The 144,179-nt window shown below is 47.0% G+C and overlaps 1 protein-coding gene and 1 long non-coding RNA gene across 3 annotated transcripts; both read left to right on the top strand.

Moving 5' to 3' along the window:
- The first annotated feature begins 22,610 nt into the window (after positions 1-22,610).
- Positions 22,611-29,195, top strand: MYC (MYC proto-oncogene, bHLH transcription factor). Of its 2 annotated transcripts, none has more exons than XM_081918901.1 (3): positions 22,611-23,188; positions 24,659-25,397; positions 27,982-29,195. In XM_081918901.1, the coding sequence occupies exons 2-3, from the start codon at positions 24,677-24,679 to the stop codon at positions 28,539-28,541; spliced, it is 1,281 nt and encodes a 426-aa protein (XP_081775027.1). In that variant the 5' UTR covers positions 22,611-23,188; positions 24,659-24,676; the 3' UTR covers positions 28,542-29,195. The 2 variants fall into 2 exon arrangements, with proteins under 2 accessions (XP_081775027.1, XP_081775028.1); XM_081918902.1 differs by lacking the exon at positions 22,611-23,188 and adding an exon at positions 24,290-24,449.
- Positions 29,196-47,428: 18,233 nt separating this feature from the next.
- On the top strand, positions 47,429-127,393 carry LOC309374235. Its single transcript, XR_014170433.1, has 3 exons — positions 47,429-47,679; positions 88,411-88,784; positions 125,269-127,393. It is a non-coding gene; the product is annotated as an uncharacterized lncRNA (long non-coding RNA).
- The last annotated feature ends 16,786 nt before the right edge of the window (positions 127,394-144,179 follow it).

The following is a 144,179-nucleotide window of genomic DNA, read 5'->3' as shown; positions in this document are numbered from 1 at the left end:
TAAAATCCAGTTGGAAAACCAAGGGGTCTATGAAATACCCTGCAAAGTCTGCCCAGCCACGTACATTGGACAAACAAACAGACGAATAAATGCACGTATCGCAGAACACAAGAATGCCGTCAAAAAAGAAGAAAAAACTTCCTCTCTTTTCCAACACATAAAAGAAACAGGACACGAAATTAATTTTGCAGATTCCAAATTGCTCTTTAACATGGAACATCACCACAAGAGAATAATCATGGAAGCCATCGAGATAGAGAAACACCCTCACAACATGAACAAGCGTGACGACACATCCCGCTTGCCAGACATCTGGAAATTAGCCCTCCCCACAAAAACTGACACCAGATCCAGAGGCACACAGAACGCCATCACCAATCAACCACACCAGACCCAAACCCAGACCCTCTCCACAGATAAATTACAGACACCATCCAGTAGCCAAACCATGGTGGCACCTCCGGATGCTGCACCCCCCTGCAATCCCTACACAGATCTGGCTGACACAGGCCACAAAACCACAGCTCGCCCCTATACACGAAGCCAAGCCAGAGCACAACTAAGTGCAGTACAGCCATCTTCTCAGAAAAACTCTTCACAAAGTTCAAGAGGTCAAGACACAAAGACTTTAGCAACTAATCCACACCTAATGACCCACCTAAGTGGTACTCAGGATATCACTCAAGAAATCACTCAAGATATCCCTCAAGTAATTAAGGAACAAAAGAAGAAAAGGCACACTAGCCTGGGAACTTCCTCTCTGCCCAGAACATTGGAGGCTATACACCACACCCCCTCAACAGTATTTATAGGAACTCAAACACTGAGATCCTGCTCTGTTCCAGTAACAAGAAGCCGAAAGCACCAGCCTGAAGATGACGAGTGAGACCTCGTCGAAACGTCGCCTAGACACCCCAACTTTTACACGGGAAGACACCCGAGGACACCAAAACCTGCATATATATATATATATATATATATATATATATATATATATATATCTTCCTTGTGGGTTCTGAAGGGGGTCGAATTGGCTTGCATTCCTTCCTGCCAACTAAGGGGTGGGTGAGTGTTTGTAAAAGCACAAAACAGTAGCAGCAGATAATGAGATAACCAGAGGAGTGCAATCATCACCTACAAGACTTTTGGCAAATCACCCGTCTCCTTCTGTCTTGTCTTGTCTTTTTTCTTTTTTGCCAATTAATTCTATTACATTTCAAGAATCTTTTAAACAAATTAACATCCAAAATATATAGGGCAACACTATTCCATTACTATTACAGTGGTACCTTGGTACACCATCCTTGTTCTCTTAAAATGGCAATGGTGCCCACCTGAGAGGTGCCGGAACTGAGTTCCTGCGAGTTCCCCCTGAAGAGAAAAAAGCCCTGGGTCAGTGTTAGAAACTGGGATAGAAAAGCTAGGAGCCAAATGGCTTCTGGGACCTTGGTTGTGGGTGGCGAAACAGAATGTCTAGTTGTGTGTGTTGGCAGCATTTTATATTTTTTATTTTGATAAGCATGAACTAATACGCCATTCACGTGACACATTATTAATATCATGTTTTTAGCAGAAATTATTAATTCATGTTTAATTTGGTGTTTACAATAAAAATATCTGTACTAGAGTTTTCAAAACATTCTATTCTTTATTGGGAAACTCCTGAACATATTGTGTGTCCTTAACACATACTTCGAGGCTTCAAAGTATGTACATTTTGGTAATCCTTGAGTGTTAGCCAGGCAAAAAAAATAATGGCACCCAGACTTACTGAGGTGCTCGCAAATGGAGAATCTTTAGGCGCAAAACGCGCCTGGCCTCCTGCTAATTTCAAACCCTGGGTGCTGCCAACCAATGGAAATAATGGAGTTGGTTTTTTAACACCTGACAGAGTCACACAGAGTCATGAAGGAAGAATGAGACCCAGCTGGGTGGAAGAAGACCTGGGCAGGTGCCAAGTCTGCTGTTCTGCCAGCCTCCTGAACTAACCCAAATCTGAACTTCGATTTATTTCCTTTTTCCTTTTCCTTTTTGGCACGCATTCACCACAAGCCAATGAAAGCAACGGACTCCAGTGCACGCTCAGTGCTGTGTTGCAGACACTGTGCTGGGTCTGTGTTTTGTTTGTTTTCAAAACCTCGGCGTAGTAATGCCACAGAACGTTTTCTGAGAAGCCTCTCCCTCCTCTGTCTACACGACACACCTCTTAAAGGCAGCAAGAAGCAGATTTGTCGCCGGAACATTGCATGCCTCTCTTTATTGCCATGGCTACCAGCAATGGAAAGATAACGAAACGTTGGCTGCAAGCTTTTTTAAAAAAAAAATGCAAAAAGAAAAAAGGGGGGGGAGAGAAAACACTGAAATGATCCTAAACAGCATAACTTGGTTGAGAAAGGTACTATTTTTCCTGAGGAAAATGTGCCCGTATTTAAATGATTGTGGGTTTACATGCACGTGTGTGCGCTTATATATCCAAACAGATTCCCAAGTCCTTCCTGCATTAAACATTCAGGGCAGCGCAGCTGGTTTTGAAGCAATTACTCTTTAAATTCTCTTTAATCCATGTCAATCATTTCCCAGAGTTGATCATTACCCCAGGCTTTAATTGCCTCCCCTCACTTGTATGTTGTTACATTTAAAACATAACAGATTAACAGGGGGGCACCAGCTACATAACCCTTTGGAAAATTAAAAGGGAGGAGGAGGAGGAGGAACCCAAGTTGTCATCAATGGAAGACGCCTTTGCTTGTAAGGCCATACTCACTTCCTAACTGCACCTATATTTACTGACAAACATACATGAAAGAGGCACCTTTTCATCTCATTTGTTTCACAGTGTGATTAACCCTGAACTTGTTGGAAAAGGGGTAAAGGTAAAGGGACCCCTGACCATTAGGTCCAGTCATGGCTGACTCTGAGGTTGCGGCGCTCATCTCACTTATTGGCTGAGGGAGCCAGCGTACAGCTTCTGGGTCATGTGGCCAGCATGACTAAGCGAACCAGAGCAGCGCACAGAAACGCCGTTTACCTTCCTGCCAGAGTGGTACCTATTTATCTACTTGCACTTCATGCTTTTGAACTGCTAGGTTGGCAGGAGCAGGGACCGAACAATGGCATCTCACCTCATCACAGGGATTCAAACCGCTGACCTTCTGATCGGCAAGCCCTAGGCTCTGTGGTTTAACCCACAGTGCCACCCGCATCCCTTGGAAAAGGGGTGGGTGGGTGCAAATGGTGTTTGGGGTGGCTCTGTTTTGAAACAGACTGGGGAGAGGGCATTACTTTGGGGTGGTGTTTTTGGGGGGCAGGAATCTGGATCGGAGTCCCAGAGACTCTGCTGGAATCAGAGAGAAGAACAACAGCTAGAATACATTGCTTTTCTTGCTATTATTGCATAGAATATATAATTTCGCCATTTCTTTAACATTGCCTTTCTGGTGATGGAAATCCATCCATCTTTACTGTGGTCAAAGACCAGACAGCAAAAGTAATAGCAGCAACATACTCTTCATCAGCATAATTAAAAATTCCCTGTAAACTTATTTACATTCAACATATTTACTCCTTCAACTAAAATCCGTGCTCCAAAGTTTAAAATCAGTGCTCATTCATCAGCCATCATCATCACCACAGCCTGCCTTGTCCTTGATGCCATAAAACAGAACTTGCTGACGGGCCTGGTTATTGTTGGCAAGAAGGTATTTAACATAGGTTTCCTCTGGGCAGGCAGGTAATTTCCTTAATAATACTTGGATTAGCTCTCTTTGGATATCACAATACAAAGGGCAGTATAGAAGAACATGCCCAATGGATTCAGGCTCATCAGAGCTGCATGGGCATAATCTCTGTTCAACCGGGATATCATGATATCTGCCTTCTAATAGTGCTGGAGGGAGAACATAAAAAAAAACAGGTTCTGGAAAATGGCCAACGATGTTCAGGGTTGCCCAAAAAGCAGAGACATCACCTTGCCAACAAAGGTCCGTATAGTTAAAGCTATGGTTTTCCAAGTGGTGATGTATGGAAGTGAGAGCTGGACTATAAAGAAGGCTGATAACTGAAGAATTGATGCTTTTGAATTATGGTGCCGGAAGAGACTCTTGAGATTCCCATGGACTGCAAGATCAGACCTCTCCATTCTTAAGGAAATCAGCCCTGAGTGCTCACTGGAAGGACAGATCCTGAAGCTGAGGCTCCAAGACTTTGGCCACCTCATGAGAAGAGAAGACTCCCTGGAAAAGACTGGGAAAGATTGAGGACACAAGGAGAAGGGGACAACAGAGGACAAGATGGTTGGACAGTGTTCTTGAAGCTACTAACATGAGTTTGCGGGAAGCAGTGGAACACAGAAGTGCCTGGTGTGCTCTGGTCCATGGGGTCACGAAGAATCAGACACAACTAAATGACTAAACAACAACAACAGTGCACTTCAGTAATTAGTTGGGTGTGACCTTTGAAGTATGTGTAAGATTTTATAAATTCTAGAGGATCAGTTAAAATCATTTTGGTATTCTATAGCCCAGATTTGTTCTTTAATTGTACTTCTAGCCCTTTCCGTTTCTAGACTTAAAAAGATATTCAGGAGAAAGCCCGAATAAAATCAGTTTTCTTGTAATGCCCTTCCACCATTTTGTTTGATAATAACCAACCAGTGCATCTTTCCCATCGCTTTCCTTATTGCAGAATGTCAGCTCTTTATTGAATTGATTTTAAAATGAATTGATTTTAGAATATATTTCAATTAATTGACTGTGATTTTATGTAAATTGTGTTAATTTTATTGTTGTTAGCCGCTCTGAGCCTGGCTTCGGCTGGGGAGGGCGGGATATAAAGAAAATATTATTATTATTATTATTATCATCATCATCAGCTAGAACTTATTTTCCAGGAACCGGTACTCAGAAGTACTGCTGCCTCCAACCTGCAGGGACTAGATGACCCTTGGGGTCCCTTCCAACTCTCCAATTCTATGCTTCTATGAAAACATCTGGAGGGCAGGAATAGATGGATAGATGGATTAGGGCCTGTGGTTCTGAGTGGATTCTCCTAGACCTATGTATCTAAGTCCAAAAAGTCATCAATTCCCCACCCCCCCCCAAAAAAATTAGAAGATGGATATTTTTCCATTGCTGAAAGCCCCTCCATTCTTTTTAGTACGTTGGGGGCGCATACTCCCTGACACGAGAGAGATGTAAATTCATCAAGGGAGGGAGGAGACCGCCAGCTATGTGTTGCCTGACAAGATTCCAGATCTGCTTCGAGATTGCCCGAGTGGCTGGGCAAACATCTGGCTCCCATAGAGAGATTTATTTGACTGTGGGTAACGTCGAGCACCCACTCCATCATCACCCCCTCGCTCTCTTGGGGAGAGGGCTTTTCGCTGCTGTGCATCAGAGCAAGGTGTGTCATGCTCTCGAGCATGCTTCTCCAGTGAGAGGTCCCTAATAGTCATCAATCGAAACTCCTTAACCTCTCTTGCACACCCGGCGTTGCGATATCTAAGTGAAGACAGGCGATGAAACCCCATTCCTCACATAATCCAAGCCAGCTGTGCATCTGAGGAAAACTTCAGATTGAAGAACAGCAGTCCTCAAGATTGAGACAGTTATTCCCAAGCTGGTTATTTCATGCTTTTATAGAATGGGGGGGACTGGGACCTAAACCCTAGAAATCAACATATCGTAGGGTTTCGATTACTGTATTTGGAATAATCAAGGAAAGATTGGAAGCCAGTGGAAAAATACAGGCTAAGCTTCCCTTCCAAATGGCCTCACCTGGGATAAAGACATTAGCATGACAAAAGGGGTTGACGGCCCATCTAAGAGGACTCTTGGGCCTGGGCAGACAGAGCTTGCCATGGCAATGGGGTATGTGTTTGAGGTGTCAGGACAAGAGAGTTTCTAGAAGAAGAAGAAGAAGAAGAGAGAGAGAGAGAGAGAGAGAGAGAGAGAGAGAGAGAGAGAGCGCAAATACTGAGGTCCATCTTGGGCAGGTTGGCTGAAGGAGGTGGCTTGGACTCTAGGGCTGCACTGCTGTGAGGGACAAGCCCTGCTTGAGATGACTGTGCTGTAAGATCTGGAGTCCCTCCATGAGGACTGAAGGTGTAAATAGGTGAATAAATCATATTTCTTAATAGCAATGACAGTCCCCGCTGCGTCTTCAAATCTGCAAAGGAGCACAGACCTGGGTGAGTACATGGAACTGCCTGGAATTTTGCTACCGCTCAGCAAAAACGGTGCCCACCTTTTGTCATAATATCAACAGAGGGAAGTCAGCTCTATCCCCAACTCACATCTCAGCCTCTAGGCCAGGGAAATCAGCCATGGTTCTGCCTCTCTGCTGCCCAGCCTACAGCCTGCTTTCTACCATACTTCACACACACCTCAGCTCAGGCTTTTGTCTTTCTAACTGCCAGCAGATTGGAGGGGGGGGCAGGTTTCACTCATTTTCCCTCTGGCACACAGCCACTTCCTTTGTTCTCTTAACGACCCATACTTAGGCCATTACTTCACCAGGAAGCTGACCTGGTTATTCCAGCGATTGTTTCCTTGTTGGGTCCAGGAACTGGAAGGGACCCGGGCATACAAGCTTAACTTCTCCCTGCCCTGCCCCAACTCACAGAAGCAGGTGACAAACCTGGCCTGCTTTGCAAGGTTGTTGTAAGGAGATAATGCAATCAAGAGCTAAGAATGCAATGCACCACAGCTATCCTTTAAAACTTATCACAAAAAGATGTGGGCTTCGTGGTTTGCACTCCCCCCCCCCCATCCAACAGTAACTAGATTCTTTCAACAGCTGACAACCTCGCTGTATTCCACTGTTGGCTGTATTTTGGGTTTCCATTTCTGCTACTCTAGTCTCCTAGCAACTATGAAAAGCCTAGGAAGCCAATGCTCTCCCCTCCCCTCATTCAAACTGGGAAGCGAGAAAGGAGAGCAAAGGATTTATTTATTCCTTGTGAAGCATCTGCAACAAGCCGACAATAACTGCACTTGGTAGATCTACCTTGAAAGATGTTGATGCGCTAGGCAAGTGGTGATGTCGTTCTCACCCACGTTGACAGGCATGCATCCTCATGCACAACAACACACAAGACCTAAAACAAAACCCTGCTCCTATATGTACTCGGGCACTCTATAAAGTGGGGAGGGGGTGCAGAAAGGTTTGGAGACCCCTAAGACTAACCTAGACAGCATCTTAAAAAGCAGAGACATCACCTTGCCAACAAAGGTCCATATAGTTAAAGCTATGGTTTTCCCAGTAGTGATGTATAGAAGTGAGAGCTGGACCATCAAGAAGGCTGGTCACCAAAGAATTGATGCTTTTGAATTCTGGTGCTGGAGGAGACTCTTGAGAGGCCCATGGACTGCAAGAAGATCCAACCTATCCATTCTTAAGGAAATCAGCCCTGAGTGCTCACTGGAAGGACAGATCCTGAAGCTGAGGCTCCAATACTTTGGCTACCTCATGAGAAGAGAGGACCCCCTGGAAAAGACCCTGATGTTGGGAAAGATGGAGGGCACAAGGAGAAGGGGATGACAGAGGACGAGATGGTTGGACAGTGTTCTCGAAGCTACCAGCATGAGTTTGACCAAACTGAGGAAGGCAGTGGAAGACAGGAGTGCCTGGCATGCTCTGGTCCATGGGATCATGAAGAGTCGGACACGACTAAACGACTAAACAAACGACTAAACAAAGACTAAGCATGGAGCTAAACCCCTGGAAGATCAAGCCAAAAAAGAAAGAAAGAAAGAAAGAAAGAAAGAAAGAAAGAAAGAAAGAAAGAAAGAAAGAAAGAAAGAAAGAAAGAAAGAAAGAAAGAAAGAAAGAAAGGACAGCTGTTGCAATCAAGGCTGACTGAGAAAAGAGGAGGGAAAATTGCAACCTGCTGCAATTGCATTGTCTTGCTTGCAGCTGAGTTCAGCTGAAGGGTGAGAATGTCTGGAGAGGATGAAAATTGACCAGTTCTCATTGGACATCCTGGGGTCAGGCCACCTTTATGACCTGTTTGCATTGGCTGCACAGACTGCTTGCTGCTATCTCACGGTTACTCCCACACTCCCAATCCAGCAACACCTGCAGCTCAATAATGAATGAAGTCGGAGTCACGCCATGTATTTAAAACGCTATGATGCCACGTTAAGGCATCCAGGCTTCCCCCACAAGAAATCTGGGAGCTGTCGTTTGATAAAAGTGCCGAGAGTTGTTAGCCCCCCTTCCCCCTTCCCAGTGCTACAATTCCCAGCAGCCCCTGTGAAGAGAGATTGGTTGCTGAACCACAGGGATCTGCAACTCTGGGGAGGGAATAGGGGTCTTGTAACTGTTCACAGCACCCTTAGCAAACTCCCATAATTATTTGGGGAAAGCCATGGCTGTTTGAAGTGTCATGATAGCAGCTGTTGCCACAGTCTCCTGCAATCTTCCATGAAGTGCTTAGCATTCTGCAGGATTCGATTGCAGAGTTTTTGTGTTGTTGTTTCACTCTGCTTACAGTCCTGATAGCAAGCCTTCTATACTCCTGCAGTCTGCTCCTTTCCTCCTAGTTACGTTATCAGTCACATGGACTTGTGTTATGGCTACTTTCTTCCCCAGACCTACGTGGGTGGGAATCCTGCTTTCGCTCTGGATAGGCCCACCCAGATTTTATTCCTGCATCAGAAACTTTGCCTTATGAATAAATACCTTCAGCTGTCAGGTTTGCCAGCAAAGCACCCTCTCTGATGCTGAAGATTTCACCAGTCCTACTAATTGTCACATAGATTTTGCCTTTTCAAATAGCACTCTTAATTGTCGCACGCCTGGATGCGGCTTGCATGTTTATAAGCACAGCTTACCAGTTCCTTTTGTCTTCTTATCTCCCAAAATGCAGCCTCCCAGTGATAAGATCAATGAACCATGTTGCTAAGTACATGAACAGCCCTGCTCCCTTGATGAGATTTACCGTTATTAATTGCACTGCTTTTCCATGAGTAATTTGGACACAAAAAACAGCTGGCCATGTAGGGAGGGGGGGTGGTACGTGTCAGAATGCCCAATGCAATGGAGATGGTCTCTTTAAATACATCTACTGTTAGTTCCAATCTGATAAAGGAAGCTCACTTAGTCTGAATTCAAATGGAAGACTTGCTTCATTTGCATATTCTTCTTTGGCGATCACTCGTAGCCGAGTAAGATTGTCTTCCATAAACACGGTTTTAAGACTGAGTCTGTAAGTGACTGTGGAGGCCAATTCTGGATCCACACGTCCTTCCACAGTGGGGACATAGGTTTCCAGGCAAGAGCTGATCACGGTGTGGATTTGCCAAGTGTGCCTTCCTCTTAGCATGTTTCTCCCTTGTGTCCTGAGTTCGAGTGCCTTCAAAGCCCATGACACCTTTGGTAAAGGCTGTTCTCCAACTGGAGTGCCCGCAGGCCAGTGTTTCCCAGTTCTTGGTGTTTACAGTATACTACATTTTTTAAAATTTGCCTTGAGAGAGTCTTTGAAACTCTTTTGTTGACCACCAGCATTACGTTTTCCATTTTTAAGTTTGGAATAGAGTAGTTGCTTTGGAAGACAATAATCAGGCATCCGCACAACATGACCAGTCCAATGAAGTTGATGTTGAAGAATCATTGCTTCCACACTGGTGATCTTTGCTTCTTCCAGTACTAGTTCACCTGCTTCATTTGCATACTTGACTATCCAACAGTAAGAATACATTCAGGCTCCAAGATACACCCCTATTAGACCCACTCAGAGATGCAGCAGGTGAGAAATGTCTCTACGACCGGCTAATTTGGGCTGCATCTCAGGATCAATCATTCACAGCCCAGGACAGAGAGATGCTTGCCAACACAGTATCTTACGAGAGTTATTGTGGTGATTAAACAAATAAATCCACCCTACTAACAAATAAATACACAGAAAAGAAGCTTTTCTACTAGTATTTATTTACTAACAATTAAATACATAAAAAAGAATAGGTGTTGATTTATTGAAACAAAAGCCTAAGCTCAGATGGTACAGTATGAGACTCCTAATCTCAGGAGCCGTGTGTAAATAGCCTCTCAGAATTGTTCAGAGAAACCAGGGCAGGGTGAGGGGACTGTTCCAGTGAATTTCTGCAAAGTTATCCCACAGTTTCTCAGAGGTGAGTCTCTCTAACAGCAGTGGCTTCTTTCTTCCCCTCCCACAAGCCCACTCCTGCAAATTTGTTGTGGGGATGCTCCCCTAGCTTCCCCCCTAAATATTTTTATACCTCTGTAAACCTTGGCATTCCCTCAAACCTGCTGTTGATACCCTCTTGTACCTTCAGTGGAGAAGTTACCTGAGGCTCCAGGTGAATAGTATCTTTTAAAGACCTTTTAAAATCTATGTGAGCAGAGAAAGTCAACCTGAAATCCTTCTCCTTGTGCTACAGAGTCATAAAATCGTAGAATTGTAGTGTTGGAAGGGACCCAAGGGTCATCTAGTCCAACCCCCTGCTATGCAGGAATCTCACCTAAAGCATCCATGACAGATGGCCATCAAACCTCTGCTTAAATACCTCCAAGGAAGGAGAGTCCACAACCTGCCCTTGTTGGGCAAAAGGGTCCTGCATTGCAGGACGAGGAGTCCCTTGCAGTCTCTTCCAGCTCTACAAATCTTTGATTCTATGACCCTTTCAAAATTAAAACTATTTTATGGCTGGCTACTGTGAGAACAAGATGCTGGGCTAGATACTAGATAGGCCATTGGCTTGATAGATCATTGGCTTGATCCAGCAGGACTCGTCTTATGTTCTATTGTCCAACTCCAGAGATGATGGTGGTGGTGATTTTAACCATAACAGTTTCCACCATCCCCTTACGATGCAGCAGTGGCATCTTGACACATCTTTCCTAAGGCAAAAGAGACCGAGTGCTTCTTTAATTATCATTTTCTCCCTCCCCACCCCTGCCTGCAAAATCTTTATCCAACGTGCATTTTTTCAGTGCAATAAAAAAAAACACACACCCAAAATGTTGCACCAGTGAGGAGCACGATTGCTCCAGAAACAACCTGTCCTCACCCTCTTTTCTCCTCTCTCTTCCCAAATCTTCTTCTTTTCCTTCTCTCGGTACCTCATTTCCCAAGCTTGCAGCGTTCGGGATGGCCGTTCTTCTTTGCCATTTGCATCTCAAACACTTGCAGTTTATGAGAGTTGCCATAAAGCGGAAAATGCCGGGTGACAGCTCCCAGATTGGAGACACGGCCGCCCTCCGCGGGCCTGTGTGTGAGCGGGTGTGTGTGTGTATGGTGGTGGGGGCACAGGGAGGGAGGAACCATGAAGCCATAATAGACATAAAACTGCAAAGTGCCTCCAAAATTACCTCATCTTTTATTTAGAGGTTATTCCGCCCTTGCCTTTCTTTACAGCTCTTTATACGACTGAAACGGGGAGGCTGGACGAAATGAGGCAATTTCGGTTACCGAGTGGAACTGGGGTTTAACCGTCAAAAGTTAGGCCGAAAAAAAGAAAAGGGGAAAAAAACGGATTTCTCACCATTTCAGTCAGCTTCGCTGGGTTTATTTCCTCTCTGCTTAGTAGCAATGATCGTTTTGGGTTTTAAATGTTTTTTTAATAGGAAGGTAGGGAAGGAGCAAAAGGTCGTAACTGGAAGAACAGGGGAGGCCCCCGCTGTTAGACGGAATGAGGCTAAGTCCGCACCATTAATCCGAAGCGCCATTAGGCCGCTTTAAGCAGTTATGGCTTCCCCCAGAGAATTCTGGGAACTGTAGCATGTCCAGGGTGCTGAGAGTTGTGAGTAGACGCCTGTCATCTTCAAGGAGCTGCAGAGTTCCCTGGGAAGCACGGCTGGTGGTTCAACGGCTTTGAGAGGCAACCTTCATAAAAGGGAGGGGTAGGAAATAACATGTTATCTGCATATGCACGACACATCGCGGCCATGGCTGCTGCCATCACAGTGCTATCTTTCGTTCTGCGTAAATGAGTAAAAATGGTTTTCCTGGATATCCTTCATCTACTAAATTCAGGGGACTCAGCTACCTTAGTAAAGAAAAAGCACTTTATACGCGTTATAACTCTGTGACACCAGAGGGCTCATTCTGGAGGTCCGTTCTTAACCTGAAACTGTTCTTAACCTGAGCTACCGCTTTAGCTAATGGGGTCTCACACCGCCGGCACGCGATTTCTGTTCTCATCCTGAAGCAAAGTTCTTAACCCGAGGTACTACTTCCAGGTTAGCGGAGTCCGTAACCCGAAGTGTTTGTAACCTGAGGTGTTTGTAACCTGAGGTACCAGTGTATGAAGCTTGCAATGTGTTTTCCTGCAAACACTTTTTTGATGTGTCTAGATCCAGCCAGGGACGGGGCGCTCTGCAGTTTGAGAAACAGGAAGAAGATGAAGAAGAAGAGTTTGGATTTGATATCCTACTTTATCACTACCCAAGGATTCTCAAAGCAGCCAACAATCTCCTTTCCCTTCCTCCCCCACAACAAACACTCTGTGAGGTGAGTGGGGCTGAGAGACTTCAGAGAAGTGTGACTAGCCCAAGGTCACCCAGCAGCTGCATGTGGAGGAGCGGGGAAGCGAACCCGGTTCACCAGATTACGAGACTACCGCTCTTAACCACTACACCACACTGGAAGGAGAGCGTTCAGCTAATCTTAGTCTCAGAACGTTAATGGTCTTCTTGCCACCAGTTTAGATGGAAATAATGTGTGACTTCCCTTACAGCAAGACTTAGCAAGCCAGTGCAGTGACCAGCAAGACCAGCTGCGGTGCAGGCTGGTCTGTTACTTGGTCTGAATTATAATGGAAGACCCTCTTCATTTGCATACTTGACTCTCAAAGAGTAAGAATGCATTCAGCCTCCAAGATAGCCCCCAAGACCCACTCAGAGATACAGCAGGTGAGCAGCACCTCTAAGGCTGGCTAGTTTCGGCGGCATCTCAGGATCAGTCACAACCCATTACAGTGGTACCTCGGGTTACATACGCTTCAGGTTACAGACTCCGCTAACCCAGAAATAGTACCTTGGCTTAAGAACTTTGCTTCAGGATGAGAACAGAAATTGTGCTCTGGCGGCACAGCAGCAGCAGGAGGCCCCATTAGCTAAGGTGGTGCTTCAGGTTAAGAACAGTTTCAGGTTAAGAACGGACCTCTGGAACGAATTAAGTATGTAACCAGAGGTACCACTGTACAGTACAGAGAGATGCTTGTCAACGGAGAATTTTATGAGTTATTGTAGTGGTTAAATAAATAAACCCGCCTTACTAATCATCAGCGCAGGCTGGTCTGTTAGGGACAAGGGAACACTGCCCCACAAACTTCAGCCTGCCCTCAGGAAGGGCCCACCTGCCTATCTACTGCCCTGTCAGTGCCAATGGGCACCAGGCAAGGCACCACAGAGGCCTTTCGGCTCATTCACCTGAGCAGGGCTTGGACATCTGTCCCAAATTTCTACACTGGACACAGGACCCCTGCCAGAAAGCAGTGGCAGGGGGACAAATTGCCAGCCCAACCTAAAATGCTCTTTACCAGTCATATCAGAAACTGATCTCCTCCCCCCCCCCCCAATAATCTTTATTAGTTTTTCGGTTACATACACATAATGTGTTGCATTTTACATTTATACTTGCTCCTAAGCTCCCTCCTTCCATCTTCTGGTTTTTTATATCACATATAATTTTATCGCATTATTTTCATCCATTTTGTATATTGTTATTCATTTTCCATATTTGTCCATAGTATATCCATAAAATGGTATTTTAATGTGGTGGCACCCACACTTTGGAACTCCTTGTCTTTTGATATCAGGGCAGGCACTTTCGCTGTGCTCTTTTTGGCACCTAAAAAAAAAAATTGTTTCCGACAATTGTAGAGTTGGAAGGGACCCCACAGGTCATCTAGTCCAACCCCCTGAGATGCAGGAATCTCAGCTAAAGCATCCATGACAGATGGCCATCCAACCTCTGCTTCAAAACCTCCAAGGAGGGAAGAGTCCAGAACCTCCTGAGGGTAACCACTCTGCCATTGAACAGCCCTTGCCGTCAGAAAGTTCCTCCCTGATGTTTAGTCAGAATCTCCTTTCTTGTAACTTGAAGCCATTGGTTTGAGTCCTACCCTCCAGAGCGGGAGAAAACAAGCTTGCTCCATCCTTCATGTGTCAGCTCTTGAGATATTTGAAGATGGCTATTCTATCTCCTCTAGAACATCTGGAGTGTTTCCAGTTTATTTCTGGTTTAGTCTTTTCTTTGAATGTTCTGCTTGTTTCTACTATCACTTTCATTGCTTTATTCTTTTCCGTAAACTACCGTGCTGTTGTTTTTCCACAGTCAAGCTGTATATACTTCTTATGAAATAAATAAATGCTTTCTAAGCTCTGAGCCAATAGGATTCCCTTGCATTTTCTCTTGGAGGGAGCAGGGCAACGATGCAACTGATTGCAGATATCCTTCTCCAAATGCGGAATTTCCATGCAGGACCTTATCGTGAGGCCTGAAATGCAAGCAGGAAAGATAAGAGTGCTGTGGAAAAAATGAAGGGATCACTGGACAGGGGATGAGGAAATGATAAAACAGGCAGAATGGTTGGGGAACCTTATCTACAAAGTTCCAAACATTTACAAAAAAGCGTCAGGGACTGTTGTACTGTTTGGAGAAGCTAGCAAAAGACCTCGACATGGTGACTTGACCAAAAAGAACAAGGACTTCTTTTCATTTGGAAAATATATAGAAGAGAGGGCAACATTCAGCTACGCGCATGCAGAATTGTGTTATAGGATGACGCTGATGATAATAATAATTTTATTATTTATAACCCACTCATCTGGCTGGGTTGCCCCCAGCCACTCTGGGTGGCACACAACAAAAAATAGTAAAAACACAAACTTACATCAAATGTTAAAAACCTCCCTGATGTCTTTTAAAAATCACATAGCTGTTTATCTCCTTGACATCTGATGGGGGGGGGCATTCCACAGGGAGGGTGCCACTACTGAGAAGGCCCTGTGCCTGGTTCCCTATAACCTCACTTCTCGCAGAACCGCCAGAATGCCTTTGGAGCTAGACCCAAGTGTCCGGGTTGAACGATGGGGGTGGAGACGCTCCTTCAGATATACAGGACCAAGGCTTTAAAGGTCAACACCAAAACTTTGAATTGTGCTCAGAAACATACTGGGAGCTAATGTAGGTCCACTCCCAGTCACATTCTGGATTGGTTGCAGTTTAGGCTGCAACAACATTTGTGCCTGGATTTTTATTTCTTGAAATATGGCAACCCTATATGTACTATCTGAGTAACCTTAAAAGTTAGCCCCATTTAGAGGATGGGGTGTGTGTGTGTGTGTGTGTGTGTGTGTGTACACACATGTATTCCCTGCCCTGCCCTGCTTCAAGTATTATTCTCCACTTGATCAATTTTGCAAATTGAAAGGCTTTAGCCAAAGCATTTTTCAGAATGGAAACCAGTGGGATCCAAAACCAATTAAAGGCCTCTCACCTCTGACCTCCAGCGTAACAGAGGGGTGGTGTTTTGATCAGAGACCAGCTGAGGCATGCGAGTCCAGGATCCAGGAGAGCAACAGAACTGCCTCAGTGAATGTGCTCCCAATGAGATTCTACCATCACCCTCTGAATGTGGGCAGAGAAGAACGGAATGATTCCATTCTCACTGCCAAGAAAACAGATGCTGGAACAGAGCCAAGGAATTTCCTTCCATGGAGATGAAGTAGCTTTGGTCCACCAGTGCTGCCCACACATCAGGTGCGAGCAGAATTAAAGCTTGCAGGATCCGAAAGCCAAGTGGGAAATGGAGGTTGCAAAATGGCACAGAGCCAATTGCCTGCTGCACCCCAACAAGCTATACAGTGGTACCTCGGGTTACATACGCTTCAGGTTACAGACTCCACTAACCCAGAAATATTACCTCGGGTTAAGAACTTTGCTTCAGGATGAGAACAGAAATCGTGCTCCGGCGGCGGCGCAGCAGCAGCGGGAGGCCCCATTAGCTAAAGTGGTGCTTCGGGTTAAGAACAGTTTCAGGTTAAGAACAGACCTCCGGAACGAATTAAGTACTTAAATCGAGGTACCACTGTACAATGAAATGATCTCTGTAAATAAGGACAGCTAAGGACCATTTCAGACCGAGGGGGGTTTGGCAGGTGTGTTTTTCTCAACATTGACGCAATATTAATTTCAATTGCTTTCAACTCATACTAATAATCTTGCTGTTTTGTTTTTATTTTTGTAAACAGCTCTGCAGTTTTCTATAACAGTGCGGCATGTAAATTGTATGAAATAAAAAACAAAGCAAAGTGCGTTTTTGGTGAGTTTATACTGGACCGTCGACACACTGTTCTGCTTTATTGGTTGTTCTGCAACATGACCGCATTATCGCCATGGGGAATAAGCAAGAAAAATAAAAATAAAAATAAAAGAGGCTCAATAAAATGGCTGAGGAAACAGACCACCAAGAGGCAGCAAAATCATCACGGGCCCATCAAACGCCTAGGAAAAGTTAACACAAAGGGCCAAAAGGATGTTAATGACAGTGCCGGGTGGCTGTCACTACTGGTTTTCCCAGTAATGATGTATGGAAGTGAGAGTTGGACCATAAAGAAGGCTGATCGCCAAATAATTGATGCTTTTGAATTCTGGTGCTGGAGGAGACTCTTGAGAGTCCCATGGACTGCAAGATGATCAAACCTCTCCATTCTTAAGGAAATCAGCCCTGAGTGCTCACTGGAAGGACAGATCCTGAAGCTGAGGCTCCAATACTTTGGCCACCTCATGAGAAGAGAAGACTCCCTGGAAAAGACTGGGAAAGATGGAGGGCACAAGGAGAAGGGGAGGACAGAGGACGAGATGGTTGGATAGTGTTCTCGAAGCTACCAGCGTGAGTTTGACCAAACTGCGGGAGGCCGTGGAAGACAGGAGTGCCTGGCGTGCTCTGGTCCATGGGGTCGCGAAGAGTCGGACACGACTAAACGACTAAACAACAACAACCGTGCAGCAGGTGGAGATGGGCTGAGCTTGGTGGTACCATCTGCCCAGGCTGCTGGAGCTTGCAAACTTTAGAGTTCCTCGGAGTTTTTCTTAAAAGATGGAAGACGTGCATGCTGAGATTTTCCATTTCATACGAGGGCTTCTCCAGCCCAGCACTCAGAAGATACTGTATTGGTACTCAATATCTGCCCGATGAACACACCTTTGCTCTGATGAGAGGCAACCAAGCTCAACCAAGAACAAATTGAATGATCAAGGTGACAGCGTCATTTCATTGTAGCTCCTCACAGCTGCCTTTTGTGCTCAAACCCAACATGGCAGGAAATGCCCACCAATCAATTATGCCTGTTTTTCAGTACACAGCAGGCCTAGCCAAGAGGTGACAATGGACTTTGGAGAAGTCGCATTGAACGGCCGCTAAATGGTTCTGAACGTGTTCCAATTGCCCGCAGATTAAATTACGCTGAAAGTCACACACACGGACAAAATGCAATGGAAATGGAGGTATAAAGAGCTGCTAGGAATATAAAGCTTTTTTATCGCAGAAAACTGAGAAATTACTTTTGACATCCCGGGGGGGCGGGGCGAGGTCTGTTTTCACAGTGGCACTGTGTTTGCCTTTGTCGCAGAGATTCAAGTCTCGGAGTTCATTCCTAGGGCAGAAAGTTAGATCTCAAGGACATCAGCTAGACGACCACACCTGTGGTCTAATGTGCAGGTATGCTAGACTGGCAAATGGGCCTGGGGCAGCTACTGAACAACAAACCCAAAACATCTGAAGAAGTGTGCATGCACATGAAAGCTCATACCAATAACTAACTTAAAGGTAAAGGGACCCCAGACCATTAGGTCCAGTCGTGACCGACTCTGGGGTTGCGGCGCTCATCTCGCTTTATTGGCCGAGGGAGCCGGCATACAGCTTCCAGGTCATGTGGCCAGCATGACTAAGCCGCTTCTGGTGAACCAGAGCAGCGCACAGAAACACTGTTTACCTTCCCGCCACAGCGGTACCTATTTATCTACTTGCACTTTGACGTGAACTGCTAGGTTGGCAGGAGCAGGGACCGAGCAACAGGAGCTCACCCCGTCATGGGGATTTGAACCACTGACCTTCTGATTGGCAAGTACTAGGCTCTGTGGTTTAACCCTCAGCACCACCCACGTCCCTCATAACTAACTTAGTTGGTCTCTAAGGTGCTACTGGAAGGAATTATTTTGTTTTGTTCTGTTCTGTTCTGTTTAAACCCAATACAGTGGCACCTCGGGATGCGAACGGGATCCGTTCTGGAGCTCCGTTCACATCTAGAAGCAAATGTAACTAGCGACAGCACGTCTGTGCAAGCGTGCGTCGCTTTTCACCGCTTCTGCGCATGCAGTCATTTTGAGCACCTGCGCATGCGCGAGCGGCAAAACCCGGAAGTAACACGCTCTGTTACTTCCATGTTGCTGCGGAGCGCAACTCGAACACGCTCAACATGAAGGGTTGGGGGATTCATCAACATCAAGGGTTGGGGACTTAGCACCTGCTGAGCAGCAGACATGCTAAACAAGTTATGCTCTAGTTATCTCCTGCTTGGACTACTGCAATGTACTCTACGTGGGGCTACCTTTGATGGTGACTCGGAAACTGCAATTAATCCAGAATGCGGCAGCTAGACTGGTGACTGGGAGTGGCCACCGAGACCACATAACACCAGTCTTGAAAGATCTTCATTGGCTCCCAGTACGTTTCCGAGCACAATTCAAAGTGTTGGTGCTGACCTTTAAAGCCCTAAACGGCCTCGGTCCTGTATACCTGAAGGAGCATCTCCACCCCCATTGTTCAGCCCGGACACTGAGGTCCAGCGCCGAGGGCCTTCTGGCGGTTCCCTCCCTGCGAGAAGTGAGGTTACAGGGAACCAGGCAGAGGGCCTTCTCGGTAGTGGCACCTGCCCTGTGGAATGCCCTCCCAGCAGATGACAAGGCAATAAACAACTATTTTACTTTTAAAAGACAACTGAAGGCGGCCCTGTTTAGGGAAGTTTTTAATGTCTGATGCTGTATGGTTTTTAATATAGTGGCACCTCGGGTTAAGTACTTAATTCGTTCCAGAGGTCCGTTCTTAACCTGAAACTGTTCTTAACCTGAAGTACCACTTTAGCTAATGGGGCATCCTGCTGCCGCCGCGCTCCTGGAGATTTCTGTTCTCATCCTGAAGCAAAGTTCTTAACCTGAGGTACTGTTTCTGGGTTAGCGGAGTCTGTAACCTGAAGCATATGTAACCCAAGGTACCACTGTATACTGCTTTGGAACATGTAGGGTCCATTGAAATGTACATTTAGCTGTACTAATTCCTGCCTTAATTCTGCCTAATCCCTGAAAAAGCCACATAATTTTGTGCTAGGGAAATTAAGGCCAGGAAGCAGTACGCACACACGAAAGTAGCGCGATAAACCATTTTTTTGCACATCAAGATGTAGTTAGCAGCACAGGAGCAAAACCACTAAGAAAAAACTGTTTGGGGAATACCCTGTGGCTTTAACAGAAAGGCTGATCACCTGTGAGAAATGTCCCTAGTCATCTGCTGGAAAATGATTGTCAGCTGTTGATCCTTTAAGATCGACAGCTGCTGTTAAGGCACAAGAGCAAGACAGCCCTCTTTTATACGTGGTCAGTTGGCAAGTCTCTTCAGGGACAGCGACGCAGGCAAAAGAAACTAAAAAATGCAGGGAAAGTCTTTTAAAGCGACTTTAAACCTTTATTCTGGGGGCAGCAGCTCCTGTGCGGTTGCAAACAGTAAAAGAGAGGGTGAGCGCAGTCATAAGGAACCTGCTATTTATTACTTAACTAATAATATTAATAACAGTAATCTGAGTCACGAACTTCCCCCGGAGCCCCGCCCCTCCCTTCAGCCTTTGACTTCTTCGCCACTAGAGGGCGGGATTACTTTACTTTAGCCGGCGGGCTGGCACGGTTTATAGCCGGCTGTGCAGAGAGCCAAGTTTGACAATACTTGTGCAAACACGTTTGAGCGTGCAATGTAACAAGTGCTCCTTCCTGCCTCCTTTTAAGGATGTGCATTTCTTCCCAGCCAGCCTGCAAAGCCTCTGGGCTGAATGTCCTATGCTTTGCAAAGGAACGGAGGATGCAAATCATTACATTAGGGCTGATCCTTTTAATGGTGTTTCTGAAAGTTTCTCGCAAGATTCTGAAACAGGGCGGGCCTTTAGATCTGCATTATCGCTGCTTCTGCAGCCCCGCTTGCCCTATGCCCGTTTACTCGGAAGGAAGCCGCGCCAGTTTCAACGGGGCTTGCTTTCCAGTTAAACGCCGCATGCTTAAACCCTGCTGTCAAGTTTCTCAAAAACCCACCCTTTTGCTAATCTGAATTTTCTCCAGCAGAAAGGGCTTGGCCAGGGGTTGTGGTCCGGCTTCCTTTAACAGCCCTATTCAGCTGAAAGGGTTGAGGAGATAACAGAATTAGAATTGCAAGTCTTTTTTAACGGAGCATTTGATGCAGTCAGAGTCATTTAACAATGGCGTGTTTACACTTGAAACCCGATTTAATCTAACCCGAGTCGTCGCTTGGGGGCTCTCTCCGGAAAACTAATCTGATCAGGGCCTCGCCTTCATTAGCATGAGACACATCTTCCAAACCGGATTATTTGCACTTAAATCGGTTACTGGGCCTTAAGCAAATTTAATCATGGCAATGAAGGGTCTCGATTGAGTTTAATACACAGTCCTCCACTAAAATGACACTGGACTCCTGTGTATGTTTACTCGGAAGTAAACCCCACAATGCCGTTTTTGTAGGGGAGGTGTTACTGCTAGGTTAGTGCGCAGTTTAAGCCGATTTAAAATGTCTGTTTAACAGAAGAATGGTTGCAGCTTGCGCTGTTGGGTTATCTGACAGCGTTCTTGAGTGAACGGAGATTTAAAAGAATGTTGTCAATCTGCAACCTGCGCCCCCATCCGCCAAAACGCATGTGGATCTGTTTTTGGAGCGAGTTGCGAGGTGTGCTGCTTATTTCCCCTGATGAAATAGTGGAGCAATAATCCCCCGAGCTAATTTTTAATCCGAATTCTTTGGGCATCCGAACAACTTTTGAGTCTAGATACAAACGGGCCGTGCTCCCCTCCTTCTTCTACCAACTCTTACATACACAGGTAAGCGTTGCTGAACTCAGTAACCTTCACCTCCCTCTCCTCGCATCGCCCCAAATCAGCGCCCGGGAGCGACGCCAGATTCCCGAGTCTCGTGACATCTTCTTTCTTCACTGCCTCCCGGCCCTGCAAACTCTCGTGCTTTTTAAATACACGCTGAGATCTTCAGTCCTTCATAAACTAGCGGGCTGCGGTTGTGCGCTGCAAATCCGGCATTTTTACTCGGGAGTAAAAAAAAAAGCCCACCGCACTTGCTTCGCAGCAAACATGCAAAGAAGGTTTAGGATCCCGTCCAAATCTCTCCAGGGAACCCAACCGACTTAAGTGCAAAACGGCTTGCGGGAAAGCGTTCCTCCAAGCACACACCCCGCCAGAATTTGCAGCAAATTGGGGCGAGGGGCGGCGTTTGCACTGCGAAGGCGTCGCTTCCGAAACGGATCTGCGAAGTCTTTTGGCTTGCACTCCCTAGTCGGAAGCCCCGTTAAAACTCGACGGGGCTTTACTCCCAGGTAAAGAAGTGTGCAGTGGAAAGCATTGCATGTTCGTCAAATTATCCACACAAGCGGCAAACCGCCAGCAGTGAGCTCTATAGACGGATTATATCCCCCAAGTAGCTGCTTTTTCTTTTCTTTTTTGCAGTGCGGAAGAAACCGGGGCGGATCCTGAACAAAACGCTCCAACACACCCCAAAAGGGCAGAGTTTGTGTGCAGGGGTGTGTGAATGTAAACATCAGCCAACGGCCGCCGACTAGACGGCAGCGCGAGGCCCCGCTCCCTTGCACGCCTTACTCGCAAGTAAGCCCCATGGATTCCAAAGGGGTAGCAAGCTTGCGCACCGGCCTTGCAGACGCCGGCTAAGGCGCACAGAAAAGCAAGGCAGCGCTTCTTCCCCGGGAAAGTGCCCGGGTACGCGCGCGCGCGCAATATACACACATATACACAACCCAGCACCTCTGCAGGGCGCGCGGCTCGCTCGCCACTACACCTCCCGACTTTTACTATGTTTACTTCCGCCGGCCCCGTGCGGCGGGCGCGCGTAACGTAAAGAAAGAGGCGGCCGGGCTGAATTAAACCGGCCCAGCGTCAGCTGCTGCCGTTACCGCCCCTCCTCCCCGCGCCTTTAACGCAGTGCAGAACGCGAGCGAGCGAGCTCTCCAAGCGCTGGCTGCGGGCGCGCCTCCTGCAAAAGGAACCACCCTTCCTTCTCTCCCCATTGCTTTTTGCCAACCCGAGACCCCTTCCCCAATCGGCCCCCCACTTCTGGCCGCCGGTTTCCGAGCATTTCCCCGCCGCTACCCCCGGGTGGAGCGAGGGAGCGAGCGGGGAAGGCGGCACCCCCCCTCCCCTCTCCAAGGCGCGCGTTTCCTCCTCCTCGTCGTCTCCTCCCAGCTCCTTGTTGCAGCCCGTATGCAAAGCTCGGCTCCACAGTTGGCGGGAAAAAGGAGGCGGAGCGCTTAGCCCTGCAAACCTATAAAAGTCCTGGCGCGACGGAGTCATCACTACTTTGCTTTCGCAGAGCCGAGGGGAGGGTCCGGCTCGGCTTGGGAAAGGCGCCGCCGCCGCCGCCGCCGCTACTACTACAATCTTACTACTGTTGCCGCCGCCGCCGCCTTTGCGGGGAAGAAATAAATAAATAAATACCCCACCGAGGGCGCGCGCCTGTCCGCCGTCACCCCGCTGCGCGCGCCTCGGCGCGCCCCCCTTACCTATTCCTTTTCTTACATCCCAAGGCGCTGCTCCTTTTTTTTTTTTTAATATATAATTAAAGGCTTATTTTTTGGACTCTTGAAATCCGACGCGCACTACCAAGAACTCTTCGAACCTGCATCGCTCCCTGGGATTTACAACCGAGATCTTTGGACGGACTGCTTTTGCTATTTTTTTTAATTTTTTAATTTTTTGCTTTTTGAGGGATTTACAAGGAAAGGGGGGGCCGAGCAGATTGCCGTGCCCAGCTTGGCTTTTTTTCTTTTTAAACCTGCGTTCGTTGGCTCCCCTTTTCTCATAGATATATCCGCAACGTCCCAAATAATCGACCCGCTGTCTTTTTTAGCCGGGACCTGGGAGGAACCGGTAAGTCCGGTCTTTTTAATTATTATTATTATTATTATTCTGCTGCCGGGATCTCTCTGGCTTGCTCTTTTCTTGGTGCGTCTGTGGATTTTTGTTTGAGAGGCGGGATATCTGAATTTCGCTTAGGCGAAAGTGATCGGCTGTCTCCAGCGTGTCCGAGAGAAGCAGCCCGGCACGCATTTTATTTATTCCTCTTTCAAAGGAGGCGGGCTCCCAGCGAGCTTTGAGAAGGGGGATTTTGATGAAGAGCTAATTTTGCATTGTTAGGACTGTAGTGGATCTAGATTTCTTGGGGGGGGGGAGCGTCTAGATATACCGCTTCTTCTGTTGAAGCTTTGCATTGAAATTGCATTTGCAAGCGGCTGGTAATTTGTTCTTGCGCTTCGCGCGTGGAGAGGTTGGGGTGGGGACCCAGTTTCAGGAAAATTGGAGGGGGGGGTCTCTCTTAATCTGCCTGCCCGCCCCGGGGTGGAGAGGAGGGGAGGTTCATGTGTTGCGCGGTCCTAAAAGTACTCTTGCAGAAAGGTTGTTTCCAACACGTTTTGGGAGGAAGGAAAAGGGAGACCTTAAGAGGAAACATTCCTCTTGGCGGACGCAGGATCCTTCGCCAGGGCGCCGCCTGGGTTAATACCCCCGGATATACTCCAGCGGGGCAGGCGGGGGAGGTACGACGGTACCTCGGGGCGCTTGTACTCCGAAGGGGCGGGGAGCCGGAGCGCCGCAGGCTCGTGGGGGCGGCAGGAGATGGGAGTGAATCCCAAGTGGATTTATTTTTTAAGGTGGCGCCGGTTCGAATCCCCGGGACTCGGATTGAGCCGGAGATACTCATTCACAGAGCAAAATTATGCGTGTCTCGTCGGGGGTGGGGAGTGCCTGACGGGGCCTCCCTTGGCGTGGGTGACACTAGATACCGGATCCTTCTCCCCCCCCCCCCGTGTCCTAGGTATAGGCTCGCAATGCATTGTGCGTTCCGGACGGCTCTCCCCGCGCAATGCGATTTACGGTGGGGGCCGCGGGTGGGCGTTTTGCTTCGGAAAGGAGGCGGGAGCCGGGCTCTGGCGAGCCCGTTCTTCACGTCGAAGGCGGTTTAGCCGACTGGTAGCAGGGAACTCAACGCCTTATCAGCGTCGGAAGCGGAGGGCGCGTTGCACTGAACCGAGCGGGGAAACCTGGCGAGGGTGTCGCCGTGCGCCCCGGCTCTCCCAGACGGGATGACCCTCGTTAACTTTGGGGGGCGCTGCCTTCCTGACTGCTCTCTTAGGTAACTCGTACTCCCCGCCCCCCATTTCCAGGCGTTCTCATGCGCCTCGACGGTTGTGCATGCAGACGCGGGGTAGTTAGTCCGGGTTACTTTACCCCGCTATTTCGTGTGTGTGTAGTAGGGTTTTGTGGAGTCCTTCGGAGAGAGGCATGCATGGGATCGAGGCCCCGCAGCTAACCGGTTCCCCGTCTTCTCCCCGCCCCTTTTAGGCACTGTCCCCGGCCACCATGCCTCTGACGGTGCCCAGCTTCAGCCGGGCATACGATTACGACTATGACTCGGTGCAGCCGTACTTCTACTTCGAAGACGAGGAGGAGAACTTCTACCTGACGGGGCACCACCGCGGTTGCGAGCTGCAGCCGCCCGCGCCGTCGGAGGACATCTGGAAGAAGTTCGAGCTGCTTCCCACGCCGCCTCTGTCGCCCAGCCGCCGCTCGAGCTGCTTCCCGTCCAGCGCCGACCAGCTGGAGATGGTGACGGAGCTGCTGGGCAGCGACGTGGTCAACCAGAGCTTCATCTGCGACCCGGGCGACGACGCCTTCGTCAAGTCCATCATCATCCAGGACTGCATGTGGAGCGGAGGCTCCACCGCCGCCAAGCTCCAGCAAGTCGTCTCCGAGAAGCTCGCCTCCTACCAGGCCGCCCGGAGGGACGGCGCGGCCGCGGCGCGCAGCGGCAGCCTCCCGCAGCCATCCCCGACGGCGCCCGCCGCCTCCGCCTCCTCCTCGGCTTCCTCGTCCGCTGCCTCTTCCGCCGCCGCGTCTCCCAGCAGCGCCTACCTGCAAGACCTGGGCGCCACGGCTGCCGAGTGCATCGACCCGTCCGTCGTCTTTCCGTACCCGCTGAGTGAGAAGCCCCCCAAAGTCGAGGCCGCCTCCCCGGAGCCTAGCCCGGCTCCCTTGCTGGTTCAGGACACGCCGCCCACCACAAGCAGCAGCAGCGACTCTGGTGAGTAGCCGCGATACTGCCCCCTCTGGACATCCTTTCTTTTTTCCGGGGGGGGGGGAGGTTAGTGCATTGACTGCAGTGACCCTAAATATGCACGTGGGGGTCCAGAGTTGGGGAGGAGGGCTAAGCAATTTGGGGGTGTCGGGGAGGGGAGAGCAAGGCTGCACTTACAGTTGGTAAGGATTAGAAAGGCATGAAATATTGGGTGTTGGCCAGTTTCCAAGCGGTTAGGGGAATTGGAAAGGGGGGGTGAAGCTACTTTCATGCAGACTGAAGGTTGCAGCCAGTGCTGGCCCTCCTCAGAGTAGACCCATTGAGATGAATGGAGGTGGCTGACTTGGTTCCATTGATTTCATGGGGTCTATTTGAGGAGGGACCTAGCTGCATTCCACCCTCAGGCTGTCCCCCCCCCCCCGCCTGCTTACCTGGGAGTAAGCCACACTGATCAAAGGTGCGCACTGCAAATCTCCCTGCAAAAGCATCTGCAGGCCCAAAGTTATCTGTTATCTCCTCCTGGCCCTCCTACAATCCCGTCTCCAGCCAACTTCACCCAGGGCATATGAAGTGGTCAGCTGCCTTTGAGCAGGAAAAAAAAAAGGTGCAATGCAGCCCTCATTCTAGCCATTCGCCATCCCTGGTCCCTCCTATTGGAGGGTTGCGTGTTTGTGAATGAATGTTCCCATTGTGCAGATGGGAAGACTGATCCTGAGCGGGGGAATTTATGCTTAAGCCTTGGAAGGATTTGAAACCTAGAGATACGACTGTTAAGTCATAACTGCATCCTATCCAGGCTTAATAAACTGTGGAGGAGAGAGGAACAAACTCTGTGAAGTTAGGTTTAGCTGCGATCTTCAGTAGTGACATACATTTTAAAAGGAAAACTCTGTTCAGAGAATAAAAGGCCTTGACTCTCCCCTTTACCTGCTTTGCAAATGTTTTGGTATCGGGGACTTGGGGGGGGGCTGGGGAGAACAGCTAACACATTATTATTTTCTGGGTTTGTTCACACTGGAACTTCTGTTTAACCTTTGAGATAACTTAAATCCTAATGGAATGTGTTGTATTTCTTTTACGCCACACACTGGCTGATAGGAATATCTTCATCTTTCCTTCTCTCTTCCCCCCCTCTCTTCCAATTTAAAAAAATAATAATTTCAAGTCCCTCCCCCTTCTAGCATATGTGTGTGCTCTCATCTCTTTTTCTCCTTCCTTTTAAAAAAAATGCCACGTTAGCAACACACATGGCTGGGCTTCCCAGGAATTGAATTTCCTGGAGAAAGTCGACCAGGGAGGAATGGGGGAAAGGAGGCAGCCCATGCTGCTTAGATTTCATAATGGGGTCAGGGCAGGTCGTTGGAGCGGGAATTTTAAACCCACAGGCTACCCTGTAATCAAATATATCTCCTACTTGTATTTCCCACGTGGTTGTGGAGAGTAAACTGAGAGTTAGGGAGCGCAGTTCAACAGGTGCAGAGAAATTTCTGGAGTGGAGTAGGAGAAAGTTTTCAAGGTGCTCTGAAGAATCTCAGCCTGCATGTTGTGTAAGCTTTTAAGGGTGCGGCTGCATCACCTTGAATGCTGTCACTCTCCTGCCTTGAGAGCTTGCATCAACCTGTCCCAGTTCTAACAGTGCATCTTTTCCCAACGCAAGCAGTCCTGACCTCCTGTAGGTACCAGGCTTGACACGTCATGTGTGAACAGGGCCGTTGGGGGCATGGCCAGCAGCAGCTGTTTTGGGGTGCTTTGCCAGGAATTCCTGCCTGCCCTAATGGGGATCCTCCTGTTCTTAAGATCTGTTCATGGGGGCAAGCTAAGGGGGTTTCCTTCCGTTGGCAAAATGCCGAACCAAACGCTCGCCTTCTGTCTTTGCTGAACTGCTGTTCCAGAGTTATGCAATCCTGCAATTTCAACATAGGGAGATCTGAAAGCCAGGAGACAGTTAACAGTTCTCTGAGGAGTGCAATGCCATCTAAACAACCATCTTTCTTTCGTTGCATAACAAAATTACAGTTCACGGCAAGAAGGGGAGAATGCAGACTTGCTCCTGAAAGCAGAGCAAATAATTTTTTTTCCCCTGCTTGGTTTAAGGCAGGGTTTTCCCAGCTGTTTTTGGACTATGATGCCCATAATCCCTAGCTAGCAGGACCAGTGGCCATGGATGATGGGAATTGTAGTCCAAAAACAGCTGGGAAACTCCTGGTTTAAGGCGAACTCCCACAAGTCCAAGCCAACATGGTCAGGGATGATGGGAGTTGTAGTTCAGCAACTCTCAGGAGTCAGGAATATTGAGCTGAGTGGAGCAAGGTTGTTAACAGTATTCTGGGGATAAGCCATGCAATATTGAGTGGATACTTCTGTTGCCTAAATCATGGTTTCCCAAACTTGGATCCCCAGCTGTTTCTGGACTACAACTCCCATCATCCCTAGCTAACAGGACCAGTGGTCATGCATGATGGGAACTGTAGTCCAAAACCAGCTGGGAACTCAAGCTTGGGAAACCCTGGTCTCGTATAACTGTAAATAGGTTGTTGTTGTTTCAAAAAAAACTTAACCTGTTTTGTCTTGTGTTTTTCTTTTCCCCCAGAAGAGGAAGAGGAGCAAGAAGAGGAAGAGGAGGAAGAAATTGATGTGGTTACAGTAGAGAAAAGGCAGCCCGCATCGAGGAAATCGGAGTCCGGTACGCACAGGAAGCCCCACCACAGTCCCCTGGTCCTTAAGCGGTGTCACGTCCCCATCCACCAGCACAACTATGCTGCCCCTCCGTCCACCCGAGTCGAATACCCGTCCGCCAAGCGGCTAAAGTTGGACAGTGGCCGAGTCCTCAAACAGATCAGCAACAACCGCAAATGCTCGAGTCCGCGCACCTCGGACTCCGAAGAGAACGACAAGAGGAGGACGCACAACGTCTTGGAGCGCCAGCGGCGGAACGAGCTCAAGCTGAGCTTCTTTGCCCTGCGAGACCAGATCCCCGAAGTGGCCAACAACGAAAAGGCCCCGAAAGTCGTCATCCTCAAGAAGGCCACGGAGTACGTCTTGTCCATCCAGTCGGACGAGCACAGACTGTTAGCCGAAAAGGAACAACTGCGGAGGAGGCAGGAGCAGTTGAAAAGCAAACTCCAGCAGCTCAGGAACTCTTGTGTTTGAAAACAAAAATGGAAAATGGAAAAAAGGGGAGACATTGTGTAGACTGGGATGGACATCGATCGGGGGGGGGGGGAGTATAAGAACTTTTGTGCTTTTTTAAAAAAACAAAAACTATGTACTGATGGACTCAACAATGTGTGAAAAGCGGAATTGTTGCAATTGCATGCTCGACAACTACACAACCTTGGCCTGCCCTTGGTGTGGGGCTGGCCTGAACCTCAAAACTGCCTCTGAACTGATAAAACTTTGGGCAGGAATCTTCTTCATGTTTTTGGGGGATGAACATTTCCTCTTAACCCTTTTCTTTTTGTATTTAAAGCGTCCTATCCCCCTCCTTCCTTTCTTAAGGTGATTTACAGGTGACGCAGAGTTCGTCACCACATCTGTAAATATATTTACGCAGCCTAATGACCTGTACATATCTTTATTAAAAAAAAATCTTTATAGAAAAATTTAAAGAAAAACCTGCAATGCTTAGTCGGTTGTGGCAACTGAATTTATAATTGTCTTGAACCTTTTCGTGCCATAACATTTCACAGAAACTTTTGGTCGTTTTTATTTAAGTATCTTTTTGTCATTTTTTTTTTTAAAAAAGGAAAGAAATGATTTTATTTTGTGTTTCTAGATAAATAAAATATTTGCCCTAAATTGTAAGCAGCTGTGGCTTGCACGTTTTCCTTGGCCGTTGGATTTCTAAAGGTATAATTCCCAGGAAGTGCCGCAACAAGTGGTTTTTTAAAACTTGGGACTCCAGCTCTTTTTGGACTACAGTTCCCAACATCCCTGGCCGGCTAAGGATGATGGGAGTTGTAGTCCAAAAACAGCTGGGGATCCAGGCTTGAGAAACTGGTTTAAGCAATGCAAGTATCTGCCTAATTTAAACCTGGATAGCTCAATTGGTTAGAGCGTGAAGCTGAAGAATGCTAAGACTGCAGGTTCAATTCCTGCATTGCAGCGGCTGAACTAGGCGATTCTCAGGGTCAACTCTACATTTCTATGATTCCATGTGGCTGAAAGCAATGCCCTAATATTGCATGGCTGATCAGTGGTAATTGCTTCCTTAAAACATGGCTCCGACCAACTCACTATTCTCAGCTCACAAGTTGGAGAGCCTTGCGGGCCACCTCTCCAGATTTTTCTGAACTACAACTCCCATCATCCCTGACCAACGGCCATATTGGCCTGGGCTGGTGGGAGTTGGGATCCTCTATCTAGATTTCCCATCCCTCGGTTCCACTGCCTGTGTGTCTTTGCAGTATCAGAAAATAAGCCCTTCCCAGTTTTACGTAAACCAGGCATGGCCAAAGTCCTTTTGGGCAGCCTAATCTGGCCCTCTGGTCGGTAAAAGCCTGAAAAAAAGGTGAACAACTTTGGGCAGTCCTCATGGCCCCTCACTTCATCAAATCTGGCCCTCTTTGGAAAAAGTTTGGCCACCACTGACGTAAACAATGCTTTCTGCAAGACCAGGCAGTGTGCGCGCCTGTATTTACACATCATTTGCATGCCATTACCAGCACGCTTCCAATTAAAAAAGATATATAGCAGGAAGTTATTATCCTGTCGGCTGCTATGCAAACCAGAACCTCTCACATACAATGTGTGTTCTTTTGACCTAGTGGACTGTGGTGTATTTTTTTGGAGAGGGCACTAACTGCCAAATGTTCACAGAAGAGGGATCAGCTGCTAAACCACACCGTGACACACACAGACACACCCTGCTTAGAAAAATGGCACCTGTAAGGCCAATAGAGGGGAACTTGCAATACATGATTTTTTTACCTGACTTGAGACTGTGAAAGTGCTATGTACCCGTTGCATCTCTGGCTGAGCCGAGGATGCTGGGAGTTTTAAGCTGGCACAGGAATTTCCTCACTCAGCTACAGATCCTAATCATCCCGATGCATCTTGCTATAAAGGTAAAGGGACCCTTGACCATTAGGTCCAGTCGTGGACGACTCTGCGGTTGCAGCGCTCATCTCGCTTTATTGGCCAAGAGAGCCGGCGTACAGCTTCCGGGTCATGTGGCCAGCATGACTAAGCCGCTTCTGGCAAACCAGAGCAGCACATGGAAATGCCGTTTACCTTCCCGCCAGAGCGGTACCTATTTATCTACTTGCACTTTGACGTGCTTTCGAACTGCTAGGTTGGCAGGAGCTGGGACCGAGCAACAGGAGCTCACCCCGTCACGGGGATTCGAACCGCCAACCTTCTGATCGGCAAGTCCTAGGCTCTGTGGTTTAACCCACAGCACCACCCACATCTTCTTGCTATATGGTTGTTCCCATAAAAAGATATAAAATGTTTTCTTAATAATAATAAACAAACTTTAAAACAAAGGAGGAGGGTTCAGGGCCTGGCTGAACTGCAAACTGCAACAGAAAGCGACTGCCAGTTCCTGCTGTGTGTTCTTTTGATTCCAGGAATAATAATAATATTTATATGCCACCCTTCTGGGTTACCCCCCCAGGCACCCTTCCAATAAGTTAAAAGGGGACAGGAGAAACCATTAAACTCTGGCAGTGCACTGCATGATGAAGCCCGGGACCCGGGTTCAAATTGTGTACATGGAAGTAGAATGTGTGTGTCTCCAGCTCTTGCTGAACTCCCAGCCAATGTTGCCAATAGGAATGATGGGAGTTGTAGTCTAGCAACTTCTTGAGGAGTAAGCAGTTAGCACCAGGCATGCATACTTAGAAGGGAGTCCCACGAAATGCAGTAGATGTTACAGCAAGTGTGCTGTAAGTTTCCCTTCTTCATTTCAGCCTGCAGAGAGGGATCTCTCTTGGTATAATAGCGTTTCTACCTGTCTGAAGGAAGGGACACTAGGAATCCCAAATAAATGAACAGTTTGGGAGGACTAACCGGTTCAACTGGTTCAGGTGGCCTGAGTCAGCCCAGTAAATCAATTTAATTCTCATGTACTTCAAATGAGAGCATGCTGTTGCCTCTTTTTAGGCGACTGAACCGCATCTGTGTGTGCTGTGGGGTAAAAAAATATGAACTGTTTCCATGGCAGTCATTCTACAGAGTTTTGCACGCTTGTTTAATTATTTCGATGTCTAAACTGCTTAGTCCCAAAGCTCTCCCTACGTGTAAATAAAATGGTAGATAAGACAGCTAAAAGTCTTATCTAAATGAGTTTTATTATTAACTGTATTATTCACTGTTAAAAGTGAATATGGGTTGATAATATGTCTAGGTTCACTGAAATTTTTAAAATAAATAAATCACCATACATCTAAAGCAATATAGATAAAAGGGGAGGCTGGCTGTTGTCAAGTGGCAGGGAGTTCCAAAGCACAACTGCTGCCACATTAAGAGATCGGCACCTTGCAAATATTTGGACATTCCTCACAACAACCCTGTGAGGTAGGTTAAGCTAAGAGATGGTGACTGACTCCAGGGCTGACTGAGCTTCATGGCTGAGTGGGGATTCGAACCCTGGTCTCCCAGGTCACAGTCCAACAACACTCTAACCCAGGCTTCCTCAACCTCGACCCTCCAGATGTTTTGAGACAATTCCAAGCATCCCTGACCACTGGTCCTGCTAGCTAGGGATCATGGGAGTTGTAGGCCAAAAACATCTGTAGGGCTGAGGTTGAGGAAGCCTGCTCTAACCATTACGCCACACTGCCTCTGTATGAGGGACTCCTGCCTGCCTGCCTGCAGCAATGGAAGCAGAACGTAGTCATCTGGTTAATAGCCATTATTAGTTGCTTTATTCTAATCTCCCACCTGAATCAGATCCCCAGATTTGCTAATATAAAGAGAGGCACCTTTTTTTCCTTTCCATTTATTCTCTGCTTCAAGGGGGAACTGTGTGTTCTGATGAATGCACACAGAAAAGGTGGGAAGAACCTTAGAGGTGCAGAGATTGTTTATTTATAAATACTGCTTTTCAGCCCAAAGGCCTTCAAAGCAGTGAGGAGCGTATTAAAACATAAACAGGCCAGGGGAAGTTGGATAAAATGTCGTGAAACCAACTGAATCAATTGCATGGACAGAAGAATGCTGTTGCCAATTTGGAAATGTCTAAAAACCTGGAGAGCGGCTGCCAGTAATATTGAGCTGGATGGAGCAAATATCTGACTGCTATCCCAAGAACCCAGAAAAACCAGAAACCGGAACCGACAAATCAAAAAGAAAAGGGGCCCATCTGCACTATACATTTAAAGCAGTATCATACTGCTTCAAACAGTCAGGGCTTCCCCCAAATAATCCTGGGAACTACAGTTTTTTAAGGGTGGCTCTGTGGGTTAAACCACAGAGCCTAGGACATGCCAATCAGAAGGTCAGCGGTTCGAATCCCCATGACGGGGTGAGCTCCCGTTGCTCAGTCCCTGCTCCTGCCAACCTAGCAGTTCGAAAGCACGTCAAAGTGCAAGTAGATAAATAGGTACCACTCCGGCGGGAAGGTAAACGGTGTTTCCGTGCACTGCTCTGGTTTGCCAGAAGCGGCTTAGTCATGCTGGCCACATGACCCGAAAGCTGTACGCCGGCTCCCTTGGCCAGTAAAGCGAGATGAGCGCCATTACCCCAGAGTCGGCCACGACTGGACCTAATGGTCAGGGGTCCCTTTACCTTTACCTTAAGAATGGTAAGAGGCACCCCCACACTAGTTACAATTCTCAAAGGGGTTTAAGGGTCAATTCCCCTCCCTGGGGAACTCTGGGAAATAGGGGTCCCCTAACATCTCCCAGCACCCTTAAGAAGCTACCCAGGATTGTTTTGGGGGTGCCATAACTGTTTAAAATGGCATGACGCTGCACAGATGGGATCTGTTTCATGCGTTAAGATCAGGGGTCAGCAAGCTTTTTCAGCAGGGGGGCTGGTCCACTGTCCCTTGGACCTTGCGGGGGGCCAGACTATATTTTGAAGGAAAAAAATATGAAAAATTCCTATGCCCCACAAATAACCCAGAGATTTATTTTAAATAAAAGGACACAATTCTACTCATGTAAAAACACGCTGATTGCCGGACCATCTTCGGGCAGGATTTAGAAGGCGATTCGGATCCGGCCCCTGGGCCTTAGTTTACCTACCCATGCCCTAAACGGCCTTGGTCCAGTATACCTGAAGGAGCATCTCCACCCCCATCGTTCTGCCTGGACACTGAGGTCCAGCTCCAAGGGCCTTCTGGAGGTTCCCTCCCTGCAGGAAGTGAGGTTACAGGGGAACCAGGCAGAGGGTCTTCTCAGTAGTGGCGCCTGCCCTGTGGAACGCCCTCCCACCAGATGTCAAGAAAATAAACAACTATCTGACTTTTAGAAGACACCTGAAGGCAGCCCTGTTTATGGAAGTTTTTAATGTTTGATGTTTTATTGTGTTTTCAATTCTGTTGGAAGCCGCCCAGAATGGCTGGGGAAACCCAGCCAGATGGGTGGGGTATAAATAATAAATAATAATAATTACTATTATTATCGTCATCACCATGATTATTAGTGTGTTGTTGTTGTTTAGTCATTTAGTCGTGTCTGACTCTTCGTGACCCCATGGACCAGAGCACGCCAGGCACTCCTGTCTTCCACTGCCTCCCACAGTTTGAGAAACAGTAATAATATGTGGTAAGATCTCACCGCACATTGGATTAGGACAGTGGGAGATCTCATTTCAAATCTACAACCAGCCAGCCATAAATTTGGTAGGTAACCCTGGGCCTGTTACAATCTCTCAGTCTCACCTACCTCTCAAGGTTGATGTGAGGATTAAATGGAAGCTGAGTAGGGCTACGGCAAAGGACAGACAGAACGGAAGTGGGTTAGGCAGAGCTGCTATGCTAGCTTCCCAGATGGTGGGCTGCTGTTGCACATTGCGGCGAGGAGACAGGAACTTGTGGGATGGTCAGCACAGTGCAAATGCACTGGCAGAGATAATCCTATGTTCCTGCTGGTGCAATCACACTGCGCCAACCATCCTGTTGCCCCTTCACATTTAACAACTGCTGCCTACCTCCCAAACACTCGTCATATGTGCACCCTTGGGGCAGTCCTGGCCAAGAGAAATCCATCCCCAAGAACTGAATCGCCAGGAAGATTATTGTGCAGGGATTTGCAGTTCTTGCAACTGAATGCTAGAAGAGGAGGCTTAAACTGCTGCAGTTAACCACTGCATTGGCCAGGAAAGAAAGAAAAATCATGCACGCAAAGACGAAGGGAGCTGACTTCTAAATGTACAGACAATAAGTGGGACTCAGGGGGTGCCTTCGGCTTGGGGAAAGTGCAGGAAGGTATTGTATACATGCCACGCACAGACATTAGATCTGGTATTCCTTAATTTCCAGATGGGGATGCTGATGTGATGTCACTCCCTGACAATGGGAGGAATTTAGGCTCCAGGCTAAACGTCCTTCCTTTTTTTCTAGAATTGCAAAGATAACCCAGGACACAATTCACAAGGCAGAATGGAGAAGTTGGTGCTGCGAAGGGGCGGAAAGATAAGCAAGGATTCCAGGAGAGGGGAGGGATGTTTGAAAAAGGTAGTCAAAGTAAATCTAGGGCCGATGCAATGATAAATATATGCATGCATTCTCACACATACACACACACACACACACAGAGAGAGAGAGAGAGAGAGAGAGAGAGAGAGAGCGCTTTAAATTTCTCCTGCTCTGGAGGGTAGAACTTGAACCCATGGCTTCAAGTTACAAAGAAGGAGCTCAGAGACCAGGGGCGGCAGCAGTGGCTGCCCAGAGGACAGGGGAGATGAGAGGAGGCTGAGCGAAAACTCCACAAGGGTGGGGGTTCAAAAAGGGGTGAGGGGCTGCTGGGTGACATAACTGGCCTCTTGAGCCTCACAGGGGTACCGCAGAAAGAATGCAAAACAACAACAACTAATAATAATAATATCCCGCCCATCTGGCTGGGTTTCCGCAGCCACCCTGGGCGGCTCCCAACAGAATACTAATAATAATAAAAAGCGATAAAACATCAAACATTAAAACTTCCCGAAACAGGGCTGCTTTCAGATGTCTTCTAAAAGTTAGATAGTTGTTGATTTCCTTGACATCTGCTGGGAGGGCATTCCACAGGGAAGGCGCCACTACTGAGAAGGCCCTCTGCCTGGTTCTCTGTAACCTCACTTCTCACAGTGAGGGAACCACCAGAAGACCCTTGGAGCTGGACCTCTCTGGCACAGAGAGAGCTTTTGGCCCAGGTGTGGGCTGAACAGTGGGGGTGGAGATGCTTCTTCAGGTATGTAGTTGGTCAAGGGAACCGTGGACCCAAAAAGGTTGAAAACCTCTGCCCTAGGCAAAGGGACTGGTTTGGCAAGCTTGCTCTCAAGGATTCTGCACTCACAGGTACAGGATCCCAAGACACCCCCGCCCCCAAACACATAAAAACTTGTAAAGGAAGTAAGGTGGGAGAGCAAGTAAGAAATTATGGGGAAGGGGCACCATAGATTAGTGGCAGCACATGGGCTTTGAATATAGAATATTATTAATTTAATTATAATATATAATAGCCAGCACAGAGTTTGGTGTGTGTTATGATGAATTTAATAGCATCTGCTGCTATAGAGAGGGCTAATCGGGGAGGGAGGGCCTGGCGCTCTTCTTCGGAGCCTCAAAAAGAGATCTTTCCCATCACAGAGAGAAACAAATAAGGGGTGGCAGGCGATTTTGTGCCCTAGACGAGGCTAAGTACTTGTAGTTTGTTCTTGTTTAGTTGTGTCCGACTCTTCGTGACCCCGTGGACCAGAGCACGCCAGGCACTCCTGTCTTCCACTGCCTCCTGCAGCTTCAAAAACACTGTCCAACCATCTCGTCCTCTGCCGTCCCTTTCTCCTTGTGCCCGCAATCTTTCCCAAGATCAGGGTCTTTTCCAGGGAGTCTTCTCTTCTCATGAGGTGGCCAAAGTCTTGGAGTCTCAGCTTCAGGATCTGTCCTTCCAGTGAGCACTCAGGGCTGATTTCCTTACTAAGTACTTGCACTCCTCCAAAAAACAAACAAAATATTGCTAACTCCAGTGTTCAAAGACAGATGTCCTGCAGAGAAAAAATGAAAGTAAAAAAGAGAAACATTGTCAAAAATTTATAAGATGCAACCAAAGCTCATCTGCATAAAACGGCATAAAACTCAAGGTCTTATGTTAGCGCTGGCCTTGCACATAAGAATACGTGATGCAAATACAGTGGTATCTTGGTTCTCGAACTTAATTCGTTCCGTGAGTCCGTTCGATTCCCGGAACCGTTGGAAAATCAAGGCGCAGTTTCCAATTGGCTTCAGGAGCTTCCTGCACTCAATCGGAAGCCGCTTCGGACGTTCGGCTTCCGAAAAACGTTTGCAAACCGGAACACTTACTTCCGGGTTTGCGGTGTTCGGGAGCCGATTCGTTCGGGAGCGAAGCTGTTCGAGAACCAAGGTACCACTGTACCTAAATAAAAGTGGGCTTTCAGTAGGGAGACCACATTCACCAGCTGTCAGCCAAGATTTGGCTCCGTATTTAGTTTGGCCCCATCTGACCTAAACATTTGACCACTTTAAACAGTCTTGACTTCTCCCAAATAATTCCGGAAACTGTCGTTCCTTCTTCTTTTTTTTAAGTATTTTATTTTAAAGATTTCCACATACAATATTACTTGCATTCAATCATAACAATTTCATTATTTATGCAGGGGGTTCTTCCAACCCCCCAACTTCCCTCCACCCCTTCCCTGGTTTCTATCCTTTATCTTTCATCTTTTCTGCGACTTTATACTTCTATCTAATCTTTTAAATCTCCTTTTTCAATACACTCTGTCAATTATGTTACATATGCTAATCTAAGCCTGCTAGTGTTTTTAAATATTTGCAATGCTCTTTCGTATATTCTATAAAATTAGCCCATTCATTAAAAAAATATATATCTTCTTGGTGTCTAATCTTCCCAGTCAATTTTGCCATTTCTGCATAGCCCATCAATTTTGATATCCATTCTTCTTTTGATGGGCTTCTCTCTTCCTTCCAACCCTGGGCATATATCATTCTTGCTGCAGTCGTCGCATACATATACAGGACCTGAACTGTCATTTCTTAGGGGTGCTGAGAATTGCTAGGAAACCCCTATTCCCCTCCCAGAGCTACAATTCCCAGAGTTCATTGGAAAGAGGAATTGATTGCACACCCTCCAACATTTCTCCAATGAAAATAGGGACGTCCTTTTCAACAACACGGGTGGCGCTGTGGGTTAAACCACAGAGCCTAGGACCTGCCGATCAGAAGGTCGGCGGTTTGAATCCCCACGACAGGGTGAGCTCCCGTTGCTCTGTCCCTGCTCCTGCCAGCCTAGCAGTTCCAAAGCACGTCAAAGTGCAAGTAGATAAATAGGTACCGCTCCGTTGGGAAGGTAAACGGCGTTTCCGTGCACTGCTCTGGTTCGCCAGAAGCGGCTTAGTCATGCTGGCCACGTGACCCAGAAGCTGTACGCCGGTTCCCTCTGCCAATAAAGCGAGATGAGCGTCACAACTGCAGAGTCGGCCACGACTGGACCTAACGGTCAGGGGTCCCTTTACCTTTTATTCAACAACAACAATTTTATTACTTATACCTCGCTCATCTGATGGATTGCCCCAGCCACTCTGGGTGGCTTCCAGCATATATAGAAACATAATATTAAACATTTAAAAAAAACACACCTCCCAATACAGGGCTGCCTTCAGATGTCTTCTTAAGGTTGCATAGTTACTTATCTCCTTGGCTTGCGGATCGCATAACTCCATACCCTCCAACGAAAATAAGGACATCCTACCATACCCTCCAACATTTCTCTGATGACATAGAGGTGTCCCAAGGAATAGCTTCTGACTGTAAAATCAAGACTGTCCCTGGAAAATAGGGTCACTTGGAAAGGTCTGTATTGCTAAACCACTTTGAGAATGTACCTGTGTAAACAGAATGAGGGCTTCCTAACAACTCTTGCCACCCTTAACAATCTAGCCAAAATTCAAGGGTGCTCCCATCTTCAGCAACTGTTATTCAGGCGCATTGCTGCTCCAACAGTGGAGGTAGAACATAGTCATTGTGGCTACTAGCCATTGTGGCTACTAGCCATAGATCGCAACCACCAGAAATTTGCCTAATCCTCTTTCAAAGCCACCCAGCTTGGGCGGCCCCTGCCTCTTATGAGAGTGAATAGTCTGTGCAGTGTGTGAAGAAATTCTTTTATCTGTCCCAAATCTTCCAACCTAAGAAGGTGGGTTTTGGGCAGCAGTTGGCAAGGTTTACCTCGCCTGGGCCAGCTCACTCAAGCGGAGATCCCTCCCTGGGCTGGATCGCGCATGCACCCGTTATTTCCAGTGTCTGCGTCTGCGCAGACGCAATTTCCGGGGCCGCAGATGCAAGTCCCCGCATTGCGCTGCACTACTTTACTGCAGCGCACGGGGACTTGCAGAACGGGCAACTTGGTTTGGGGGTGGCTTGTGGGCCGGTTAAACTACCCTCGTGGGCTGCTTGTGGCCGAAGGGCCTTAGGTTGCCGACGCCTGGTCTTGGGGGATCGATAAAACACAGCCCAGTGATTCCACCCCACTTCCCCAGATGGGTTGGCAATCCTAAAACAACATTATTTGTATTTGTGTCACTCAACTCTCACCCAGGGTCACATGGAATTTTCTTTGCAAGTGATGTGCCATATTGATTACCCTGTAGGATGAAGAGGTGGGGCAGGGAAAATATATTTAGATGCAGAGAATTAAGAGATTTTTAAAAACCCTAGTCTTTGGACGGTTGAAAACTAGCTGTGTCTGGATCTTTTATTAAGGAGTCTCAAGGGATGAAAGTAAACCTGCTCAGCTAATTAGCCCTTTTAACTTCCTTCGTATTCGCATGAGTATGGAAGACAGGAATAGCACAGGAAGAGAAAAATAGCATTAAGGGAATGTACTCTGCACAGCTTTAGACAAGTCATACGTACCCTAAACTGTAGAATAACGTCAGGTGTCTAGTAAGGAAAGGGCAGTGTTGGGTAGTGGTTACAGTGCTGGACGAAAACCTGGTGCACCCAAGGCTCCAACACAGCCTTTCTCAACCTTGTGGGACCCCAGATGTTGTTGAACTACAACTCCCATCACCCCTAGCTAGGAAGGCCACAGCTCAGGGATGATGGGAGTTGTAGTCCAACAACATCTGGGGACGCACAGGTTAAGAACCGCTGCTCTAGCACATGGGTAGGCAAACTAAGGCCCGGGGGCCGGATCTGGCCCAATCGCCTTCCAAATCCGGCCAACGGACGGTCCAGGAATCAGCGTGTTTTTACATGAGTAGAATGTGCCCTTTTATTTAAAATGCATCTCTGGGTTATTTGTGGGGCCTGCCTGGTGTTTTTACATTTTAGAATGTGTCCTTTTATTTATAATGCATCTCTAGGTTATTTGTGGGGCATAGGAATTCGTTCATTTCCCCCTCAAAATATAGTCCGGCCCCCCACAAGGCCTGAGGGACAGTGGACCGGCCCCCTGCTGAAAAAGTTTGCTGACTCCTGCTCTAGCATCTACTCAGCCGTAAGATTTGTAAGGGGCTTGGGCCAATCCCATCTCTCAGCCTAACCTACCTTGCAGGTTTGTTGTGAGGCTCAACTGGGGAGAGGAAGAACCAGGTACGCCACCTGGGAGGGATATAAACAGGGCTTTTTTCAGCTGGAACTCAGTGGAACTTAGTTCTGGCACCTCTCAGGTGAATGCTACTTGCCATTTTAAGAGAACAAAGGAGGTGTTTGTGGCGAGTCAGTTATCAATCCGTCCGTCAGTGCCTTGATCAATCCACCAGAAGGTCCCCAGACAATATTGAGCTAGATGGGAGCATAGTTTTGACTACTGCTTCCTAAGTTCCTGCAGATGCTACGCTGGAGTAATACAGTGGTACCTCAGGTTATAGACGCTTCAGGTTACAGACTCTGCTAACCCAGAAATAGTGCCTCAGGTTAAGAACTTTGCTTCAGGATGAGAACAGAAATCGTGCGGCGACAAGAGGCCCCATTAGATAAGTGGTGCTTCAGGTTAAGAACAGTTTCAGGTTAAGAACGGAACTCCAGAACATAGCTGTCAACTTTCAGATTTGAAAATAAGGGATCAGCAGCATCACGTGTCCTGGAGACAGTCTACGGGATATCTAACAATTCAGGATAGCAGCGGGAAATGGCGCTGAAATAAGGAAATTTCCCGCCAAAAAAGGGAAGGTTGACAGCTATGCTCCAGAACGAATTAAGTTCTTATTCCAAGGTACCACTGTATACAGAAACACGATGGGGAAGAGGGCTCGCATCGCATTTGCATTTCGTTCCTATTAGTTTGCATGGCGCACGGGCCTCTTCAGCCTCGCGCACCAGGGAAATAAATAAATAAATGACAAAACCTGGCTGCGCCTGGGAGGCATGTTATGCTTTGATCATGCAAAATTAAATGGAGGCAAACCGCCGGCTCTTTGGCTTTCCTTTTAATTTCCTCCTGGAAGCCTCTTTCATTTGAGGCGAATTACACACGGCGCTAATGCATGCAGGCGTCTAATCACAGAACGAGGCAACCACACAGCCTGTCATCAAGGCCCAGCTGACACTTCCTTTCCCAATTCTGCGGTGTGGCAGGGGGACACGCTTCGCAGTGGCACTGGGGGGGGGCGGGGGGGAGGAGTGGCGGGGGGGGGAGAGGCAGGAGGGAAGCGAGCAAACAAACAAAATCCACCCTGGTTTATTCTGGGGCAATGTTTGCTCAGCGCCGTTTTTTGTTTTGTTTTTTTCATGTTAGCAGGATGTGTTGTCCTTGCAAACCGCAATTAAAGAGAGTGAGTCAGAAGTCGGGTTCATAGAAAGCGCGTTTATTGTTCCCAGTGGATTTAAGAAGGCTTGAAAGCATGGGTAGGCAAACTAAGGCCCGGGGGGCTGGATCCGGCCCAATCGCCTTCTAAATCCGGCCCGCGGACGGTCCAGGAATCAGCATGTTTTTACATGAGTAGAATGTGTGCTTTTATTTAAAGTGCATGTCTGGGTTATTTGTGGGGCCTGCCTGGTGTTTTTACATGAGAATGTGTGCTTTTATTTAAAATGCATCTCTGGGTTATCTGTGAGGCATAGGAATTCGTTCATTTTTTCCCCTTCCAAAATATAGTCTGGCCCCACACAAGGTCTGAGGGACAGTGGACCGGCCCCCTGCTGAAAAAGTTTGCTGACCCCTGCTTAACAGGGAATAATAATAATAATAATAATAATAATAATAATAATAATAATAATTTATTTATACCCCGCCCATCTGGTTGGGCGTCCCCAGCCACTCTGGGCGGCTTCCAAAAAAATATATTAAAATACTCTAATACATCAAACATTAAAAGCTTCCCTAAACAGGGCTGCCTTCAGGGAAGGCAGGATAAAAAAGCTGCTCTTTTGGTGTTGTTGTCGTAAGGACCTTTTCGCCCCCCCCCCTTTCTCCACTATATTAGTTCATTTTCAGGCCACATTCCCTCCACGGCTAACCTTCAAAGGTCTCCTGTCTTGCAGACCCTCCAAGTGTCCCTATTTTCCAGGTACAGTCCCAAATTTACAGAAGTCATCCCGGTTTCTGATTTGGAATGGCGCACTTTTCCACAGAACGTCCCTATTTTCATGGGAGAAATGTCAGAGGGTTGTGGAATTATGGGACCCCCTGAGCCAAGGAGATAAGTTAAGTACACAACCTTTAGAAGGCATCTGAAGGAAGCCCTGCATAAGAAAGTTATTTTTTTTAAAATGTTTAATGTTTAATTAATTTTTTATAGCCACCCAGAGAAAAGACACTACAACAGGCATAGGCAAACTCGGCCCTCCAGATGTTTTGGGACTACAACTCCCATCATCCCTGACCACCGATCCTGTTAGCTAAGGATGATGGGAGTTGTAGTCACAAAACATCTGGAGCGCCGAGTTTCCTATGCCTGCTCTACAACCTGAAAAAAGAGACAATGCACGTAATTTTGAAACCAAATAAAACCCTTAATTGTTTAAAAAATTGATTGGCTATGCTCTACCTCCACTATCAAAAGCTGTAAGCTTCTGAAGAGCAGCTGCAGGAAAACACTCAGCTCCGGCTTATGTACTTCTCATGAGAAACTGATTGACTGTTACAGATAGATAGCCGTGTTGGTCTGCCATAGTCAAAACAAAAAAAATTCTTTCCAGTAGCACCTTAAAGACCAACTAAGTTAGTTCTTGGTATGAGCTTTCGTGTGCATGCACACTTCTTCAGATACACATTGACTGTTGTGAGAGCAGACTGCTGAATGGGATGAGCCACTGACTGGCCTGATCCTGCAATCTCTTCTTACATTCCTAAGAAACTAACAAGTACTTGCTGTTTCATGGCACCCAAAATTAGCAGCCTGAAGCATCTTACTCACTCTGCCTTAGGGCAAACCCACAAAAAACCTCCTGTCATTAATAAAGGATAATTGTGCTACTCTGTTCCATCCTTCCCAATCCGTTTCTTGAGAGATCTTCATTGAAAAGCAACGTAAAAAATCTCCAGCATATGCATGGTGCAAACAGCCACCCTACAGCTTTTGGATCTTTCCAGATTTCCAGCAAAATAGTCCTGTTTGGTTTGGCAAACACGGATGGGTGCATTTCATGCAGTTTTAGCTGATTATAGTCACCTGTTTGGCTTTTGGTGTTAAGCTTCTGTTCAGAAGGCTCGCAGGTGCTGTCAAATGTTATATGGAGGCAAGGGTGCCAAATAACCAGGAAATATGCTCCAGGCCGCTCTTGTGTCTTTAGCAAGAGTCTGACACACAGAAGTCAGCTGGGGAAGCTAATACCGGCACAAACTGTGCAGTCATTTATGCTATTTTTATTGCAGTACAGTGGTACCTCGGGTTACAGGCGCTTCGGGTTAAAGACTCTGCTAACCCAGAAATAGTACCTCGGATTAAGAACTTTGCTTCAGGATGAGAACAGAAATCCTGCTCTGGCGGTGCAGCGGCAGTGGGAGGTCCCATTAGCTAAAGTGGTGCTTCAGGTTAAGAACAGTTTCAGGTTAAGAACGGACCTCTGGATCGAAATAAGTTCTTAACCTGAGGTACCACTGTATTTGCGCCCATCCTTAAAGTCAGTGGAGCACCTGCAAACATCCAATTGTTGCTGGACTACAGCTCCCATAAAGGTAAAGGGACCCTTGACCATTAGGTCCAGTCGCAGACGACTCTGGGGTTGCAGCGCTCATCTCACTTTATTGGCCGAGGGAGCTGGCGTACAGCTTCCGGTTCATGTGGCCAGCAGGACTAAGCCGCTTCTGGCAAACCAGAACAGTGCACGGAAACACAGTTTACCTTCCCACCAGAGCGGTACCTATTCATCTACTTGCACTTTGACGTGCCTTCGAACTGCTAGGTTGGCAGGAGCAGGGACCGAGCAACAGGAGCTCACCCCGTTGCGGGGATTCGAACTGTCGACCTTCTGATCGGCAAGTCCTAGGCTCTGTCGTTTAACCCACAGCGCCACCCGCGTCCCTGATGCTTTGCTATTGACTATGCTAGATGGGTCCGACAGAAGCTGATGTCCAATCACATTTAGAGGGCCACAGGCTCCCTGTTCCTTGCCCTAGTCTACCCAAGCCCAACTGCTTATAACTTAAATGGGAATATATTCTTCTGCCATTCACAGAGAGCCATATATGCCGCCTTGAGCTCCTTCATGAGATAGAAAAGGCTTGCAGGGGTGGTATAACCCACCCACTCTCAGCCCCAAATCCTACCAGCTGCACTACGGATATTATAATGATGGATTTTACCTGCATTGGTAGACTAAATATTGTTGCAACCTTGCCTGGGACTTTAGGGTGAAGGGCAAGCAATAATAATAATAATAATAATAATAATAATAATAATAATATTGTAAAAATGTTTACAAAATGTGGGGGACGACAACATTTCTTTCCTTCAAAAATCAAACAAACCCTGATTTAGAAAGATAACAAACACTATGGTCCTTGCCTTTTGTGATTGAGTTGGCACAGGACTCCAACTGAATTGGTTTCTATGGGCAGCAATCACTTCACTATCAGGGAAGCTGAGCATAAAAGGGCTTAAAAACAAACCGTGAAGTCTAGACAACAGAAGTTTCACTCTAGTCTTTTTTGTTCTTTTCTGTTCCAATTGGCTAGACCTGCTTTCCTCAAGGTTAGCCCTTAATGTGACTTCAAGTGTTAAGGCTGATCCTCCAGATTGTCTTCCATGGGGTGAAATCATTAAAGCATAGCACTGTCGAGTTGGAAGCGAATCCTGAGAGACATCTAGCCCAACCCCTTGCAACGCAGGAATCTCAGCATTCAGTCTCCCATCCGTTCTGAAACCAGACCAGATCCTGCTTAGCTTTGCAAATATGGCAGCTGTTTTATTGCTGCACTGCTGGCTACAAACCTCAAGAAGAGGAGGAAGTAGGCTGGATTCTCACAGAAACAAGGGAGAATAGTGCCTGAATGTATTGCCTAGCAGTTTCTTGAGTTCTGCAAATGTTAGAAACCTGCTTTTACTTTTTCCAAAACAATGAAAAGCCACCCCTCCTCAAAATCTCTGCATAGAGCAAAGACACGTACAGAGATAGTGCAGGGACACGAAAACATTTTCAGTTTGAGGGCCACATATCAGTGGTGGGCGGAGTCAGAGGATAAAGGTAAAAGGTAAAGGACCCCGGAAGGTTCAGTCCAGTCTAAGGCGATTATGGGGTTGCGGCGCTCATCTTGCTTTCAGGCCGAGGGAGCCGGCGTTTGTCCACAGACAGCTTTCTGGGTCATGTGGCCAGCAGGACTAAACCGCTTCTGGCACAACAGAGCAACGTGACAGAAGCCAAAAATGCTGTTTACCTTCCCGCCACAGTGGTACCTATTTATCTATTTGCACTGGTGTGCTTTCGAACTGCTAGGTTGGCGGGAGCAGGGACCGAGCAACGGGAGCTCACCCCATCACGGGGATTCAAACCGTTGACCTTCTGACTGGCAAGCCCAAGAGGCTCAGTGGTTTAGACCACAGCGCCACCCGCATGCCTTAGAGGATAAAGAAGGTGTAGCAACATATGCAAATAATACCTTTGTACAGTAGATTTGTTTCTATGCAGACTCACACATGCCTCTCTGTCTTCCATCCAGGCAAGTAGATGGAATGAGTTGTAGGGCAAAGCCTAGCTAGAGGAAGATATTTAGGGTGCGAAACATCACTAAAGTGGTACCTTGGCTTAAGTACTTAATTAGTTCCAGAGGTCCATTCTTTACCTGAAACTGTTCTTAACCTGAAGCACCATTTTAGCTAATGGGGCCTCCCGCTGCCTCCACACGATTTCTGTTCTCATCCTGAGGTAAAGTTCTTAGCCCGAGGTACTATTTCTGGGTTAGCGAAGTCTGTAACCTGAAGCGTATGTAACCCGAGGTACCACTGTAGTGAGAAAGATAAGAGGATCTTGCACTGGGGAAAGATAAGAGGATCTGGAGGACTTGCAGTCCTGGGCCTGGTGTCCCTTCCTTCTCCCTGGAGACAGTTCTGGTCAATCACCAGAAAATTGAGACAGGCCCAGAGAATAAAATAGGAAAGCTTGGAGCCAAGTGGCCAGACCAAATGCAGCAGACTGCTCTTGCACCCTTCGAGAGAGCAGGGTTTGTGCAGTGGTGGGTCATCAGGCTGGCATCCATCTGCCTCGGGAGAGGATAGAGGAGTGAGCCTTTGGGGGTTTCAATGGACCCCCACATGTTCCAAAGCAGTATTCTGTACCTCTGAACAGTGCCGGATTTACGTATAAGCTAAATAAGCTATAGCTTAGGGCCCCACTCTCTTGGGGCCCCCAAAAGAATTAAAGGAAAAAACAATCTGAATGTACATTTCCAAAATATAAGATAAAAAACAAATAAAATAAAACCTACGTATGGGCAACAGTGTTTTGTGTTCTGTAGGCTCCTATGATGTAAGTAATGGGTCCCGCCTGCTAGCCTGCTCCCTAAAATATCACTGGTTTGCTCATTTCTATATACAGTCACACCTCGGGATGAATATGCTTCAGCTGAAATATTTTTGGGTTGCGCTCTGTGGTGACCTGGAAGTAACGGAGCCAGTGGCGTAGCGTGGGTTGTCAGCACCCGGGGCAAGGCAAGTAATTTGCACCCCCTAACGTGTGGATTTGTGCCCCCTAACCCTAACCCCCAGATGTTGCGCCCGGTGCGGCTGGCCCCCCCTGCACCCCCCGCTACGCCAATGAACAGAGCAACTTCCGTCTTTCGCTGCTCGTGCAGACGCTCAAAATGACGTCATGCGCATGCGTGGAAGCGACGAAACGAGACCCGCACACGCGCAGATGAATCTTACATTCGCTTCAGGATGCGAACAGGGCTCCGGAACGGATCCCGTTCGCATCCAGAGGTACCACTGTATAGGGTGCCTACATTCTGCATGGAATGGTTGCATGGCAACATGTGCAAATGGCTTTAGATACCTATTAGGTCCATATATTATCATATAGCATATATTCAACACGAAAAGAGGGACAATTTGTTGTTGACAAAGGACAGCTGGACATATAAAGGGCCCCATTACCTTCAGTAGCTTAGGACCTCATCCCACCTAAATCCAGCCCTGGTTAGGAGTGGGTAACGGAAAAGAAGTCAGCCAGTATTATAAATAAATAAATAAATAAAAGTAAGCAACTGCAGACGCTTGCGCGCGTGCTGGTCTCTCTCTCTTTCCCTCCGATTTCCATTACGCAACGTATATAGGCGAATGCAAAGCTCTGCTAGCGCTAAAAGCAACCCAAGCTCCCTTGCAGAGCGTCTGTCGAAGCGCAGCAGCAGCAGCAGCAGCAGCAGCAGCGCAGCCAACGGGGCTGGATCAGCTGCTGGGGGCCGTGACGTCACAGGTCCTCCTGCCTGCACAACGTTCCATTCAGGCGAGCGCGTGCTCCGTCGAGCACATGGGCAGCAAGCCGCCGAGCTCGGAGCGGCAGCGGCCTGCACTGCTGCTCCCCCTCCCCGCTCGGCTCTTGATTTTTTTTTTTTTGCATTTTATATATGCATCGGATTTATATTCTTTTTTTTTTTGAAACACATGCACATCTAAGGAAAGGGGCAGCCTCGGGCCGGAAACGGCCAGCAACTTTGCAAAACGCTTCGAGGATTTGTTCGGGGGAAAAAGGAGACTTGCGTGGCCTGGGGGGAAAAAAAGATGCGTGGTAAGTCAAGCTTGCGGTGGGGGAGGGGAGGTTGCTGCAGATGCATGCGGGGGGGTGTGGGGGGCAAGAAAGAGAGAGTGAAGGGCTCCCCTCCCCCTTTCCTTGTCATTTAATGGGGCTTTGCTTTCTAAACAAACCGAGCGAGAAGTTTGCAGGTGGCCGCGTCTGGCAATCGCGCCGCGTGCTTTTTTTGTGCGTGCAAGAAGGGTGAGGGGGGGGGGAGAGGTCTTGCTCCGTGCTATATTTATATCTCTCTCCTGTATTTGCCCCCCCCCCCGCTCCCTTCTCTCCTTCAAAGCTCTTTAGCTAACTATATGTGTGTGTGTGTGTGTGTTTTAAATGGCACGTTTAGAAGAAAGGGACCGGGATGCAGACCCGCGGCCACGATGGCTGGAAGCGCGCAAAGGAAAGAGCCGTGCTGGCGAAATCAATAAAGAAATCGGGGACCCTCGAGGAGGGATGGGGAAATGGCACGTCTTGCTTTCTTTGCCCATTCCCCCTCCATTTCCTCCCCCCCCCCCCACATATAGATCTCCGGCTCCTGGCCTTGTGCACATAATGACTATTCTCCCCCTTTTCCATATATATATATGCGCTAGCGAGATGCCCGGAAAACTCGTTTTTTCGTTTTGCTTTACTTTTGGAATCGGGCAACTTTACTGTGTACTTAGATCTCCTTCTCCTCTCTCTTTCTCCCTCTGTCTGTAGCCCACCCTATACCGTAGGGGAAACTCGGACGGGGTTTTTGCTTCCAGCAGGATCGGGGCCGTCATCTTTGTCGCCGATGTGCACGCGCGCACGTCCATAGGAACAAACACTTCTGCCTTGGTCCAAAGTACAGTTTCGGATGCAATCTTGGGAGATGTTTCTAGGCCTTCCATCGTGCAGCCACCTTTGTTGGCTGTGATGTTTTCCCTCATCTTCTCTCTCTGCCTCCCCACCTTAAATCGAGACCCCCCCCAAAAAAAAATAGAACCCCAAAGACACAATACAAGGATTTTCTCCTTCTGACATAGGCCTTAAAGTCATCTAGCTCACCCCCTCCTCGTCCAATGAGCTGCATCTTTACTGCAAGGAGATTTGCGTATTTATTATTTTTATTTAATTAAAATATCTGCAAACCTCCTTCGCCTGTACACTTTCCAGGAACAGAGTATTACTGTATATAAATACATATTAAAAATGACACATGTCCATACCAAATAATGTAGCAGCTATATTAGGCAGCCTATGATAGGCCGTAAATAACCATTTTTTAAAATGCCTGGCCATTTTTTTTGACCCGAAATCGCTCGAGAATAAAGCAAACAGTTTTTTCTTTTCTTTAGGCTGCAATCCAAAGCCTGATTTCCTCGGACCAAACTCCATTGAACGCTATGGTTTGGATCCAGGCTAAGTTTGCTACACTTCAGGTCCCGTTGAAAGCAATCCAAGAAATTAGTCGTGGCTAACTCCACTCCTGTTAAAACCAATGACTTCTGGATCCAATCTGGTTAGACAGATATTTGGTAGGCATGTATAGGATTGTACCCTGGGTAGTCTTCCATCCTTAAGAACCAGAACTAAAAAAAAAAAGGGGGGAGGAAAATCTTGCCTGTGCAAATAATAGGTCACATTTTCAATTTTTATTTTGACATTTCTGTGTTGTATTTTTTAAAAAAACAAACATTAAAAGACAGAAGCATAGTTGAAGATCAAATTCAAAATGGCATCAGAGGGAAACCTTTGATAATGAGGTAGGAAAAGGATTATGAGGATTTTTGTCTGCAGTGACACCTCTAAAAACTACTTCACATTGACAAGTTGGGACATGTTTATGCTGGTCCATATTTATTAGCCACAGAATTAGTCATCCAGCAACTCCTGTGACAGAAGCATTTCCTTTTTTTGTAATCATTTTACGGCTGCCATCCTGTATGCACTTATTTTTTAAGCACTAATTTTATTTACTGCAAATATAACTTTACTTGGGAGTAAGCCCCCTTTGCATTCGGGGAGTAGGGTTGCGCTGTAAAAATATGCGTCTTTTACGCTTTAAACTTGTAATCGCAACCGGTGTGAATTGGAAGGAACCAGCAAATCGTTTTGCAATAAATTTGTTTTGCATAAAAATATACATTATATATTTTTATTATATATATATATATATATATATATATATATATATATATATATATATATAAAACACTTTTAAAAATCCAGCTTTTGCATCTTTATGAGCTCTCTGCAGAATGGAACCGCGCTATATATATATGGCAACGGAATGTATATGTGTATATATATATATATACGTAAAGGTGCGGGATCTGCATTTTTTTAAAGTTGCCATATTTCCGTAGAAGTTTTCTCTATATATTTGGAGGGAAGGATTTCAAAGTAGTTCTAGTGCTCTGTGACACTTTGAGGAGTGGGGTGTGTGCAATCTTTTAAAATATGAACGTTTTGAATTCCTACATCCCTCTGAAATCGGATGTCAAAGTCTTGTGGCTTTGTCAATTATGTTCTCTGATTGTCGTAACACAAAATGGAAGATTTGCTCCATCTTCCCCACACCAAACTGTGCTCTGTGACCAAAATGGCAACAGACGTCCTGAGTATTTTCCTCCGGTCTCATGCAAAGCTTTCTTTTCCAATTTGTTTTCTGATCTTCTCTTGTGTAGCAGTGGCATGTTCTCACATTTCCCCCTGAAAGTCCAGGATGCTTGTATATGTATTTTATGCTTGCAGCAGCCTTGTGAGGTCAAATCGTGATTTGCCTCCCATGGAGCTTCATAATTTCATAGGGATTTAAATCTTGGTTTCTCTTACGTTCAGTTTCCACCAGTAAAACCTAGGTTTTGAGTTTCTGTAGACCTGAGTGCTGGGCTGTGTCACTAGCTGTCATTTAACCCGATTCCAGTGGCCTTCTCTGCTTTGCAAGCTCATATATATATATATATATATATATATAAAATCCTACCTCGTTTGTGTTGAAAACGCTTTTTCTGGCCTGATATGAATGTGAATTGAGTACGTAAACAAGGCCAGCTTAATCCAGCGCCTCCTTCCTTGCCCATTCTGACTGGCAATTTTAATTTCCAAATTGTATTGCTTTCTCTTCCTGGTTGTGATACGGAACCATGATTTGATGTCCTCCTGCAAAGGTGGTGTCTCTGTGAATCAAAATGCCAAATTCATGTTTGTTTCCTTGTCTTCAGTCCATTCCTCCCCTAATTTGTGAGTGCTCCTGAGGCTCTCTTCCTTCTACTACAGTCATACCTCGAGTTGAATGCGCTTCGGGTTGATTGCTTCGAGTTGCGCTCCGCGGGAACCCGGAAGTAACGGAACGCGTTACTTCTGGGTTTTGCTGCTCGTGCATGCGCAGGTGCTCAAAATGACGTCGCACGCGCTAGCGGCGACACGCGCCATCGCGTCTTGCGTTCTGTTCGGGATGCGAACGGGGCTGCAGAACGGATCCCGTTCACATCTGTCAGGATTTTGCTGGGCTGTAATGCAAACCGTCTCCTGCCAACCTAGCAGTTTGAAAGCATTTATCTAAGTGCAAGTAGATAAATAGGTACCGCTCTGGCGGGAAGGTAAATGGCGTTTCCATGCGCTGCTCTGGTTCGCCAGAAGCGGCTTAGTCATGCTGGCCACATGACCGGAAGTTGTACGCCGGCTCCCTCGGCCAATAAAATGAGATGAGTGCCGCAACCCCAGAGTCGGTCACAACTGGACCTAATGGTCAGGGGTCCCTTTACCTTTAATGCAAACCGTATCTTATAGCAGCCCCTCCTGCCCTGTCCATTCTCTTACCTGTCCATTTGTGACAGGTGCTGCTGGTACCTCCAGGCCTGGCTGTGTAATGTTGACCATCCTGGGGAATAGAGCACAGTCTAAAGGTGGTTGGAAATTGCATCCTCTGGTTTCCTAGCAACCGTAAGATGCCTGTTCTGTGAATCCTGCAGGATGGCTTTGGAGCAAAAGCAGATTGGGCCGTCCTGCTTATTTCAGGGATGGAGAGTTCCATAAGGGGGGCAGGAATATTTGGGCAACTGCTGAGGCCCACACCTCTGCAAGGGAGCCCACTGCCACACTCATCATGGTCTTTCTTGTTGGTGTTGCTTCCCATGGATAATAATATTATGATAATTTATTATTTATACCCCACCCATCTGGCTGGGTTTCCCCAGCCACTCTGGACGGCTTCTGACAAAATATTAAAATACAATAGTCTATTAAACATTGAAAGCTTCCCTAAACGGGGCTGCCTTCAGATGTCTTCTAAAAGTCTGGTAATTGTTCTCCTTGACATCTGGTGGGAGGGCGTTCCACAGGGCGGGTGCCACTTCCGAGAAGCCCCTCAGCCTGGTTTCCTGTAACTTGGTTTCTCGCAGTGAGGGTACCGCCAGAAGGCCCTTGGCACTGGACCTCAGTGTCCGGGCAGAACGATTGGGGTGGAGTCGCTCCTTCAGGCTGCCCCCTGCCCACCATGCACGATCTCCCCCTGGGCATTTTTTGCTGTTAATTATTACATTTATATTCCATCTTTTCTCCCAAGGAGCTCAAGCCTTGCCTGCTTCTCAGCCTCTCCGTTTTCTCCTCACAGCAACCCTGTGAGGTAGGCTAAGAGACAGTGAGTGGCTCCAGTGAACATTTTGACTGAGTAAGGTTTGAGCCCCGGTGTCTCGCAGGAACTAGTCTGGCACCTTTAACCACTACACCTCTGCCAGTTTGAGCACAGGGGGAAAAGGCAAGCACGTTGGCAGCAGGGCTTTGGAGAGGTGGAAGAGGGGACTGTCTAAGGGCCTTTGCTTGTACCCCTCTTCCATCCTCCCCCAAACCCCCATGCAGGGGTGAGAACCAGTTTGGGCTGTGTACTGAGGCCAGTCAGGATTTGGTGATCTCTCCTGATTTATGGAGGGACGTGGGTGGCGCTGTGGGTTAAACCACAGAGCTTAGGACTTGCTGATCAGAAGGTCGGCGGTTCAATTCCCTGTGACAGGTTGAGCTCCTGTTGCTTGGTCCCTGCTCCTGCCAACCTGGCAGTTCGAAAGCACATCAAAGTGCAAGTAGATAAATAGGTGCTGCTCTGGTGGGAAGGTAAATGGCGTTTCCGTGTGCTGCTCTGGTTCGCCAGAAGCGGCTTAGTCACATGACCCGGAAGCTGGCCACATGACCTGGAAGCTGTACGCTGGCTCCCTCGGCCAGTAAAGTGAGATGAGCGCCGCAACCCTAGAGTCGGCCACGACTGGAGCTAATGTTCAGGGGTCCTTTTACCTTTACTGATTTATGGGTTGTCTTTTTTTTTGGCTTCATTTCTTAATATTGTATGTGGTGGGATTTGGTTAAAAACTCCACCAGAGCAGTTTGCAGGGCAAATACGTACAGCCCCTCCTTTTTTAAAGGAAAGAATCATACCAAAACAAGGAAAATGTAAGACAGCCAGCATCGACATTTTTTTTTAAAAGAAAGGATAGATGAAAGGAAATAATATAATTCAGTGTTGAAAGGCTAACAGAAGAAACAAGGCAGTTTTCGCTCTCCAGAAGTGGTTCACTTCCTAGCATAGAGAATTCCAGAGTCCAGGTGCCATCACTGAGAAGGCCCTGTCTCTGACTACATAACGGTCAAATGTTGATGATGCTCGGCAGATTAATCAGCCTTCCGGAGAAGTCACAACAATGGATTGAAATAAAAGCAATGATCCATTTTGACCCAGTTTAAAGTCCAGCATCCCTGTAGACCATTCCTGCTCTTCCTGTGTGAGTGGTTATTTACAAGCCTAGTACAGATTACAGACGGTTTGCTATGTAGTCATAGACAAAATGAAACTGTATAAGTAAAATCACAACATGGAAGATACATTAAATTCGGTTGTGATACATAAACGATACAAAATTACCAGGGGTATCTGAAATAAGGTGCACAACATGAAACCTTAAATTGTGGTTGTGAAGAGTGAGTTGAAAAACATAAAAGATGTAAACAGATTAAAATTGTGATGTATGAGAACGGCGGCCAGACAGGATAAGTTTAACCTGGGGGATATTTCCTTGCGTAGTTTTGCAGCCAGAAAGAGAAATCTGGCCACAGCCTCTGTTAATAATTTGTTTGGTTTGGGCGAAAGGTAAACTATGCAAATCGGGCAGAATAATAGAACCATCGAATTGTAGAGTTGGAAGGGCCCCCCAAGATCATCTGCAACCCCCTGCAATGTAGGAATCCTGCCCACACCCATCTCAAACCACCAACTTTATTTAAAGGCCAGAGCCGCTGCATTAAAAATGGTTGCATCTATCCTTCAGTCCAGATCCAAAGTTCTCTCTTTTTGAAACCATTCTGTTGGGTTTCTCCCCCAAATGCTTGTTATGCCTATGATGGCGATCCTATGGCAAGATGGCCATCTGTCATGGATGCTTTAGCTGAGATAAGTCGGTCTACAGAACCACATATTTTGATATGGTATGTTGAATCGTATTTTAAAAAGAACTTTAAAAATAATTTTATAAAAGAATTTATATACAGTGGACGCTCGGGTTGCGAACATGATCAGTGCGGGATGCACGTTCACAACACTCGGCGTTCGCAACCCGCGTCTGTGCACGCACGGGTTGCAATTCGGCGTTTCTCCGCATGCGCAAAGCGCAATTTAGCACTTCTGCGCATGCGCGACTGCCGAAACCTGGAAGTAACCCATTCCGCTACTTCCAGGTTTCGGCGGTCCGCTACCCGAAAAAACGCAACCTGAAGCGTCTTTAACCCGAGGTACGACTGTAGTTACATACAGCCTGCCACGTTGTGTGTGTTGTTTAGCTGAGATGGCTGCATTCCAGGGGGTTGGACTAGATGACCCTCGGGTCCCTTCTAGCTCTTATGATTCTATGAATGTATGCATGGCAAGTGGAATTCTGCTCATGCTCTCCATGCATTGGGGTTGCCAGTGTGAGAAGGGGGCTTTAGATGTGTCAGACCAGGCACGTCCAAAGTCCGTTTCGGGGGCCTAATCTGGCCCGCCAGTCGATTCAATCTGGTCCCCGTGGTAGTATATGTCCTGGGGCAAAATCCTAGAAAAAGCCCAGCAACTTCAATCCTAAAAGCTCAACAACTCTGGGATTAAATCCTAAAAATAAAATAAAAAATGCTCAAAACTTTTGGGTAAACTTAAAACCCTAAAAAAAAAACACAACAACTTTGGTCAGCCCTCATGCATGTTCACTTCATCAAATCTGGCCCTCTGAAAAAAGTCTTATAACAAAGTGCTGGAGGAAAGGGACTGTGAGCAATAGCTTGGGAGAGGTGTTAAAGCTGAAACAATTATCCTGCCTTGTTATTTTTCCTGTTGCCAGAAGGTATGATGTAATCATGTTACATTTATAGAGCTGAAATGTTTCCTTTTGCAGTTTGCTATTGTGTTGTTGTTGTCTTAGGGTGTTATGCGGAAGTCGCTCTGGCATTGTTTTGATTGTGAAATGCATTCAATGTTAGAAACTCAGGCATATAAACAAATCGCCAAATGGCATCGCAACAAAATATCTAGGCATCATTCCCCCCATGAGATTTATTATTGTTATGATTTTTTTCATATCACTTCCATACTGCTTTATACTTTAAAGAAAACATCTCAGTGTGGTTTGTTGTTGTTGTTTAGTCGTTTAGTCATGTCTGACTCTTCGTGACCCCATGGACCAGAGCATGCCAGGCACTCCTGTCTTCCACTGCCTCCCGCAGTTTGGTCAAACTCATGCTGGTAGCTTTGAGAACACTATCCAGCCATCTCGTCCTCTGTCGTCCCCTTCTCCTTGTGCCCTCCATCTTTCCCAACATCAGGGTCTTTTCCAGGGAGTCTTCTCTTCTCATGAGGTGGCCAAAGTATTTGAGCCTCAGCTTCAGGATCCGTCCTTCCAGTGAGCACTCAGGGTAGATTTCCTTCAGAATGGATAGGTTTGATCTTCTTGTAGTCCATGGGACTCTCAAGGGACTCTCAGTGTGGTTTACAACATGCTAAAACATCACATCAAACAATCCCGAATTAAACAAATTCAGGCTTCCAGGAAAATATTTCAGATCCTTCTCTAAGTGGAATTTTGCTTTCTCCCCATATTTGTTTACCTACTTAATTTATAGAGTTGCCCCATAGCAGAAATACTCTGAGAAGCCAGGGGGGTGTACAGTGGTACCTCGGGTTACAGACGCTTCAGGTTACAGACTCTTCAGGTTAAACACTCTGCTCACCCAGAAATAGTACCTTGGGTTAAGAACTTTGCTTCAGGATGAGAACAGAAATTGCACGGCGGCAGCAGGAGGCCCCATTAGCTAAAGTGGTACCTCAGGTTAAGAACAGTTTCAGGTTAAGAACAGGTATCTGGAACAAATTAAGTTCTTAACCCGAGGTACCACTGTAGTGATTAGAGTGTCGGACATAAATCTGGGAGCTCCGGGTTCAAATCCCCACTCGGTCATGAAGCTCATTGGGTGACCTTGGAGTCAATCATAAGTTTCTTAATGTACCTCACAGGGTTGTTGTAGGGCTTAACTGAGGAGATGGGTGAATCATGTACAGTGGTACCCTCAGGTTACATACACTTCAGGTTACAGACTCCGCTAACAAATATTACCTCAGGTTAAGAACTTTGCTTCAGGATGAGAACAGAAATCGTGTGGCAGCAGCAGGAGGCCTCATTAGCCAACCAGGTACCTCAGGTTAAGAACAGTTTCAGGTTAAGAACAGACCTCCTGAACGAATTAAGTTCTTAACCCGAGGTACCACTGTACCTCTTGCAGGAAAAGGTGGATATAAATTCAGTAAACAGGCTTATCTCCTGAAGAAAGCTAGTGGGGCCAGCCAGATGGAGATGTCAGTCACCACCCTGGCATTCCAGAGATCTCCATGTGGTTGCAGTTGGACTTGCCTCAGTCACAAAATGCGCCTGGCCCCTGGGGAATTTCTAACACTGGTCTTCTTTGTAAATGTGCCCACAGGTTGTCAGTCCTTGACTGGCGCAAGACGCCGAAGGCAGGCCAGCTCTCTTCTTTTGCCTCGCCCAGTTGTCCCGCTGCGTCTCTCTGTTCCATGCTGTGTGTTTTATTTACAGCGGCAACACAGGGCTGGCTTGTGGAAAAGCCATGAGTTTCAGATCCGCAGCGGAGCTCCCGTCCGCTTGCCAGAATAGTGGCTTGTCGAAATGGATCCGCAGAAGGTTCACAGACGCCCAGCTGTTTGATGGAACGGACGACAAGGGTAGATGTTTGGATATTAAAGGGATTTTTAAATTTTATTTCCTCACCATTTTTCTGTGCTGAATTCCCTCCTTCTCGCCTGGGCAGCGTGAGGAAGGTGAATGAGGACACAGAAGACGGCAGCCAAGGCTGTGCTGGCCCATTCCCCTGACAGAAAGAAGCATGTGAATCTCAGACTTGTGTTGAAATCTGGCTTGGCAAGGAGAGGGAGATGTTTGTGTAACATGCTGCTGAGGAGTCATAGCAGGACCGCAGTCACAGAGCCTCCTTCACCTTTGCCCAGAGTTGTCTAGCATTTAAACACAGCTCTCTCTCAATTTCTCTCTCTGCTGGAAGATTAAATAAGGACCCACCCCTCAAGAAATCTGCCGTGGTGGTTGCAGCTCTTTTTATTATTAGAAACTGAGGGAAACAATTAACAATATGCCTCTTGCTCAGTGGTAGAAACTCAGATATACAGTCTCAACTTGGAAGTTGAACGGAATCCATTCCGAAAATCCGTTCGACTTCCAAAATGTTCAAAAACTAAATCACAACTTCTGATTGGCTGCGGGAAGCTCCTGCAGCCAATCAGAAGTTGCGGAAGCCTCGTCGGACGTTTGGGTTCCGAAAGAACGTTGGCAAACTGGAACAATCGTTTGTGATCTAAGGTATGACTGTACAGTGGTACCTCAGGTTACATATGCTTCAGGTTACAGACTCCACTAACCAAGAAATAGTGCTTCAGGTTAAGAACTTTGCTTCAGGATGAGAACAGAAATCAGGCTCCGGCGGCAGCAGAAGGCCCCATTAGCTAAAGTGGTGCTTCACATTCAGAACAGTTTCAGGTAAAGAACAGACCTCTGGAACTAATTAAGTACTTAACCTGAGGTACCACTGTATAAGCTAGGTGCCAAATGGCTACTTAAACCAGGGTGTGACAGTTGTCAAAAGAGAATGCCTATTATTCGCCATTTGGGGGCCTGGACATCTCAAAAAGTCTTATTTTTCAAATGATGGGCAGACTGTGACTGATTCTCAGTTAAATGTCTGGCTCGTTGAGAAGACAACCTTTAGCTAGAGTTAAGAATTTTGAGAACTGAAAGAAGAAATGTCATTCAATCCAGGGACAGTCCACCTATCCGGTTCGTTCTGATTGTGGAGATAAAGTATCCCAGATGGATTGCTATGGGGTGTGTGAAAACTATCCCATGATTCCCCAGACATGCACCTCCAGATGGTGGTAACGTCAGGCGCCACCCTAGCGCATCTTCACTTGGTTGCAAGTGGCCGATAGCCAAGTGCAAAGTGCGCCTGACAAATTTCGAACACTGTGTCTTGCTTCTCTGAGTGGGGCATGGAGAAGGTTGCATAAGTCTGTGCAGAAGCTAGCTTGCTGTACAGAGGTAAAAAAACCAATAATTGTTGTTCCATACACTTTGCCTCTAGTATATGGCTTTTTGGAGGCTGGTGACAGGGCAGTGCTGCCCAGTCCTGCTTTAGAAATCAGCATCCATGTCTCTTAGGTCCTTGGACAAAGAGAAGCCAGAGATATCTGCCTCTCCTGCCTGCTACTGCTAGCTTAAGAGCCAGATCAACATTTCCAATGTTAAAGAAATGAGCCACTCCAGCGAAGAGGAGTCCTTTGGGTCTCTAATGAGGCCATTCTCTTTTTGGGAGCTGTGAACCTCTTGTCCTTTGCAGAGAGCGAGAGTTGGGAGTACAGCATGAGCCACGAAGGCGATATAGATAATTAGTGTGTTCTTTCTGGTGTGTAATTGTAAGTAATTATGCCATTAATGTAATTGCAGGCCATAACTTTTTCCCCCGGGCTTGAAGAACACTCTGCTTCAGGCCGCCGAGGGTGGGGAGGGAAGGGTCGTTGACATGCACCAGAGTGACGCCCCTCAATTCTGTCACTCTGGGCAGAGAGGAAATTTTATCTCTTTACCTCTCAGTGCCACGCATACTGGAATTTGTTTGCTTTCCTTTTGGGGCAATGCTTGTTTGTTTCCTTTGTGGTATACAGTGGTACCTCTGGTTAAGAACTTAATTCGTTCTGGAGGTCCGTTCTTAACCTGAAACTGTTCTTAACCTGAGGTACCACTTCAGCTAATGGGGCCTCCCGCTGCCACCGCACCACCGCCACACGATTTCTGTTCTCATCCTGAAGCAAAGTTCTTAACCCGATGTACTATTTCTGGGTTAGTGGAGTCTGTAACCTGAAGCGTCTGTAACCTGAAGTGTCTGTAACCCGAGGTACCACTGTATTTGTGTCTCGCCTTACTGTAAAGTTGTCCCAAGCTGGTTTAGAATTAAGCTGAAACCTAACAACATTGGGTTGGTACAGATTTACTGTGTAAGCGGTGTGAGAGAACAGGAAGATGTGGGCGATCTTAAACCTTTGCTGCCTTGAGGGACATCTTTGAGGGAAGAAAAGGCTCAGGAGTAAACCCTACACAGCGGAGTCGCTAAGGTGCTCTCATGGAGCCCTGTATGCCTCCTTCCAGAAACTCCTGCAGCCAAGCCATAGCTGTCAACTTTCAGATTTGAAAATAAGGGATCAGCAGCCTCACCTGTCCTGGGGACAGTCTATGGGATATCTATCAATCCGGGATAGTACCGGGAAGCAGTGGGAAACAGCGCAGGAATAAGGGAATTTTCCGCAAAAAAAAGGGAAGGTTGGCAGCTATGAGCCAAGCTGGTGCCAAACGTATTGCTCTGCTTTGCTTTGGACCACATCGGCGAGTCTTGTCATCTGAGGAGGACAGGACAGGACCTTCATATGCATTGCCCAGGCTTGTTCCCTGCGGTGGTCACTTTGGTGCCTCTCGAGATGTACAGGTGGCAATGGAAGTGCTTCAGAAAGGGAGCACTTTGAATTTGGGCCGAAGGGTGGATTCAACTATTTTTAATTCGGCGACCCTGGCTTTTAAATAAGGAGTTCCACGGCCCTGCTTGCGAGCCTCACTACCAGCCCATCTCAAATTGCTTTGCTCACATTTCTGGAAGAGCTACTACCTAACAGCTGTGTCTAAATGAGCCCCACATTTTTTGCCTGTTGGAGAAGACCCCCTTGTCTCTTCTGTATAGACACTGCGCTGTGGTTTCTGTGGCTGGCTGGGTGTTGCAGATACCCACCCTCTCCCCAGACCTAAGAAAAGTAGGGAGTTTGCTACGGATGAATAATGGCCCATCCATTCATGATTACCCGAGACCCTTCTGTAGACCAGTTTGAGTTTCATAATGGTATAAAGGCATGGGTTGAGTATAATGAAAGCTGTTGATATTACAGCGACCTTGAGTATCTCTTTGTTGTCATAATGTTTTATAATAATTTTTATTAAGGATTTTACATTACAAAAAATAAAAAAAATAAAAAAATATCCAACAAAAATTGTTAAAAACAATCAATCATTCCATCTCCTTATTTTTCATTTACTTGTTTCTCGGACCTCCTCATACCACCCTTTTTTGTATTCCAAATCAAATTATTAATTCAACAATTTCTTTCCCTCTTTTTACTACCCAAATCTTATTCTTAAATTATTACAATCTTAGATTTTTACTTATATAAACCCATTTTTTCATATTCTTTTAACCCATCACAGCTAGAAACCACTTAGTTCCAATCCAACATTATTCTAAAATTCCTTAATTTTACAATATCTCTGCAAATAGTCTTTAAATTTCTTCCAATCTTCCTCCACTGACTCTTCTCCCTGGTCTCGAATCCTGCCGGTCATTTTCGCCAATTCCATATAGTCCATCACCTTCATTCCTTGTTGTCATAATGGTGGCCAAAGGGATGGGGTTACAGCTGGGGAAAAACAACAACATCGGAATCACAAACTTGTTGAGTTGGAAGGGACAAAGAGGCCAACTCCTTTCTCCTTCTCTGTTGGAACTCCTATTTGGGGACTTCCCTGGCTTTTTCCTGCCCCATGTAGGACCAGTCTGGATAGTTAGCCTTGCTGAAGACGTGACGTTTTCATCCCCCAAAAAGTTTTTGATTGAGTTTCCCCTGAAATGAGGCTGCATTTTAATGTTTTAATGTTGCATTTTAATCTTGTTTTTTAATCTGCATTTCAATCAATTGTTTTTATATGTGGTGGTAGCCGCCCTGAACCGGATCTTGGCTGGGGAGGGCGGGGTATAAATAAAATTTATCATTATCATTATCATCTTTCACCCAAAGTGGGGCTCAAACCCACACTACTGAGATTAAGAATCTCATTCTCTGCCGTGTGAGCTATCGATGGAGGGGTCCTCATTAGAGGTGCCAGTGAGTTCAAGGAAATTGGGGCAAAGCACCACATTTTCAGCCATGTTGCTGCTCTCAACCGACATCTTGCAAGTGTGTTGAATAGCAGCCTTGGTGCATCTTTGGGGAGGTAGAGGAGCTTAGCAATGGGACGATGGTCCCAACGCCTTCCCGTGTCTTGGCTCCCTGCTCGAAATGGAGATAGTCTCTGAAGTCACCTTGGGTCAGGCCCTTTATATAGACCTTGCAGAAGGCCTGCTAGCTTCTGCAGGGATCTGCAGGCGACGGGGCTTATTCATTTTGCACAAACATGGCTGCTTCCTTGTGGCACTGACGATCGTAGGGGCGTTTTTAGGGTGCAAACCTGAAGATGGATTCTCCAGCGTTTGTTATGTAGCAGGCAGCGGCTTTCTCTGTGAGCTTTGCAGGATGGAGAGAGAGAGCGGGAGCGAGCGAGCGAGCTAAACGCTTGGCTCGCTTCAGCCAAACAGCATTTTTCCAGGAAACTGGTGCCCACTGAGGCTATTTCCATGTCGGGGAAGAGTGCTTATTCCAAGTTCACGGCGCTGGCAGCTGCGTCCACCGATGTTTGGCGCGAAATGAGCTCTGCTCCTGCCTCCCTCAGACCATGAATCTTCCAGGTCATCTAAGTTGAACGCCGAGTAAATTGCATGCTTCGCTTTTTGCTTTTTTAAATGGCTTTGGCCCTTCTGAAGGTTTTGCTTCTTTGCTGTTTAAAGGGTTATGGGCATGAGAAAACAACAACCACCCAGATCTTCTTCCTAAAGAGAAAAGGCAAACTATTCTTTCCCCTGCTTAGATTAAGTGCAAATAGAACCATTTCTCTCACAGATGCTCGAAGCCTCTGTTCTTAAAACGACGGACTGGATGTCTTCTCCCCACCTGGCATTTCAGGTGCCAAGACCGTTTATCGTCATGTTTAAATGCCAGTAAATGGGATTTCCGAGCCAGAGGTTCCAGGAGAAGGGACACACTGGCGCTGCTTGTGCCTTTTCCCTTGATTGCTACGGGGCTGGGATGTTCTGAAAGAAAGGTCTGTTCTGTTATGCACAGCTTCTGTCGCCCATGTGAATAATGGGGAAGTCGCCTTAAAATTAGGGGTTATCTGGAAACTTTAGGCTGTGCATCAGCTGGTCCTTCATTTGCTTGAAATGCTTTTTCGACTGCTGCTGCTGCTAGTACTTCTCAGGGGCAGTGTCCAAGTGTCTGCTCAGAGTTTGAGTTAGGCTGAATTCCTAGCTCATGTGCTAAAATGAAGGCCTGCAGCTCACGGACACGGCATTCGGAAATCCCTTTTTATTTTTAGTGCCTCAAGTTTCTAGTCCAGGCATAGGCAAACTCGGCCCTCCAGATGTTTCGAGACTACAACTCCCATCACCCCTATCCAGTAGTCCCAAAACATCTGGAGGGTCAAGTTTGCCTGTGCCTGTTCAAGATGATACGGTTGTGACTTGACAGCGTGGGAGCAATACACGCTGAAACCTAAAAAGCTAGAGATTTGGCAAAATTTCATCATCATCACCACCATCATTAGCCAGCTCAGACAACCTGGTGATTGAGAGGCAAAAAAGAGAAACGTTTGAAATAAACTGATTTGAAATCAAGAAACTCCCTCGGGAAGTGGTGGACTCTCCTCCGTTGGAGGTTTTTAAGCAGAGGTTGGATTGACATCTGTCATAGATGCTTTAGCTGAGATTCCTGCATTGCAGGGGGCTGGACTAGATGACCCTCGGGGTCCCTTCTGACTTTAAAATTTGATCATTCCTAGGTTTAACCCCCAGGGTCATGGTGAGAACCATTTTGCGCTGTGTACTGAGGCCAGTCAGGATTTGGTGATCTCTACTGATTTATGGAGGGACGTGAGTGTCGCTGTGGGTTAAACCACATAGCCTAGGACTTGCCAGTGAGAAGGTCAGCGGTTCGAATACCCGCGACGGGGTGAGCTCCCGTTGCTCGGTCCCTGATCCTGCCAACCTAGCAGTTCAAAAGCACGTCAAAGTAGATAAATAGGTACCGCTCCAGCGGGAAGGTAAGCGGCGTTTCCATGCACTGCTCTGGTTCATCAGAAGCGGCTTAGTCATGCTGGCCACATGACCCGGAAGCTGTACGCCGGCTCCCTCGGCCAATAAAGCGAGATGAGCGCCGCAACCCCAGAGTCGGCCACGACTGGACCTAATGGTCCTCTCAGTAGTGCTGTAAGGTAAGTCAGGAGCCTTTCAACTGCTTGTTGCGTTGAAAGAGACTGGACAGAGTCTCTTTTTTTACGCAACAGGAACCCAAGAGAGTTTTCTGGGTCCGTCTTCCAGGAAACCAGGAGTTGCGCTTCGTCCTTGCTCTTTTAGCTACTGCCCTTACGGCAGTTCTTGAGCGTCTGAGGAAAGGTCTAGCTTTGAATGCAGAAACCCCTGGGCTCAATCCCCCGACAGGCCCAGGTTGCAGGGGGAGAGACCTCTGCATGGAACACTGCTGCCAATCAGTGCAGACAATACTAAACTAGATGGGCTTGTATTGTGACAGGGGCTTAGAGGGCTGCTATTTCCTGCAGAAACTTCAGGACAAAACGAACGCTGTTAGCACTGTTGATTTGATTTTTTTTAAAGCCCTCTGCTGCTTTTAAACATTGTAGACTACTAAAGTAAAAAGAGGACCCAGGGAATTTTGTGGTTTTGCCCCCCCCCCCCTTTCGTGGTGATTTTGTTCTTAAACTGGAAAGCCTACTGAGAGGGAGGTTATTTTTCCTGTTCAAAGTAATTACATGCTAGGCTGCCATTCTTTGGCTTCTGTTGCAGCTTTCCTCTCTCCCCCCCCCCCAAATTACTGGGCTGGCGGAGGGGGGGTGGGCTTGTCTTCTATCTCTCTTGCCTGGCAGTGAGAGTGTGTGTGTGTGTGTGTGGAAAAGACGAGGCAGCCAAATGTTGGGTTGCGAAGCACAGAAGAGGGCCTTGTGATTTAGCTGAATAATTATTGCAGAGTGTGCAGATCCATCCAGCTGCGGTTGGTTTGGGTTGCTGCGCCGTCCCCTTTGGCCTAGCAACAAGAAGCGCTCAATTCCAGGGCCAGAGGTTGGCAGATTTTATCCTGCACCCCTTCCGCTGCCCGTCTCCCTCCTGGGAGGCTTTGGTTTTGGAAGAGCAGCTTTTGCTTCCAAGGGTTTCTCTTGGGTTTTGCAGTAATCTCTGCATGGCAGCCCACGAGATGGTAAGCAGCGACTCAAAGCACCAACCAGTATTTATATATATACACAAAGCCTGGCCAATCCCAAAACACTACTACTACTACTACTACTACTACTACTACTACTACTAATATAAGCCACCCATCTCACCGGGTTGCCCCAGCCATTCTGGACAGCTTCCAGCAAACAAAAACATCAAACACAGCAAACTTGAAGCATTAAAAAACTTCCCTATATAGGGCTACCTTCTTCTGTATTATTATTTAAAATTTCTTTGTTGCCCTTCATCCGAAGATCCCAGCGATCTTCGACATAAAAATACAAACTGAGAAATAACTAATAAAGCAAGAACAAAAACAAACCAATAAACTGTATCCCATAAACACATTAAAAAAATATTATTAGAATTTTATTTACAACGTAACATAACCCCCCACCCCCCAATACACAAATCCACCCTCATTAAATGTGAGCATAACGTACAACAACACAAACAACCAAACAAAAGACTTCCTTTATCCTGTATCTGGCCTCCTTATTTACTTCTTATAAACTGTTTCCTTTATGAATAATTATTAAGATTTTTCTAATGATAACTTAAATGTCCACAGAGTCCACAAACACATTGAAAAAAGCCGTATAATGTTCAATCAGCACAAGGCCTGGCTATAGAGAAGCGTTTTCACCTGGTGCCTTAAAGGTATGCAATGAAGGAGCCAGGCAAGACTCCCTGGGGAGAGCATTTCACAAATGGGGAGCCACCCTGGAAAAGTCCCTGCCTCATGTTGCCACCCTCTGGATCTCTCTCAAGGAGGCAAACAAAGAAGGGTCTCAGAAGATTATCTCAGGGTCCGGGTAGGTTCATATGAAAAGAGGGCGGTCCAGGAGGTATTGCGGTCCTGAGCCCTTTAAGGCTTTATAAGTCAAAACCAGCACTTTGAACTGGGCCTGGAAACTAATTGGCAGCCATTGCAATCGGGCCAGGATTGGTGCTATACGCTCAAGCTGTCTTCACCTAGCGAGTAAGCTGGCTGTTCAATTCTGCACCAGTTGAAGTTTCTGAACTGTCTCCAGAGGCAGCCCCACGTATGATGCATTGCAGTAATCTAATCTAGATCTTACATTTCCGATTACAGGCCACATCCACACAGTATATTTAAAGCCCTCTTTGTGCTGCTTTTAACAGTCATGGCCTCATGGTTGCTAGGAAGCCCCAATTCCCTTCGCAGATCTACAATTCCCAGAGTTCCATGGGAAGAGGGATCGATCACTAAACCACTCTGGGAATTATAGTGGGGGAAGGCGCAGCTGTTAAAAGCGCTTTTAAAAGGGTGATTTGCAGATGTGCCCACAGTAGCTATTTTGTTCTTCCTTTATGCGAATCTCTGGAGCCTCTGACAATGTCTTAAGACATCCGTACAGGCCTCGGATCATAGAATCACAAAATTCTGGAGTTGGAAAGGGATCCCAAGCGGTCATCTAGACCAACCCCCTGAAATGCAGGAATCTCAATTTTTTTCTTTTATTCCCCTTGGCAGTGATTTGGCTTGAATTTGACTCCTGCTGCCTCGGTCCAGCCTCGCTTGTTTTTATTTTTTCCTATTTTTGTAGTTCTAATAATTGCCAAATTCTCATATTGCATGTTTCTTGGAGCTGCGGAAAAACTGTGTAAATGCAGTTCCAAATGCACCAAGCCCTAATTACTATCAGCAGGCGGATTGCCTTGGCTGCCAGTTCATTATTTTTACAGTAAACAGCCGCCTTGCCGGACTTGGGAGGCTAAGCCTGCTCTCATGCAGCTTATTGAACTGGAAATCTTGTCCTGTCTTTCCTATAGAGCCGGAAAACAAAGCACACATGTCTTTGGGGAGGATATTTCTGGTCCTCCTGATAATGAACCCTCCTCCCCTCGTAAAAGCAGTTTTGCGTGCTCGGTTTTTTAATCTTTGCTCACGCAGGGAAGTCTTCCATGGTAGCGGAGGTTCCAGTAAACCGGCGTGCATTCCTGCCTTGCCTCTTAAAAAATAAATGAATTAGGCGGCACAGCTTAAAATAGTACCGTGATGCCGAAGGGAACTTCCCAAAGGGAGGGACCAAACACGGAAGCCCTGCAAACAATGATCTCAGTGGCGAAAAGCTTTCGTCCCGGCCCTCTCCAGATCCCGACAACGCTTTGGCAAGTGCTGTGATTTTGCTCTTCTGAGTAATATTGGGAACATAAGAAGTGCTTGCTGGAGGAGACTCATAGAAATCATAGAATCATAGAGTTGGAAGAGACCACAAGGGCCATCGAGTCCAACCCCCTGCCAAGCAGGAAACACCATCAGAGTACTCCTGACATATGGTTGTCAAGCCTCTGCTTAAAGACCTCCAAAGAAGGAGACTCCACCACACTCCTTGGCAGCAAATTCCACTGTCGAACAGCTCTTACTGTCAGGAAGTTCTTCCTAATGTTTAGGTGGAATCTTCTTTCTTGTAGTTTGGAACCATTGCTCTGTGTCTGCTTCTCTGGAGCAGCAGAAAACAACCTTTCTCCCTCCTCTATGTGACATCCTTTTATATGTTTGAACATGGCTATCATATCACCCCTTAACCTCCTCTTCTCCAGGCTAAACATGCCCAGCTCCCTTAGCCGTTCCTCATAAGGCATCGTTTCCAGGCCTTTGACCATTTTGGTTGCCCTCCTCTGGACACGTTCCAGTTTGTCAGTGTCCTTCTTGAACTGTGGTGCCCAGAACTGGACACAGTACTCCAGGTGAGGTCTGACCAGAGCAGAATACAGTGGCACTATTACTTCCCTTGATCTATACTCCTATTAATGCAGCCCAGAATTGCATTGGCTTTTTTAGCGGCCGCGTCACACTGTTGGCTCATGTCAAGTTTGTGGTCAACCAAGACTCCTAGATCCTTTTCACATGTACTGCTCTCAAGCCAGGTGTCACCCATCTTGTATTTGTGCCTCTCATTTTTTTTGCCCAAGTGCAATACTTTACATTTCTCCCTGTTAAAATTCATCTTGTTTGTTTTGGCCCAGTTCTCTAATCTGTCAAGGTCGTTTTGAAGTGTGATCCTGTCCTCTGGGGTGTTAGCCACCCCTCCCAGTTTGGTGTCATCTGTACTCTTGAGAATCCCATGGACTGCAAGAAGACCAAACGTATCCATTCTTAAGGAAATCAGCCCTGAGTGCTCACTGGAAGGACAGATCCTGAAGCTGAGGCTCCAATACTTTAGCCACCTCATGAGAAGAGAAGACTCCCTGGAAAAGACCTTGATGTTGGGAAAGATGGAGGGCACAAGGAGAAGGGGACGACAGAGGACGAGATGGTTGGACAGTATTCTCGAAGCTACCAGCATGAGTTTGACCAAACTGCGGGAGGCAGTGGAAGACAGGAGTGCCTGGTGTGCTCTGGTCCATGGGGTCATGAAGAGTCGGACACAACTAAATGACTAAACAACAAGAAGTGCTTGCAGGATGAGGCCAGGGGCCCATCTAGGCCAGCATCCCAATCTCCCATTGGCAGACCAGGGTGGAAAACATGAAGCAGCAACACTCTTCTTTCCCATGGTTTCTAGTAATTGGATTTGGGGATCATTTCTTTTCAGATTTCTGTGATAACGGCAAGTTGCCTGAAGCATAGCTGGCCAGAGCCTTTAGGCTTGTCAGTATCCTGGTGGTATGCTGCCATGGGAACTAAACAGTTAAGCCGGTTGCTTCTTGATAAGGGACCTTTTGGGGAATGTTGCGAGTAGGCAGTGAGGAGCTGCTTTGGCAAATATATATATATTATTTTCCACCCCTTCTCTACTCCATAGCCAGAGGGTGTGTTTGTGTGTGGTGTCTGTGCAAAAGAAATAAGGCAAAACCGCTGTTTGAAGAAAAGTAAGGAGGACCATAAGGGACGCGGGGGGCACTGTGGGTTAAACCACAGAGCATAGGACTTGCCGATCAGAAGGTTGGCAGTTCGAATCCCCGCGACAGGGTGAGCTCCCGTTGTTTGGGTCCAGCTCCTGCCAACCTAGCAGTTCGAAAGCACGTCAAAGTGCAAGTAGATAAATAGGTACAGCTCCGGCGGGAAGGTAAACGGCGTTTCCGTGCGCTGCTCTGGTTCGCCAGAAGCGGCTTAGTCATGCTGGCCACATGACCCGGAAGCTGTACACTGGCTCCCTCGGCCAATAAAGCGAGATGGGCGTCGCAACCCCAGAGTCGGCCACGACTGGACCTAATGGTCAGGGGTCCCTTTACCTTTTTTAAGGTGAGATTCTGGCAATCCAGGTGCCCCCCTCATCTTTGTGCAGCTCGTTCTTCCTGCCTAAGTGCAAAACTTGACATTTGTCCCTGTTGAAATTCATTCTGTTAGTTTGGGAGGCCGGTTCTCCAATCTGTTAAGACCATCTTGAACCCCAATTCTATCTTCTGCGTGGAACCTGTGGTCCTCATGTTGCTGACATGCATCTCCCATCAGCCCCAGCAAGCAGAGCTGGTGATCAGAGATGATAGGAGTTGGAGTAATAATAATAATAATAATAATAATAATAATAATAATAATATTTATACCCCACCCATGTGTCTGGGTTTCCCCAGCCACTCTGGGCAGCTCCCAACAGAATATTAATACAGTCATACCTCAGGTTGAATGTGCTTCAGGTTGAGCGCTTTCGGGTTACGCTCCATGGCAACACGGAAGTAACGGAGCGCGTTACTTCCAGGTTTCGCTGCATGCGCAGACGCTCAAAATGACGTCACGCACATGCGCGGAAGCGGCAAAACGTGACCCGCGCATGCGCAGACGCACCATCACATCTTACATTCTATTCAGGATGCGAACGGGGCTCTAGAACGGATCCCGTTCACATCCCGAGGTACAACTGTAATAATAATAATAATAATAATAAAGCGATAAAACATCAAACATTATAAACTTCCCTAAACAGGGTTGCCTTCAGATGTCTTCTAAAAGTCAGATAGTTGTTGATTTCCTTGACATCTGGTGGTAGTGCTTTCCAGAGGGCGGGTGCCACCACCGAGAAGGCCCTTTGCCTGGTTCCCTGTAGCTTCGCTTCTCGCAGTGAGGGAACCACCAGAAGGCCCTCGGCTCTGGACCTCTCTGGCACAGAGAGAGCTCTTGGCCCAGCTGTGCCCCTGGTCGCCTGGAGGTGATTTTTGCTCCCCTGCAGGCGACCAGACAGGTACCTGCTTCCCAGCCTGTGTACGGTGCAGATGATTGCAGGTACAGTGGACTTTGCAAGATGATGAAGACAGCCAGCTTGCTTGTCAGCCTCTGCTATTCCCTGCTGGGGGAAAAAAGCTCCCATTCAGCTTGGCCAGGAAGTATTTCTCGCATTTCTGATAAATCAGCACCCATGCCTGGCTTGTAATCACTTTCTCTCAGCGCCTGATTTTGCATGAAATAATTGCTAGCCTCCCCTATGCTATTAATAGTCTTCTATTCCTGTGAGCATGATCTCACTCGCTGGAGATGTTGGCGTTTCTGCCTTTTCTTTTTTTTTAAAGGGGGGGAGCATGTGTTTGCCTTTTTTGCTGCTGTCCCAAAGGTCAGTCACATGGATCCCACGGGGTTTTCCTACTATTTTTGTGGACTGAGGATGGGCAGCCTCATGACGGTCTGTTTGTGGATGGCTGACCAGAGAGAGAGAGAGAGAGAGAGAGAGAGAGAGAGAGAGAGAGAGAGAATGAGAAAGCTGTGTTTGTATAAGTTAATTCCTGGCAGGCTCCAGTCTTCATTGGAGGGCAACTCTGTGAAACTGGCCTTCCGTTTCTGGAGGAAACTTGAAAAGATTATACAGGCTGCATCCTGATGGATCTGGGCCATGGCTGCTGGGGCGGGGAGGAAGCCTAATCCAATTCTCCAAAGTGAATCACAGCGAGGGAAAGGCGTGCTTTGTGTATGGAAGAGAAATCTCTGAGTCATAATCCTGAAATGCACAGTTGCTCTTTGCACTCTCTGTTCCCTGCTTACTCATGCAAGATGAGCACCCTGCGCTTTCCTTGGCTGAAAAAAAATGTGACTTTCTTACCTCTCCCCCCCTGGTCCCCCCTCTCTCCCCCCTCCTCCCCCGCCAGTGAGGAGTTTCTTAACCTGAAACTGTTCTTAACCTGAAGCACCACTTTAGCTAATGGGGCCTCCTGCTGCCGCTGCCTCGCCGCCGAAGCACGATTTCTGTTCTCATCCTGAAGCAAAGTTCTTAACCCGAGGTACTATTTCTGGGTTAGTGGAGTCTGTAACCTGAAGCGTATGTAACCTGAAGAATATGTAACTCGAGGTACCACTGTGTTTGTATTTGGCCATCTTTCCCCACTGACCCACATTTTTAATCTTCATTCTCAAGGAGCTCAGAGAAATTTGGAGGCGTTGGGGTATAGGTTTGATTGGTGTGCTGTGATGACCTCGCGAGCAGGATTTGAACTCCGAGCAGCAGAAGGAATGAGAGACGGTTGCATTGTTGTTACGGTATTAGAGAGAGAAGATGGGGTGCAGCAAATGGGGAGAGATAAAAAAACCATGGAAAACAGGGCGGGAAGTTGGCAAAAAGGGGAAAAAAATATTACGTATTGGAAGCCAAAACTTTCGACTTGCAATGCATTTGACTTCTGAGGTACGACTGCATACCAAGCAATGTCTGAATAGGGAGTGGGTACCTGTAGAAGTAGGGGCACGGGTGGCGCTGTGGGTTAAACCACAGAGCCTAGGACTTGACAACCAAAGGGTCAGTGGTTCGAATCCCCGCGACGGGGTGAGCTCCCGTTGCTCTGTCCCTGCTCCTGCCAACCTAGCAGTTTGAAAGCACGTCAAAGTGCAAGTAGATAAATAGGTACCGCTCCGGCGGGAAGGTAAACGGCGTTTCCATGCGCTGCTCTGGTTCGCCAGAAGCGGCTTAGTCATGCTGGCCACATGACCCGGAAGCTGTACGCCAGCTCCTTCGGCCAGTAAAGCGAGATGAGTGCCGCAGCCACAGAGTTGTCCACAACTGGACCTAATGGTCAGGGGTCCCTTTACCTTTTTACCTGTAGAAGTAGGAGAAGGAAGACTCTGATCCTAAACCTGCGTTGCTTTGCGGCTATACTCATTCATGAGAAAGGCTTCGGGCGTAAACCCCGATGAAAAATCCACACTCGCTGCCTTGCAGGACATCTTGGGGAGAAGAAAAGGCTAAGGAGGAAACCCTACACAAATCTGGGGTGGAGTCCCTGAGTCGGTTGCATGGCGCCTTGTACGTCACCTTCCTGCAACTCCTGCAGCCCAGCTGATGCCAAATGTCTTGCTCTGCTTTCCTTTGGAGCACATCAATGAGGCCGAGAGGGGGCAGCCCAGGACCTCCATCCACATTGCCCAGGCTTGCGCCCCAGAGATGTCACTGCGGTGCTGCTAACGCAGCAAAAATAACCTGGTACACAGCAGTTAGGGATGCGGGTGGCGCTGTGGGTGCCTAGGACTTGCCGATCGCATGGTCGGCGGTTCGAATCCCCGCGGCGGGGTGAGCTCCCGTCTTTCGGTCCCAGCTCCTGCCCACCTAGCAGTTCGAAAGCACAATTAAGTGCAAGTAGATAAATAGGTACCGCTTTATAGCGGGAAGGTAAATGGCGTTTCTGTGTGCTGCGCTGGTGCCGGCTCACCAGAGCAGCTTCGTCACGCTGGCCACGTGACCCGGAAGTGTCTCCGGACAACGCTGGCTCCCGGCCTCTTAAGTGAGATGAGCGCACAACCCTAGAGTCAGACACGACTGGCCCGTAAGGGCAGGGGTACCTTTACCTTTTTAAACAGCAGTGATCAGTTACCGGTCTCTGTAGCCACAGCAGGCACTGTGATTCTCCAGTGGTTTGACTTCACCCCCGGAGACGCACTCCATTGTCTCTCGAGACAGACGGAAGCCAACAGCCACAATGTGTAGGAAGCAGCCTGTTGCCTGAAGGTCACAATTAGATTTGCTGCTCTGCTCATTTTTGCCGCTGGTCTTGCTCACTGTTGACACCCCCCTCCCTGCTTCTGCATCAGTCGAGGGCTCTGCGTAGGCACATAACCAAATGCAGTGGTACCTCGGGTTACAGACGCTTCAGGTTACAGACTCCGCTAACCCAGAAATAGTACCTCAGGTTAAGAACTTTGCTTCAGGATGAGAACAGAAATCATGTGGCGGCAGCGGGAGGCCCCATTAGCTAAAGTGGTACCTCAGGTTAAGAGCAGTTTCAGGTTAAGAACGGAGCTCCCGAACGAATTAAGTTCTTAACCCGAGGTACCGCTGTGCCACTGACGGAATGAACCCGGCTTTGTGGAGTTTTCACCTCCCTAGCAAGCTTTCTGTGTGACAGGCAGATGTCCAACAGGCAATATCTCTCATAACAACATTTTTAGGGGGTGGGGAAATGGCCTCTCCTTAAGTTCAGACAGCCCTGATGCAAGTGTTCTGGAGAAAGCTGTTGACACAGCTGGCAATTTGCCTGCAAGAAACAGCAAAATGCATGGGGGCCTGAAAGCGTCTCTGCAGGAAGAGGAGGATTTTGGAACGAAGGCAGTTCGGAACAAGGCGGCCTGTTCTTTCTCCTTGCTACCTCGGGGATCTAATCTTGTTTAAAAGGAACCCTCTGATTTTTCCTCGGCTGAGGAGGCGAGTTCTCTCTGGCACAGAGTACGGGTGGCCTTGCTCATGCATGCCTTGTCGCTGGTGACAAGGACCCAGGTTTTCAAGGCGGAAGATCATAGCCGTCAACTTTCAGATTTGAAAATAAGGGATCAGCAGCCTCACCTGTCCCAGGGACAGTCTACGGGATATCTAACAATCCGGGATAGCAGCAGGAAATAGCGGGAAACGGCGCTGGAATAAGGGAATTTCCGGCAAAAAAAGGGAAGGTTGACAGCTATGCGGAAGATCTCTTTTTTTAAAAAAAGAAGGAAAGCGTAATTTGCTATGTGTTCGGGTTCTCCCCAACCCCCATACCGATTTGGAGTGCAAGTGCGCAGCCTCGTGCTCAGATGAATCGTTAAATTATGGTTTGCCTCCACCTGGGAGAGGTAGGTAGGAAATTACTTTGCAGGGTAACGGGCAGGGCTTGGTGTGTTGACATCTGAGCCACCCCTGAGTCTTAACATTTTCCTGAGAAAGCAGTCTGATGGTTTGATGACTATGGGGCATCTGCAGCTGTGAGGCCTGCCTTATCTTCACCATCCTGCCTTGTTTGCTTTCCAGTTCCCTCCTCCTCTTATTTTCTCTTCTGCAATAACCCAGCCCTGATTCCCTGCTTGCTTGCTTGCCTTCCATTTTGGCGTTCGTTCCCATTAGGTGCACATGTGTGTTTTAACGAGCTGAACAGAGCAAAATATTAGGAGTCATGGGGGTGCGGATGAACTCAGCAGTGCTTAGTTCATCCTTCGGTTGCTGTTTCGTTAAATGCTGTCAATATTGCTTTATAGAGTATGAATGCTGCATTGATCTGTTAATCGTAGAATATGACATTTGCTTTAATGGTGATTTTTAGCTTAATTAGTGGCTGCTTTGCTAGCAGTGCTTTACGGATTGTAACTGTTTCGCTGATGAATTGTTAATACTTCAGTGTGACTAATGCTCATTTGTGGTGTTCTATTATGTTCTGTCGTGTTATTGTTATTTATTGTTTGTAAGCTGCTTTGGGGTTCATTTGAATGAAAAGTGGCAGAGAAATATAATAAAACAACCAATCTTAGTTTTCCTCCTGGCTAAGTGTCTCTAGATTATCGAGATTTTCCTCTTTGTCTTGGCATCCCGCAGGGTGGATTCGATTAAAATCAAATTGATTTAAATCTTGATTTAAATCACGATTTAAATCTCTAGTCAGTAAGACTTGATTTAAATCCTTTTTTTTTTTACAGAAAGACTCATTCTTGCTGGTGTAATCTTAATATGAAGATTAAGAAACCATATGAAACCATATGAAGGTTTCATTTTTGGAATAATAAATTTTTACAGTTGTATCAGAAATTACTGATTTGGTTATACTATTAGAAATACATAGACAGATAGTTATGAAATTATTGTTTGGTTTAACAAGTAAACTCTTTGTATTTGGACAACTTTTCTGCTGTACTTTATTGGAAGGAAAAAAAATAATTGTTTCCTTAATAACAATTTACAACCAAAATGGTCAAAGACCTGGAAACGATGCCTTATGAGGAACGGCTAAGGGAGCTGGGCATGTTTAGCCTGGAGAAGAGGAGGTTAAGGGGTGATATGATAGCCATGTTCAAATATATAAAAGGATGTCACATAGAGGAGGGAGAAAGGTTGTTTTCTGCTGCTCCAGAGAAGCGGACACGGAGCAATGGATCCAAACTACAAGAAAGAAGATTCCACCTAAACATTAAGAAGAACTTCCTGACAGTAAGAGCTGTTTGGAATTTGCTGCCAAGGAGTGTGGTGGAGTCTCCTTCTTTGGAGGTCTTTAAGCAGAGGCTTGACAACCATATGTCAGGAGTGCTCTGATGGTGTTTCCTGCTTGGCAGGGGGTTGGACTCGATGGCCCTTGTGGTCTCTTCCAACTCTATGATTCTATGAATTTAAACAATTTATTTAACTGAAGCAATAACATGATAGCATATGTATCCAATTTTTGTTAACTGATGTGGCTAAAAGTTGTTTGTTTTTGTTTTAAAAACTTATCCTGAGTTTTAGCACACGTGAAAAACTTAAAACAAATCCTTATTTCCTGTTGAATAGCCTTTTGACTATAATGTAACTTAAACAGAAAACTATCATTAGAAATATCCCCCCTCCCAAAGCATTTTATTTTAAAAATCTGATTTTAAAAAAAATCTGATTTAAATAAAAAATATGATATATATATATATTTTAAAAAGCATTGATTTTTATCCATCCTGGCCTCCTGACCTTTTAGATATGAAAGCATTTGAACCCCTTCAGTGGATGTCCATTCCACCCCAACCCTATTTCTAGAGGCATCCTGGACATATGAGCCAGCTTCCTAGCGACCCAAGACAATTTTTAGTTGTCTCCAGTTGGCAATTTTAAGCTGGAGCAAGGGCCGTGCCACAGGGCTGCAGGCTCCCGTGTTCAGTCCTGGCATCTCCAGGTAGCTTTGCCTGAGAGAGCTTCTGCCAGTCAAAGTTGACAGTACTGAGATCAATGGTTTGGCTCAGTACAAAACAGCTGCCTAAGTTCCTAGGCCCAAACAGTTGTTACCACAGGACCAATTGCACCTGGGAGGTTTGTTCAAGGTGATGCAGTGCAGCTGATATGGCCCTTTCTTTGTTGCCATCAGATCAGACACTGGATAATGATTCAATTGCCTGAGGGGAAGGAAGGGCAACTCTGTGGGAGATCACTTGCTTTGCATCCAGGAAGGCTCCAAGGCCATTCCCGGCATCTCCAATTAGAAAAACAATGGAGGAAATCCCTCCTTTCAAATCTGCCCCCTGTTGATGCTCTCACCATGTCCTCTTCTTGGCTGGCTTCAAACACATCCACAGATTAAGGATGTGCTTGCAGCTGACTGCTAAAGCACCTGTATTGCACAAGGTTCAAGAGAGATGTTGCTTTGGAGCACAATGAGCCTGGCTCCTGACTGCATGCTCATTTGCTTCCTGAAATGCTCCGCTCCTTGCAAAGAGAGAAGGAGATTTATAGTGCTGTAGAGTGGGGAGGGGTTCGGGTGGCGCTGTGGGTTAGACCACAGAGCCTAGGACTTGCCCATCAGAAGGTCGGCAGTTCGAATCCCTGCGACGGGATGAGCTGCCATTGCTTGGTTCCTGCTCCTGCCAACCTAGTAGTTTGAAAACACGTCAAAGTGCAAGTAGATAAATACGTACCACTCCGGTGGGAAGGTAAACGGTGTTTCTGTGCGCTGCTCTGGTTAACCAGAAGCGGCTTAGTCATGCTGGTCACATGACCCGGAAGCTGTACGCCGGCTCCCTCGTCCAATAAAGCGAGATGAGCGCCGCAACCCCAGAGTCGGTCAAGACTGGACCTAATGGTCAGGGGTCCCTTTACCTTTACCTTTACAGTGGGGAGCCGGGAGAAAAGCAATCACAAACCTAGACAGCATCTTAAAAAGCAGAGACTTCACCTTGCTGATAAAGGTCCGTATAGTTAAAGCTATGGTTTTCCCAGTAGTGATGTATGGAAGTGAGAGCTGGACCATAAAGAAGGCTGATCGCCAAAGAATTTATGCTTTTGAATTATGGTGCTGGAGGAGACTCTTGAGAGTCCCATGGACTGCAAGAAGATCAAACCTCTCCATTCTTAAGGAAATCAGCCCTGAGTGCTCACTGGAAGGACAGATCCCGAAGCTGAGGCTCCAATACTTTGGCCATCTCATGAGAAGAGAAGACTCCCTGGAAAAGACCCTGATGTTGGGAAAGATGGAGGGCACAAGGAGAAGGGGACGACAGAGGATGAGATGGTTTGATAGTGTTCTCAAAGCTACCAGCATGAGTTTGACCAAACTGCGGGAGGCAGTGGAAGACAGGAATGCCTGGCGTGCTCTGGTCCGAAGAGTTGGACACGACTAAACGACTAAACAACTACAACAACAACAACAACAGAGTGGGGAGCCAGTGTGGGGCAGTGGCTAGAGTGTTGGACTAGGACAGGGGTTGGCAAGGCTTACTGGGCATGGGCCAGATCACTCCCATAGAGATCCTCTGTGGGCCAGACAGGCACAGCGCGATGCCGGAAATCACTTCTGGGCATGCGCAGACATGGTTTCCGGTGTCTGGGCATGCGCAGAAGCGATTTCCGCAGCTGCGGAAGAGAGTCCCCGCGCCACGCTGCATGGGACCTAAGAAGAGGTTTGATTGTAAAAGCAAATTGCCAATTGGTACTTTAAGCCTAGGTTAAAGTTGCCCCAGCGGAATCTTTAAGCACTATTTTTTGTGGTTGGAGGATGATGGTGGTGATGATGATGATTTCCATACCGTTTTATAATTTAAAGGGGAAAAAATCTCAATGTGCTTTCCAACACGTGAAAACATTTTTTAAAAACCCCAAGAGCCAGTGTGGTGTAGTGGTTAAGAGCAGTAGTCTCGTAATCTGGGGAACCGGGTTCGCGTCTCCGCTCCTCCTCATGCAGCTGCTGGGTGACCTTGGGCCAGTCACACTTCTCTGAAGTCTCTCAGCCCCACTGACCTCACAGAGTGCTTGTTGTGGGGGAGGAAGGGAAAGGAGAATGTTAGCCGCTTTGAGACTCCTTAAAGGGAGTGAAAGGCAGGATATCAAATCCAAACTCTTCAAGAATTCAAGAGAATGATTGGTTTCTTAATTTAAGAATTCAATAAACTCAAGAAAAATTCAAGAATTCAATAAAACAAATTCCAAGCTTCAGGGGAAATGTTTCAGGTCCTTCTCTAAGCTGTGGGAAATTCTCTAAGTTGTGGGAAAACATTGTGGGAAACCTGCAAACAGGAGTCGAGGCCAGAGCTACTCCCCACCTCCTGTGTTTGGTATTCAGAAACATTGCAGCCTCAGTAGCTTTTTCCTCCGCAGATTTGTCTAATCCTCTTTTGAAACCATCTCGTTTGGTGGACATTGCACTCCCTTGTGGCAGGGAGTTCCACAGTTTCAACTATGGCAAACACTTCAAAAAAGTGGGTCAGTGCTGCTATTCCCAAGCAGACACTCCTGCATGCTGAATCAGCCTCCTTTCCCCCTTTTTTCTTTTGGTTTTCAGATGCTTGGGTGGTGCCTGTGAGATGCAACATCAATTGCCGTGGAGCCTAATCATTTAAGTATCTCTGGAGGGGAGGGTGAGAGACATAGGCCTCTTTTGATGCTCCCATACAGCAGCATCAGCAGCAGCTGTGTGCAGATCAGAAGCACCTGTGGCTGATAACATCCTTCAGAGAAGGAGGGGCAGCAACAAACTGTGTGCCAAGCGCAAACACTCTTATCTGGGCGCTTTTCTCAGGCTCAAATGGGAGTCGCTTAGACAGGCTTGGGAGTCTTGCAGCAGTGAATTTCTGACAGCTGGGGCTGCCATGGGAAGAGACATCTCTTTCCCCGAATGGCGTGAGGTTCGGCTCTGAGAGTGTGTCAGGGTTTTCACCTGTGGCTACGCATAGATTCCGTAACAGCGGCTTGAACATAATATAAGGCTGCTCAGGTTCAAAGGAGGAGAGGGTTGCACCGTGAATAAAAACTGCATGGCAGAGGGAGTTTTGGCTGGTCATTCCAGAGTGAAGAAAGCCTCTGATTCTGCAAAGCTGCAAAAATAAAACCAGAGGTGGCCTGCCTCCAGATATTTGGAACGCTCTGTCACAAGAGACTAGGGCCCTGCGGGACTTGACATCTTTCCGCAGGGCCTGCAAGACAGAGCTGTTCCGCCTGGCCTTTGGTTTGGACTCAGTCTGACCCTTATGTTTCCCTCCCCTTATGGTTTTGATTTATGGGCTGCTTTTAAAATGAGGCTGCATTTTAAATTGCATTTTAACCTGTATTTTAAATTGGTCCCCCCCCATTATGTTTTTACTGTAATTTTACTGGTGTTAGCCACCCTGAGCCCAGCTCTGACCAGGGAGGGCAGGGTATAAATAAAATTTATTATTATTATTATTATTATTATTATTATTATTATTATTATTAAAACGGAGCATGTTCGGCTTCCGGAAAATGTTTGCAAACGGGAACACTTCTTTCCTGGTTTGCAGGGTTTGTGTTCCAAGTTGTTTGAGAACCAAGACGTTTGAGAACCAAGGTAGCACCGTACTCACATTTGTGAGAAGTCAATCTTTTAGTGTGGCAGCACCCACTCTCTTGCTCTGGGGAAGCAACCTCTCCCAGCTCAGTTATTTACAAGGCCGCTTTAAAAAGAGCTGCGTGAAACCTATCCGCCCAAGCTATCCACCCCTTGCAATGCTTTTATGATTCCCAGTTCCCCATTTAGCTATGATCACAGGCTTGGACGTAGTAGCATTGCATCTCCCAAGCCTAGCAGCAGATCTCTGCTCCAAACATAAAAGCACACCTTGTCTGGGAAGCTTGCCCTTTGAAGTAGCGCTTCGTTATTCAAACGAGGCTTGCAATATTCTTGGGGGCGGGGGGAGGGAGCGAGGCGAATCATGTTTTCAGAGAAGGCTTTGGGTTGTGCGGCAGCAAATTGCAGAAAGGAATGATTTGTACATGAAGGTGTGTCTCACCTGTAGGATACGATCCAAGCGTGGTCAATGCTGTGCCCTTCAAATACTTCTGGGTACGGCAGCTCCCATCACCCTTAATCACAGAATCTTAGAGTTGGAAGGGGCAAGCAAGGGTCATCTAGTCTAACCCCCTGCAATGCAGGAATCTCAGTTAAAGCATCCATGACAGATGGCTAGCGAATCTCTGCTTAAAAACTTCCAAGATAGGAGAGTCCATCACCTCTCATGGGAGTCTGTTCCAATGTCAAACAGCTCTTACTGTCAGAAGGTTTTTCCATATGTTTAGTTGGAATCGCCTTTCTTGTAACTTGAAGCCATGGGTTCGAGTCCTACCCTCTGGAGCGCAAGAAAACAAGCTTGTTCCCTTGGGATATTTGAAGATGCGTATCCTATCTCCTCTCTGTCTCCTCTTCTCCAGGCTAAACAGATCCAGCTCCTTCTTAAATTGTGGCGCCCAGAATTGGACACAGTATTCTGTTGATTCAGCCTAGTATAGTGTTAGGGGTTTTTTTTGCTGCTGCATCACACTGTTGGCTCCAGTATGGCCAGTGGTAACAATATTGGAAATTGGGAACCCACTCTTTCCCAGAGCGTTAAAAGTGGGTTTTTGTGGAGATAGTAGCGCGGCAAAAAAAAAAAAGGCGCTCAGGCAAGGACTGGAAGAGTGGGGAGGAAAATGAGTGTGGATGAGCTCAAAGTTGTGAAATGTGCCGCAACTCTCAAGTTGCAACCCTGTTAGACTATTCTTTGGCTTAACTCGGAGAATCCTTATAGTGGCAGGTTTATTTATTTATTTTCTTGCATTAATTTAAAAAAAATATAATTTCCATTATTACCATTTCCAAAAGCACATTCTCATATATATATATATCTCCACCATTAGTATTTTTCTTTATAATAAAACATTCAACGACTTCCCTTCATCCCCTGGTTCCTTTGATTTTCCCACCATTCCTGCATATTGTTATATTTGGTTCACTTTCTCCCCCTATTTTCTCTCCTCTATTATATATTATACTGTTTTATTTACCTTAATCCCGCTAGCATTTCTAGTTCTTTTCCAAATACCCCACAAAGTTTTCCTACTCCTCCTCTTTGCATACTCCGTCTCCTCGCTCCTTTATTTTACTTTTGTTAGACCTGCTAACTCTGCATATTGTATCGCTTTTAATTGCCAATCCTCCTTATTTAGTGGCAAGTTTAAAAGGCTGAAGACTCTTTTTGCACCTTGAGCTTTGTATATGGAAGAGATATGCAGTCCTGTTGTGCTGGGTGACTCAGGCTTGGTGATGAAACAAAAGAGAAGGCAGCCATCTGATCTGCATCGATGGACCCCTGGCGTGAAAGGCTCTGATAGCTCTTAATTTGCTTTCAAGAGGCGGTGATTTGCATTGCTTAAAACTAGGGATGTTTATAAACAGTTTGCAAATTGAGGCTTGGGAGCAGGGCGGGGTGGTGGTCCTGAGTGGTTGGGGGAGTTTAAGCTGACACTTACCCGTATTTTTCGCTCTATAACACGCACTCGACCATAACACGCACGTAGATTTAAGAGGAGGAAAATCCGTAGGCATGCCACCCGTAGGCATTCCCTCCATAACACGCACAGACATTTCCCCTTACTTTTTAGGAGGAAAAAAGTGAGTGTTGTGGTAAATCCTGCAATTCAGGGAGGATAAACCTCCGGCACCCTGCCTCTGAATACTAAGTGCTGGGGGATGGAAGGGCAGAAGAAGAGCCTGCTTCTGGATCAGGCCATTGCCCCGTCAAGGGCAGCCTCCTGTCCTCATTTTATTATTTTTTTCTGTTATGCAATTTAAAACACTCGCTTTACATCCTTAAGATACCAATGACGTCTCTTCTTCTCTTTCCATGGTTCCTTTTGCATATCATAAATCCCTGCGTATTTTACAAAAAACATACCATTCAGTATTTCATTATTGCATCCATCAAAACTTGTTTACACTGTTGAATTTATCTTAATGCTGCCAGAGTACACAGTTATTTCCATATACAGTGGTACCTTGGTTTGCATATGTTTTGGATTACAAACACGTCAAACCCGGAAGTGTGTGTCCCGGTTTGCAACCTTTTTTTGGATTACAACCCATGTGTTTTTGGATTATGAGCAAAATTTGTTTGGAGGCCCCATTGGCGAAAGCGCGCCTTGGGTTACAACCTGTTTTGGTTTACAAACGGACCTCCGGAACGGATTATGGTTGCAAACCAAGGTACCACTGTATTCAATAAACGTTTTAAACGTATGTTCTTCTTGTTCTTTTATTCTGTATGTTAAGTCTGCCACTTGCGCATATTCTGTCAACTTAAGTTGCCATTCTTCTTTGGTTGGGACCTCTATTTGTGGGCTAACAAAACATGGGCCACAGTAATGGCATACATAAATAACCTTTTTTGACACCTGGGAATTTCAGTCTGAATTATCCCCAACAGAAAGGACTCTGTTTTTTTGGTTTTTTTTGGAAAGTACTTTTCTCTAAGCCACAAACATGAGTTTGACCAAACTGCGGGAGGCAGTGGAAGACAGGAGTGCCTGGCGTGCTCTGGTCCATGGGGTCACGAAGAGTCGGACACGACTAAATGACTAAACAACAACTTTTAAACATTTTTTCCCAATTCATTATGAATCATTTCCGAATACTCTTACCCATTTTTAAGTCCACCACCTATGAAAGAACGTTCCCATCACGTCTTTGCCTCTCCAGCACTTATCTGATTCAGTCTTCTACATCTTAGCAAGCCTCCTCAGAGTTAAATACCATCTGTGAATCATTTTCAGGTAGTTCTCCTTCTAAGAATAACATGCTGTCCTCGCTTTTCTCTATCCACTTCCTCTATTATGAACTTCTCTCATGTCACCTCTTAATTGCATTTTCTCTAAGATAAAAATCCCAAGTGCTGCAACTTTTACTGGTAGGGTAGTTGACAACAGCTGGAGAGGACGATTGTGCCCGCATTCTGCTTGTGGGACCCTGAGGATGATGATGATAATAATAATAATAATAATAATTTTTATTATTTATACCCAGCCAGATGGGCGGGTCCCCAGCCACTCTGGGCGGCTTACAGCATATATAAAAACATAAAACATCAAGCATCAAAAACTTCAGATGTCTTCTAAAAGTTGTGTCATTCCTTTATCAACGTGTCCAGTCCCAAACTACAATTCCCATCACCTTTGCTAGCTAAGGATGATGGGAGTTGTATTCCAAAAACAATTGGAGATCCCAGTTTGGGAAACAGATTTAGTCCAGGCATAGGCAAACTTGGCCCTCCAGATGTTTTGGGATTACAGTTCCCATCATCCCTGACCACTGGCCCTGTTAGCTAGGGATGATGGGAGTTGTAGTCCCAAAACATCTGGAGGGCCGAGTTTGCCTATGCCTGATCTAGGCCAACCCCCTGCAATGCAGGGATCTTGAGCTAAAGCATCCAAGACAGATGGTCTTCCAATCTCAGCTTTCAAAACCTCGAAAGAAGGACAGTCCATCATCCCTCATGGGAGTTTATTCCACTGCCAAACAACAGTTTATTCCCAAGTAGTTGGTCAGTGTGCTAAACTGGACGCTGGAGGTGATGGTCCCGGGTCCAGCCGGGCCTCTCCCCTTACATTCTTAGATCTTGGTTTGTAAGCTCTTTTCCGTTAATTAAAGCCAGCAGCGTGGGAATTGGCTTGCTGTCCGTCTGGCTTTTGAGCGGGGCAATCTACTGCTGACCTCCAGTTGTCAAATTGCTTCTAAATTCAGTTGGCTCTGTCTGCATCAGGCTCGTAAATTGAGTTTGCTCTCATTCACTGGCTCCTTTTCTCCTTTTTAAATGCAATTAAGCCCTGTAAGGAAGTAAAAAAACCCACCACCACCACCTCTATATACCAGTGGACTGGTCCACCCTAGGGTAATATATTTTGCCTTGCTGGAATCTTGGGATGTGGGGCGCACTTTTGGCTTGTGATGGATGTAGCACTTAGCCAGGACATAATACCAAGAGGCTTAAGAGATGCTCATCTTTCCCTAATCTCTTTGAGTGTTCCTTCCCCCCCCCCCTTGATTGAAAGACCATTAGCCCATGGGAGGGGACACATAAGTGTCTTTATAGCAGAGCAGTCGAGCTGTTTCACAATTAGCAGCCAATTCTCTCTCACCACCAAAGGAAAACAAGTGAATAGCAAAGAAAATCTTTAATAAAAATACATTTATTTTAAAAAAAACAACAACAATTAGCAGCCAATTTGGCTTGCTTTGTGGGAAAATAGTTTGACTTAAAGTTAGCCAGCTCTCAGGTGTGTGTCTCTGTCTATGCATTTAGGGCTTGGGATTAGCAAGTCAGTTTTTCAGGGGTTTGAAATGCAATTTTTTTGCGGGGGGTGGGGTGGGGTGGAAAGCCAACCAGGCTCCCCTTTTATGTGGAAGCAAGCTGTGCTGGAACTTCCGGTTGCAAATAAACATCTGAGTTTGGTTAGGGCTGGTTTGGCTGGGCCAGCGGTGATTGCAGTGGTTCAGTTTGGCGTGAAGCGGGGAGCTATGGGGGAGCATATTGTGCATGTCCGATTGATGCATGGGTAGTTTTGGAGCCAGAAGAAGGTGTCTGTGGGGGGAGAGTATGGGGAGTATTGTTTTAAGTAGATATAAGAGTTGCTGCAACTTACTTCTTATGAAGTAAGTTCTGGGCATGTTTAGCCTGGAGAAGAGGAGGTTAAGGGGTGATATGATAGCCATGTTCAAATATATAAAAGGATGTCACATAGAGGAGGGAGAAAGGTTGTTTTCTGCTGCTCCAGAGAAGCGGACACAGAGCAATGGATCCAAACTACAAGAAAGAAGATTCCACCTAAACATTAGGAAGAACTTCCTGACAGTAAGAGCTGTTCAACAGTGGAATTTGCTGCCAAGGAGTGTGGTGGAGTCTCCTTCTTTGGATGTCTTTAAGCAGAGGCTTGACAACCATATATCAGGAGTGCTCTGATGGTGTTTCCTGCTTGTTGGAGGAAGCAGAAGAGGGGGAAAGGAAGAGAGAACTTATCTCCCTAAGATAAGCCACTTAACCCACAAAAGCAAACAAAAGCCCCCTTCAAACCCACCCCACCCCACCCACTTGAAAGGTTCTTGGCAGAATTGCATCATCGTGATTACGGTCTGAGATAGGAAACACAGGCATAATCTCCCTGTCATTTCTTTTCATTTTCATTTTGGAAAGGGGGTGGTAGATAACTGCAACAAAGGGCAAGCAAGGCAAGAGCTGAGCTTAAAACAATTGAAGCAACGTTTTGGTTCACACATATGTGCTGTGGGTTAAACCACAGAGCCTGGGGCTTGCTGATCAGAAGGTTGGCGGTTTGAATCCCCGCAACGGGGTGAGCTCCCATTTCTCAGTCCCTGCTCCTGCCAACCTAGCAGTTCGGAAGCACATCAAAGTGCAAGTAGATAAATAGGTACCGCTCCGGTGGGAAGGTAAATGGCATTTCCATGCGCTGCTCTAGTTCACCAGAAGCGGCTTAGTCATGCTGGCCACATGACCCGGAAGCTGTACACCAGCTCCCTCGGCCAATAAAGCGAGATGAGCGCCGCAACCCCAGAGTCGGCCACAACTGGACCTAATGGTCAGGGGTTCCTTTACCTTTAAACAAGCTATAGCTTAGGGCCCCACTCTCTTGGGGGGCCCCCAATTTTTTCCCCACTATTAATATACTTAATTGTATTTCATTTCAACAATTGCTTTGATAAAATACATATTTTGTTATGTGCAAATGGCTTTAGATACCTATTAGGTCCATAAATTACCATGTAGCATATCTTCAACAACAACAACAAACACAGTGACAATTTGTTGTTGACAAAGGACAGCTGGACATAGAAAGGCCCCATTACCTTCAGTAGCTTAGGGCCTCATCAGACCTAAATCCGGCCCTGGTGCCATCACAGTGCAGGTGCCTGAGATTAAAAATTGCATTTTAAGCGTCTCTCGCAAGAGTGGGAGCTCCTCTTTTTTCCCCATGCAGCCGGCACATTCTGATGAATTGCCGAGGATGACGCGTGCGTTGAGCAAAAAACAAAATGCAGCGTTGCTTTGGGGAGTGACAACAGCGCTTGGGTACCGCGAAATAAATCACTTTCCCTTCCCTCCCTTGACTTGCTTGTACAAACACAGCCGCTTTAACCACACGCTCAAACACACTCAGAGCTTGGACGGCCTCCAACGATAAACCATATTCACTATGGAATGCTTGATGTTTGCCACATCCACCTCACACATCCTCCCCAATTAGGAAACGGCTTGTGCATTGGTTTCAGCCAGTGCAGTCTGAACAGCCTGCATCCATAACGGGTATCTTTTGATTACGGTTTCCAGGTTGAATAATAATAGTTTTAAAGGGTATAAAAAAAGAGCCCTGGTAGAATAGGGCAAGGCATTTGGAGATCTTCTGTCTTTGAACCTGGAAGTTCTGTTTGCTGGCATTGATAGATCCCCTTGCCTGTGGGTTGGTCTGATCCGTAAACCAACAGAGCATGCAGGCGGCGGGTCCCCTCCACATCAAGTGGCTGTGAGTTCCACAAGTTTATTTGGGAGTTTCGTGAAGAGGTTTTTCCTGTCTCTTGTTCTGGACCTTAAAGTTTTTTGTGGACTTTTTGGAGGTCTTAAATTGTGGCAGCACCTGTAAGTTAGAGAGCATTGTCCTGTCCTAAGGCTCAGGAGGAGCTCAGTTTATAGTCACCTTGTGTGGGGTGGAGACAAGAATGGATCCTTTTCTTTCTCTGAGACACGTCAACAAAACCCGTTTGGACCGGGATCCCCAAACCCTTAGAGGTGTCTCCTTTGCTTGGATGCCTCTGTGAATTGGGCCATTGCTTCCTCTAATAGCGAAGTTGAGCCATGTGGGATATTGGAGTTCCCAGCTTGGTTGTGAAGTTCACAGGGTGACCTTGGAGTCAGTCACAGACTCTTCACCTACCTTTCAGGTTCAGGTAGGTAGCCATGTTGAACTGATGCAGTCGAAATAAAAAAAATTTGTCCAGTAGCACCTTAGAGACCAACTAAGTTTGTTCTTGGTATAAGCTTTCGTGTGCATATCGTGTGCTTATACCAGGAATAAAATAATAATATATTATTTATACTCAGCCCATCCAGTTGGGTTTCCCAGCTTCCCTAAACAGGGCTGCCTTCAGATGTCTTCTAAAAGTCTGGTAGTTGTTGTTCTCTTTGACATCTGGTGGGAGGGCGTTCTACAGGGCGGGCGCCACTACTGAGAAGGCCCTCTGTCTGGTTCCCTGTAACTTGGCTTCTCGCAGTGAGGGAACCGCCAGAAGGCCCTCAGCACTGGACCTCAGTGTCCGGGCAGAACAATGGGGGTGGAGACGCTCCTTCAGGTATACTGGACTGAGGCTGTTTAGAACAAACTTAGTTGGTCTCTAAGTTGCTACTGGACAATTTTTTCACCTTTCAGGGTCGTTGTAGGAATTAACTGAGGAACGGGGTGAACCATGTTCTCCTTGGAAAAAAAGGTGGGATATCGATGCACTGAATAAGTTCTTCTGCTTACCTGCTTAAGAAAGCTGGAGGGGCCAGCCAGATGGAGATGTCAGTCTTCAACCTGGCATCCAGAGATCTCCAGATCTCTGGTTGCAAAATGCTGGGCTCATTTCTATCACTGGCCAGGTGCATGGATCTACAGGTGTTTAACCAACCACTCCCATCGGGCTCGGATGCAAGATGGCTCGGTGTGTGTGTGTGTTGCGCTGAAACTCTACTGCAGAGCTGTCCCAACTTTGCATGTTGGGGAATCCCTTTTTAGACATGCGTCATTTCGCGACACAGTAATTCCGTTTTGCTAGCAAACCAGCGGTTCAATTAACCCCTTTCCAGCCCCGTCGGGAAGAACGTGGGGAGTGTTTGCACAACACACCTACACACTGTTGCCGACACACTAATGTGTCGCGACGCGCAGTTTGGAAAACTCTGCTCTACTGTGTTGTTTTTCCATGCCGCCGGTGGCATCTCCTTCAAACTAGTTCCTCGGCTGCTTGGAATGTGGTACCAGGCTGCCAACATGGTAGTGCCAACAGGGCTCTGGATCCCTGGAGTGCTGGTGCTCTTAAACACCAGCAAAGAGACCTTGTTTAAACTTTGCACATGCCCGGCTTTCCGTTTAAATCTGCCCCACGTTTATTGGTGTGTGTGTAAAAATACCTTCCTTTGAATCGAATGAAAGAAGGCCAACAGTGTTTGCTAAATTCCTCATTTGCAGCCTTTGATTCTTCTTCCTCGCTTTGTCCCTCTCCCCACCTACCGTATTTTTCGCTCTATGGCTCACTTTTCCCCCTCCAAAAATTAAGGGGAAATGTGTGTGCGTCTTGTGGAGCGAATGCAGGCTCCATGGCTTCAGCGATAGCAACGCAATGTCCGAAGCGCAGTGGGAGCGCTCCTGCTGCGCTCCAGAGGCTTCGCATTGCTTTCGCTGAAGCCTGGAGAGCGAGAGGGATCATTGCGCACGGATTCCTCTCGCTCGCTCTCCTGGCTTTGCTTCGCTGAAGGGGCGCTGCGCAGAGAGGGAGAGTTTTTTTTCTTGTTCTCCCCCTCTAAAACAAGGTGCGTCCTATGGTCGGGTGCATCCTATAGAGCAAAAAATACGGTAATTTTTGATGGCTGTCTCAGACAAGGGAGGCCCTTTGTCCTTGAATTGACCTTGCCCTCCATCCTCTGCAAACCAAGATGCTGAAAATTTGGTGACTGCTTACTGAGAGATCAGGCTTCCTTTCTCTCTCTTTCCCCCATGCCTTTCTGACAGCCATTTGCAAGGAAAAGGGAAAGTTTACATTTATCATGCAAGTGGAACAATTTCCAGTCTACTCTCCCACCCCCAGCTCCCTGTCTCATGCTCTGTCTGCTCCATGTAACAGTTTCTCCTTGTTTTGTTTCCTCTTCCCAAGGTCTCAGTCTTGATTTCTGGAGCGATCCAATAGACACAGCAGCTCCTCCAACATCTTGTTCCTTTCGTTCAAGGACGCCCAAGGCCGTGGGACTTTCTCGAGCTGCCCAAAGACTCCGGAGAATGCCAGCTGCGGATGAAATATGTGCGTGGGGAGGGACGAAAGATTTTTGGCTGTTCCCCCTCCCCTCATTCTGGATGTCCATACCAAGATAACATTGCCGAAGATGGATTATTTCCCCCACTATCAATGGAATATGCATTTTTTTGTGGTTAATTTTGTGTGTGTGGATGCTGGGGGAAAAGCGCCGCCAGTAGTCTGAACATGAGACTCCCTGCCCTACTGCTTCCCATTGGGACAAGTGTGCTACCCAGGTAGGTTTGTGATTACCTGATATACAGATAAGCTTTAAGTTTCTCAAAGTTTGCAGTGAATTCATTCTCTTTCACTGTATGCCCCCAGCATGGACATATCACAACTGATCTTTTAAGCACAGTGGAAGGAGTTGAACATGAGAAAACATGCTTTCTCCCTTGTTCCTGGCGCTGCCACGCTAATCATAGCTAAACCATGGCTAGCGTCAGGACCCTGGTTCAGTCTGTTTCTCTCCAAACAAACCAAGAGTGTTTGTAAATGTTTGTTCTCGGATTGCTGCGTGTGGGTGGTTTGGGAAGAAACAAACCATGAGCCTGGATTTGGGCGTTCTGCTAAGGCAAACCATAGTTTAGCTCCTGGCAGTGTGGCAGGAGCGAGGGAGAAGCAAAGCACCTGCGATTTTAGCCCTGCACTTAAAGCTAAATTTAACCAAAATGAAGTGTGAACCAAGCTGATGTGCTGTCATGTGCAGAAATTTTCCTTCTAATACAGTGGAACGTTGGTTCTCGAACTTAATCCGTTCCGGAAGTCCGTTTGACTCCCGAAACCATCCGAAAACCAAGACGCGACTTCCGATTGGCTGCAGGAGCCGTGTTGGACGTTCGGCTTTCGGAAAACGTTTGAAAACCGGAACACTTAGGTTTCCGGCATTCGGGAGCTAATTTGTTCAGCAAGTAAGCCGTCCGAGAACCAAGGTTCCACTGTACTGCAAAACATGCTGTTCGTGATGCCTGGCTGCCATATTCTCTTACGATACTGTGATCACACTTGCAGGGACCATATGTTTTCTGGTTCGTGTGTGCTTGGAGATTGAGAATTTGTTTCCCAGAGATTTGGTTTTCTTGTTGCTGTTCTCTGTGATGAAGACTACTTACTGTGGATGGCAGAAGCTGAATTGCACTCTGAGCACTCTTCGTCTTTGCTGGTTTCAAAGATGCGTGATTGATCCTTTTTTTTAAGGATTATGGGAGTGCTGTAGGAAGCTTGGTGCATGCTGAGGTCAGTATATCGCACCCTTGCACGAGGAGGAGGGAATGTTGGCAGGAGACAGAAATGTTGTGGTGATTAATAGCAATAGCTTGCTTGGAGCGAAGGTGGAGTTCTGCCAGTATCTAGCACAGGCAAGCACGAAAATTGCAAGTTTAGTGGAAGCTCCCAGATTCTCCTTAGGGTTGCAATCTGATGCAGACTTCCTGGGGAGTCCGTTGACCTTTGTGAGACTCAGATCTGACTAAGCAAGCTTAGGTTGGTGGTGGTTAGCAGCAAATGGATGGAATCGGCCCTTTTGAAAGCATGTGCTAATACAGTGGTACCTCTAGTTACGAAGTTAATTCATTCCGGAGGTCCGTTCTTAACCTGAAACTGTTCTTAACTGGAGGCGTGCTTTCGCTGGAGGCATGCTTTCGCTAATTCACATGCGATTTCTATTCTCATCCTCGGGCAAAGTTCTCAACTCGAGGTAACTCTTCCGGGTTAGCGGAGTTTGTAACCTGAAGCGTTTGTATCCCGAGGTGTTTGTAACTCGAGGTACCACTATATAGTAAGGTATAACAAACTGTGCTCCACAGGCAAAGTTCTGCAGGCAAAGCAGCTTTTCCATTTCCACACCTCCCCCTGAACTCCCCCAAAATCTGTCCTGGAGGCTCCCCTAATATTTTGGAGCTAATTTTGTGAGAGTGGGGGATCGGGAAAAATGAGAAGATGGGTTTTCACCACCCACCTGAACTGTGCGAATGTTAAGGAACGTAGGAGAGGGTATATTGTTTTAACATTATTTTCCCCCCGCTCACGCTAGTGAGTAAACATCAGAGTGCATTCCCTTTGCAACTGATTGGAAGCAAGTTGATGATTCGTTAGAATCCTTTAATTAAGCAATCCAGTCTGGATTGTTCCTGGGAAGTTTCCCCTTTATGGTTGTACCTCGCTTTGTGGCCAGGATCTGTCCAAAAAAGACGCAGGGCAAAGCGCGATTGGCAAACCTGGAAGTAACCCGTTCCGGTACTTTGGGTTTGCCGCGGACGTTCACCGAAATGGACGCTAGACAAGGCAGACGTTCGCAGAGGTATTACTGTATTTCCCTCTTAAAATAACAACAACAACACAACACAGCCTCCTTCAAAAGTAAGAATAAAGTTTTACCCATATTCGGTTCGCAGCAGTAATCTGCAGGCAGGCTTTCTCTTGTGGTTACAGTGAAAAGAAGACCTGAGATGTCGCTCAGACTTTCTGCTTGGGGGCTCCATCCTATGTGAAGGTTGAGCCATGCGCAGGCTAAGAGCCAGGAGAGTGAGAATCCAAGAGACCAAGAGAGAGATGGTTGCATGGCCAGCCCTTTTATCTGGTCAGCTAGGGTCATGCCCATCTACCTGGCCACACACAGGGGAAGGGAAGAAAACTCCGAAGCAGGTATGGCAGGAAGTCGTCCCTGTCTGGAGCCACGTTCCCCTGTGTGTCCATTCTAGGAAACAGGAAAATGTTGTACTTGACTGCTCTAGTGATAACACATCCCACATAGCCCTTCTCAGGCAATACAACATAACATTTATATGCATAGATTTTATTCAGCCACACAGAGCCCCAGCTTGACACGAAGGTTCTGGAAAAGCTTCTTTGGGTAGGGGCTTCGTGAGGATGCCCGCGGTCACCTCCTTCGTAAAAATTGCAGCTGCCAAAGTTGGAAAACAAAGAAAAAGAAAAGAAAGAAAGGCGAAATAGAGATGAAGACAGTGAAGAGAGAAAGAAATAAAGAAGGCAAAAGGAGAGAAACGTTAGCAATAGAAGCATTTAAAATGAAAAACGACGCTGTGATTTGCTGCCTGAAAGCTTAAGGGTAGTATTTGATTTTTCTCTCTTTCATCTACATCTTTCTGTGGGCGAATCCATCCATTCATTCCTTGTGAGGTTCTCTTCCTGTGCTGTAGGGAGATGTGCATAGGCGCCAACTCCATGGGGCTTGAGGGGGCCCGAGCCCCCTCAAAAATTCGTTTGGGGGGGCTCCGCCCCCCCAATAATCTCCGGCGCCCCTCCAGCAGAGCGCCATCGCCGCCCCTCCCCCAGCCCAAAATGCACAGGGAGGGGCGGGCTGCATGCCTCCTGCCCTCCCTCCCGAGCAAAAGCTCCACCCAATTTCCTTTGGAGCTGATTAATAGGCGCAGCACGCTCTCCCCTATTCGCTCACGAGGAGGCGGCGCCACTTTATTTGCATATTCATGAGCTTATTTATTATTCATGAGCTTTCCCGGGCCCCCCCAATATTTTTTATAAGTCCGCGTCCCTGGAGATGTGGATAATGTGCTCAGGATGAAACGTTGGGTTTTTGTTTGTTTTTTGTGCTTTCTTTCCCCACTGAAAAATCAGGAAAACGTTGGTTTAAAAGCTTTGGGAGAGGCATCCACCTCCCCCCTCCACCGGTCATTTGGAGCAATCTCTGTCGGCGGACTGACTCTGTTATTACACGGCTGGCAAGGAAATTCCATTTTGCTTAGGATGCTACTGTACATCCGCTGGAATTTCTTTTTTTTTTATCGCTGTAACTTTATCACTTCCTCTGTTTTGGAATTTTAGCTCTCATTGTTCAGCCCTGGGACCGCAGCCTGTGGAATTTGCTCTCTGGGTGAGGAAGCCCTCAGATTTTTCACTGTTGATGCAGCTCTGCCTTTGCCGACTCATGGTGAGCTGTTTGCAGCTGTTTTTAAAGGGCACCAGGAATAATCGGGAACTGCTTTGCGCTGAGTCAGACCGGTGGCCCTTCTAACCCAACATTGCTTACACGGACCGGCAGCAGCTCTCCTCCGTTTTAGGCAGGGGGGTAGCTCTAGCTGGAGAAGCTGGGAATTGAATTCTCAAAGCAGATTCTCTGTGATTTTACGGCTGCAGCCCTGTGAGAGTAATCTCTGTGGAATTCAGTGGGAGAAATTTTTCTGAGTAAATATGCACAGGGGTGATCATTCTGTTAGTGTGCTTTATTGATCTCCTGCTTGACCCTGGGCATCACTTCCAACTAGGTAAAGGTAAAGGGACCCCTGACCATTAGGTCCAGTCGTGGCCGACTCTGGGGTTGCGGCGCTCATCTCGCTTTACTGGCTGAGGGAGCCGGCGTACAGCTTCCGGGTCATGTTGCCAGCACGACTAAGCCGCTTCTGGCGAACCAGAGCAGCGCATGGAAATGCCGTTTACGTTCCCGCTGGAGTGGTACCTACTTATCTACTTGCACTGGCGTGCTTTCGAATTGCTAGGTGGGCAGGAGCAGGGACTGAGCAACTGGAGCTCACCCTGTCGTGGGGATTCGAATTGCCAACCTTCTGATTGGCAAGTCCTAAGCTCTGTGGTTTAACCCACAGCACCACCCACGTCCCTTCACTTCCAACTACTTTTGGCTAACTGGGGAGGGGAGGAGGAGGGAGGGAAAGAGTCACGCATAAGCAGGATTTCTGGGTGCAATTGTAGAAGAGCTATGCAAGAGCTATGTTGAAGACCTTCTTACTTAGCTCAGTTGGTAGAACGTGAGACTCTTAATCTCAAGGTCGAGGGTTCGAGCCCAACGTTGGCCAAAAGATTCCTGCATTGCAGAAGGTTAGACTAGATGTCCCTTGTGGTCCCTTTTGACTATAATTCTATGCACAGACCAGGGCCGGATTTAGGTTTAATGAAGGTAATGGGGCCTTTGTCAACAACAAATTATTGCTTTTTTGTGCTGAATATATGCTATATGGTAATTTGTGGCCCTAATACAGTCATACCTCGGGTTACAGATGCTTCATTTTGTGTGCTTTCAGGTTGTGCACTGTGTTGAACCTGGAAGTACCGGAATGCGTTACCTCTGGGTTTCGGTGCTCGCGCATGCGCAGAACTGCTAAATTGCACTTTGCACATTCGCAGAAGCAACAAATTGCAAGCCGTGTGTGCGCAGATGTAGCGCTGCAGGTTGCGAACGTGCCTCCCGCACGGATCGCGTTCACCACCTGAGCGTCCACTGTAGGTATCTCAAGCCATTTGCCCATCTTGCCATGCAACCAGTCCATGCAGAATGTAGGCACCCCCTATATAGAAAGGAGCAAACCAGTGATATTTTAGGGAGCAGGCTGGCAGGCGGGGCCCGTTACTTACATCACAGGAGCCTACACAACACAAAACACTGTTTCTGTGTGTAGGTTTTATTTTATTTGTTTTTTATCTTATATTTTGGAAATGTACATCCAGTTGTTGTCCCCCCCCCTTTTTTGAGCCCCCAAGAGAGTGGTGCCCTAAGCTATAGCTTGCTTCGCTAATACATAAATCTGGCACAGACATACCCATGCTAGCATGCAAATTTCACCCAAACACACACACACAAAGCCGAACAGTACTGCTAGGAAGAGATTAAAGGGAATGCTAAACCACATCGGATGCTGGCAATCATGACAGCAGCTTTCATCAGTGAAACCATGATTGCCCACGACACACAGAGCCTCTGATCTGCAGCAGAGCAAAAGCCACTTATTGCAGGAATGCTCTTTCTGTTCCTCCCCAATCCCACAAAAACACACACCATAATCTGACTTGCACAGACATAGTAGAAGTCAGCTCTTTCAAAACGTTTGATTTCTCCGGCTCTCTAGGGATAAGTGGGTGGATTTTTAAAAAGCAAGGGGGAAAAAAAGAACTCTTTTTGGGAAACAAGAGTATCTTTGGCCTATATACACAAAAACCCAAACACATAATTGAGCACAGTGATGCTCTGCCCAAAGTCTGCTGAGTAATAGAATGCAGGAGGATGAAAGCTGCCCTGGCCAGAGCCCCAGGAGCAGACAGCTGGGCTTTGAAAACCAGCCACCGTCTGGAACGGAGGGCTGCCAAAAGACAGCCTTAACCAGAAGTGTGTGACTGCGCTGCGGCCCGGTGACCAATTAAACTCCAGGAAATCGCTGCTGACCTCTTCCCAACACTTAACCCACCAGTACAGTATTAACTCTGTCCCAGTCAGCATTCCTGTCGACGTAGGGAATCAACGTTCGCACAGTTACTTGAACAGAGAGATTTCTTGGCTAGAAAACATCCCTGCCACTCATCTCGCTGCTTCCGTGGCAGATCCCGGACCAGCTGTGCCTGGGAACACAAGTCATCTCGGAACGAATGTGGCTCCCATGGCACCGTCAAGGTAATGGGCTCACACCTGTGCTCAGGAAACCTGGCAATGTCACACACAATTGACCTCCAGACTCTGCCTGGACATCCACTGTGGTTCTTCCTCCCTGGTGAAACTGTGGGGTTCTGTTTTTTAATGTCTTTACAAACGACTTGGAAGAAGGAATAGAGGGGATACTCATCAAATTTGCAGATGAAAGGGGTAGCTCATGCTGCAGAAGACAGAATCAGAATTCAAAATGACCTTCAATAACAACAACAACAATTTATTATTTATATCCCACCCATCTGGCTGGGTTTCCCCAGCCACTCTGGGTGGTTTCCAACAGAATATTAAAATACAATAACCTATTAAACATTAAAAGCTTCCCTTAACATTATGTTTTGGTGATTGCAACCCTTTGGTGCCTAGCTTCTATACAGTGGTGCCCCGCAAGACGAACTCCTCGCAAGACGGAAAACCCGCTAGACGAAAGGGTTTTCCGTTTTGCAGGCGCTTCGCAAAACGAATTTCCCTATGGGCTTGCTTCGCAAGACGAAAATGTCTTGCGAGTTCCTGCGGGTTTTTTCCCCTTTCCCCCTTTTTCCTAAGCCGCTAAGCCGCTTATCAGCTGATCCGCTGATAAGCCGCTTAACAGCTGATTGCTAAAAGCCGCTAAACCGCTAATAGCGCTAAGCCGCTAAGCTGTCAATGGGCTTGCTTCGCAAGACGAAAAAACCGCTATACGAAGAGCCTCACGGAATGGATTAATTTTGTCTTGCGAGGCACCACTGTATCTGAGTTTCTAACACTGGGCTCCGTGTCCCTTGGGTTGAAAAGGTTTTCCCAGCCTTTCATAGCTTTTCCCAAAAGCGGGAAAGGCAGTGAGGATAGCCTCTGCCCCAGCTGTGCTTGGGGAAACACAAGACAAAACATCTGCGAATAGATTTGCCTAGCAGGAAAGCATCACGGAGAAGGAACACAATGCAAGTTGCAGAAGGAGTGGCCCGGCTGGAAGAATTTTGGCAACTGCAGGGGCCTGTCATCTCCCGTGTCTCATATGCTGAGTGCCTTAATCGCTTGTCATTTCACGACTCTTCCCTGTTGAGCTTTGCAGGCTAACATAGAGGAAATTAAACAGGCAGAGCCACCGTCCTGTAAATGTTTGGTACCCACTGTTTTAAGAAGCAAAGTGAAATTTCACGACTGATTGGTTTGTCTTGTGGCTCGGCTTGGAATCGCAGGCTAGCTGTGACAGGTTTGGGACTTATTCTGTTTTACTGATGTTTCCTTGCCGGATGATTTCTGGGGTTTTTTTGGTGATTTCACATGGTGTAAGAGCCACTTCCCCTTCATGGATCACTGCCTTGCCGTGGCGAAGGGGCTTGAAGAACTCAGAGAAGCTATGAACTATGCCGAGCAGGGCACCCAAGATGAACAGGTCATAGTGGAGAGTTTTGACCAAACGTGATCCACCTGGAGGAGGAACCGGCAAGCCACTCCAGTATCCCTGCCAAGAAAACTCCATGGACAAAGACAACAGGCATATAAAAGTTATGACGCTGGAAGATGAGCCCCTCAGGTCGGAAGGCGTCCAACATGCTACTGGGGAAGAGCGGAGGGCAAGTACAAGTAGATCCAGAGCTGATGAAGCGGCTGGGCCAAAGCCGAAAGGACGCTCAGTTGCGGATATGCCTGGAAGCGAAAGGAAAGTCCAATGCTGTAAAGAAAAATATTGCATAGGAACCTGGAATGTAAGAACCATGAACCTGGGTAAGTTGGAGGTGGTCAAAAATGAGATGGCAAGAATAAATATTGACATCCTGGGCATCAGTGAACTAAAATGGATGGGAATGGGTGAATTCAGTTCGGATGACCATCATATCTACTACTGTGGGCAAGAAACCCGTAAAAGAAATGGAGTGGCCCTCATAGTCAACAAAAGAGTGGCGAAGGCTGTACTGGGATGCAATCTCAAAAATGATAGAATGATCTCGATACGAATCCAAGGCAGACCTTTTAACATCACAGTAATCCAAGTTTATGCACCAACTACTGGTGCTGAAGAAACTGAAATTGACCAATTCTATGAAGACTTACAACACCTTATAGAAGTGACACCAAAGAAGGATGTTCTTCTCATCATAGGGGATTGGAATGCTAAAGTAGGGAGTCAAGAGATAAAAGGAACAACTGGCAAGTTTGGCCTTGGAGATCAAAACGAAGCAGGGCAAAGGCTAATAGAGTTCTGTCAAGAGAACAAGCTGGTCATCACAAACACGCTTTTCCAACAACACAAGAGACGACTCTACACATGGACATCACCAGATGGGCAGCATCGAAATCAGATTGATTATATTCTCTGCAGCCAAAGATGGAGAAGCTCTATACAGTCAGCAAAAACAAGACCTGGAGCTGACTGTGGCTCAGATCATCAGCTTCTTATAGCAAAATTCAAGCTTAAACTGAAGAAAGTAGGAAAAATCACTGGGCCGGTAAGATACAATCTAAGTCAAATCCCTTATGAATACACAGTGGAAGTGAGGAACAGGTTTAAGGATTTAGATTTGGTGGACAGAGTGCCTGAAGAACTATGGATGGAGGCTCGTAACATTATACAGGAGGCAGCAACGAAAACCATCCCAATGAAAAGGAAATGCAAGAAAGCAAAGTGGCTGTCCAATGAGGCCTTACAAATAGCGGGGGAGAGAAGGCAAGCAAAATGTGAGGGAGATGGTGAAAGATACAGGAAATTGAATGCAGATTTCCAAAGAATAGCAAGGAGAGACAAGAAGACCTTCTTAAACGAGCAATGCAAAGAAATAGAGGAAAGCAATAGAATGGGAAGAACCAGAGATCTGTTCAAGAAAATTGGAGATATGAAAGGAACATTTCGTACAAAGATTTCCATAATAAAGGACAAAAGTGGAAAGGACCTAACAGAAGCAGAAGACATCAAGAAGAGGTGGCAAGAATACACAGAGGAATTATACCAGAAAGAAATGGATGTCCCGTATACCCCAGGTAGTGTGGTTGCTGACCTTGAGCCAGACATCCTGGGGAGTGAAGTCAAATGGGCCTTAGAAAGCACTGCAAATAACAAGGCCAGTGGAAGTGACGGTATTCCAGCTGAACTATTTAAAATTTTAAAAGATGATGCTGTTAAGGTGCTACACTCAATATGCCAGCAAGTTTGGAAAACTCAGCAGTGGCCAGAAGATTGGAGAAGATCAGTCTACATCCCAATCCCAAAGAAGGGCAGTGCCAAAGAATGCTCCAACTACCGTACAATTGCACTCATTTCACACGCTGGCAAGGTTATGCTTAAAATTCTACAAGGAAGGCTCAAGCAGTATGTGGACCGAGAACTCCCAGAAGTGCAAGCTGGATTTAGAAGAGGCAGAGGAACCAGAGACCAAATTGCAAACATGCGCTGGATTATGGAGAAAGCTAGAGAGTTCCAGAAAGACATCTACTTCTGCTTCATTGACTATGCAAAAGCCTTTGACTGTGTCGACCACGGCAAACTATGGCAAGTTCTTAAAGAAATGGGAGTGCCAGATCACCTCATCTGTCTCCTGAGAAATCTCTATGTGGGACAAGAAGCTACAGTTAGAACTGGATATGGAACAACTGATTGGTTCAAAATTGGGAAAGGAGTACGACAAGGCTGTATTTTGTCTCCCTGCTTATTTAACTTATATGCAGAATTCATCATGCGAAAGGCTGGGCTGGATGAATCCCTAGCCGGAATTAAGATTGCCGGAAGAAATATCAACAACCTCAGATATGCAGATGACACAACCTTGATGGCAGAAAGTGAGGAGGAATTAAAGAACCTTTTAATGAGGGTGAAAGAGGAGAGCGCAAAATATGGTCTGAAGCTCAACATCAAAAAAACGAAGATCATGGCCACTGGTCCCATCACCTCCTGGCAAATAGAAGGGGAAGAAATGGAGGTAGTGAGAGATTTTACTTTCTTGGGCTCCATGATCACTGCAGATGGTGACAGCAGCCACGAAATTAAAAGACGCCTGCTTCTTGGGAGAAGGGCAATGACAGGCCTAGACAGCATCTTGAGAAGTAGAGACATCACCTTGCCAACAAAGGTTCGTATAGTTAAAGCTATGGTTTTCCCAGTAGTGATGTATGGAAGTGAGAGCTGGACCATAAAGAAGGCTGATCGCCGAAGAATTGATGCTTTTGAATTATGGTGCTGGAGGAGACTCTTGAGAGTCCCATGGACTGCAAGAAGATCAAACCTCTCCATACTGAAGGAAATCAACCCTGAGTGCTCACTGGAAGGACAGATTGTGAAGCTGAGGCTCCAGTACTTTGGCCACCTCATGAGAAGAGAAGACTCCCTGGAGAAGACCCTGATGTTGGGAAAGATGGAGGGCACAAGGAGAAGGGGGCGACAGAGGACGAGATGGTTGGATAGTGTTTTCGAGGCTACCAGCATGAGTTTGACCAAACTGCGGGAGGCAGTAGAGGACAGAGGTGCCTGGCGTTCTCTGGTCCATGGGGTCACGAAGAGTCGGACACGACTAAACGACTAAACAACAACAACAACAACAACAAGAGCCACTTCTGGAAACCTTGTGGAAGATTAGTGGTTAGAATCATAGGATCTAGTCCAGCCCCATGTAAAGCAGGAATCTCAGCTAAAACATCCATGACAGATGGCCATCCAACCTCTGCTTAAAATCCACCAAGGAAGGAGAGTCCATTACCTCCCAAGGGAGACCGTTCCACTATCAAACAGCTGTTACTGTCAGAAAGTTCTTTTTCATGTTTAGTCTGAATCGCCTTTCTTGTAACTTGAAATCCTTGGTTCATGTCCTACCTTCCAGAGCAGGAGAAAACAAGCTTGCTCCATCTTCCATGGGATAGCCCTTGAGATATTTGAAGATGGCTATCATGTCTCCCTTAAAGCTATGGTTTTCCCAGTAGTGATGTATGGAAGTGAGAGCTGGACCATAAAAAAGGATGATTCCCGAAGAATTGATGCTTTTGAATTATGGAGCTGGAGGAGACTCTTGAGAGTCCCATGGACTGCAAGAAGATCAAACCTTTCCATTCTGAAGGAAACCAGCCCTGAGTGCTCACTGGAAGGACAGATCCTGAAGCTGAGGCTCCAATACTTTGGCCACCTCATGAGAAGAGAAGACTCCCTGGAAAAGACCTTGATGTTGGGAAAGATGGAGGGCACAAGGAGAAGGGGACGACAGAGGACGAGATGGTTGGACAGTGTTCTCGAAGCTACAGCATGGGTTTGATCAAACTGCGGGAGGCAGTGGAAGACAGGAGTGCCTGGCGTGCTCTGGTCCATGGGGTCACGAAGAGTCGGACATGACTAAACGACTAAACAACAACAACAAATTCTGGCATATGGTTCTTGATGTTTCTAAGCTCTTTGCTTGCTTATGAAGCACAGATAAAATGAACATGCTTAGTTAGATCGCTATGCTACAAACTGATGTTTGTTTTCCAGGAAAAAACCCAATCAACTCATAATTTTCTGGGAAACTCAGATTTGAGAAGGGACGTTAGAGATGATGAACTTAAATTGACAACAGCAGTTTTATAAATCACGTTGATGGGTTGTATAGAATTCCTTGTTGTCAATAATATGAGGCAATATTTTTGCCAGATAATCAAAGCTAATTGATTTGGGCCAGCTCACAGGCCATTATGAAGTGATGTCCCAGTTTCAATCTTGCATGAAGAACAGAGCAGTAGTTTTACACGCAGTGCTTACTCAGATAAGACAACACTAGTGATAAGTCTTCTAGATCTGGGAATCTTAGTGACATTTGTTTCGGTGCTCTGTGTTAAAAAGAAGTCACTGTGTGACTCATTGGCCAAATGTTGGCTATTGTTTCAGGATAAACGGGATTCAAATCTCTGCTCATTTGTGTCTGAGTCTGAGACCTTTCCCTAGCTCGTAGGGTTATTGTGAGTCTACAGTATGCCTCTGAGCTTCTGGATGAGAAGATTGAATAGAATTGTAAAATTTTAGAGTTGCAAGGGACCACATCTAGTCCCACCCCCCTGCAATGCAGGAATCTTTTGCCCAAGTTGGACTTGAACCCACAACCTTGAGATTAAGAATCTCATGCTCTGCCAACTCAGCTATGCAAATATAACCAATCATAGCAGCCTTCACCTCAAGGGATAAGTGCAACAGTCCAAAAAGAAAAAAAATGGGAAATGATCTGTAATGAATTGAAAAAATTGTTTCAAAGTATTCCCCCCAACCCCCCCGAGTCCTTTCTGTTGGGGATAATTCAGACTGAAATTCCCAGGTGTCAAAAAAGGTTATTTATGTATGCTACTACTGCAGCCTGTGTTTTCTTAACCTCAAAATGGGAATCGAGCGAGGTCCCAACCAAAGACGAATGGCAACTTAAGTTGACAGAATTTGCACAACTTGAAGACTTAGCATATAGAATAAGAGAACAAGAAGAACATACGTTTAGAGAATGGAAAACGTTTATTGAATATATGGGAAATAATTGTACGGCTGAAAACGCTGGCAGCATTAAGATAAATTCCACAGTGTAAACAAGTTTTGATGGATGGAATAATGGAATACTGAATGATATTTTGTAAAATATGCAGGGATTTGTGATATGCAAAATGAACTACGGAAAGAGAAGAAGGGAAGTCATTAATATCTTAAGGGTGTAAAAATGAGTACTTTAAATTGTAAAACGGAAAATTTGATAAAAATTATATATAGAAAAGAAAATCAAACGAGTAGGATGAAAATTGAGAAAAAGACGAGCCACTGCTTGAAATACTCTCTGTCAGCAGCAAAGAAGGGGACTCGCTCTTCATTTTGGAGACAGTCCGGTGGGACGTTTTCCCCATGCAAGCTCCATAGAATTGAATGGGACCTTGTTCCTGTGCCAGGGCTGCGGAACCAGTGGTCTAGTCAGACACTCATTGGACATACCTAGCAGAGGCTGACGTGAGTTGTAGTCACGACAAATATCTGGAGAACCACTGGTTTTCCCATTCCTGCTTCAGGAGTTGTTTTTTGAACCCTACCCCACACCTGCAATAAAAGCTAGAAATGTAACCTTTTCCCTTTCTCTCTTCCATTTTAAGAGAAAGAAGAAGAAGAAAAGGTTTTTTGCCGTTTTAGATAATATCTCCTGGTCCAGCACAATTGCCTGATTCCCTGGGTTAGAATTCTCATCTTCAGAGTCTTAATGGCATTTTTATCGCCAGGAACTTTGATAATCTGACGTGTTGTGCAATGATGGTAAATAAGTTCTTCCTTGAACCCCCAGGCTTTTTGCAGTTTCCCCTGAAGGTTGTGACACTCACCACTCGCCTTGTCAAATATTCAAGCTATGAAAGGATTGATAGTACTTTTTTTTTAAGGCTTTGCTGAGAGCCTGCAATTTTAGAAAAGGTCATTCTGACCATCTTGCCTCCTGTTTCCCCGCCTTTACATGCGCTAAAGAATGCGAGACTTGTTTACTTGCATAAAAAACCCAGGTGTTAAGAGCTGGGGAGAGAGAGAGGGTGGGAAGGAAATAAAAATGACGTAGTTCAGAATTCCTTGCATGCTTGCCTCTGCAAAAAAATGTTTCTGATTGGAGATTTGCAGAGTTTTATCTTCTCCTCCTCGTTGCCCTGTAGCTGAAGACCGCAGAGCATTTTTGATAATGGAAGGAGGACTGGTGTTAAATATGGCTTCTGGGTACAATTTTGCAAATTCAAGAGATTCGGGTGGCGCTGTGGTCTAAACCAGTGAGCCTCTTGGGCTTGCCAGTCGGAAGGTCGGCAGTTCGAATCCCTGCGACAGGGTGAGGTCCCATTGCTCTGGCCCAGCGCCTGCCAACCTAGCAGTTCGAAAGCACACCAGTGCAAGTAGATAAATAGGTACCTCTCTGGCGGGAAGGTAAATGGCATTTCTGTGCGCTCTGGTTCCCGTCATGGTGTTCTGTTTGGCTCCCCTAAAACAAGCTCAACATTTTGGCCCTTCACCCCCCAAAATGGGGCTTCCCTCTTCCCTGACTCTGTGAGTACTCCTTTAACTCTGTGAGTAGATCACAGTCTCTTGGGAGTTGGCCACCCCTAGTCTAGAGGTTGAGTTGAACCTTAAAGGCTTAGTGCTGCACTTTGATCAATACAGGACAGCGCTGTGTTGGCTTCCTCGACTGGCCCTTGTTCTCCTTCGGTCTGTCCAGGATTTGCGCTGAACTTCTTTGGTGGGGAAAAGCTCACCTTTATTTCTGCATCACAGCGGGTTGACCTATTTGACCCTTGCGGTCCCTTCCAACTCTACAATTCTCTGGTTCTGGGGTGGAGTCTGCTGCGAGCTACGAAATTCTGCATTAACTGCAGGAAGCTGTTTATTTTAACCAAGCGGTTTCTGTGTTGAAAGCCTTGGAGAACTTTCTCCTGATAATAATAATAAAAAATTCCCATTAGCAATCCTTTATTCATATGCTGCTTTCTAACAATTAAGGAATCTGAAGCATTTTCACAACCCCTCTCTGAAACAATGAGGGTTGTGGAAATCGGCAGTGCTAAAGAGGATCTGGTATTTCCTTTTCTTTTTTTGGGAGGCAGAGTTGTGGTTTTGTCCTTTTTGAGCAGAAGGCGCTCTCATGCTTTCTGCTCAGTGACTGTAAATGGCATTTAGGGTCGCGTGTGGTTTGCGTAGAATGGAAACGGGCTGGAATGTTGACTTGTGTGTGCTCACAATGTAATTTTGCAGCTGCCCAGGCTCTGGGTTGCATGGCACACTTGCCAGTTGTTAGAAAAAGCAACGCCGAACCTTATGCCAGCTGGTGAGCAACTCTTTTCACTGACTCAGCCCAGGCCGCTCCCTGAGTCATCGCCACCACTTCCTATATCATCTCAATAATTTCATGCCAATGAAGGAGATGGATTGATTGATCATCTCAACAAATGGTGATTAAGAATGCATTTTGTTCTGCACAATTTGTTCCGCTCGGGACAGGGGACTCTTGCATTTGTCATGCTAATTCCTCTTCATAAAAATCAAGAATTCAGCTATCGAAGCCTCGCCCGATTGTCCCTTAAGTCTTCATCCACACTATGAATTGTAAACTGGTTTTACTCGTCCTTGCTTCTGTTCAGTGACTGGAAGGTGGTGGAGCAGATCTCCTCCAGAGATTTCTGTGCAACCTTATCGAACCTCAGTTCCCAAAGACCCAGAAGCGATGGGGGTGGATGCCTCTGACAGGAGGTTTAGCTAAGGACCCACTTAACAGTGTTAGAAACTCAGAAATTGCCAAATGGCGCCTTAATCCTAGGTTATGGTCACCACAACAGCGCCAGTGAATCTTATTTTTGATTACTATTATTATCCATTTCATTTGTACAATGGTACCTCTGGTTGTGAACAGGATCCGTTCCGGAGGCCCATTTGCAATATGAAAAGAGTGCAACCTGCAGTGGCGCGTCTGTGCATGTGCAGGTTGCAATCCGGCGCTTCTGCGCATGAGTGAGCAGGGGAAACCCGGAAGTAACCCTTTCCAGTACTTCTAGGTCGCTGCAGGACGTAACCTGAAAGAACGTAACCTGAAGCAAACGTAACATGAGGGGTATGACTGTATACTGCTTTATATTTTAAAGGAAAGGTCTCAAAGCGTTTTACGGCACATTAAAACATCAAATAAAACAATGCAGAATAAGACAAGTTTTAAGCTTCAAGGAAAATATTTCAGGTCCTTATCTAAGGGGCGTTTTTTCCCCTCGTATGTATCTAACTACTTAATTTGTAGAGCTGACCCATAGCATAAATGCACTAGGAAGCCAGGGTGGTGCAGTGGTTAGAGTGTCGGACTAGCATCTGGGAGATCGGGGTTCAAATCCCTACTCAGTCATGAAGCTCATGGAGTGACCCTGGAGTCAATCACAGCTTCTTAACCTACCTCACAGGGTCGTTGTACGGATTAACTGAGGAGAGGGGTGAATCATGTATGGTACTCCTTGTAGGAAAAGGTGGATATGAATGCAGTAAAGATAAAGGGATCCCTGACCGTTAGGTCCAGTCGTGATCGACTCTGAGGTTGCGGCACTCATCTCGCTTTATTGGCCGAGGGAGCCGGTGTACAGCTTCCGGGTCATGGGGCCAGCATGACTAAGCCGCTTCTGGCGAAGCAGAGCAGCGCATGGAAACGCTGTATACCTACCCGCCGGAGTGGTACCTATTTATCTACTTGCACTTTGACCTGCTTTCAAACTGCTAGGTTGGCAGGAGCAGGGACTGAGCAATGGGAGCTCACCCCATCACAGGGATTTGAACCGCCGACCTTCTGATCGGCAAATCCTAGGCTCTGTGGTTTAACCCACAGCGCCACCCGCGTCCCTGTAATAGAAATAGTAGTAATGCAGTAGATGAGCTCTTATGCTTACCTGCTTAAGAAAGCTGGAGGGGCCAGCCAGGTGGGGAGATGTCAATCACCAACCTGACACCCAGACATCTCCACTAGCGCCAGCTATAAATTGGAATGCCACTGTTCCCAAGATTACCGTAGTTGGGATTAAAAGTGGCTTTGGAAAGGGTGGGATTTTTGTCCCCTCATCTGCCCGCCCCTTGGCTCTTGGAGATTTTTCTGCCCCATGGTTGAAGCAGTGGTTTAAATGTTGTGCTTCTAGCAGTGGGCATGGTTTAATAAAGAGTGTGCTCGCTCGGTTGCATAATGTCACACAAGTGCGCTTGGCCTGTTAACAGTGTGGGATGGAGAGCTCCACTCCAAAAAACTCTTTTCACACGGTTGCTGGATGCAAAACGTCCCTATTTAGGGAAGCTTTTAATGCTTGACAGACTATTGTATTTTAGTATTTTGTTGGAAGCCACCCAGAGTGGCTGGGGAAACCCAGCCAGATGGGCGGGGTATAAATAATAAATTATTTATTTATTTATTTATTTATTTATTTAATTAATAAATGGGTTTTCAAAACCGCAAAACGGTACTGATTTCATAAGATTTATGCGCTGCTTGATTGTAAAGAAAAAGAACAGCAACAACAACCCCTAAGCATTTTGGCGGGGATTTTTTAAATCTTACTCAGAGTTGACCTATTGAAAATAATGGATGTGATTAATTCAGGTCAATTGATTTTAGTGGCTCTGCTCTCAGAAGACACCTTAGTTGAATGCAGCTGTGTGCGCACACACACATGTACGTGTGAAAGAAACATAATATACATATTATTTTGAAGATGCATGCCTCTAGCTTTGGACAGGACTTCTCCGTCATCCTTTTGACTGTGGGAATGCTGCCAGACTGGGCTGAGCTGCAGGATGACTCCAGTCTGTTGACCTCAGTCCGGTGAAAGCAAAGCTGAGGAGCTGAATTGCAAAATAACAAGGCGCTTGAAAGCGAGACGCAACGCAGTTGCTCTCTGTTATCTTGTACTTTTTGAGCCAAAGGTCTCACTTGGGCCAAGCATTGCTTCTTTTTCTTCTTGTTGTTTTTTTAAAAAAATGCCTGCTATGAACCACTTATGGGACGCGGGTGGTGCGTTAAACCACAGAGTCTAGACTTGGTGATCAGAAGGTCGGCGGTTTGAATCCCCGCGATGGGGTGAGCTCCCCTTGCTCAGTCCTTGCTCCTGCCAACCAGCAGTTCGAAAGCACGTCAAAGTGCAAGTAGATAAATAGGTACCAGTCCGGCAGGAAGGTAAACGACGTCTCCGTGTGCTGCTCTGGTTCGCCAGAAGCGGCTTAGTTATGCTGGCCACATGACCTGGAAGCTGTATGCCAGCTCCCTCTGCCAATAAAGCGAGATGAGCGCCCCAGAGTTGGCCATGACTGGACCTAATGGTCAGGGGTCCCTTTACCTTATGAACCACTTATATATGAAGTGCTCTCTATGATGAAGGCCATTCTGCATGTTCCACCCCCTCAGTGGGTCTCAGGCTGAACAGATCAGCATATTCTCTGACCCACCCCCATCCCCAGACTGTTTTGCAGCAGCTTGAGAAGGACCATAGTTCTGGGGCTGAGCATATGGTCTGCAATGTATAAGGTGCCCAATCCCCTCACTGGTGGCATTGAAGTAGCGTACATCAAGGATGGTCAGCCTGCTCTGGCCCGATAGGGACAGCAGCGCCTTGTCCCCAGTGTTCTGACAAAAGCTGAGTTTGAGCTGCTACAGGTGGCAAAGGCAGCATTTGAAATTAGCCAGGCTATCAGCCACTTGTGACCAAGTGAGGATGCCTGGACTCCAGGATGGCGTTTGACTTCACCACCATCTGGAAGATGCATGCCTGGGGAACCTTGGATCTGGGCTGCTTTCACACACTTAATTCCACAACATGTAGAATTTTGTCAGTTCTATTTTATCTGCACCGTCAGAATGAATTTCCGGAACCAAAATGCATTTTTTGAGCAGGAGCAGTCACCATTAAGAAAAAAGATACACACACACACACAAATATACATACAGTGGTACCTCTAGTTGCAGACACGATCCGTTCCAGGGTGCCATTCGCACCCCGAAAAGTCTGCAACTAGAGCGGTGCTTCTGCGCAAGTGTGGAGTGCGATAGAGCACTTCTGTGCATGCACGAAGCATGCAGAATGCTTCTGCGCATGTGCGCGGGTCAAAACCCGGAAGTATACACTTCCAGGTTTGCCGCGTTCGCAACCCGAAAATCTGCAACATTAAGCGAAACCAACAAGAGGCATGACTGTTTGACACACACACACACACAATGGTACCTCTTAATTCGTTCCGGAGGTCCATTCTTAACCTGAAACTGTTCTTAACCTGAAGCACCACTTTAGCTAATGGGGCCTCCTGCTGCCGCTGCACCGCCGGAGCACGATTTCTATTCTCATCCTGAAGCAAAGTTCTTAACCCGAGGTACTATTTCTGGGTTAGCGGAGTCTGTAACCTGAAGCGTATATGTAACCCGAGGTACCACTGTATATCTAGCTCAAGGTTGTCATCTGATCTAGCTAGATGTTTAACCCAGAATCAATCACAGTCATTTGAAAAACAAGACTTTGCCCCAAAATGGCATTCTGTTTTGGTGACTGCAACCTTGGTTTAAGGAGCCATTTGGAGCCTAGTTTATAAATCTGAGTTTCCAAGGTTTTCAGAGGTCCTGGGCCAGATACTGGCAGGTGAGATGGAAGCTCACTGGGTGATTTTGGGACAGTTACCAACTCCCACCACATCCCAGCTACGCCTCCTGGAATGCCTTGATATAAAAGGTAGCATGTTCATAGATTTATAAAGCTACAAGGCAAGCAGTCTGACTGGGTGGAATAAGGCCGTTTCTTATCTTCTTTTTAGCGCGAGAAAACCTCCTCAACTTGCATAAGGGGTGAGTTGACTTGCCATCAGAGACTTCTTCTGCCTATGGTATCTACAAGTCAAAGTGGCCGGATTGGATTTGCAATCTGAGATGCTTATCAAAGGGCTCTCCCAGTGAAGTTCCCCTAGACTGGATTAGCTTGACCTATGATGGAAGAACCCTCTTCTCAGTCCTTTAGGTGGATTGTATCAGGCGACCTCAGAGTTGACAGAGGTCTCTTCTCCACCCCAAGGTTGGGTGTTGCACAAGCTGCTAGGAGAAACCCGAACTTCGCTTGTTCCTCTTGAGTTTGCATCACGGGTAATCTGACCCCCCCAGCCCCAGATTGCAGTTCACTTGGTTGCAACATGCTTCAGAATGCAGAGATTATCTCCCAAATGTCTGCCCCTTTCAGGAATGCTGACCCTGAATGACGAGATCTTGCCCTTCCCCCCCTTTGCTGGCTTGTTCTCGTCTAGATTTGCGCAGTTCTACCTATCAGATCACTGTCAAAGGTTTCTTAGAGGAAGAGGCCTTTTCCCAGTAGTAGGACATCTGCGCTGCATGGAGAAGGTTTAATCCCCAATGACATCTCCAGGTAGGGCTGGGAATGTCCTGGGCAGGGAATCCTGGACCGCTCCTTCCAGTCGGTGTAGGAAACACTGACTGAACCAATGGTCTGGCTCTGTATAAAGCAGATTCCTCTGTTCCCTATTTTGGTAGGATGCTCATAAAGGTAAAGGGACCCCTGACCATTAGGTCCAGTCATGGCCGACTCTGGGGTTGCGGCGCTCATCTTGCTTTATTGGCCGAGGGAGCCGGCTTACAGCTTCCGGGTCATGTAGCCAGCATGACTAAGCCGCTTCTGGCGAACCAGAGCAGCGCACAGAAACGCTGTTTACCTTCCCTCCGGAGCGGTACCTATTTATCTACTTGCACTTTGACGTGCTTTTGAACTGCTAGGTGGGCAGGAGCTGGGACAGAGCAATGGGAGCTCACCCCTGAACCGCCAACCTTCTGATCGGCAAGCCCTAGGTTCAGTGGTTTAGACCACAGCGCCACCCTTACATCCACAACTAGACACCATCAATTGTGGTCTCTACACCCCGCCCCGCCCCCCCTTTGGCAACTCTTGCCTGTCAGATATAGACCACATGAGCTTTGTTAGTATTATTTAGGGAAGCTTTTAATATTTGATGAATCATTGTATTTTAATATTCTGCTGGAAGCCGCCCAGAGTGGCTGGGGAAGCCCAGCCAGATGGGTGGGGTATATATAATAAATTATTATTACTATTTAGACGGAGACCCTGCAAACATACAGAGATGGAGACCCTTTCCATACAGCTGTGCTGGCTGGGGGTGGATTCTCATCGTCCGAAACATCTGCAGGGCATCTGGTTGGGAAAGGCTTTGTTCCACGCAGAGCCTCATTTTGCCATTCCATCCTTTGAAAATGAAATGTTTCACATTGCATGCTTTCTGTTTTGCAATCAGAATAACCTTGCGAGGCCGGTCACTCTTGAATTAGTGCACTCAAGGGTTGCCGATGGGGAACTGAGGCTGGGAGAGAGCAACTTGCCCCCACCCACCCGAGAACGTGGAGCGGAAGTAATACTGAACTTGGGTTGGATGATTCCAGCTTCTGCATTCGCATGGATTGCACAATTGGCCTAGCAAAAATGTCATTCCTGGCTCCCTGGCTCGCTCTCTCTCTGCAGTAAGTAATTTGCAAACAGTACCGGGGACTTCCTATCCTAAAACTAGTTGTAATACGCCCAGCAACCTCACTAAAATGCTGGAGAGGGTGCACCTCCACAGGCACATACCTCCACATGTGGTGGGAGTGCCCCAAAATCCAACTATTCTGGACAACAGCCATACAAGAAATATGTAAAATAACTAAGCAAGTATTATACATCACCCCAAAACTGGCAAACATCTTCCAAGACAATAATGCCCACTTACACCACAAAGAACTCATAACTCACCTACTTTCAGCAGCCAGAAACACCATAACCAGACACTGGAGAGACCTGTCAGGAGTAAGCATGGACCAATGGTACCAAATAGTATGGGAAACAGCCCTACTAGAAAAAAGTAACCAATAAATTGAAACTGACATGGGGACAAACAGAAGAAGACGTCTTCACCCCGGTATGGTTCCCCTTTATCGCGTACACAGCCCAACAAGACAATGACAATAATCCACCAACAGCATACAAATCAATATGGCTAACCTGATCCAAAACACCCACCCGCCCCACTCACACATGAAAACGAAGATCACCACAGCCAACCACAAATGAACAACCACATCTAGGGCCAACCCCAACCTCTCTCACCACCAAAGGAACACAAGTGAACAGCAGAGAACCGGCACGAGTAACGCTGACACCAAACCCTACATACATTAAGCAAAATAGAAACATCGCCACCCGACCCCACCCATCTTCCCCCCCTCCACCCCTTTTCTTCCTAATGTCTCAACAAATGAAACTGATTTGTAAAAATGTTACGTGGAAAAAATACGAGAGACATTACACATACTTCTGTAAATCAAGTTACAGATAGGTAGCCGTGTTGGTCTGCCATAGTCAAAACAAAAAAAATTCCTTCCAGTAGCACCTTAAAGACCAACTAAGTTAGTTCTTGGTATGAGCTTTCGTGTGCGTGCACACTTCTTCAGATACATCTGTGTATCTGAAAAAGTGTGCATGCACACGAAAGCTCATACCAAGAACTAACTTAGTTGGTCTTTAAGGTGCTACTGGAAGGAATTTTTTTTGTTCTGTAAATCAAGAAAATCTTTAATAATAATAATAATAATAATAATAATAATAATAATAATAAAACAGTACCGGGGACTTCCTATCCTCTCTGGAGGATGATTTTCCTGGTTCCATAATGAAACACAGAGAGAAGAGCGAGCTGATGGCGATCAGCAAAACGTCTCGGGATAATTTGTTGAGGGGTGGAGGGTGTGTTGGGGTGTAATCTGAGGACAGCGGCCTCCTCTCGAGGAGTTACATAACTCGCTTTCCATTTTGGCCGCTCTCTCCCGGCGAGGAACAGTCCCATCTTCCCCTGAAACCCAGCATGCCAGACCTCATCAATTACAGATGCATTGTTGCCCCTTGGGAATAATAAAACCCAATAGCGGAGCAAACGAGCCGATTTTGCTCTCTGGCAGAGACGCCTCTCCAGCCTCCTCTGCACTTTCCCCCGGTTCCTGACTGAGTGCCAACATTGGGCCTGAAACTGGAATCTCATTCTTCCATCCCAGGAGCCTCCGTCTCCTTCAAACAGCCCCGGCTTATCGGCGTGCGTTTGGAACGCGGTGCCAGCTACACGGGTGTTTGGAGATTAAAAATAAATAGGAGACAATGGCACTTCCCCTTGGCTGCGATTTATCACTTAATAACAAGAGGGTTACTCATTTCCTCTGGAAAGTGTCTCTAAAAGTTTTGGAGAAGTGGTGCTGCTCTTGAGTTTCTCTCCCTGCTTCCTTATTTATTTTGTTACAATGATTCTTGCCTAAATCATGCCTCCTTTTATTTGTTTGAATCCCTCTTTTCGTGTAGGGGAGTTGCTGGAGATCTCTTATCCTTAAATCCTTCTCAGCTCAGGCTTGTATCAGTGGCTACAGGCTCCCTTTATGTCATGGTAGCTGTTTTCAGCGCACCCCCCCAAAAAAAACCTTCTGCAGTTACATAGGACTTGCAGCTATCTGATATCAGGAAATGTTTGATTAGGTGACTCATAGCTGTAGCTGGAACATCAGAGAGAGAGTTGTGACAACCTGAGGCATCCCTGGCATGTTGATTGAACTTTCTCCCTTCTAAAAAAACTGGATTGACTCCTCCCCGTGGAGGAATATCAGTGTCCTTCTTTCCTTATCAGAAGCCCCAGAGAATCACGTTTCCCCCCCCCCCCATTCTGTCATTCCCTGATAGGATTCCCTGCGAAGAGGCCAGACTTCATTGCCATGGGCCATGAAAGGAACCTTTTGTAGCTGAAAGCAGCAGCCCTTTTCCTTTTCTTCCTTTGCATATGCTCCTTAACGCCAACATGGTTTTGTTTTCTTAAATCACATCATTCAGATGTACTCAGAGAACCTTTCTGAAGGAAAGAGACATTTGCAAAGGGGAGGTCAGGAATCTTCCCACCTGAGTTTCTAGGAATAATAGAGTGTGGGTGACTTTGCTCAGCAGGGGTAGTCAATATTGTGCCCTCCCAATCGTAGAATTGTTGAGTTCGAAGGGATAATAATAATAATAATAATAATAATAATAATAATTATTTTTAAAAATATATATTTATACCCGGGCTCAGGGTGGCGAACAGCAAATTTAAAACACTTAATTATGAAAGCAGCATAAAATACAGTATAAAAACATGTATAACCATAAAATTCAAAATTCAATTTAGGGGAAATAAGCATTAGATAATCCCCAGGGCTAGCTGGCTGAATTGGTCCTACTTGGGCCAGCGAGGAGGCCAGGGAAGAATTAGCTGTGGGGTCTCAGAGCGGGTGGTCTTCATAAAAGGGGAGGGGGAGGGAAGAGAAGAGAAGAGAAATAAAAGTTCAGGCTGAATTCATATTAAAGGCCAGGCAGAATAGCTCTGTCTTACAGGCCCGACAGAAGGAGGTTAAATCCTGCAGGGCCCTAGTCTCATGGGAGAGAGCATTCCACCAGGTCGGAGCCATCACTGAGAAGGCCCTGGCCCTGGTGGAGGATAGTCTGACTTCCATAGGGCCCGGGACCTCTAAACTATGGTTATTCATGGACCTTAAGGTCCTCTGAGGGTCATCTAGTCCAGGCTTCCTCAAAATTGGCCCTCCAGATGTTTCAAGACTACAATTCCCATCATCCCTGACCACTGGTCCTGCTAGCTAGGGATCATGCAAGTTGTGGGCTAGAAACATCTGAGCTACTCATAATCCTAGAATTGTGGAGTTGGAAGGGACCATGAGAGACACCTAATCTAACCTTTGCAATGCACGAATCTTTTGCCTAACATGGGACTCGAACTCATGACTCATGCTCTGCCAACTGAGCTATCCTAGCCGCATCATGTAGGACTACAACTCTCCTCAGCTGCAGCCAGCATGGGCAATGGTTGAGCATCATGGGAGTTGCAGTCCAACAATATTGGACGGACCATTTAAGCCACTCCTCTGTTCTGCCTCCTTTAGGGGAGACCAGAAGTTCCGCTTGCAGCCGCAGGAAGCGGTGGGGGAACTGAGTGCGAACCACGACGACAGTGGTCTTGAAAGCTGTCTTCTGTGGGAGCTCTGCAGTTCCTCCACGAGATGGTCAGTCGCTGCGAGCAAGCTTCCATGAAACGCTGTTTGTCTGTCTTCTCCTGCAAAGTGCATTCACCCAAGAATTTGAGGTAGTCCTGGATGCTGTTAATGTGGCACAATTTGCGCTGATTCCCACCCCCAGACTACCGGCACAGTGCCCACATGTGTTTGCTGACTAGGTTGAGGAACTCAATGGCAGAGAGTCCTTCCTTTGCAGATGGGTGGGATATAAATAATAAAATTATCCGTTTTTGTTACTATGCAGAAGGTCCCAGGTAGGGCTGGGAAACCCTGCCTGTCTGAAAACCCTGGTGCTGGTCACTTTAGACAGTACTGAGCTGGATGAACTAATGCTTTGGTTCATCGGAAGGTGGATTCCTGCATACATTACAAAACTCATTGCACGCTCTTCCCAGCCTCTTTGAGGGTGTGCCTTCATTGACTTCCACTGTGGTGGCAATCAAATTCTGGACTTTTATTGAGTCTTCAGATATTGTGTAGTTTTGCTGGGTGAAGTCCCAAGTTCCTCCACATTCAGGTGGTGTTCCATTGAAATTGAACAGGAGGGGCTCATCCATCTCCAAAGGACCATGCCCACCATCTAATTGTTCTCAGAATATCCCATGATCCTTTTGCTCTGCTGAGTGGCAGCATTGCTGTGGCTCTAGGAAATTTCTGGCTTGGACAACTTGATGATTTAAGTCCGCTTTTCCCCGATGTTGCTATTGTTGTGGGCTGTTTTCCTTTTTTTAATTCGGCAATAAAACGGCCCTGTTTATCTGGCCTTTTGTAGCAACAGGATGCCTGCAGGGAAAAGCCAGTGTGTTGAAAAATCTGAGGCCAGAACACAGCTTGCTTCTCTCTCTCTCCCTTCCCCCCCTATTTTTGCACAATACTTAAATCACTTGCATAGCACTGACTTCTTATATTATGCAAGTATTGGTGAATCTTTTTGTGAAATTGTACATCTATCATAGAACATAGAATTGTAGAATTGGAAGGGACAACAAGAGTCAATCTAGTCCAACCCCTTCCATGCAGGAATCTCAGCTAAAGCATCCATGACAGCTGGCCGTGGTTGCTTTAAAGAAGTTGCTGTGTTGTCAAATCCTTCCAAATTGTGGTCAATCCTACCTATAATAATTTAATAATAATAGTTTATTATTTATACCCCAGCCATTCTGGGCAGCTTCCAACAAAATATTAAAATACAGCAAACATTAAAAGCTTCCCTCTTCTGAAGTCTGGTAATGGTTCTCTTTGACATCTGGTGGGAGGGCGTTCCACAGGACGGGAGCCACTACCGAGAAGGCCCTCTGCCTGGTTCCCTGTAACCTGGCTTCTTGCAGTGAGGGAACCACCAGAAGGCCCTCAGCGCTGGAATGATGGGGGTGGAGATGTTCCTTCAGATATACTGGACCGAGACCGTTTAGGGCTTTAAAGGTCAGCCCCAACACTTTGAATTGTGCTCGGAAATGTTCTGGGAGCCAATGTAGGTCTTTCAAGACCTGTGTTATGTGGTCTCGGTAGCCGCTCCCAGTCACCAGTCTAGCTGCCACATTCTGGATTAATTGCAGTTTCCGGGTCACCTTCAAAGGTAGCCCCACGTAGAGCGCATTGCAGTAGTCCAAGTGGGAGATAACCAGAGCATGCACCACTCTGGCAAGGCAGTCCGCAGGCAGGTAGGGTCTCAGCCTGCGTACCAGATGGAGCTGGTAGACAGCTGCCCTGAACACAGAATTGACCTGCGCCTCCATGGACAGCTGTGAGTCCAGAATGATTCCCAGGCTTGCGCACCTGGTCCTTCAGGGGCACAGTTACCCCATTCAGGACCAGGGAGTCCTCCACACCTGCCCGCCTCCTGTCCCCTCAAAACAGTACTTCTGTCTTGTCAGGATTCAACCTATGATCTATTGAAAAGATAAACAAACCTATCTTTCACCTGTAGTTCATGGAATTGAGATGGGTCATGGCTTAGGTTTCTGCCGACCCACTAAACTGTGGTTAACCTGAAGCGGAAGCGTCATTCCCTCCTTGCAGCCAGAGCCTTGCCCTTGCAACCCTAAACCGTGGCTAGGCATGACAACCAGCGTGGCACGCATTGTATCTCCCGCTTCAATGGGGAGAGGAAGAAATCCCTGTTCCGAAAGTTTGGGAAGCGAATGTCTAGCCGTCAGATTGAAGCTGAACGTTCTTCCTGCGGCAGCGGCAGGAGATCAGAGAAAAGGGATTAGCTTTCCTTGACGCAAAGGTAGCTGAGTCATAGGGCATCACCTCCTCCCCAAACCGAGGACCCACGGTGACAGGTGGATCCGCCGGAGGAGCTTAGCGCCTCGCCCCTGGCTACTTCTGTTCCATTTTCCTCCACCTGCTTATCTGTGCGGCGTGAGAAATTACACAGCGCCGGTGGTGCGTTTGCAGCAGCAGGGAAAGTGGCAAAGTACCTTTGCCAGTAAACACTTGACAAGCCTTTGTGCGTCAGCCCTCGTGCTCTCTGCCCCGGTTTCTCAATAACAAGCAAGATGACCTAGCTCTGTCAGTATTTGTGTGCGAGGGGAGAGAGAGCTGTTGTCTGTTTTCTCCCCGTTCAAGATCAGTTTGCTACTCCTGCCTTCCCCCGGACCTGTAAATTTAGCCTCATGTTTTTTGGCTGCCGGTCTCGCTACAGCTGCGAATTGATTCCCGCCCGCTCTTGAGTCTTTTCCCTGCTTTCCTCCCTTTCTCCATCACTTTAAGTCGCCTGTAATCGACTTTGGCTGACGTCCCGGAGCTGAGAACTAGGCACACACACACACACATACAGACACAGACTGGAAAGGGCAGCGCGAGACTTTTAAACCATAAAGCTGAGTTCTGTCTGCGCTATGGTGGGAGGAGAAATTCAAATGGATTTATTATTTCTCTTTGCTTGGAGATTACGGGAAGTTTGCACACTCTTCCGTGACTTTTGTCTGGAAAATCTGGACAGCTGCTGCCAGTCAGTGTAGGCAGTATTTAAACTTGATGGGTACCAGCAGTCTGACTCATTATAAGGCAGCTTCCTATGTGCTATGTTGCGTTTCTCCAAGACCCCTAAAAATCTGGAGGCTGCTTGCCTTTCCATGTGGTACTGTAGCATTAATAATAATAATAATAATAATAATAATAATAATAATAATAATAATTAATAAGTACCCTGCCCACTTGACTAGGTTGCTCCAGCCACTCTGGGAAGTTTCCAACATATATAAATTTATGGGACCTCCTCTCCTGGTATGCCCCGCAGAGGACCTTAAGGTCCATGAATAATCATAGTTTAGAGGTCCTGGGCCCTAAGGAAGTCAGATTATCCTCCACCAGGGCCAGGGCCTTCTCAGTGATGGCTCTGACCTGGTGGAATGTTCTGTCCCATGAAACCAGGGCCCTGCAGGATTTAATTTCCTTCCGCAGGGCCTGTAAGACAGAGCTATTTCACCTGGCTTTCAATTTGAACTTAGCCTGATCTTTTATTCCCCTTCCCTTCCCTCCCCCTCCCCTTTTTATGAAGATTACCTGCTCTGGGATCCCACAGCTAATTCTCCCCTGATCTCCTCGCTGGCCCAAATAGGACTAATTTAGCCAGCTAGCCCTGGTGATCATCTAATGTTTATTGGATGGATTTCCCCCCTAAATTGATTTTTGAATTCTGAATTTATTGTTATTCACATTTTATACTGTATTTTATGCTGTTTTGTTGCATCAGTTAAGTGTTTTAAATTTGTTATTAGCCGTCCTGAGCCCGGTTTTCTGAACCGGGAAGGGTGGCGTATAAATAAAAAATTATTATTACTATTATTAAGACATAATAAAACATTAACACGTTAAAAGGCTTCCTTATATTCTTCCTAGCCCAGGATGGTCCACTTTTGACTGATGGCTGGTTGCCTAGGGAGACAAGCAGAGGATCTCTCCATCCTTTCACCTGGATGAGCTCAGCGTTAGAGCACCTGCTTTGCATCCAGAAGGACACAGGTGCTGCCCTGGGCATCTCCACAGGTAGGGATGGGGACAACCTGCCTGAAGCCCTGGAGAGATGCTCTATCAGTCAGTATGGACATTTCTGGACTAGTTGGACTCTGCATAAAGCAGCTGTCTCTGTGTACCTACAAGGGCATGTTGTAGCTCACTTCCTTTCAAGGGAACAAGTGCCGTGTGATGGTTATGGTGGTGGGCTGGGACTTGGAGGTCTGGGGTTCAAATCTCCCAGTCAGCCATAGAATTGTAGATTTAGAAGGGACTATTCCGCAATGTAGGGTGTCCTTGAGCCAATCGCTGTTTCATAGCCTATCCTGCGGGTTAGCCAGGCTTGTTGTAATGACAAAATGGGGAGGGGGAGACCCTTGTCTGCCACCTTCAGCTTCTCAGGGGGGAGGCGGAATGCGAAATAAAGAGATGATAGATAGATAGATAGATGATAGATAGATAGATAGGTAGATATAGACCATTCTGCCTCACATGTTGTGCTTGGGAATGTTCTCTCCTGTGCAGTAAACTCCATGCTCTGAGTTTCAGATCCTTGGTTGTCATATTTTTCTGCTTTTTTTAGTGGGGCGGAGGCTGTTGAAGTCACCACCGTGTGGCCTAGTGGTTAGAGCGTCGGCCTAGGACAGGGGCCAGCAAACATTTTCAGCAGGAGGCCGGTCCACTGTCCCTCAGACCTTGTGGGGGGCAGACTATATTTTTTTTGGGGGGGGGTGAACGAATTCCTATGCCCCACAAATAACCCAGAGATGCATTTTAAATAAAAAGACACATTCTACTCATGTAAAAATACGCTGATTCCCGGACCGTCCGCAGGCCGGATTTAGAAGCCAGTTGGGCTGGATCCGGCCCGCTGGCCTTAGTTTGCCTACCCATGGCCTAGGACCTGGGAGACCAGGGTTCAAATCGCCGCTTGGCCACTTGATTTGACCCCGGGACAGTCATTTACTCTCAGCCTAACCTACCTTGCAAGGTTGTTTTGAGGGTAACATGGAGGGGGGGCAGAGAATTGTGTAAAGCACCACAAGCTTCTTGGAAAAGGAAAGGTGGGGTACAAATGTGAAAAAAAGAATGCCAGATATGTGCCAAAGTGCGATTGCTTTGTACTTCTGAGTAGCCGGGAAGAACTGTAACCACATTGGAATTCAGGTCCTCTTTTTCAATGACTCTCCCTCAGACCTTTCCATTCGTTTTGTGCTGGGCTCATCTCCCTAGCTCATTCCAGGGTTGTGGTTCGTGGAGAGAAATAACCTCATTGTTTTGATACCTCCCTCAGTGGGGTGAATCAGCAAAGCAGAGAAAAATATTGCTATGGCTCTCTCCCCTCTCTCTGTGTAACCACGAAGCAATAATACAGCAACTTGCTTTTTAAAATTGCAACGAAACACGGCTGAAAGTTAGCATGTGTCATGCCCCTGGAGAGACGGGAGAGGGGCTGTTCTGCTTCTAGAGTTACTAAGCACTTACGGTAAAAAATCTCCTCATCATCCTGAATCCCTTCCAAAGCTCCAAACTCTCTTTTTCGCCCATGGGGAACTGGCAAACCGGCTGTTGCTGCTGCGTCACTCGGATTTCTTCCCCTTTCGCCACGCCGTTTGGGAAATGTGGTCTCTCAAGGAAATGCAGTGTGTTGTCTTAGTGCGAATAGCAAGAGATTGCTCTTATGTAATCCTGCCGTTCATTTGATTCCAGCCTGCTTGGCGAAGAGGAAAAACATTGCGATGTGATCTAATGAAGTCGTAGTCCACAAAAGGGTGTGCCGCAGGGCAGTGTTGTTAATAATAATAATAATAATAATAATAATAATAATAATAATAATCCCTGCCCATCTGGCTGGGTTTCCCCAGCCACTCTGGGCAGCTTATAGCATATATGGAAACATAACAAAGCCTTAAACATTAAAAACTTCCCTAAACAGAGCTGCCTTCAGATATCTTCTAAAAGTCAGGTAGTTCTTTATTTCCTTAACATCTGATGGAAGGGTGTTCCACAGGGCGGGCGTCACCACCGAAAAGGCCCTCTGCCTGGTTGTCTGTAACCTCGCAATGAGGGAACCTCCAGAAGGCCCTCGGAGCTGGACCTCAGTTTCTGGGATGAACAATGGGGGTGGAGATGCTCCTTCAGGTATACAGGACCAAGGCCGTTCTGCGAGAAGCCAAGTTACAGGGAACCAGGCAGAGGGCCTTCTCGGTAGTGGCACCTGCCCTGTGGAATGCCCTCCCACCAGATGTCAAAGAGAACAACAACTACCAGACTTTTAGAAGACATCTGAAGGCATCCCTGTTTAGGGAAGCTTTTAATGTTTAACAAACCACTGTATTTTAATACTTTGTTGGAAGCCGCCCAGAGTGGCTGGGGATGGCAAAGGTAGGCGGGTTACCCACCTTTAATTTAGATTAATTGTTTAATTAAGAAATTAGTTAATTGAGTTAATTAATTAATTAAGCGATTTTTAAAAGGGTCAGTTGATCACCTGCCACTTGCGCTGCTAGCTGTCTCAGCTCTGGAAGCATATAGAAGCCTCTTGCAATTCGGCAGCCATCCAAAAAGGATATGTTATATCTCCCTGTTATATCTCAGACTCTGGCCAGAAATAGAACGTGAGCTATTGTTAATATAAGGGGTCAGTGAGCCTCATGGCGAGCCTTAAAATAGATATTTGCTAAAGATTCTTCAGAAGGAGAAGGGGGCAGGGTGGAATCCTGCATCTAGACCCTTTATTTTGACAGTACACAGCATCAGATTCAACCGCTTGCATTTCCAGATAAACGTGCAGTCCCAGTCATTTCTGTCAAGGCTGTACCTGGAAAAAAAAACTCCCCACGAGGGAGGGAGTGTGCTGCATCTCTTTGATTGTAATAGGCTGCAGAAGCATTGCCTCAATTATCATAGAATTGTAGAGTTAGAAAGGACCGATCTAGTCCAACCCCCTGCCCAACGTGGGGTTCAAACCCACGACCCTGTGGTTATAGAGTCTCACACTCTACCCACTGGGCTACCCCAGAATTAATTCCAGTTGTTCCCTTAAGTGGGGAGAGCTCTCCCCCTTTCCACATTTTGTCATTGGAATGAATGCAATAAATTGGCATCTGTAATTGGCCTGGCGAACAAGTTACTAGCCTATTTGCTCAGAGAGAGAGAGAGACCGTAGCTCAGAGCGTCTACCTTGTATGTCGAAGGCCGGCAGGTTCGATCCCCGATAATTCAAGGTAGGGCTGGGAGAAACCCCTGCCCAGAACCCTGGAGGGCTGCTGCCAATCAGTGCAGACAGAGCTGAGCTCAATGGACACAGTGCTCCAGCTCTGCACGGGGCATCACCTTCCTAGGTTCTTGTGCAGGGCTAGGGACTTGTGCATTATGTGCTTGCGCAACTGTGCTGTTACCCACCTGGCTAGGGTCTGGGAAGCAGCCACAGAAGTAAGAAATGGACGATGTGTTGGTGTGACAAAAGGTGTATAGGCTCAGTCACTGGAGGGTACCGGCTTGGGTTTGTTTCACACGTCTCAAAGAATTGTTGGGATCCCATTGGGCCTCCATGTCTTTTCATTTGCAGCTGTTCTGGAGAGAAACGACAGCAGGACAGCTTGGATTTCGTGCTCTGAAAGTCCCCAGTTTCCCACAAAGCTGGGACCAGCTTGGAGTATATTAGATGGTTGGCGGCAAATCTCTCTTTACGCCTTCCAGGAATTGATGGTTGCCTTGACTTAAAAGACTCTTGATATGCTGCTGGCATGTGTGTGTGTGTGTTTTAAATAAACAACCACATTTTCCATCCTTCTGGCAGGTCAGATCTGCATCTGCCACAATTTCATTTTTCTCTCCATCTTATTTGCATGATGAGTCTGTCAGCATTTCAGACCCTCCTCTATAAAGAGACATTTGACATTTGACTATTTTTCTTGAAGCTGGGCAGCCCCTGTGGCTGGAAACTACCGATGAGGGAATCCCCCCCAGATTTTTCTCCTTCTGCAAGAGAGCCTCTGACCAGTCGAAGGGAATTCTGCAAGCTGTGAAAATAAATCCAGCTTGCATGCATTTAATTTTTGTTTTGTTTTAAAAAATCAACTTTTTATTGTGCAGCCAAAGGTCCGAATATCAAGGCTTTCACCTCCAGTGGTGATTTTGAATTGTTTGTGACCTTGTAGAATGATTCTGACATCTCCACATTTCCTGGGGATGCAGTCCAGTCCTCACTTGGTTTCCTCTTTAAATTGCGTCTTCATCACTTTACCAAGGCTCACTCACAGGTAGTTGCAGACCTGAAGATATTGCGATGGGATGTGGGCATCGGTATGTCAGTCTTTAATGAGAGGGGCGATTGAAAACCCTGAGCTTCTGATTCCGACAACCGAAGTTTATCAAGCTGCAGAGCAAACTTCCATCCACCGCACCGGTAAATTCTAAACCTATACGATTTAACAAGTTACCTCTTGCAAGAACTTATATTCAGCTCTAGAGGCCTATGTTTAACCAAAAGGAAAACCAGCACAACCATTCAGCGATTGCTTTGTTTTTAAAATGGAATCAGACTTGACGACTGCTCATAAATCCTGGGAGGTTTAATTCTCTCGTTTTTCAGCAGTAGTAACTTGCATTAAAGACCAATGTTTACTTAAAAACATGAGGCTGAGGCTACAGTCATAACACACACAGAGATGCTGAAAGCCATTGCGTTTCTCTGTGTTATGATGCAGCACAGATTCCACGCCATCAACTTGAAGGATTACTGCCGCTGATGGGCTGGTCCTCTGCCTGACCTCCAAGCCCCCAAATGGGGTGTTTCTTGTGGCAGGGATAGGGGTGGATCCTTTGGACCCCCAAAGTCAGCCTTCAGCATTCCATCTGGGGTTCCCAGGTGTGCTTGGACTACAACTCCCATCAACCCTGATGTCTGACTGATTTGGCTGGGGATTATGGGAGTCGTGATCAGCGTTTGAAAATTCGCCAGGCCCATTGTGCAGCTGGCTATTGGCCCTTTGCAACCACCGTTCGAAATTAGCCAGCTGCTAGGGGCATTTTGCACCGGGGGCTCAGCTATTTGCGACCAAGGTGGGGATGACTAGGCGCCAGGATGGACCCTAACATCTCTACCATCTGGAGATGCATACCTGGAGATCCTCGAATGTTTTCACACACTAGCAACGCATCCTATATATGCCAATATATATGCAGACTTTCTCTGGATAAAGTGATTTTTCTTCTTTTAAGTTCTCAAAGTTCTTAACCTAGCTCTGGGTTGTCATCTGAACTAGCCAGATGTTAACTGAGAATCAGTCACAGTCAGTCCACCATTTGAAAAATGAGACTAGAGCCATCTTGCCTCCAAATGGCAGCTAGATACAGTGGAACCTCAGAAGTCTAACGTAATCAGTTCCGGAAGAATGTTCGACTTGCGAAACGTTCGAATTCCGAGGCGTGGCTTATATCGATTGGCTGACAGCTAGGCCTTTTGGAGATCAGAAGTCACGTCGGACATTCGGGTTCCGAGGACTGTTCGAAAACTGGAACACTTACTTCCGGGTCTTCGATGTTTGGGAGCCGAAACATTTGGGAATGGAGCTGTTTGAGAACTGAGGTTACACTGTACAGTCATACCTCGGGTTAAAGTAGCTTCGGGTTAAGCGTTATTGAGTTGCGCTCCACGGCAACCGAGAAGTAATGGAACGTGTTACTTCCGGGTTTCGCCGCTCACACATGCGCAGACACTCAAAATGATGTCACACGCAGATGCGGCGAATCGCAACCCGCGCATGCACAGACGCGGGTTACGTTCGCTTCAGGATGCGAACGGGGCTCTGGAACGGTTCCCGTTCACATCCAGAGGTAGCACTGTATTCTGTTTTGGCGGCTGCAACCTTGGTTTAAGGCGCCATTTGGAGCCTAGCTCATAAATCTGAGTTTCTAACACTGATCGTGGCAACTGCAACCTTGGTTTACGATGCCGTTTGGCGCCTAACTTATACACCCGAGTTTCTAACCCTGCAAATATCCCTAGACTCTCTAGAAGCATGCATTCTTCCTAGATAGCAATGAGAACGACACAGGTGTCGGCCGTCGTTGCAGCAATATGCCTTCTATTTTGGGCAGCTCTCAAGCTGTTCTTTGCTGATGCTGCCGGCCTTTTTCGAGGAGCCTGCTGGGCTGTTGGAGCCTCGGCAGCTCAGCTAAGTGGGTCAGCGGCCCTGGGCACCTTGTTAGTTGCTTGACTCGGCAGCGATGCTGTTTGTTTGCTTGCTTCTCGATGGGCTTATTCAAATGCGTTTGCTGCTGAGGTGGTTCTCTGCAGCAAGGCACACACCACGGTCCCTGAGCGATGGGGAGGCAGCCTCTGGCGCTGTTCTCCATTCCAATTGTGCAGGCTATGCCAGTCGCCTTGGCAAAGGTGTTTCCATCCTCCCCCTGAATTGGCCCGTGATGCCATCTGCACAATTAAACCAGTGAAGGCGGTGAAGGTCCTGTGTGAGTGCCTGGAGGCGGTTGGAGGATGGATGGCGGCTAACAGATTGAGGTTGAATCCTGACAAGACAGAAGTACAGTGGTACCTTGGGTTAAAAACTTAATTCGTTCTGGAGGTCTGTTCTTAACCTGAAGCGCCACTTTAGCTAAAGGGACCTCCTGCTGTCGCCGCGCCGCCGAAGCATGATTTCTGTTCTCCTCTCATCTTAACCCGAGGTAATATTTCTAGGTTAGCCGAGTCTGTAACCTGAAGCGCCTGTAACCTGAAGCGTATGTAACCCAAGGTACCACTGTACTGTTTTGGGGGGACAGGGGGCGGGTGTGGAGGACTCCCTGGTCCTGAATGGGGTAACTGTGCCCCTGAAGGACCAGGTGCGCAGCCTGGGAGTCATTTTGGACTCACAGCTGTCCATGAAGGCACAGGTCAATTCTGTGTCCAGCGCAGCTGTTTATCTGGTATGCAGGTTGAGACCCTACCTGTCCGTAGACTGTTTCACCAGAGTGGTGCATGCTCTAGTTATCTCCCACTTGGACTACTGCAATGCACTCTACGTGGGGCTACCTTTGAAGGTGACCCGGAAACTGCAATTAATCCAGAATGCAGCAGCTAGACTGGTGACTGGGAGTGGCCACCGAGACCACATAACACCGGTCCTGAGAGATCTGCATTGGCTCTCAGTATGTTTCCGAGCACATTTCAAAGTGTTGGTGCTGACCTTTAAAGCCCTAAACGTCCTGTCCAGTATACCTGAAGGATCTCCACCCCCGTCTCCACCCCCATCATTCAGCCCGGACACCGAGGTCCAGCGCCGAGGGCCTTCTGGCGGTTCCCTCATTGTGCGAAGTGAGGTTACAGAGAACCAGACAGAGGGCCTTCTCGGTAGTGGCGCCTTCCCTGTGGAACCCCCTCCCATCAGATGTCAAGGAAATAAGCAGCTATTTTATTTTTAAAAGACATCTGAAGGCAGGCCTGCTTAGGGAAGTTTTTAATATTTAATGCTGTATTGTTTTTAACACTCGATTGGGAGCCGCCCAGAGTGGCTGGGGAGGCTCAGCCAGATGGGCAGGGTATTTAATAATAAATTACTATTATTATATAAATTAATTTAAGCAGGGGATTTCCACTGGCAGCTTCACACTGGGCTATCCCAGCCTATGCTTGAGAAATCGCTTTGTGTAATTGGGTCGTGTGGCGGCATGTGATATTTGGAAGATATTAGGCTTGGCTCTTGCCCGTCTTTCTTCCCTCAGAGCGCTTGCGATGCCAGCATGCTTCTTTTGGCTTCAAGAACCCTTGTAACTGGATCCTTGTAGGTGCTGAGCCATGCTTGCAAGAACCGGATCAGGCCACCGGTTCCAGCAGCAGCCAGCCAGGTGCCACTGGGATTCAGGCAAGCAGCAGAAGGAAACAGCTCTTCCTTGACATCTGCTGTTGGCAAACTGGTGTCTACTGGTATTGAAAGACAGCGTTGCATAGTGGTTGGAGTGCCGAACTAGGTAAAAAAGGTAAAGGACACCTGGACGATCAAGTCCAGTCAAAGGCGACTATGGGGTTGCGGTACTCATCTCACTTTCAGGCTGAGGGAGCCGGCGTTGTCCACAGACAGCTTTCTGGGTCATGTGGCCAGCTAAACCGCTTCTGGTGCAATAGAACACAGTGACAGAAACCAGAGAGCATGGAAATGCTGTTTTCCTTCCCGCTGCAGTGATACCTATTTATCTACTTGCACTGGTGTGCTTTCGAACTACGAGATTGGCAGGAGCTGAGGCAGAGCAACGGGAGCTCACTCCATTGTGGGGAATCGAACTGCCGACCTTCTGATTGGCAAGTCCAAGAGGCTCAGTGGTTTAGACCACAGCACCACCCGTGTCCCATAAGTGCCGAAATAGGACCTTGGAGGCCAGGGTTTGAATCCTCATTCAGCCAAGAAGACTGCAGAAACTTTAAGTCAGCCTTTCTCAACCTGTGAGTCCCCAGATGTTGTTGAACTACAACTCCCATCACCCCTAGCTAGCAAGGCCAGAGCTCAGGGATGATGGGAGTTGTAGGCCAACAACATCTGGGGACCCACAGGTTGAGAACCGCTGCTTTAAGTGAGAGGGACCTCTTCAGGAAGGCAGAGCTTCAAGCAAGCTTTACTCTAAGGCTGACTGCTGCTGAAGCAACATCAGAGCTCTGATGGTATCCAGCCTGAACCCTGTGCAAATGCCTTGCCTCCAATGAGCTCAGTCCCTGCACCATAGCATTTTTTGGCCCTCTAGATGTTGCTGGGCTGCAACTCTTGTGGAACCATAGAGTTGGAAGGGTCCTGAGGGTCATCTAGTCCAACCCCCCTGCAGTGCAAGAATGTCAACTAGATCATACATGACAGATGGCCATCCAACCACTGCTTGAAAACCTCCAAGGAAGGAGAGACCACCACTTCTCAAGGGAGACCGTTCCACTGTCAAACTGTCTTACTGCCAGAAGTTCTTCCTGATGTTGAGTCCGAATGTCCCTTCTTGTCATTTGAAGCCATGGGTTCGAGTCCTACCTTCCAGATCAGGAGCAAACAAGCTTGTTCCCTCTGCCATGGGATGGCCCTTGAGATATTTGAAGATGGCCATCATGTCTCCCTTTGGTCTTCTCTTTTCCAGGCTAAACATACCCAGCTCCTTCAACCATTCATCATCAGGCTTGGTTACCAGATCCTTGGTCATCTTGGTCGCCCTCCTCTTCGCATGTTTCAGCTTGTTGATACGTTCCTTAAATTTCAGCATCATCACTTGGAAATTTTGTAGGGAGTTTTAAGGTGTAATTTCATGCCTTGAAATTTTGGGTGGTATCCTGGCATATGGTTCTTGGTGTTTCTAAGTTCTTCACTTGCTTCTGAAGCACAGATAAAATGAACATGCTTAGTTGGATCGCTATGCTACAAACTGATTTTTGTTTTCCAGGAAAAAAACAATCAGCTCAGAATTTTCTTGGAAACTCCAGATCAGGAGAAAACAAGCTTGTTCCCTCTTCTGTGTGACAGCTTTTGAGATATTTGAAGAAGGCTATCATATCTCCTTTCAGTCTCTTCCAGGCTAAACGTACCCAGCTCCTTCAATCATTCCTCATAAGGCTTGGTTTCCAGACCCTTTGTTGCCCCTTAACCTGCTTTGAGTACAGTGGTACCTCGGGTTAAGAACTTAATTCGTTCTGGAGGTCTGCTCTTAACATGAAACTGTTCTTAACCTGAAGCACCACTTTAGCTAATGGGGCCTCTTGCTGCTGCAGTGCCGCCACTGCACGATTTCTGTTCTCATCCTGAAGCAAAGTTCTTAACCCGAGGTAATATTTCTGGGTTAGTGGAGTCTGTAACCTGAAGCATCTGTAACCTGAAGCGTATGTAACCCAAGGTACCACTATACTTTCTAGCCCTTGGACCGGAGTGTTTGATAGAACGGGACAGAGAGAAGGAAAAGAGAAACAGTATGTGCTAGACCAGGAGTCAGCAAACCTTTTCAGCTGTGGGCCGGTCCACCGTCCCTCAGAGCATGTGGTGGGCCGGACTGTATTTTTTGGGGGAAATGAATGAATTCCTATGCTCCCCAAATAGCCCAGAGATTCATTTTAAATAAAAGCACACATTCTACTCATGTAAAAACATGCTGATTCCTGTACAGTCCGTGGGCCGGATTGAGAAGGTGATTGGGCTGCAAACAGCCCACGGGTCTAGGTTGCCTACCCCTGTGCTAGACCGACCCCAGACTACGGAAGCATTGCAGGAAACGTATTTGCAATGGGCTTTGCTCCACGAGTAAAGCGGAATGAAAAGGGACATCTCTCTTGTTCCCGAGCAACTAACCGGGACTCTGCTAGGAAGGCTGACCAGGAAGGTCTGTGGATAATAAATCACCTACTGACGTCTGGAGTGCATTGAACTTCCTTGCTCGAATCTCTGCCTTAGGTCCCTTTCACTATAATGGCCTTCTTGTGCACCTGTGCCGCCTTTTGTGACGGGCGATTGCTGGGTTTCTAAAGTGTGAATTGCTTTATTTATTTACGGGGGCTTTTGCAGAACCGGCGGCTTGCGTTTGGAACCAGATCTGACGCAGTGAAATAAAAGACGCCGAACGGCAGATCGGCAGATGCAGAGATGAATGCCAAGTGTGTGTGTAGGGAAAACACAACAGAAATCCCTTTCTTTCTTTCTTTCTTTCTTTCTTTCTTTCTTTCTTTCTTTCTTTCTTTCTTTCTTTCTTTCTTTCTTGTAGGCATTTCATTTTGGCAGCACTCTCTGAACTGTTGGGAGAATAGGGGCTCCTTCTTGCCTCTCTTTCTCTCTCCTCGGAGTAGAAAATGAGAAGGTTCTTCTTTTCCACGTCTTCTTTTAGGGTCGTTATTCGGTTTTGTTTTGTTTTACAAAGGTGCTGAGTGCCAGACCCCGTAGAGCCTACCAGGACTCTCTATGCCCTGCACCAAACTCACGGAGGAACCCTCTGCTAAGAAGAACCTTGGCATATACTCTCCCTTTTTTATGTAGTGCATCCTGCAGTCCTTAGTGAGTGTGCGCTCTGGAATCGCCAAAGTATTTTCATTAATTGCTGCCCTTAAGGACTAGAAACTTGGGTTTCTATTTTCTTCTTCTTGTTCCCTGGGATTGTGGATCATAGAATCATAGAACAGTAGGGACCCAGGGGTCATTCAGTCCAACCCACTGCAAAGCAGGAATCTTAGCTAAAGCATCCATGGCAGATGGCCATCGGGCCTCTGCTTAAAAACCTCCAAGGAAGGAGAGTCCACTGACGCCAGTGGGAGACTGTTCCGCTGTCGAACAACCCTTACCCCTAGAAAGTTCTCCCTGATGTTTAGTCGGAATCTCCTTTTTTGTAACTTGAAGTCATGGGTTCGAGTGCTACCCTCCAGAGCAAGGGAAAACAAGCTTTCTACATCTTCTAGGTGGCAGCCCTAGAGATATTTGAAGATGGCTATCATATCTCCTCTCAGTCTCCTCTTTTTCCAGGCGAAACATACCCATCTCCTTCAACTGCTCCTCCTCTTGGTCTCTCTCCTCTGCACAAAATGGAAGGTGATAAAAATAACATCCCTAAAATAACATCCCTTTGTCTAGTTGTCCCCCACCTCTCTTGCCCGGCCCATGTCTCCTGCCGGGGAGAACCGTCTATCAAAAACTTAACTCCCCCTAGCACCTACTCACTATGGGCCCTACTAAAGCAAACAGTCTAATTGGTCATCGTCTAAAAGATATTGAGCATCAGAACAACCTGGCCACTATAAGGAAATTCTGCCCTTGGTATGTCCAGTTTCCACCACTCCATTTTGATTCTCTGGCCTCATATCTGCACAAATTTGTTATCCCAAAATACAGACGCGCTTTTGCACTTGCAAGACTGGATGTTTTGCCATCTGTGGTCCTTGAGGGCCGATTCCAGAAGATCCCGCCTGAGAAACGTCTTTGCCCCTGTGGAGACAGTAGCACCGAAACAGCGGCACACGTCCTCCTGTCCTGTACTCTCTACAAAGACCTGAGGTACGAGATCATCACCCCACTCGTACTACCATATTTTTTGCACCATAACACTCACTTTTTTCCTCCTAGAAAGTAAGGGGAAATGTCTGTGTGTGTTATGGAGCGAATGCCTGCGGGTGGCAGGGGGGATCTGCTGCAGTCGTGAGCAGAGGATCCATGGTTCCCCTTCCTTCCCTCCTCCGTGGTTACAAAGCATGGATCCACATGGATCCTCAGGATTTTTGCATTGGGCTACTCCAAACTCACTGTCAGATCACATGTCTGTGGCCACAGCATGAACCACAAAAATCATATATCCACTATTTCGTTTAGAATATTTTTTTTCTTGTTTTCCTCCTCTAAAAACTACGTGCGTGTTATGGTCTGGTGCGTGTTATAGAGCGAAAAATACGGTAACCATGCCAGGACGCCCAACCACTGCCATAAGGTCCTTTCTTCTATCAGATCAAAACGAGCAGATAACAGCAAAGGTTGCTAGGTTCATAACAGGGCCAATCAGAATAAGGGCCACTAACTGACTGCTGATTCAGGACTTTAAATTGTGCTTTTATATCACATTTCCTTTTCTGCATATACTGTAATGTTTTACTGTTGCGGTAAAGGTAAAGGGACCCCTGACCATTAGGTCCAGTCGTGGCTGAATCTGGGGTTGCAGCGCTCATCTCGCTTTATTGGCCGAGGGAGCCGGCGTACAGCATGACTAAGCCGCTTCTGGTGAACCAGAGCAGCGCACGGAAATGCCGTTTACCTTTCCGCCGGAGTGGTACCTATTTATCTACTTGCACTTTGACGTGCTTTCGAAATGTTGCAAATAAAGTTTTATCTCTCTCTCTCCTGCTGGGACGAGGCAGGAAAACTCAGGATGTTCCAGAGGGGAGAGAGGGAGAGAAAACTGACTGTGGGAACGCTGTTCAGTCAGTGGCAGCCTGCGTTATCCACACGATCTCATCCCAAACTTGGTTCTGAGTTTTCTGTAACCTGGGAGGGATGTCTTTCAGACCAGAGGCCACATTCCGGTCCACGCAGGTTTCCGGGGGCCACATGCCCATGGCGGATGGAGCTAGGGACGAAGCAATGACTGTCATTTTTACTTTTGTGAGCTTCTGTGCAGGCTCACACAGCCCTCTCTGTCCTCTAAGCTGGCAAACAAGAGCTCAAGGGCAGGCGGAAATGTTTGAGGTGAGGGCTGTGGTTTGCAGAGAAAGAGAAATGTGGCCTCTGGAGGGTCCTGAAAGCCACATAACAAGACTTGGAGGAACACATGTCCTACATCCTGGGCCTGAGGTTTTCCACACCTGCCGTAAAACGGCTCACCTCTCTTTCTCAGGTACACCTGGGCTGTTCTTGCCATCTTTGGGGCCCCTCTTCCGACCCAAGCCTCCAGCCGATCCTTTTCTCATATCGTTGCGATGCCAACGATGCTTTGGCCGTGACCCACCAGACCACCTGTTGATCATTTCCAGGGTGGGGAGAGTGTGGGGGGGTGATGTGGGAACTGTGCAAGATGCTTGCACGGAAAGCCACGAGGAGATGATTTCCAGCCAAATTAACCGGAAAGGCTCCAGAATGATCAGGCCAGCAGCATGCTAGCTACGCCCAGTCGCTGTTGCGAGTGACAAAGGGTTTGTAGCATTCATCTGGTGAAAGCAATAAAAGCAGCAGTTCTCAACCTGTGGGTCCCCAGATGTTGTTGGACTACAACTCCCATCATCCCTAGCGAGCACAGCCAGAGCTCAGGGCTGATGGGAGTTGTAGTCCAAGAACATCTGGGGACCCACAGGTTGAGAACCGCTGAATTAAAGTTTGTTCCTGCTCTGTGGTTGCTGCAGACACTTAACCTGTAATTCGAGCATCTGAGCTTCCCTTCACACCTTGCCCTCAAAATTTATATCTGTGGCCCTCTGGATGTTTTCAACTACAACTCCCATCAGGCGCAGCCTGCATGGATGATGGGAGTTGTAGTCCAGCAGAATCCAGAAGACCACATGTCGCTCTGATCTGAGGGCAGGTTGGTTCCAGGACTGTGCTGGCAAAAAGCCCACCTTACTCCTGTGTTTTATCTTCTCACGAAAAACAGGATTCTAATAGTTGTTGCTTTGTTTTGCTGCATTGATGCATTGAAGGTGTGCAGTTTGCTTGATCTGAGATCTGGCCTGGAGGGGGAATAAGCCTTGCGCTGTTAATAACCTTGCGTAATAATTGCTGGCTCCTTTTGTAATCATTGGCCGGGGGGTGGGGGTGGGCAGGTTCAGTGCCAGCCGAATAAGGAGGCAGCCGGCCCAGCTTGCTTGGAAGAGACCCACGGGCGAGGATTCTTGCTCAAAGAGGCTGGCAAAGAAAGCGATCGGATATCAAAGAGGAAGGGATACAATGCCCCTCTCTGCATGAGGCAAGGGCAGTTAGAAGGAACCGTGAGGTAGAAGAAAACACATTGAGGTGCAGCTGCTCCCAGTAGCCAGTGGTTTTCTTTTCCAGCCGAGCCAGCCAGCCGTGAGGTTGTGCAATGCGAATGTTCCTATTTACATTTATTTCTCTCCCTGTGCTTGGGGAAAAGCCATAACTCCGTGGCAAGGCATCTGCTTTGGTCCTGGGTTCAACCTCTGGCTTTTCCAGGCAGGGCTGAGAAGGTACCTCATCAGATAACACTGAGCTGGATGGAAGCCATCATCTGGCCTTGTTTCAGGTGGCTCCCCATGCTTGCGTGAGCTTGTAATAATGACAGCTTGGAAGTTTGGGGATTGCACTACAACTCCCATCATTCCTAGCCTGCATGGCTGGTGGTTAGAGATTATGGGAGTTGTGGTTCAAGGACATCTGGGGACCCAAGGTTGAGGAAGTTTGGTGTAGACCATTGGTCTTCAAACGATGTGTCATGATGCACGGCTACAAAATGTGGGGAAATAATAATAATAATAATAATAATAATAATAATAATAATAATAATAATAATAATAAATTTATACCCATCTGAGTGAGATTGGGTGGGAATTTTCCTCAATTTATAAATTCATTAATAAGCAAAAATGGATGTCAGTTGCAAATAAAATGCTAAGCAAATATGGCAGTTTTGAAGTGTTTCACTTTGTTCACTAAATGCGAGTAAAATAAACATGCATCAGAAAAATCTCGGATGCAAACTGGATTTTTTCTCATGCAGATTGCCTTACTTTGCAGAACCTGATTTGGTACATTTGATGAAAAGCTCCTCTTCGAGTGTTAGCAAGTTTGAACCATTCAGCCAAGGACAGGGTAGCAGCTGGACTTCCAAACTAGTAATATCCCTGCAATTTTTTTTATTCCAGATGCTCCACCAGCAAACCTGAAAGTAGCGTTCAAAGTTGGGCTGAAATTGAAATCTCCGGGAGACGTTAGTTTAAAAAAAAAAAGTGAAGAGGATAAAATAACCAAGGCTAAAACCCCATTTGAAGCTGCCACTAAGGCATTTGTGATAGGTGAGGCCGCCTAGTTGCATTGTGTTTTTGTGTAACTAAATCGCTCCTTGTACTGGTTTTCCAAACAAACTGGTAATAAGGTAAGAGAGGACTCCTGATACTTCATTTTTTTCTCTGAAAGGCTAACCTTTTAGCTTTAATGTTTAATTTAATTTTAATGTTTCAATATTTTAATAGTATTTTAATCTTGTTTTTAAGTTGTATTCATTCAGCTTGTTTTTATTATTGCTTGTTAGCTGCCCTGAGCCCGGCCTTGGCTGGGGAGGGTGGGGTATAAATAAAAATTATTATTATTATTATTATTATTATTATTATTATTATTATTAAACTTGCCTCTTGACTTGCATTCAAGTTTTCTGGTCTCCAAAGAAAACAGAAGCTCTTGAAACTGAAAATCAAAGATTTCCAAGCATAGGATGGGAAGACTTTGCTGCACCTTCCATTTTTAAAGGCCATAGAGTCATAGAACTAGTCTAACCCCTGCAATGCAGGAATTGGCAGCTGCCCCATACAGGGATCGAACCTGCAACCTTGGCATTATCAGCACCACACTCTAACCAGCTGAGCTATCTAGGCTGCTAAATGCTCTCACATTTCCCACCAATTTAAGTAAAACTGAGGCAGCAAGAGTGCCTGAATAATGGATCTCTTTAACAACAGATAAGGCATCTCTGAAGGGACGTGGATGGCGCTATGGGCTAAACCACAGAGCCTAGGGCTTCTTGATTAGAAGGTCTGTGGTTCGAATCCCTGCATTGGGGTGAGCTCCCTTTGCTCTGTCCCAGCTCCTGCCAACCGAGCAGTTTGAAAGCGCGTCAAAAAGTTTAAGTAGATAAATAGGTACCGCTCCGGTGGGAAGGTAAACGGCGTTTCCATGCACTGCTCTGGTTCACCAGAAGTGGCTTAATCATGCTGGCCACATGACCCGGAAGCTGCACGCCGGCTCCCTCAGCCAGTAAAGCAAGATGAGCGCCGCAACCCCAGAGTCGTCCGTGACTGGACTTAATGGTCAGGGGTCCCTTTACCTTTATCTTTACCTTTAAGGCATCTCTGAACCCCCTGAATGCTGCTGCCAGCCAGTGTAGACAGCATTGAGCTGGATGGACAAATGGTCTGACTCAGTATAAGGTCCTAAATACATGCCACCATCTCTTTATCCTGAATTCTTCTTCTTCTTCTTCTTTTTCTTCTTCTTCTTCTTCTTCTTCTTCTTCTTCTTCTTCTTCTTCTTCTTCTTCTTCTTCTTCTTCTTCTTCGCCCGTCCATCCATCTGGGGCTTCCAACAGATATAAAAACACAATAAAACATCAAACATTACAGGGCTGCCTCCAGATGTCTTCAGAAAATCAGATATTTATTTCCTTGACATCTGCTGGGAGGACATTCCACATGGCAGGAGAAGGCCCTCTGCTTGGTTCCCTGTAACCTCACTTCTTGCCGTGAGTGTACCACCAGAATAAGTCCCTCAGACCTGGACCTCAGTGTCCAGGCTCCCTGAAGAGTTGTCCCCTCACACGAACCAGAATACACCCTCTTTGCATCTTCCTGGGACCGGGAAGGTCCTTGTCTCTGTAGGTTCGCTTGCAAGATAGGCAGGGCAGCTCCTGTTGGTACATGTTTTACGCGGTGCCTTCTCATGCAAATAGGAGGCGCCTTGTTTGGCTGTCGTAATTGAGGCATTGTCAACAGCGTGCACCCAAAGGGCCTCCCTGCATGGAGAAGTAGGAGAGGGAACGAACTCTTTCCACTTCCTCGTCTGCTGTCTCCAGCACCTCGTTCTGCAAGCTCATCTGAAGTAGGGAAGGAAGAGAAGAGTCTGTCCATGTGGGCAGTCAGGTTGCCCAAGGGCGACGGGGATGGGATATCTTCCTCCCAGGCCAAGTTCAAAAGCCCATTGGTTGGTTTTTGGTGCCGTTGGCCAGGAAGAACATTCTGCTTTCAGTTCGGTACCCAGAATGGGGAACATTGGGACATTTCAACTGCTGCAGACAATGGACTGACTTCCTGTCTGCAGTTCCTGGGCAAATTTTCAGCTTGGTCCCTTCGCTTTTCCTTGCTGAATGCTCACCCTGACTGACCAGCTTTCTATATAGCTCACATGAAGGATTCAGGAACATCTATGTCTGTATAAGCCTTCCAGATTTCCAAAGAGGTGCTCAAACAAGGCTGATGTTCATACGAAATACGTCCATGTGTAACAAGGGTGGCGAGGACCTAGAATTGTAGAGTTTTAAGGGACTCTGTGGGTCATCTAGTCCCCTGCAATAAAGGAATCTCAGCTCCTTCAAGCCTCAAAATATATGTCTCTTATATCCCACTTTTTCTTCCAAGGATCTCATGGTGGTGTACATGACGATTAACCAATGGAGTGAAGTCATTAAATAAATTTTAAAAATCACTATAAATTTGAGGTTTTGCTTCCTCTGTTGGTTCTTTTCTGTCTTAGAATGAACTGGTCTGGCTGTCGCTTGTTTATGCAGCTACAAGATACCTTCCTTACCTGTACGGCTCTTTGGCTGTTCCGTTCACACCTGGAAAGGCATCAACTTGCAAGCAATTCCCAGCTCCCTAGGGAGGTCTCCAGGGCTGGGCGATGTCAGCTTTTCAACATTGTGATGTACAGTCATACCTTGGTTCTCAAATGGAATCCGTTCCGGAAGTCCATTCAACTTCCGAAAACGTTTGAAAACCAAGGCGCAGCTTTTGACTGGCTGCAGGAGCTTCCTGCAGCCAATCGGAAGCCACGTAAGATGTTTGGATTCCAAGGAACGTTTAAAAACTGAAACACTCACTTCCAGGTTTGCGGCATCCGGGAGCCAAAATGTTTGAGTCACCAGGCGTTCAAGAACCAAGGTACTGCATTACCAGCCCCAGATATATCGCCAGATGAAGGCAACATTGTACTCTGGCCCTCAAACCAGTCCTGGGAGCAATGTGTCGCCCAGGCCTAGAGGTGTCTCACGTGTAGGACATGTTAGCACGGCATCTGGATTTTGCATGGTCCCTGTTATGTACTGAAGTTCTCACCCTGGGCCAGCAGGTGGATACTGTAGATAGTTTTCACTCAGGTCCACATATGCAAATAGGGGATTGAAAGTGATGTTCAGTGATTGGATAGTTACAGAAAGTGGTTACAGTTGCATTGTACTGGAGCTCTATATAAGCAGGCTGGCTGAACCCTTCAGTTCAGTTCTGTTCTGGGTCTGTGAATAAACAAGAGCTGTTTGAAGAATCGCTGTGTCGTCTGATATGTTCACCCACAACTTAACAGTACGCAAACCATGTAAAGCTCAGAAGGAGCGGCCAGGGCAGCATCATCTAAATGGATAAAGATTGTGAGAGTGAAAGAGAAGCTGAGTAACCCCCCCTCCTTTTTTTAAAGCTTTCCATTTGTTGAAGTGATACAGTCACCAGGAAGCTGTGCTTCCTCCTTTTCCTTGGAGGAAGGAAGTCTCTTGTACAGGACCCCCTGATGTTTTTAAATACCGGTTGTGTGTTTTCTATTTTTTTATTTCAAAAAAGCAGAAATCGCAGTCCAGACAGGAAGTGATTAAGACATGAATAAAGATTTCAAATAGACTTGGGGTCAAGGGAAGGATGGAAGTCTGGCTGTGTGCCTGAGATGCTGGAGAAGAGAAGGGGCAGAATAATGAAGTCAGGAATGTGGGATGCAGCCCTGGGAAAAAATGAGGAGTGTTCCTTTCGGAGGAGGCCGGTGGACTTAGAGGGGCTTGGCGATCAGAAATTGCTTGTTTGCTGTCCATCATCTCCCTTTATTTCTAACTTTGAAGGCTTTCTCCTCATTTTATAGAGGCACACAGCAAGATTTTATCACATCTCCTTTTAAGGTCCTTCACTTTTGCAGGCATAAATCAAAGAGGCGAGTCACGGGGATACAGAGGCAACAATGGCATCATGTGCCTTCATTCTTTGTTTTTAGTTTTATTTGGGTGTCTGCACCCTGCTTCCCTCGCGATAGAAATCTTACTCGAGGCAGTTTGCAAAATAAATAACATAGCACAAGTCACAACATCTTTTTTCTTTTCCTTCCCCAAAGCGGTAAGGTGGCATCGCTAATTACGTTCACAAAGAAACCATAGTCAACAGCAGCAGCCTGTCGCTTGGAACACCCAGTTTTGCTAAGGGATGTTGAGACTTTAAACAGATTCTGGCATTTGCCCGAAAGGATATGTGGGGAGGAACATGAATGCAAGGCCTGTCATCCCACTGCACTTACTGGAAATCTCCATGCTTGGGAACTGGACATTAACAGGGGTCCCAGTCGAGAGGAGGGTCCCAAGGACTTCCTTACACCCCAATTTCAGCATGGGAAGGTCTGAAGTGGAGTTGGTGGGTGGGGCAGGGTGTGGGGGTCTTTGGGGATGGACGGGGCTTGCATGCATGCCGCTGCCCATTCCAAGAAGAGACCCTAGCTCACCTGCCCCTCTTTCTGTCCTTCAAGCTAGGGGAAAAGGATGGAGTGATACAGCTGCCTTTGCAAGGAGCTCCTCTGCCGGCCACTCGGCTCCTTGCCCAGAGGGAGGTTTCCCTTCCAGGTGAACGACAAACTGCAAAGCATCTTTTCTTGGTGTGCTACTTGCGCTGTGTACCTCTGCAGAGGGACGCGGGTGGCGCTGTGGGTTAAACCACAGAACCTAGGGCTTGCTGATCAGAAGGTCGGCGGTTCGAATCCCCGCGACGAGATGAGCGCTGCAACCCCAGAATCAGCCACGACTGGAACTAATGGTCAGGGTCCCCCTTTACCTTTTACCTCGGGTTAAGAACTTAATTTGTTCTGGAGGTCCGTTCTTAACCTGAAACTGTTATTAACCTGAGGTACCACTTTAGCTAATGGGGCCTCCCACTGCCACCGGGCAATTTCTGTTCTCATCCTGAAGCAAAGTTCTTAACCCGAGGTACTATTTCTGAGTTAGCGGAGTCTGTAACCTGAAGCATCTGTAACCTGAAGCGTCTGTAACCCGAGGTACCACTGTACCATCAATCGCCTACACTCCTGTTCAGAGGAAGAGGAAGCTATTAACATTTTGAAAGAAGGAAACTCTTGAGGACTAATTTGGAAACAGCAGTCCCAAAAGTGTGGTGCTACCTTTGACTGGCCAAGCCCTTCATATTTCCCTTTGCATTCTTTCCTGAGGCCAAGAACACTTCATTTACCTACTTAATAGCTGCCCCATAGCAGAAGGACTCTAGGAAGCCAGTGTGGTGTAGTGGTTAAAGTGTCAGACCAGGACCTGGGAGATCTGGGTTCAAATTCCCCACTCAGTCATGAAACGTACTGGGTTTCATTGAAATCAGTCACAGCCTCTTCGCCTACCTTGCAGAGTCATTGTACAGATTAACGGTGGTGGTGGGGGAACCATGTACTCCCTGGAGAAAAAAGTGTGATATAGATGCAACAGATAAGCTTCTCTGTTTACCTGCATAAGAAAGTCAGGGGTCATCGTTAATCCAGGGAGAAAAAGAAGCCCAAGCAAAATCTCCACATATGCACAGTCTGCCTTGGGCCTCATTTGGGAGGAAGGACAAGATAAAATTTTAATAACTGCAAATAAAGTAAGATCGCTGTAGGAACAACCATTGACGTTGCACGTGTGGCTCAGCCAACACAGATAGGACGTGTGTCACTTCAAACACAGTGCAATTCTTTCAGAGTCGTGAAGCAACAGGGGCTGTTTATATGATGCATTTGTAGGGAAGAACTAGGCTTGCATTGATGCATCAAGAGATTTTGGGTTGCTCAGTTTCTCTGGACCACATCAGACAAAACTCTCCAAGCAAAGCTTTGCTGATTTGCCCTAGTCACCAGCACGAGTGCAAACAATGGAGGTCTTTTAGGACTTCCGAAAGATGCAGAAGCAAGTCTGAAAGGGAAGGAGCTCCACAGCCATCAAGAATATCCACCAGCTCTCTCTGCAGAGGTAAAAGTAAAGGGACCCCTGACCATTAGGTCCAGTCGTGGCTGACTCTTGGGCTGCGGCACTCATCTTGCTTTATTGGCCGAGGGAGCCGGCGTACAGCTTCCGGGTCATGTGGCCAGCATGACTAAGCCACTTCTGCCAAACCAGAGCAGCGCATGGAAACGCCGTTTACCTTCCCGCTGGAACGGTACCTATTTATCTACTTGCACTTTGACATGCTTTCAAACTGCTAGGTTGGCAGGAGCAGGGACCGAGCAACGGGAGCACACCCCATCGTGGGGATGCGAACCGCCAACCTTCTGATTGGCAAGTCCTAGGCTCTGTGGTTTAGCCCACAGCACCACCCGCATCTCTTTAACCCGAGGTACCACTGTACTAACATGGCAACACCTTTCCTCTGGAACTCGCCGTCTATTGATAATCTGCAGGCTCCTTTGTTGTTCTGTTTCTGATGCTTGCTGAAAACGTTTTTGTTTAGACATGTCTCCCCAGACATGCTAAAAAGAATTTGGTGCCTACTTGTTTCTACCGTCTGCTGATTTTATCAGCATTTTCTTATGAATATTCCGATGACTTGTTTTATTAGGAGCACAAAGAGAACGCTGCTGTTTCGGGTCAGTCTCGCAGGCAGTCCAGCATTCTCTTCTCACAGTGGTCAGTAACAACGAGGACACATACATTCAAAATTCACTTGAAACTAATCAAGTTCAGTGGAATTGACAAACTTAGTCTTGTGACACCAGCTTTTCAAAGTCCTATAGTCATTTATACCTCCAGTGTCCCATCACAGGTAATCTCCCCCACCCGGGTTTCCTTTGGGAAACAGTGACCTCAATCAGGGTTTCCCAGTCTCCATCTATGTTTGGACTACAACTCCCATCATCCCTAGCTAGCAGGACCAGTGGTCAGGGATGATGGGAACCGTAGTCCAAAAATGGCTGGAGACCCAAGTATGGGAAATCCTACTCTAAATAAAAATAAATGAAATAAGATAGATTGATAACAACTGGGGTGCTAGTTCTGCTCTCTGTAAGAAGGGGTGAGGGTGTTGTGTGGAGAAGCATACAACCCCCCGATACAGTCATACCTTGGAAGTCGAACAAAATCTGTTCCGGAAGTCTGTTCGACTTCCAAAACAGTTTGGAAAGCAAGGCACAGCTTCTGATTGGCTGCAGGAAGCTTCTGCAGCCAATCGGAAGCCGTGATGGACGTTTGGGTTCCAAATAACGTTCTCAAACCGGAACAATCACTTCCTGGTTTGCAGCGTTCAGGACCCAAAAACGTACAACTCACAAGTCGTTCGAGATCCGAGGTACGACTGTACAAGTTTGGAAGACACTAGTCCCTAGTGAAAGCTAGCTCAGAGTCTGTGGTTGAAGCTCGCCCTTCCCTTGCTTTTCCTTTTCCAAGAAAGATGTGCCCTGCGAACTGTCAGTTCTTAATCCACGACAGTCGTCTTATCCTTCTGCCTCATCTTCTAAGGCAGCCTGTTCTCTTGGGTTTCACGGCAAGCTCCAGGCTCAATTTGTCAGAACCCAGAGAATGGGAACACCTTGCAACGCAGCTTGCGGTTCTTTCCTTTTCTGGAGTTCAAAAGTTCTCCTCTGTTTGCTCTGCGGCAGCCCCGCTTGAAGCGAGCTCCTCCTGGCTGCGGGGACAGGAGCCAGGGGTGTAGCTTCTACTTTGTTCAGAGTGGGGCGCATTGTTGAGCTTTTGAAGCCCTTTCCCTGTCGCCTTTTGATGTGGGCTCCATGCAAATTCCGCGGCGGGAGGGAACGGCGTTGGTTTTGTATCGTGCACTTTGAAAAATAAAAATAAAAAGAATGCAGAAGATTCTTTATCACAGTTTCCCGCAGTTTTTACCTGCGCCAGTTCCTGTGAAACGCCTCTGTTGTCTCCCCACTCTTTAGGCATCTCTGTTATTTGATGGAAGGAACTCTGTGATCCCGGCTACAGAAAGTCCCACCTTCGTGGTGAGAAAATCGCACCTCTCTTTGCAGGGGTGCGCAGATTCCTCCACGCATTAAAAAAATGTGAGAGGAGGGTTGCAGGCTCGCTCCAGCGCCATGCTGTTTGGTGCATGGGAGAAGGGGCTCTGTGCGCATACTGATGTTCACAAATAAGACCTCTGTGTATGCTCAGGAGCACTATAAGCAACCATCCATAAACACATGCAGGACTCCTTTTCATGCCCATTGACTGTGGTTCTTCCATTTTTATCCTATGTCTGTTTTTCTGCTGCGAAGACGTCCCCCCACCCATATTATTCCACAAATGTTGCATCTGGAAAACATTTCTGCAAATTAGGGAGGTGTTTCATTGCTCCATGAGTTTAGGGTTGGGGAGTGTCTTTTTCCAGCCTGGGGGGGGGGCTGCATTTCCCTCGGGGTGATCGTCCAGTGATGAGGGTTGCTCCTTGCTGCTGTCCGCCTTTTCACGGGATGGAATAATAATAAATAATAATAATAATAAATTGTATTTATACCCGGCCAGAGTCGGCCTCAGGGCGGCTAACACCAGTAAAATTACAGTAAAAACATAATAGAAAAAAAACCTAATTTAAAATACAGGTTAAAATGCAATTTAAAATGCAGCCTCATTTTAAAAGTAGCCCATAGATCAAAACCATAAGGGGCGGGAAACATAAGGGTCAGACTGAGTCCAAACCAAAGGCCAGGCAGAACAGCTCTGTCTTGCATGTCCTGCGGAAAGATGTCAAGTCCAGCAGGGCTCTAGTCTCTTGTGACAGAGCATTCCACAAAGTTGGGGCCAGTACTGAAAAGGCCCTGGCCCTAGTTGAGACCAATCTAACCACCTTGTGACTTGCGACCTCCAAAATGTTGTCATTTGTGGTCCTTAAGGTCCTCCACGGGGCATACCATGAGAGGTGGTCCCTTAGGTATGTGAGTCCTAGGCCAGAATAGGGCATGTGGGGGGAAAGGCAGCAAGAACAGGAGGAGGGCCAGAAGGGGTCTGGGGAATCGGATGCCATGGACTGGCTGGATGCAGAGGAACGGTGGGAGGTACTAGCTGGGGAACCCCCCAAGGGAACCCCCAGGAGAAGAGGGCTCAGAGCCTGGGGAGTGGTGGTGGGACGACGGTGAGTGGCCTGAGGGAAAAGAGGGAGAAGACTGGGAGTGGGAGGAGGTGTCGGAAGCTGAAAAGGTAACCGGGTTTAGTGAGCAGGAAGAGTCTGTGGCAGAGGGCAGTCCAGAAGTAGGAGAAGCAGAGGCTGGGGAGAAGTGAGATCAAGAGGCAGAGAGGATCTAGGCTGCTGAAGAAGCCAGGGTGTCTCCCCCTCCTGCTGTGACCAGAACCAGAAGAGGTATGAAGAGGGAGGAGCAAAGACAGGTATGACAGTGTAGTCTCAGTGTGATGGCCTGGGAATCCGATTCAGAGGCTGAACCGGAGGAATCCCAGCCTGCACAGGAGTCCCCGCCTCCAGGGCCGGCTGAACTGGGGCAGGGCCTTGATTCTGAAGCGCCTGCACCTGTGCCGGATCCTCAGGAGCAGGCACCAGGTGAATCCACTCTGGTGCCCAACATTTCCAGTCAGTCGAATGTAATGGGAGAAATGGACCAGTGGTTATAATTCTGTCCGAAACAGCTTCACATATGTCCCACTTGGAAAATGAGTGGGATGTAGAAGGTTCTTTTCTTGAGGTCCTGGAGAAACCCTGTCAATCAGAAAAGACAGGGTTGATCTAGGTGGATAAAAACCAGTGTTACAGGAGTGCGCCGGTCAGTAATCACACAGTTCAAAGACGGGAGTATTTGCAAAAACACAACCTCCACAGACTTGGTTGAGCGTCAGGTATAATGATCAGAGCTGCCTATTTCTGACGGTCTTCCTCCATGGAAATCAGTTGCTGAGACTGAAAAACCCCAACCTCCTTACCAGGGCTTTCCCCCAAGAAATCGGAGACTGTGCCTGCATGCAGCCAGCTTCCCCTCCGCCCTTTTCATGCCTCTTTTGGTTCTGGGAGTCAAGAGGGAGGGGAGCTTGTCGCAGCAGCAGCGGCAGAGACCCTTGACTCTTCACCAGCCAGACTCATCCTTTCCTCTTGGCCTCCCTTCTCTCCTGCTTCAGCTTCTTCCTCTAATTCTGGACTTCTCTCAGCCACAGACTCCCCCAGCGCACTAAGCCCTGTTACTTCTATTTCTTAATGGAATAGCCTTTGGACTATAATGTAACTTAAACAGAAAACTATCTTTAGAAAGATTTTTCCTCCAAAAGCATTTTATTTTAAAAATCTGATTTAAATTTTAAAAAATAATAATCTGATATATATATATATATATATATATATATATATATATATATATAAAATAAAAAAATAAAAATCCGCTTTTTACTTTTTAAAAGCCATTGATTTTTACCCACCCTCCTTTCTCTGTACTTCTCAATCACGGTTGTCAAAGGGCTTCTAGGGTGGACTGAGTTAGAGACGGCAGAGTTGGGTTTCCATGGCTGGCAGAAGCCCAACAGACTCATTGCGTTAATCGAGTGCCATTTCCGTCTCAAAGGTGTCATCTCGTCAGTGGGTTTTATCTTCCTCGGTTGTTCTGTTCCCAGTGCCTGCAAATTAGCACGGCACACCACACGCTTCCACGAGATAGGTGTGCGCGCGGTTTCTTTTTTCAAGAGCAATATAGTCATTTCACAGAAAGCAAAGGTTTGTGTTTATTAAATGAAGTGGAGCCTCTCTTATCGCCCTGATAGGGGATGGCGCCTTCCTTTCGCCCTTCAGAAAAGCCTCGGATCAAAGAGGCCGGCGGAAGGTTACGTGAGGCTTGCATGACTCACCACGATAAATGGCAGGGCCGTCGCCCAGGAAGATGCAGGAGAAAAGCCATTGCGGGCGTTGAGCGCACGTAACAGAAAGAGATGAATGGCCGGGCCTCTCCATAGGCACAGGTGTGACGGCCCTGGGTTTATTGACTGAAACCTCTGCTCAGCCCTTCTGCAGATAACGCGAGCCGACCAGGTCAGGGATAAGGGGAGGAATCCTGCAGCGATCTGGGCATTTGAGCGCTTCCCGAAGGTTTGCTGTTGTGCCTGGGTGAAATATACTCGGAGTCGAGAGTGGATTTCATGCTCTTTATTCAGCTCATAGTGGTGAGGAGGAATGGAAGTTCCCCCACAGTATCTGCTTTATATACATTATTTACACAATGGGCACCATGTGATTGGCTAATTCCGGGATTCTCCTGTAGGCCAATCAGGTTGTGGATTCACTTCCATCTGGAGCTGGATTGGGTGGCTCCTGCAGACCAATCATACTGCTGCATTGTTCTAGGACCAATCAGACTGCT

The sequence above is a fragment of the Podarcis melisellensis genome (assembly GCF_964234715.1).
Source record: "Podarcis melisellensis genome assembly, chromosome: 7".
In the NCBI taxonomy this organism is placed as follows: domain Eukaryota; kingdom Metazoa; phylum Chordata; class Lepidosauria; order Squamata; family Lacertidae; genus Podarcis; species Podarcis melisellensis.
Note: the sequence above shows the minus strand (reverse complement) of the source record. Positions and strands in the feature narration are given on the sequence as shown.

Excerpts from the sequence above, each read along its gene's own strand:
- MYC (XM_081918901.1), top strand. The coding sequence starts at position 24,677 with ATGCCTCTGACGGTGCCCAGCTTCAGCCGGGCATACGATTACGACTAT. Across the intron at positions 25,398-27,981 it reads AAGCAGCAGCAGCGACTCTG|AAGAGGAAGAGGAGCAAGAA; the intron begins GTGAGTAGCCGC and ends CTTTTCCCCCAG.